The 135,000-nt window shown below is 42.9% G+C and overlaps 1 protein-coding gene across 9 annotated transcripts; it reads left to right on the forward strand.

The window, feature by feature from the left end:
• The first annotated feature begins 32,637 nt into the window (after positions 1-32,637).
• On the forward strand, positions 32,638-103,019 carry ZNF532 (zinc finger protein 532). 9 transcript variants are annotated; one of them, XM_061615494.1, is made up of 9 exons: positions 32,638-32,865; positions 63,620-65,986; positions 79,646-79,827; positions 84,785-84,961; positions 86,946-87,108; positions 87,942-88,220; positions 93,829-93,941; positions 96,392-96,539; positions 98,801-103,019. In XM_061615494.1, the coding sequence occupies exons 2-9, from the start codon at positions 63,647-63,649 to the stop codon at positions 99,293-99,295; spliced, it is 3,897 nt and encodes a 1,298-aa protein (XP_061471478.1). In that variant the 5' UTR covers positions 32,638-32,865; positions 63,620-63,646; the 3' UTR covers positions 99,296-103,019. The 9 variants fall into 9 exon arrangements, with proteins under 9 accessions (XP_061471478.1, XP_061471459.1, XP_061471468.1 ...); XM_061615475.1 differs by lacking the exon at positions 32,638-32,865 and adding an exon at positions 32,887-33,186; XM_061615484.1 differs by lacking the exon at positions 32,638-32,865 and adding an exon at positions 33,198-33,403.
• Positions 103,020-135,000: the final 31,981 nt, after the last annotated feature.

Raw genomic sequence — 135,000 nt, forward strand, 5'->3', positions numbered from 1 at the left:
GTGCTGCTTTTAAACGAAATTAAGCAACACAACTACACACAGCGCAACAAGGGTTATGGGCCCAGCCTACTAAGTTGCATGCAAGTTGTAGCTGAAGCTGAAAGTGCTGCGTGTAATTTACAAGGGAGACTTTGAGTTAGAAAGAAAAGCAAAACAGAGATTGAAAAGATGGCTGACGTAACTTTGCTGGAGAGACGTGTTCCAAGGCTTGAAAAGGATAACTTCGAAGGGATTTAAGGTTCAAAGCGCTCCTGGAAGGAGAAGAGCTGGAAGGAATCCTGACTGAGAGAGAACCCTCAGCTGAGGATGCAAATGCAAGGGCTGCATGGACACGTAAGCACGCAAAAGTAAAGTCTCTGCTTATTTCTGCACTATCAGATGAAGCTCTGAATATCTGTACAGATTGTAGCAATGTTAGACAAATGTATGGAAGGCTGGAAGAAGTTTATAACAAGAAAAAAGAGCCATATTTTATATTTGTACAAAGAGTTGTTTTCTCTGAAAGAAACTAATGAAAGAGGAAGCCTGAGTAAATACATAGAAAAGTTTTCAGAACGTTTAGCAAGATTGGAAAGATGTGGCAGAGTACTTGATGAAGAATTAAAGAAAGGATTGCTTTTAAGCTCTCTTAATGAGGATCATAAATTAATTTGCTGTGTACTAGAGAATTCTGAACAAAACCTGAATCAGATCATGTCGTATTTAAAGGATCAGGACTTGAGGGAAAAGAAGGAAATGCAGGCTGTCTCTGAGCAAGCAAACCTTACTGTGGGGAGAGACAAGCAAACAAAAGGAAGCCGCATGGGTCATCAACCCAATCCACAAAAGAGCCAAGGCAGACGTGGTCTGTGCTTCGAGTGTGGCTCTCAAAACCATTTTCAAAGAAATTGCGATAGGGGGCAGACGAGAGAAAGGCCTGACTTTAAACAGAGGCCAGCTGAAGTGAGAGATGCCTCCAGGCAAACCTTTAAACAAAGGCAGAGAAAGGCGGAAAAAGAGGATTTTAGCTTCTATGTGCCTCACGAAGGAAAGAGTGATCCTAAAGGCAGATTTTTAATTGACTCAGGATAGACCTCACATGTAATAAATGACAGAAGTCTGTTTAAAAGTTTTGAAAATCATAAGCAAAACATATTGACAGCGTCTGGAGAGGAAATTTTCTCTGAAGGAAAAAGGACAGTGAAATTATTGTGTAAAGTGCCAAATGGACAAACATCGGTGGAACTGAAGGAATGTTTATTTGTTCCAAGTTTTAGGGACAATCTAATCAGTGTTACCAAGATGTTACAATTTGGAGCTGAACTCCATATAAATGGAGAATTTTGTCATGTTCTAAGTAAAGGAGTAATAAGTTGCACTGCAAAGGTGGAAAATGGACTTTTAGTTCTTGATTGCTTGGAACCTATGCATGCAAATGTGGTCAAGGAAACCAATGATTCTCAATGCTTACATACTTGGCATAGCCCCGTCCTCCATGAATTTGTCTAATCTTCTTTTAAAGCCATCCAAGCTGGTGGCCATTACTGCATCTTGTGGGATCAAATTCCATAGTTTAACTATGCGCTGAGTAAAGAAGTACTTCCTTTTGTCTGTCCTGAATCTTCCAACATTCAGCTTCTTTGAATGTCCACGAGTTCTTGTATTATGAGAAAGGGAGAAGAACTTTTCTCTATCCACTTTCTCAATGCCATATTCTCCTAATATATGTATTTTTATAAACCTTGGTTGGAGAACTGCATCGTAAATTTGGATAAATGCGCATCTTGAAGGATGGCTTCTGGTTCTGGGATTGTTTTGACAAGTGCGTATTTGATAGATTTGCCTTTAAATACAAACTGAATCAAATTTATCCCCTATTGCTACTCTCAGGTAACCTGGTCCTGAGCTGTATGTTGCACTGAGTCTAGCTTTGGAGCTCTACTGTTAGGCTCTGTCCATCTCTCATCTGAGCCATCTACATCACTGTTCGTCCATTTTGGGTCCCCAGATGTTGTTGGACTCCAGCTCCCATCATCCCCAGACAGCATGGTCAATGGTCAGACATTATGGCAGTTATAGCCCACCAACATCTGAGGACTGGCTACATGACCACATTGTAAGTTCCTGCTCACACAACACACAAGCAATGAGTTTCTTTTCCTCCTTAAATAGTGATCTTGTTGGTAATCTTCCTTTTGTCGCCTGTATTATGCTTAGCTTTATATCAAAATAAAATTCCATGTTAAAAATAAAACCGATTGGTTAGGAGACATACATACAAAACAAATTTATAAAATGTATTTTTAAAATGGTGAAATCATCGGGTTGTATTTGATACAAAGTTTAAATCTGTTTATTTTCTCAGATGGTTTAGATTATGGTGCTTTAGCTAGCTGAATGATTTTATTCTTCTTAATTTCATTGTACAGTCAGTTGATTAGAGAATGTATTTATAATTTTCAGTTTATTTGTGTACTGCCCTGAAATCCATTTTTCAGTGAAGGACTGTTAATATTTTTAAATAAATAAATAAATAGTAAACGATATTACTTTTACTCTTTTCCTTGCACGCTAATATCAACATGACTACTACAATGCTGCATGTGGTGTTTAAGATGCACACTGAGCCAGTGTGCAATTAATTATCCAGCTCCTAGATGTCGCTGTTCCACACAGAGCAGAAAAACTCTTTCTGCAGCTGTGATCAATTCTATTATTTTTCTTAAACTCCTCCCCCCCCTCATTTTTTCCTCTTCTACCCCACAGAGGATAGAAGCAGAAGTATCTATTATTTAAATTGAAAGAGTTTGGACAGAAATATCCAGTTAGTTTGCACAATGTCAGTTCAGGAGTTCCCAAAAGACTTCCCCCCACCCCTTCTTCCTGGGATGTGTTTAAGTACTGATTCATATTGTGGCGATTCATTCAAATTAAATCTTCACCAGGGGAAAATAATGGTGGAGAATCACTACATCATGACAATGTTTTCCCGTTAGGGGGACAAAAGAAAGAGAAATTGAAAATAAAAGGTGAAGTACACTTGAGCAAACCACAGTTGGATGGAGCCTACCTAACTTTTCGTTATTCTGATCAACAATAAAATGAAACAGCTGGCATGCCTATGTTTATATGCAATTTGTTTCATGGAACTGTACATCCGTTATATACTATTTGTTGCTGAAGGGCAGCACTTGAGGGAGGGTTGTTGCCTTCATGCCCTGTTCAGGGACTTCCAGGGAGCATCTAGCAAACCACTATACAATGGTTATGGAGCCATAAATTCTCTGCAACTAGTAGGGAAGGATTTGGGACATAGCCCTTGGGATTCCAGACATCACCAGAAAGAAAATCCAATCCTCAGGGCGCTACAAAATGGATGGCATGTCTTGGTTCTTGAACCCCAAGATCCTGGAGATTTATGAGTTTGATCTCAGACATGGAAGACACTGTTTGTTTACAGGACCTCAGAAACATGGCACAGTCTGCAGCAAAGATGCAGAGAGCTGCACCAATAGAAGCAAGTAGATAAGCCAGGTAGAGCTATAAAGATATTGGATGCTGCCATCATCATTATTGAAATAGAGAATATATTATATGAATATGCAGCAATGACTACACTTACAAGCTGCATCTAAAAGAAGGGAGATAACAATTTTCTCAAAAAATCACTCTCCTTGTTACTTATTGGGAAAAGAAACTATATGCTTCATCTGATCTGATACATGTCTTTAAATCAGGGATGGGGAACCCGTGGTTCTCCAGATGATATTAGATTATCACATTTCATTGGCGATCACTTGTGGCCGAGAAAGATTGTCTACCAAGATAAGGTCTTTAACAGTGGGTCCGTAAGTGACTGTGGAGGCCAATTCTGGATCCACACAGCCTCCCACAGTGAGGACATAGGTTCCCAGATGGAAGATGGTAGCGATGAGGATTTGTTTGATGTGCCTTCAGCTTAGCTCATTTGTCCCATTCACCCTGTATTCGTGCTTCTTCAAAAAAGTCCACAGCACCTTTGATAATAGCCGACCTCCATGTGGGACGTTCATGGGCCAAAACTTCCCAGTTGTCGATGTTCATGTTACATTTTTTTAGATTCGCTTTAAGAACATCTTCAAACCTCTTTTGCTGTCCACCGACGTTCTGTTTTCCATCCTTAAGTTGGGAGTAAAGTAGCTGCTTTGGAAGACAGTGATTAGGCATTCGAACAACATGGCCGGTCCAGCAAAGTTGATGTTGAAGGATCATTGTTTCAACACTGGTAGTCTTTGCTTCTTCCAAAATGCTGACATTAATCCATCTGTCTTCCCAAGTAATTTGCAGAATTTTCCGGAGGCAGTGTTGGTGGAATCTTTCAAGAAGTTGGGAGTAGCGTTTATAAATGGTCCATGTTTCACAGGCATACAGTAAGGTCGGTAGTACAATGGCTTTGTAAATAAGCATTTTGGTCTCCCTGCGAATATCCCGATCCTCGAACACTCTACACTTCATTCGGGAGATTGTGGCACTCGCAGAGCTCAGACGATGTTGAATCTCAGCTTTTACAGAGAGATGGCTGCCGAGATAGGGGAAGTGATCAATGTTCTCCAACATCACACCATTAAGCTGGATCGATGGTGCAACAGGAGACTAGTTCGCACCTGTTGATGAAGCACTTTGGTTTTTTTAATATTAAGTGAGAGCCCAAGCTTCCCATATGCTTCTGCGAAGACATTTCGGATACTTTTAATATCTTTCTCTGAATGTGCAAAGACTACATTATCATCAGCATATTGAAGTTCTAAGACAGAGGTTGACTTTACCTTACTTTTTACTTTCAGCCTGCTGAGATCAGAAAGCTTTCCATCTGTTTGATATATGATTTCCACACCAGTACGAAGTTTCTTGCACTCGGGTCCTGCTTGCGGGCTTCCCCCAGGCACCTGGTTGGCCACTGTGAGTACAGGATGCTGGACTAGATGGGCCACTGGCCTGATCCAGCAGGCTCTTCTTATGTTCTTATGTTCCCCTCAATAAGGTGTAGAATCATAGCAATGAAGACAGCAAACAAGGTAGGAGCAACGACGCATACCTGTTTTACCCCTGATCCGACTCTGAACGGATCGCTCTGAAAGCCATTGTTGTCCAAAATTGTTGCTGTCATGTTGTCATGAAGGAGTCGCAAAATATTCACAAATTTATCAGGGCATCTAGTTTTCAGAAGGATAGTCCAGAGAGTGGTTCGATTCACAGTGTCAAAGGCCTTAGTCAGATCAATAAACGCCATATATAAAGGTCAATTCTGCTCCCGGCACTTTTCTTGAAGCTGTCGTGCAGTGAAGCTCATGTCCACTGTCCCCTGGAAGGGCAGAAACCATTTTGAGATTTGGGGAGGACATCCTCTAAGATTGGCAGGAGGCGATTTGCGAGGATCCTTGCAAGGATTTTACCTGCAGTAGCAAGAAGAGAGATACCTCGATAGTTCCTGCAATCTGTTCTATCATCCCTCTTTAAAAGGGTGATAATTATGGTGTCCCTAAAGTCTTCTGGGATCTCCTCCCTCATCCAGATTTTTTCGATGAGCTTATGAAGTTGTTGTGTAAGTTCAGGCCCACCTTCTTTAAAGACTTCAGCAGAAATCCCATCAGGTCCACTAGCTTTACTGACTTCATCCAAATTAGGGGATACTGCAAGCTCGTCTCTAGTTTGTTGTTGTGGAATTTGCCAGAAGACCTCATCAGCCACAATAGAGTTACAATTGAGGAGGTCGTGGTAATGCTCTTTTCAGTGCAGTGCAATAGACTCTTTATCCTTAAGACGTTTGCTACCATCCATTGAATGTAAGGGATTTGTACCATAATTTGTTGGTCCATAGATGGCCTTTGTGGCATTAAAAAAGCCCTGTGCATCGTGAGCATCTGCAAAGTGCTGGATTTCTTGAGTTTTCTTTATCCACCAGGCTTTCTTAAGTTCTCTAGTTCTTTTTGGACCTCAGCCTTTGCACTGGTATAGATTTTTTTCTTAGCAGCACAGTTAATGTCTTTCTGCCATATCTGGAAGTCTTTCCTTTTTTTGTCGATGATATGTTCAATCTCACTATCATTCTCATCAAACCAATCCTGATTTTTTTTGTTTGGTATCCAATAGTTTGTTCACATGCTGCAATAATGGATGTCTTCAGTTTAATCCAGTGTTCCTCGACATTTTCAGGGAGTTCCGTCGGTAGATGTTTCTTGAGAGTTGTTTGAAAGCAGGCTCGCTTAATAGTATCTTGAAGGGCATGGATGTTCATTTTACTCCTTGGTTTTCTTCCTTGGAGCCTATGTTGAGGAACAATATTAATGGCCATAATGGATCGAATTAATCGGTGATCTGTCCAGCAGTCATCAGCACTCGTCATGGCCCTAGTGAGGAGTACATCACGACAATCTCTGGCATGGACAATTACATAATCCAGGAGATGCCAGTGCTTTGACCGAGGGTGCTTCCATTATGTTTTAAATTTATTTTTCTGACGAAAGTGTGTGTTTGTAATAACAAGATTATGCTCTGCACATTTAGTCAGAAGTAGAATGCCATTCAGGTTGCTATTGCCAACTCCTTCTTTCCCAATGGTTTCTGGCCATAGATCAAAATCATGCCCAACTCTTGCATTGAAATCACCCAAGAGGATAATTTTATCCTCCTTAGGTATCTCTGATAAGATGGTGTCCAGCTGGGTATAAAAAAATTCCTTGATGTCTTCATCAGTATCTAATGTTGGTGCATAAGCACTTAGGATAGTTGCCTGCTAGTTTTGGGCAAGTTTTAACCGGAGAGTTGAGAGTCATTCATTAATGCCAAAAGGAACTTCTGGCAAGAGCTTCACAAGATTATTTTTAATAGCAAAGCCTACTCCATGTATTCATAGTTCTTGTTCAGGCAGTCCTTTCCAGAAGGTATACCCTCCATTTTCTTCCTTCAGTTGTCCTTCTCCTGCTTTTCGAGTTTCTTGGAGTTCTGCTATGTCAATATTAAAACGTCTCAACTCCCTCGCGATAATGGCAGTCCTGCGTTTAGGACGTTCACTATCTGTATTGTCCAGCAATGTCCGTATGTTCCATGTTCCAAAATCCAATTGTCTTTTGCGACCGCTAAGTGGTGACCCCACTGGATGCGGTAATCCAGTCAGGGAGAGAGATGAGGCAGACTAGGTTTAGGGCATTTTTCTAAGCCCCCTCCCCATACGGTGTGAGCAGAGTGGATCCTGAATAGGACTGCTCAGTCGTGGACATAGCTGCCGAACTATTCAACTGCCTTGGTCCTTGAGCCAGAACGATTGAGTCTGTATCCACTGCCCATGTGCCGTTCCATGACTAGGGGCTTCCGGATTTCACAGTCCTGCCCCCGTTGCCATTCGCCGATCACCATGGGGCTTTTGGTTTGGTTTGATTTGCTTGGAAGATGCCTGTGCGTGAATTTGTTTTATGTGGGGAGATCAGCGCACGACAATCAACACACAATCTTGACAGAAAAAGGCTTTGATCCAATGGCATGGATACCATGACAATTGGAAGTCTCTTATCTGCTGCAGCCTTCATCCACCTTCACAGCCACTGTAATGTACACATTGTTATCCTCCACCTGTTCTGCCTTTGAGGACTTTCTTGGATCATTCTTTGTCTGGTTCCTCTCCCTTGAACTTACCACCATGGATGACCCTGCTGGGAGTACATGACTCCCAATGGCATAGCTCACAGGGTTCACTGAAACACGCAAGCCCACTCACCACTACAAGGTGACGATTCAGCAAGGGGAGATTATCACATCATTTGTGACCATTAGCCATGTTGGCTGGGGATGATGGGAATTGGAGTTCAACAACCTCTGCAAGGTCACAGCTCCCCCTTTCATGCTTTAAATTATTGTAGTAATGCAATGTATTATCTCGATCCTCTCCAATCTGGCTTCAGACCTGGCCACGGAACCGAAACGGCTTTGGTTGCCTTGGTAGATGACCTCCGCAGGGAACTCGACAGGGGGAGTGTGTCTCTGTTGGTTCTTCTGGATCTCTCAGCGGCTTTTGACACTATCGATCATGGTATCCTTCTGGACCGGCTTTCCAGGATGGGGCTAGGGGGGACTGTGTTGAGTTGGCTTCGTTCCTTCTTGGAGGGCCGGATGCAGAAGGTAATACTCGGAGACTCCCGCTCAGCCCCTTGGTCTTTAACCTGTGGGGTTCCTCAGGGTTCTGTTCTGTCTCCTTTGTTATTTAATATCTATATGCAGTCGCTGGGTGAGATCATTCGGAGGTTTGGAGTCCGATATCATCAATATGCAGATGACACCCAGCTTTATTTCTCCTTCCCTCCTGACGCCAAAGATGCCGTCCGACCCCTGAACCAGTGCCTGTCCTCAGTGATGGATTGGATGAAGGTCAATAGGTTGAAATTAAATCCAGACAAGACAGAAGTGCTTTTCGTCAATCGTGGGACAAACCTGGAAATAGGGAATCTACCTGTGTTGGACGGGGTTACACTCCCCATGAAGACTCAGGTTCGCAGTTTGGGTGTGCTTCTGGACTCGGCTTTGAATCTGAATGCTCAGGTTTCGGCCGTGTCCAGGAGCGCATTTGCCCAATTAAGACTGGTTCGCCAACTGCGCCCGTTTCTAGAGACGTCTGATCTGACGAAGGTTACACATGCCTTAGTTACATCCCGGTTGGACTACTGCAACGCACTCTATGTGGGGCTGCCCTTGAAGACAGTTCGGAAGCTTAAATTGGTTCAACGTGCAGCAGCAAGAATGCTGACGGGGGCTGGTCCTCGAACCCACACAACCCCCTTGTTACAACAGCTCCACTGGCTGCCAGTTAGCTTCTGATCTCAATTCAAGGTGCTGGTCTTAACCTTTAAAGACCTATACGGTTTGGGCCCTGTTTATTTGTCCGATCGGATGTCATTTTATGAACCCTCCCGCCCCCTGAGATCTTCTGATGAGTCCCTTCTTGTGATTCCCTCAGTTTCACAAGTCCATCTTTCGGGAACTAGAAATAGAGCGTTCTCTGTCATCGCCCCTACACTTTGGAACTCATTACCAGTTGAGGTGCGATTGACTTCTTCGCTTTTGGCATTCCGTCGCCAGGTTAAGACATTCCTATTCCGGGTGGCGTTCAACTTAAATAAGGAATAGGAATAAGAATAGGAAAATTTTTAAGGAGAAATGGTGTTTAACTTAAATGAGGAATGGTAATGTTCTAATTTTAATAGATTATGATAACATGTATATGTCATTATGTAGTTTTAGTATATTTATTTTTTGTAAGTGATTATAGTTTATTATGTATATTGTATTTATATTTTTATATTGAAATTGTTCGCCACTTTGAGTTTCTTGAAAGATAAAGCGGGTTAGAAATGTTTTAAATAAATAAATAAATGTAATGGGGTGGAGAACATGTAGCCCTCCCAATGTTGTTGGACTCCAGTTCCCATCAACCCTGACCATTGGCTGGGGTAGATGGAAGTTGGAGTCCCATCCCATGACAAGTCATTGCCGCCTTGGGCTCCTACTGGGAGGAAGGGCGGGATATAAATTATAAGCATGTAGTTGTAAAATGGTTGCCTTTCCAGACAATATTTTCATCTATTTATTTCCAAATGTAAATTTAAAATGTTTATTTGAGAAAAGAAAGTGCTACAAGGGCCAGGACAACAATGGAGACAAGGCTCAATCTGGTCTAAATGCAGGTTCCCCATTGCTGCCCATACATTTTCAACTAGAAAAATCACCATCGGCTTCAGCTTCATACAGGCCTGACTGTGCAGAGATGACATGTCATTAATATAAATGATACATACAGCAACCTGTACATAAAGTTCAATGCCAACAGTTTCCCTTTATGTTTCCGTGCAGGTGAGCATACAGGGCTTAAATAGCTGATGACAGTGCCATCTGCAGAAGGCTCACGGTACGCTATCTAATCAGGCATGTGTGCAATGAATAATTCAGTGATGACCGGCATATCTTTAATACATATTAAGAGAAGCAAAACCACACATCTGGTACAACAAAGAGGAGTGGGGGAAACGGCATTTTCAAGTTTTCTTAAGAGGATGAGCTTGATTAGACCAGTCATTAACGGTGTACGCAACTTAATACTCTTCAGTCATGTGCTCAAAAGCCAAGAGCCTTCTCCTCAAACATGCAATGTGAAATTTGGGGGGCAGGAAATATTTTTTAAAAAAATTGCCAGCACACCCCTACACTAATTTTTTCCTTAGAAATCTCCCATTTGAGCACTAGTTTCACATGTTGTGACTGTTTCACAAAGAGAAACAACATGGACAGAAATGCACATTTTCTGTGGGGCTCTGGGTCTTTACTATGGGTCAGGGCTGGCACCCTTGAAGTGAGGGGGCTGCCTCATGAAAGGGAAACACATTATTTCATGTATTTTTACTGCCAGGGTGTGAGAGAGGCACTCAAGCGGTGGTGGTGTTGTTTTTACTTTGACCAGCCTTGAGCACCATGTGCCTTGACTGGGGGTGGGTTGGGGCATCATTAGTTGCTCTGTCTTGGGAAACAAGATGTCCTGCTACAGGCCTGAGTGGAGCTGGAATGTCTGTTCCTAGCACAGTATTAAATGCAGGGCCAGCCTTACCATTAGGCAGAATGACCTCCCCAAGCAGCAGACGCTAGTAACTCACTGACGGTTTCTCTTGATCCCCTGACCATTTCCCTCTCCTGGACGACTGAGCTGTGTGCCCCACAGCCTGTTCTGCATCCCTTAAATGCTGGAGAATATTATCCTCTTTCTGGGCTTGAAGTAAGATTCAACTGCCAGTCCAGTACATGGAATGGGGGGGAGGGGCTGTTGTCTTGTCTTTCGCCTCAGGCAGCAAAATGTCCCATCTATAATTCTGGGATTCTAACGTTTACTATTAGCTTTTATACCAGGGTGCTGCCTTCTTGTGGCTTGTGGCTTGATCAGTAAAAAACAGATTGCCTTATCTCTTTTATTTTATTTTTCAGGGGCCAAGACCAAGACTAGGACAACTATTTAGAGTAGTGTTCAGACTCCCTACACTGAGGGAACCCCTTTTCATGTCAACTCATATTCTAAGGAACCCTTGAGTATATGTCACAGAACCTCTGCACATTCCAGGGGAATATTCTAGGGTCCATCCCAAAAGCGATTATGGTAGTGCTCCACCTTTCTACTGTAAATGAACTCAAGGCAGTATCGATGGAGTTCTTGGCTCATCTCCCATTTAGGCACCAAACAGCACCAGACTTTCTTATCTTCAGCAGTCTGCATTGTGCATCTTTGGACCATACACTACATGTTACAGGGAAAGACCAGTAGTTAATGGACAATCTTGTCTTTCAGAGAAGCATATCTGCCATTTTAAATCTTCTGAGATACACCAATAAGCTTCCAAAGATCTCTAGGTTCTCTGGAATAGTTTGAAATGCCTGAAGAAGGAAATTTAGAATATATAGCTTGCATGACAAGCTACACTTAATTGAAATTCCCATTTATACAATTATTAAAAGTCCAGGAACTCTGTCCTCTTTTTCACCTACTCCCCTAACCACTTTTTTTTTTAAAGTGTGTCACAGTGAGGTGGATGAGAAGAAGAAAAAGTGAGGTCGTGTCTACACTATACATTTATACCAGCTTTATTCTAGTTTAATTGTCACAGCTCCCTGCTCCTCTGAAATAATCTTGGGAATTGCAGTTTGAGATCATTGTTAGAGATCTAACAACTACTCCATCTAGCTCACCAAAAACAATTTCTGGGGTTCCCTTAGAGCAGCCTTTCCCAACCAGTGTGCCGCCAGATGTTGTTGGACCACAATTCCCACCTCTCCTGACCATTGGCAATGCTGGCTGAGGCTGATGGGAGTTGTAGTCCAACAACATCTGGAGGCACACTGGTTGGGAAAGGCTGCGAGCCATATGTGCAATGAAGTGCCCTTCAGATGCTGTTGGGCCACAAGCATGACCGATAATCAGGGAGAATGATGGGAGCTCTGGTCCAGTGATGTCTGGAGGCCACCATGTTGGTAACGTGTCTTAAGGAAAAAGAAAGTGTGCTAAGACGTTTCCAGTGCAGATGTTCCCTATGAGAGAGAATGGTAAAAGGAGAGGAAATCCCAGAGAGACAGGGAGGAATGTATATGTTCAAAGCACTAAAACTGAGTCCTGTGTTATAGATTGGATTTAAAGTTGGGTCCTGCATCTGAAAACTTACCAGAATAACATATTGAATGTTGGACTGATTGTTGGAATCAAAATACCCGATGAGCCCTGAACTTTCCAGTCCAGCTCTAAATAAAGGTGATGTCAGGCATATGTTGGGGTCTCAAAGGGCCCGCGGCCCCAAGAGTGATGCTACTATTCTTACTTTGCATAGAGCGTTAAACGTGGGAGAGAATTCTTGCACACCATGGAGGGGCCCCAGAATCTTGGAGTTGGCACTTGGTGATTTTGGCCAGTAATTGTCTTTTGGCCTAAGCTACCTCATGGGTTTGTTGTGAGGATTTAAAAAAACCAGAATGTTCCCATGTACTCTGCTGTCTTGAGCTTGTTGATGTTCTGAGGCAAGCACTACTGGTCTCAGGCAAGGCCTGGTACAAGGCTCAGGCTATAAGGGTAGGGTCTAATGTTGCTTCAGCAAGCATCAAACTGAGTCTGAGTGCTATATAATAATAATAATAATAATAATAATAACAACAACATTAGCAGCAGCAGCAGCAGTCCCATTCTTATTGCTAGTTGCCCATGCTCATTGGAAGGTGCCTTTTCAGTTAAAGGGCCACAGCAAAGAATGGAAATGGAGTAGGGAAGGCTGTAGGCTCCATCTGCACTATACATTTAAAGCACTGTTATGCCACTTTAAACAGTCATGGTTTTCCCCAAAGAATCCTGGGAACTGTAGTTTGTTAAGGGTTGAGAGTTGTAGTTAGGAGACTCCTGTTCCACTCACAGAGCTACATTTCCCAGAGTAGTTTAACAATCAATCCCTCTTCCTGGAGAACTATGAGAAATGTAGCTCTGTGAGGGGAGTAGGGGTCTCCTAACAACTCTCAGCACTAGGGTGGCCAGGTCAGAAGTATCCCAAACCCTGAGATTTTAGGGGCGTGCCCTAGTGATGTCATAGGGGCATCAACCACAGTTGTTTGGAGCATACCACTTAAAAGAATTCTCTGATTAGAAATTAAGATAGAAATCTGAGCTAAATGAGGGTGTTTCCAGGTCCAGCTGAAGTAACGGGATCATTCCTTCTCACCTGCTTAGACACTGGAGATGTAAAAATACATACACCTCATATAATAGTTTACTGTCAAGACCAGTTGGCCATTGCAGAACTTTATTTTTTTTAAGTATTAGTTTCCTGCAAAATAAAAGCAGTGATACCTAAGTAAGCCCTGCCTAACTGCTTAAAAAAAAAAAGGATCGGAGGGAGAAAGATTTACAACACAATCCTTTTCTATGTTCACTCAAAAGTCCCACTGATTTTTAGCACAATCCTAACCATGTCTACTCAAAAGTAAGTCCTGTTGAATTCAATGGGGTTACCTCCTAAGTATGTGGAATTACCATTGCAGCTTTACTCCCATAAAAGCTTCATATAGGCGGGCCCCGCTTATACAGCAAGTTCCGTTCCGGACCCCCGCCGTAAAGCAGAAATCGCCGTAAAGCGGAACCCCATTGAGTATAATGGGGCATGTCGCGCAAAAATGCCGCAAAATGCTGCAAAATCGGCTTTAAAATGAGGAATGAAAGCCATCGCATTAGTGGAACGCCGGGAAGCGGGGCCCTACTGTATTAGGAAGGTTTTCAAAACAGGTTATGACTAAGACAAATAAAGTGCCCTCTTTAACAGTCCAGTAAAAATTAAATTTGTTTGACTCCTTAATTAGAAAAGTATAACACTGCAGCATGTACACTTTTTAAAACTTCTGTTCAAAAATTATTTGAAAGATAAAAGTATAATATGCCATTTTTGCAAGTATTTAAAAATCACTGCATGTATACTTTATGCCTACCAAGATCCTGCTGTGATCTTCTGTTGTAGTGCAATCCTATGCAAGTTTACTCAGAAGCAAGTCCCAATCCTGTACAGAGAAAGTACTCTTTATGCTGCTGAAAGTTATATATTTATTGAATTCCTGATGTGAGACAAGCAAGAAAAGGAAACTATGGGTTTAGGTGTCGCCTGGGGGGGTCAACAAAACTTGTCAATTGCAACCCTGACTTCACTTATTGGCTAAAAACCTGAAAGGGCAGGGATTAGAGCAGCCAGTACAGTAGGGCCCCGCTTTGCAGCACTTCGCTTTACAGCATTCCGCTAATACAGCAGTTGTCAATTGCAGAAAGGCCCCACTCTTATGGCGCTTGTTCCGCTTTTACGGCAGTTTTTGCTCGTTGAGCACAATTTTTGTGCGACGCACACCATTATCTTCAATGTGTTCTGCTTTACAGCGGTTTTCGCTTTACAGCGGGGGTCCGGAACATAACCCGCTATATGAGTGGGGCCCTACTGTACTAACAGAAGTTGCGGGGGAGAGGGGCAGCGGCTGACATTTTGGTTTATATCTTTTGAACTAGACCACCTAGAAACTTAATTTTTTAAAAAATGAAAGCTAAGTCTCCGAAGATTAAGGTGACTCACCCAGAGAGGACCCCCAAAAACCAGAGTCTCTGGGTGAAAAGCAGACACCAGACAGCCCTGTATCAGGTTGGTGAGCATGACTTGCCCAAAACAGCTTCATGGGCCATATGGAGAAACCTGGCAGGCCAAATTTGGTTTAGAGTTAAATCCCCTGTGCTGAATAGGCCTTACTCCCTAAAAAGTGAATTTAGAATTACAGCCTAAAGATTGCAGCCTCATTTGCAGGTACCAGCTGGACATGCTAATATTTTGATTTTATGATATTGTAATTTTAATTGTAAGTCATCCTGAGTGATGTGAGTGAATTAGAAGAGCAGGATAGGCCTAGTGCTTTGTTAACTGTTCCAGCAATATCAGTGTAGGAGTCATTTTTGAGACTACTTCCTAGTAGCTTTATAGCTGAAGTCCATTTGACAGCCAGGTCCTTGGCTGCAGAGCTGTTTGAACTTCTCTGTCATTTCCCCAAGCCGTCCTGAATGGGCAGCTGTTATGTCTTTAGGAAGGTTAGTGTCAGTCAGTCTTTATTGTTTCAGCTATGGGTCACAACAGAGAAGAGGAAGGTTAATGTGTTGATGAAGAGCACCATTTTAAGGGCATTCTCCTTCTATCAGGGGTAAGGAACCTCCTTCGGCCTGAGGGCTACATTCCCTTATGGGCAACCTTCTGAAGTAGGGTTGCCAGGTCAGAAGCATCCCAAAACCTGAGATTTCAGGGGCAGGCTTTAGTGATGTCAGGGGGGCAGGCCCAAGTGATGTCACAGGGCGGGCCCTAGTGATGTCATCAAGCATGATACACTAAGCATCAATCACAGTTGCTTGGAGCATACAATTTTAAAAAAATCTCCGATAGGAAATAAAGATAGAAATCTTAGCTAAAAGATGGAGTCTAGGTAGGGAACATTTAATCTAGCTACTTGCTTTCGGCAAGAGGGTTTAAGTGTCCTCAGGCCGGGCCAGTCACCAGAAAGCCATTGTAGGAAGAAAGGAGCCTAGTGTTGTGGAAATGTTAGATGGGAGCACTCAGGAGTAAAGATGGATGCTTTAGAATTGCAGCTTTACTCCCAGAAAAGCAAATACTGGATTAAAGCTCCATATTGGGAAGGTTTTCAAAACAGTGCCCTCAACAGCCCAGGAAAATTTAAACTTGTTCAACTCAAGAGAGAAAGACTGAAAGTTATATACTTACTCAATTTATGAGATTTTAAGAAAAGCAGGAGAAAACAAGTTTTCTGACTTGCAAAGGGCTCTAGTTACTGCCTTGTCAATCACAACACTGACTTCACTTATTGGCTACAAACCTGATAGGGCGGGATTAGAGCAGCCAGCTATGAGCTCATTTAACTGAAGTTGCCGGGGTGGTGGTGGCTGACATTTTCAAGTATATCTGGGGAACCAGACCACCTAGAAACTTTTTTTAAAAAAAAGAAAAGAAAGAAAGCTGGGAGTCCAGATATTAAGATGACTCACCCAGAGAGGACCCCCAAAATCCAGAGTCTCCAGGTGAAAACCAGACACCTGGTAACCCTAATTACAATATAGATTATTTGATATCACATAGTTATGGGTTCTGTTATTTACCTGAACACTTACCTGATTGGCTTCCATTGTTTAGTTATCGAGTTTCTCTTTAGTTGTTAAGAAATGAAACTGAAGGGGAATTTGAGTTTTGGGGTTTGAATGTAAATTATGACCACAACTGAAGTCATTACCTCTTTGCGATACCTGTTGTTGGGCTATGTTGAATCTGTTCATTGTCTCCTGTGGATTTATTGTAATATTGCACATTTATTCTCTGGAAAACAAAAAAATGTTAATAAAATGATTTTTAAAAAAGAAATCAGAAATAGTATTCAATTATTTACAGTTACTGAAATCTTAGAAAATAATAACAAAAAAAATCATATTCAGGGCATTGCAGAACCAGGAGTGAATATATTGTATTAACTTGTAAATAAAACAACACAATACCAGTTACTTTGGGAACACGCCCCAAGATAGCAATTAATATTTCAGTTTACAGCTGGTTTAATAAAAGTTTTTGAAGATGCTCGATGCAGGAAATATTTTTGACTTCCAGGTAGAGAAAGTTTAATCAAACTTAGAGGTTTGTCAGCCCACCAAGGGTTAGGGGCAGCTGGGGTGAGGATTTTTTATTTTTTATACAATACAGCATTGAGAAACTGCTGTCACTAATAAACCTATGGGTTTATCTGACAAATTGAAATGGGAATGTGAGGAAAAATGTAAGAATTTATTTTAAGAGTTTAACTGGACAACAAAACTCTAGTTTTTTTCCATCATCCATAAGCCTCCCCTCCCAAGGTACCTTGTTTCATGGTGGCACTGGGCCTGTCCTAGGGTTGCTACGTCAGAAGCATCCCAAACACTGAGACTTCAGGGGCGAGCCCTAGTGATGTCATTAAGCATGACACATTAAGCATCAGCCATAGTTGCTTGGAGCATACCATTCAAACAAAAGCAGTTCTCTGGTTGGAAATTAAGATAGAAATCTTAGCTACAAATTGGAGCCTGGGTAGGGAACATTTAATCTAGTTTACTTGCTTCTGGGAAGAAGGGTTAAGTGCCCTTAGGCCAGGCAAGTCACCAGAAGGCCATTACAGGAAGAAAGGAGCCTAGTGTTGTGGAGATGTTAGATGGGAGCACTCACGAGTAAAGTTGGATGCTCCTGAAGGCTGCAATTCTAAACATGCTTACTAAGCAACTAAGCCCCATAGAACTGAATAGGACTTATTTCTGAATAGATATGGTTATGGTGGTTGTGCTGCTTGACTAGGGATCCTTTGCAAAAATACCCATTTCCAAGCAGGGTTGCCAACCCCCTGCCTGGAATGCCTTGCCCCTACCTTTTAACATGGCTGCTCCAAACTTCTTTACAGATTTGACCCTTCACTTCAGAAAGAGGTTTGAGAAATGAGTAAAAGTACAAAGATTCTCTACCCTTCTTTGCCTACCCTGTGGGCCGCTATAAACTCACTTTGACAGCCAACCCAATTCCAGTGAGTAATAATTGACAGAAAGAAAACACACATGGTTTGGTCTACCTTCACAGGCAGCTGCTTGGGAACAACAGCAATTGCAACCACACTTCTTAGTATGTGATTTCTCTTTTTATTATTGGGCAAGAAACAAACTGTCATGCAACCAAGGTGCATCAACAGTGGGTTTAAGCGGGGTTGAGCTGAGCACATGAAACCACTGTTGTTGCTTCTATGGATGTAAGGGAGTGAGGTGAAAGGTACATCAAATGCAAGTAGAAAAATAAACAACAAAAGACAGTGATGATTTCCTAAATTCAATACCATATCAACAAAATTCCTGTGAGTAAAGCAGAAAACTCAACATCCCACAACCAGTCAGAGTTCCTAACCAAAAACCAAAACATAAATCCTAACAACCAGTCAGCCAAGGTCACATAGAGCTATTATGTTTTTATCTTTTTTTACCTCATTGTTGGTTTTATTATTTTGAATGTTTGTAAATACCTGTCCCTGTTTTTGCCAATAATGTTATTGTTTTAATTGATTCTGTAAACCCTTTATTGAGGTTTTTTAAAATAAAGCGGTATATTAATGTTGTAAAGAAGACACGGCAATACATTTTAGAGTCACTGTGGCCCTTCGGTCTCTGTCCTCTTTTAGGAACAAAGGAATCTGCCAGTATCTCAGGCCATTTGGTACCATTTAGCTCAGTACTGATGACATGGACTAGCATTGGCTCTCCAGGATTCCAGGCAATAGTCTTTTCCAGAGATTGGATTTTGGAACTTTGCGTGCAAAGCATGTGCCCTATCACTGAGCTACAGCCCTTCCCCTGATTAAAAAAATATCTTTTAAAATTGTTCTTTTCAATTAACTAATGAATGCATATCATACCCAGGGCAGATCCACACCATTCCTTTAAAGTACATTCAACACACCTTCTTTTAAAGTACATTCAACACACATTTGAAGCACATGAATCATACCACAGAATCATGGGAACTGTAGTTTGTTAAGGGTGGTGGGAACTATAATTGTGAGGGGGAAACTACACTTCCCAGGGTTCTTTGGGGGAAGTCATTCACTTTAAATGTGAGCTGGATATGCTTTAAATGTATTGTGTGGATCTACTTCATAAACTTTGCCTGCATGTAAATCGTTTTAATTAATTTTTAAAAATGGAAATCAACTACAAAGTTTACTGGATGACCATGGGCTACTCACCATCTTGCTGTCTAATCTGCCCCTCAGGGTGAATACAACAAAGGGGGACCATGACCACCCAAAGGAGAAAGGGCACACTTAAAATGTAGAGGAAATAATATTGTAGTGCCGTAGTGTGCATTATTGGTGTGAAATCATAGAATCATAGAGTTGGAAGGGGCCTTGTAGGCCACTGAGTCCAACCCCCTGCTCACAGCAGGAAATCCACAGCTAGAGCATCTCCCGCAGATAGCTGTCCAGCCTCTGCTTGAAGACATCCAGTGAAGGGGATCCCACCACCTCCCTAGGCAGTCGGTTCCATTGCCGAACTGCCCTTACTGTCAAGAAGTTCCTTCTAATATCCAATCTGAATTTACGCTCCTGCAACTTAAAACCATTAGACCTAGTCCTACCCTCTGGGGCAGCAGAGAACAAATCTGTACCCTCCTCTATGTGACAGCCCTTCAGGTACTTAAAGAGTGCAATCATGTCACCCCTCAGCCTTCTCTTCACCAGACTGAACATGCCAAGTTCCTTCAACCTTTCCTCATAAGACTTGTTCTCCATACCGGCTATCATCCTTGTCGCCCTCTTCTGAACCCGCTCTAACTTGTCTATATCTTTCTTAAAATGAGGCGCCCAGAACTGAACGCAGTATTCCAGATGAGGCCTGACCAATGCAGAATATAGTGGGACTATTACTTCCCTCGACCTGGAAACTATAGCTCTGTATGCAGCACAAAACCGCGTTTTATTTATTTATTTATTTGTTTGTTTGTTTCATTTTTAAACCGCCCATAGCGAGTAGCTCTCTGGGCGGTGTACAAAAGATTAAAATACAAAAATACAAAATATCACAATAAATAAACAGCAAACAAAAGATTTAAAATTGTAACATTAAACGCATTAAAATGCCTGGGAGCATAGCCAGGTCTTAACCTGGCGCCGAAAAGATAGAAGCGTCGGCGCCAGGCATACTTCTTTGGGGAGGCTGTTCCACAGTTCGGGGGCCACTACAGAAAAGGCCCTAGATCGAGTAACTGTCCTCCGGGCTTCCTGATGGGTTGGTACCCGGAGGAGGGCCTTAGATGCTGAGCGAAGTGACCGGGTCGGTTCATAGCGGGAGAGGCGTTCCACAAGATACTGCGGTCCCACGCCGTGTAAGGCTTTATAGGTCAAAACCAGCACCTTGAATCTGGCTCGGAAGCAAATGGGTAGCCAGTGCAAACGGGCCAGAACAGGTGTTATATGTGCTGACCGGCTGGTCCTCGTCAGCAGTCTGGCTGCTGCGTTTTGCACTAGCTGAAGCTTCCGAACTGTCTTCAAGGGCAGCCCTACGTACAGCGCATTACAGTAATCCAACCTAGAAGTTACCAGAGCATGAACAACTGAGGCGAGGTCATCCCTGTCCAGATAGGGGCGTAGCTGGGCTACCAACCGAAGGTGGTAGAACGCATTCCTTGCCACCGTGGCCACTTGCGCCTCAAGAGACAAGGAAGGATCGAAAAGAACCCCAAGACTACGAACCTGTTCCTTCAAGGGGAGTGTAACCCCACCTAGAACAGGGTAGACATCCACCATCTGGGCAGGGAAGGCATTCACCAGCAGTGTCTCAGTCTTGTCTGGATTGAGCCTCAGTTTATTAGCTCTCATCCAGTCCATTATCGCGGTCAGGCAGTGATTCAGCACATCCACAGACTCACCTGTAGAAGATGAAAAGGAGAAATAGAGCTGCGTGTCATCAGCGTACTGGTGGCAACGCACTCCAAAACTCCTGATGACGGCACCCAGAGGCTGCATGTAGATGTTAAAAAGCATGGGGGACAAAACTGACCCCTGAGGGACTCCACAATGGAGAGTCCAAGGTGTCGAGCAATGTTCCCCAAGTACTACCTTCTGGCGACGATCCGCCAAGCTGGCACTTAAAATTAAAAAGGTAGCAGAGCAGCTTTTAAACTGACTGAGGGGGGAAACCCGACAGGAGCTGAGAAAGGTCCGGTTCGGAATAAACCTCCCCCCTGGGATAAAAACCAAAGAAATGATGAAATTTTAAAAGGGGTAGGCCTAGAAGTAGGCATTGTGAGAGCAGGGGCACAGGATATAAATTCAGAAGAGCAAAATTACCACAGGCCTAACCACAAGTGCCAAAGACACTTGAAGAGAGACACTGCTTACAAGTGCCTGTACGCTAATGCTAGGAGCCTCCGAACCAAGATGGGAGAACTGGAGTGCTTGGTCTTAGAGAAGAACATTGATATAGTGAGCATAACCGAGACCTGGTGGAATGGAGAAAACCAGTGGGATACGGTTATCCCTGGATATAAACTATATCGGAAGGACAGGGAAGGACGTATTGGTGGTGGAGTCGCTCTATACGTGAAAGAAGGCATTGAATCCAGCAAGCTCGAAACCCCAAAAGAGGCAGACTCCTCCACAGAATCGTTGTGGGTGGTGATACCGTGCCCCAGGAGGGACTTAATACTGGGAACGATCTATCGTCCCCCTGATCAAAATGCTCAGGGAGACCTTGAGATGAGATATGAAATTGAGGAAGCATCCAAACTAGGAAATGTGGTAGTAATGGGTGACTTCAACTACCCGGACATAGACTGGCTGCATATGTGTTCCAGTCATGACAAAGAAGCAAAGTTTCTAGATATTCTAAATGACTATTCCCTAGACCAGTTGGTCATGGAACTGACCAGAGGGACAGCAACCCTGGACTTAATCCTCAGTGGGGACCAGGACCTGGTGCGAGATGTAAGTGTTGTTGAACCGATTGAGAGCAGTGACCACAGTGCTATTAAATTAAACATACATGTAAATGGCCAATTGCCAAGAAAATCCAACACGGTCACATTTGACTTCAAAAGAGGAAACTTCACAAAAATGAGGGGATTGGTAAAAAGAAAGCTGAAAAACAAAGTCCAGAGGGTCACATCACTCGAAAATGCTTGGAAGTTGTATAAAAACACTATATTAAAAGCTCAACTGGAGTGCATACCGCAGATCAGAAAAGGTACCGCCAGGGCCAAGAAGATGCCAGCATGGTTAACGAGCAAAGTCAAGGAAGCTCTTAGAGGCAAAAAGTCTTCCTTCAGAAAATGGAAGTCTTGTCCGAATGAAGAAAATAAAAAAGAACACAAACTCTGGCAAAAGAAATGCAAGAAGACAATAAGGGATGCTAAAAAAGAATTTGAGGAGCACATTGCTAAGAACATAAAAACCAACAACAAAAAATTCTATAAATACATTCAAAGCAGGAGACCATCTAGGGAGACAATTGGACCCTTGGATGATAAGGGAGTCAAAGGTGTACTAAAGAACGATAAGGAGATTGCAGAGAAGCTAAATAAATTCTTTGCATCTGTCTTCACAGTGGAAGATATAGGGCAGATCCCTGAACCTGAACTAACATTTGGAGGAAGGGATTCTGAGGAACTAAGACAAATAGTGATAACGAGAGAGGAAGTTCTAAGCTTAATGGACAATATAAAAACTGACAAATCACCGGGCCCGGATGGCATCCACCCGAGAGTTCTCAAAGAACTCAAAGGTGAAATTGCTGATCTGCTAACTAAAATATGTAACTTGTCCCTTGGGTCCTCCTCCGTGCCTGAGGACTGGAAAGTGGCAAATGTAACGCCAATCTTCAAAAAGGGATCCAGAGGGGATCCCGGAAATTACAGGCCAGTTAGCTTAACTTCTGTCCCTGGAAAACTGGTAGAAAGTATGATTAAAGCTAGATTAACTAAGCACATAGAAGAACAAGCCTTGCTGAAGCAGAGCCAGCATGGCTTCTGCAAGGGAAAGTCCTGTCTCAGTAACCTAGTAGAATTCTTTGAGAGTGTCAACAAGCATATAGATAGAGGTGATCCAGTGGACATAGTGTACTTAGATTTTCAAAAAGCATTTGACAAGGTACCTCACCAAAGGCTTCTGAGGAAGCTTAGCAGTCATGGAATAAGAGGAGAGGTCCTCTTGTGGATAAGGAATTGGTTAAGAAGCAGAAAGCAGAGAGTAGGAATAAACGGACAGTTCTCCCAATGGAGGGCTGTAGAAAGTGGAGTCCCTCAAGGATCGGTATTGGGACCTGTACTTTTCAACTTGTTCATTAATGACCTAGAATTAGGAGTGAGCAGTGAAGTGGCCAAGTTTGCTGACGACACTAAATTGTTCAGGGTTGTTAAAACAAAAAGGGATTGCGAAGAGCTCCAAAAAGACCTCTCCAAACTGAGTGAATGGGCGGAAAAATGGCAAATGCAATTCAATATAAACAAGTGTAAAATTATGCATATTGGAGCAAAAAATCTTAATTTCACATATACGCTCATGGGGTCTGAACTGGCGGTGACCGACCAGGAGAGAGACCTCGGGGTTGTAGTGGACAGCACGATGAAAATGTTAACCCAGTGTGCGGCAGCTGTGAAAAAGGCAAATTCCATGCTAGCAATAATTAGGAAAGGTATTGAAAATGAAACAGCCGATATCATAATGCCATTGTATAAATCTATGGTGCGGCCGCATTTGGAATACTGTGTACAGTTCTGGTTGCCTCATCTCAAAAAGGATATTATAGAGTTGGAAAAGGTTCAGAAGAGGGCAACCAGAATGATCAAGGGGATGGAGCGACTCCCTTACGAGGAAAGGTTGCAGCATTTGGGGCTTTTTAGTTTAGAGAAAAGGTGGGTCAGAGGAGACATGATAGAAGTGTATAAAATTATGCATGGCATCTAGAAAGTGGATAGAGAAAAGTTCTTCTCCCTCTCTCATAATACTAGAACTCGTGGACATTCAAAGAAGCTGAATGTTGGAAGATTCAGGACAGACAAAAGGAAGTACTTCTTTACTCAGCGCATAGTTAAACTATGGAATTTGCTCCCACAAGATGCAGTAATGGCCACCAGCTTGGATGGCTTTAAAAGAAGATTCGACAAATTCATGGAGGACAGGGCTATCAATGGCTACTAGCTGTGATGGCTGTGCTGTGCCACCCTAGTCAGAGGCAGCATGCTTCTGAAAACCAGTTGCCGGAAGCCTCAGGAGGGGAGAGTGTTCTTGCACTCGGGTCCTGCTTGCGGGCTTCCCCCAGGCACCTGGTTGGCCACTGTGAGAACAGGATGCTGGACTAGATGGGCCACTGGCCTGATCCAGCAGGCTCTTCTTATGTTCTTATGTTCTTAAGTAGGAGCGGAACCACTGCCAAGCAGTGCCTCCAACTCCCAACTCCGCGAGTCTCCCCAGAAGGATACCATGGTCGATGGTATCAAACGCTGCTGAGAGATCAAGGAGAATGAACAGAGTCACACTCCCTCTGTCCCTCTCCCGACAAAGGTCATCGTACAGGGCGACCAATGCTGTTTCAGTGCCAAAACCAGGCCTAAAACCGGATTGAAACGGATCCAGATAATTGGTCTCATCCAAGAGCACCTGGAGTTGACCGGCGACCACCCACTACAGAACCTTGCCCAAAAAGGGGACATTCGCCACCGGTCTATAATTGTTCAAGTTATTTGGGTCTAAGGAAGGTTTCTTTAAAAGAGGTCTCACTACTGCCTCCTTGAGACTACTAGGGACTACTCCCTCACTCAAGGAGGCATTTATCACTTCCTTGGCCCAGCCGGTGGTAGTAGTCCTGCTTGCCTTCACTAGCCAAGATGGACAAGGATCTAGAGCAGACGTGGTCGCCCGCACCAATCCAGGCACCTTGTCCACTTCCTCAAGCTTCACCAACTGAAACTCATCCAATAATGAAAGACAAGGCTGTGTTCTGGACACTTCAATGGATTCGTCTGTCATAACATCGGAGTCTAGGTCCCTACGGATGCATGTGATTTTATTTTGGAAGTGCCCTGCGATGTCGTTACAGCGAGCTTCAGATGTTTCAATAGTATCTCAAGGACCAGAATGTAAGAGTCCTCGTACAACCCTAAAAAGCTCTGCAGGGCGGCAGAGAGATGTCCTGATAGAGGCAGTGAAGTGGAACTTCTTCGCCGCCCTTACCGCTTTTATATACGACTTAGTAGAGGCACTTACCAAAGCATAACTGCATCCGTCTGGAGTTCGTCTCCATCTGCACTCCAGCCTCCTTCTCTCTTGCTTCATCACTCTCAGCTCCGGGGTATACCACGGAGCTGTATGAGCTCTGCATCGAAGAGGGCGCGCGGGAGCAATCGTGTCGATAGCCCGGGCCATCTCCGTATTCCACAGTTCGACCAAGGCCTCGACAGGAGTGCCAGTACTATCAGCTGGAAAAACTCCCAGAGCCGTCTGAAAACCAATAGGATCCATAAGCCTCCGAGAGCGGACCAACTTAATAGGTCCCCCACCCTTGCAGAGGGAAAGAGTCGTCATAAGTCTAAAACTCAGCAGGCGGTGATCTGTCCATGACAATGGAGTAGATGAAAAACACCCCACCTCCAGATCACCATTTCCATGACCAGTGGCGAAGATCAAATCAAGAGTGTGACCCGACACATGCGTTGGGCCAGTAACAAATTTAGACAGCCCCATGGTTGTCATGGAGGCCATGAAGTCCTGAGCCGCCCCAGATAAAACAGTCTCGGCATGAATGTTGATGTCCCCCAACACCACAAGTTTGGGGGACCTCAGCAATACCTCCAAGACTATCTCTGTCAGCTCAGCTAGGGAAGCTGTTGGGCAGCAAGGTGGGCGGTACACCAACAGGATTCCCAGTCTGTCTCCTTGATTCAGCACAAGGTGGAGGCACTCTAGACCAGTCGCCATCTGGACAGGATGCCTGGTGAGAGAGAAAGTACTCCTATAGACCACAGCGACCCCGCCTCCCCGACCCTCAGGTCTACCATAGTGCTGCACCGTATACCCAGGTGGACAAACCTGAGAGAGAGCAACTCCTCCCTGCTCACCCACCCAGGTCTCGGTTATACATGCCAGGTCGGCACCCTCATCCACAATTAAATCGTGGACAAGGGAGGTTTTATTATATACCGACCTGGCATTCAAAAGCAGCACCTGGAGATCTAAGGGCTGGCTGATAGAACAACCAGCAGTTCTGTGGCCTTGAGGAGAACCGGAACAAGGCACAGACACAACTTGTCTGGGGGGAGTTCCCCTTACCTGGCACGTTCTCCTCCTAGCGCCATACCTCCCATAACCCGTCACTACGCTAATTGGGGCCCCCGAAAGCCCCCCCGTTAAATGCAAAATATGCTCTCCCAGGCACATATTTAAAAATACTTAAACACAACAGGCACATTCACACAACAACACATAAAATACACATAAATGCATACAAACACATCCACACAATCTCATTCACGCACACTGCTGGGTCATGTTCAACTTGCGATCCACTACAATTCCAAGGTCCTTCTCACACGCAGTACTGCTAAGACGGGTATTTCCCATCCTGTACCCGTGCATTTTGTTTTTGTGGCCTAAATGCAGAATCCTGCGGGTCAGAGGAGACATGATAGAAGTGTATAAAATTATGCATGGCATTGAGAAAGTGGATAGAGAAAAGTTCTTCTCCCTCTCTCATAATACTAGAACTCGTGGACATTCAAAGAAGCTGAATGTTGGAAGATTCAGGACAGACAAAAGGAAGTACTTCTTTACTCAGCGCATAGTTAAACTATGGAATTTGCTCCCACAAGATGCAGTAATGGCCACCAGCTTGGATGGCTTTAAAAGAAGATTAGACAAATTCATGGAGGACAGGGCTATCAATGGCTACTAGCCATGATGGCTGTGCTGTGCCACCCTAGTCAGAGGCAGCATGCTTCTGAAAACCAGTTGCCGGAAGCCTCAGGAGGGGAGAGTGTTCTTGCACTCGGGTCCTGCTTGCGGGCACCTGGTTGGCCACTGTGAGAACAGGATGCTGGACTAGATGGGCCACTGGCCTGATCCAGCAGGCTCTTCTTATGTTCTTATGTTCTTATGTTCTTATGTCTTTATTGAATGTCATTTTATTAATTTCAGCCCAATTTTCTAGTCTATCCAGGTCCCTTTGGATTTTATTCCTGTCTTCCATTGTGTTAGCTATCCCTCCCAGTTTCGTATCATCCGCAAACTTCATAAGGCTTCCCTCCACCCCATCATCTAAGTCATTGATAAAAATGTTGAAGAGTATCGGCCCCAGGACAGAACCCTGTGGCACTCCACTCGAGACCTCCTTCCAGTCCGAAGCAGAGCCACCGACGACCACTCTTTGAGTACGGTTTTCCAACCAGTTGTGAATCCACCTGACAGTATTTCCATGTAGTCCACATTTGACTAGTTTGCTAATCAAAAGGTCGTGGGGGACTTTGTCAAACGCCTTGCTGAAATCTAGATAGATGACATCTACAGCATTTCCACCATCTACTAAGCTAGTGACCCGATCAAAAAAAGAGATGAGATGAGATTAGTTTGACAGGATCAGATACTTATTGGGTCATAGTACAAAGAAATAATTATATAAGCATGACTGTCAAAGATGTTTATTATTTACATAACCTGTAAAGATATTTATAGTGCATTGCAAGGACTTCAGCTTGCACAACAGAACTTTCTTCCTTCTCCTCCCATGCATGCCTCGCACCCTCCCAAAATCTGCCCTGGAGGGTTGGGGGAACCCCTAGAACAGATTTAGGGGGAGTGGTGGAGGAGGGAGAAGGGCTACCTGTGGCTTTGTTCAGGTGGTCCACAGAAGTGACAGGGGAAGAATAGAAATATATGGCAGAAAAATAATCCCAATGACCAGTAAACAACAACAACAAACCAATTGCTTCCCACAATTCATTTCAAATCAGTTAGTCCTTTATATAGCAACCAGTTAAAAAGTTTTCCCTTGATTGTCCAACAGGAAGCAAAATCTAAAGGTCAGAAACAAGACTAGAAGGAGGGACCATCAAGGAAGAGTTAACAAAGACACCTTAAAGTATTTGTTTTCTCTCTGAACAGGTATGTAGTGTGATTCAGAAAGCTTTCTTGCATGTTTATCCAGCATTTTTACAATTTTACAAAAGGAAGTCTATTATGCAGTAAATATTGTGCAAAGTGAGGACTCATTCTCACTGACTTCAACAAGAAAGTTATGTGCATTGTTTTCAGCACTAAATGCTTGACTATGCTTGCATTCTAATGTGCTCTTACTCTATTTCTTAACCTATTCTTTTGTATTGGTTTTGTCGTGATACAAGATTAAAACTGTATTGAGAAAAACAAGCGCCACATTATTAGTTACAGCATAAACTAATTTGTATGTTTTAGACTTTTTGGTATCCCCTTGTTCACTGTATCCTTAACTTCCTTTTTTCTTATGAAACAAAAAAAAGTGTGTAATTTAATTATCAGTATTCATACTACATTCTGTTACTTGACCTTTACATAGCCCATTATGTAAGTTAACGTACTCTCTGTATGGAGGAGCGATGAAGGGCAACGTCACTCCCTTTCCCTTCCCCGGTCTTCATAGCCCCTTCACACACACACACGTACGTGTGTGTGTGTGTGTGTGTGTGTGTGTTGGCTGGTGCTATGTGTCTCCACCCAATGTCCACCTAGAAATGTGGCTTCCCCAGCTAACAAGGAAGATTGGCTACAGGGCTCAGCTCCAGTCAGCATGACCAATTTCAGGGATGGTGAGAGTTGTAAGTCCAGCAACATCAGGGGAGCCACAGTTCCCCTATTTCTCTTGTAGGGTATGCTTCTGTTCACTTCCTATATTACTTTGTCTGAGGAAAATAAGCCTATAAAGGAGAGTATTTACCTAGTGGCATCTCACTACAGTGTGCATATAACTACTTAGAAAGCCACTTATTTTGAGCTCCTACACATCATTAAATTATCCTAGTGTGAGCTCCCTTAGGTTTGGTAGGGTGGCCGTCTGCTCTGCATCACCTGGCCAAATTGTAGGGAGGATGTGCAGAGATATGGTACAGTGGTTGTCTGAGTTCTTTGTATTGCCACAGCATATAAATGACCACCTTACCAAGCCATTTACCAAGTTACCATTTGGTAAATTAGTTGTCTGTTGGCAAAGTGGCAAAGTGTGTGCTTTATATGCAGAAATTCCTGGGTTCAATCCCCAGAATCTCTAGTTAAAAGGATTGGGTAACAAGTGATGAGAAAGAACCACTCCCTACCTAAGACCCTGGAAACCTGCTGAATAGGCAATATTGGGCACGATAGACAAAAATTATGACCTGGTGCTAAAGCAGTTTGTTCCTAATCCATAGTGTGCATGGAAGTGAGCCTGCAAGGAAAAAAAAAGGGGGGGGTATTCAATTAACAAGTCCCGTCATCACAAGGACTTCAGTCTGCACAACAGAACTTTCTTCCTTCTCCTCCCATGCATGCCTCGCACCCTCCCAAAATCTGCTCTGAAGGGTTGGGGGAACCCCTAGAACAGATTTAGGGGGAGTGGTGGAGGAGGGGGAAAGGCCTGTTGTGCAAACAGAAGTCCTTCTGCTGCTGAGACCCTAATTTAGGACCACTGTTTTTGATACAACACTATGCACCTGTGGAAAGAGAAGGAGGAACAGCATGGCCAGTTTTGCTATGGGGGGGGGTAATGGCCTTGCCATTTTTGCTATGAAAAAAATTGGCAATGTGACTCCTAGGATAAAAAGATGTTGACATTTAATTTGCAAAAGCACTGAGGAATTTTATGATGCATAGTTGATGGACACTGCTGCTGTGTCAGGTAAGAACATTCTAAGAATAAAGATGCTTATCAGAGAAGTAGTTAAGATTTGATAAAATAAAAGTGAATCTGTTTCCTAGCCTTCATGGAGCAGAGTTGACAAATATCTGCGCACACGGAAAATAATCAGGGTTTAAAATGTCTTGTTTTTATTAAGCCATGTGAGTTATGCCTAAAACAAAGGCAGCCTTATCATAATATGATTTTAACACTGGCAGGTTTGCTGTATAAGTTGAGATAAAAGGGTGAACCAAGATAAAGTCATTGTAGAACTGTTTTGTTGGCCACAAATGTAAACATATTTAATGTGGTCACCCTAGTAAATTCCAAACAAGCAAGGGCTAGTTCAATATACAGTAGGGCCCCACTTTACAGCGCTTCGCTTTACGGCACTTCGTTAATGCTGCCGTCTCAATTAGATACAATTAGACTAAAGCCCCACTCATACGGCGCTTGTTCTGCTTTTATGGTGGTTTTCGGGCGTTGCGTGCCATTCTATTCAATGAGTTCCGCTTTTCAGCAGTTTTTGCTTTTCGGCGGGGATCCGGAACATAACCTGCCATATGAGTGGGGCCCTACTGTATTAGTGTGTGTCAGTGTGCTCCCAAAGCATCCTGCGGCAGTTATGGCAGGTGGGAGGATATTTATTGCACATCCCGCCTTTCCTCTAAGGAGTTCAAGGTGGCATACTTGCCCCCCCCCAGCAGTGTAATGGCAAATTCAGAAATGTGGGGTCTTTTCATGCTAATCACAGCTACGCCCTCTCACAGCCACACACCCTTCTAAGATTATACATCCTTCTAGGAGAAATAATCTGGCCAGGCTTGAATATTTGTTTATTTCCCGCCCTTCCTCCTAGCAGGAGCCCAGCGCGGCAATACTGGTTTTTGCTCCTCTCTCACTGTCATCATTTGACTGTCCTTTCTCACTGTCAAGAGATATTGCTTGAATAACTGGATTCAGTGTCTTCCCCTGCTACCCAACTGCTTGATGACGTAGATGGGACGTCATCAGCAGAATTTACTGTCTCTTCTGCAGTTACAGAATTCTCACTCTCCACAATTTGTCTTGACTTTTTGAAGTAGGAACTAATAAAGGCTTGCTTGCAATTGATACTCATTGGGGCCTGCATATCGGACACAGAAACCCCTACAGCAAAAAAGAAAAACAAACTTTTTGTATACTGCTGGGCGCATAGGCTTCCCCTCCCTCTTTCTCTGGGAGCTTTTTTGCTGCTGGGTTAAGACAAAGCCTGTTTTTCCTAAATGAAGCAGTTCACTCTCTCTAAACAGGCCAGGAAGTCATTTTGCATAGGAATTTGTAACCTTTTCAACTTTGTCACCTTCTAGAAGGTAGGAAGAGATTTTTCCACCCCGTTCTCCTTCCACACCTACCTAGAATGTTAGAAAAAGAGGGGGAGGTTATCATTATGCTGTAAGATAAAAAAAACTTCCTTTGCCAAGTGTTCCTTCTTGGTTGCCATACTAAGACTCCAGAGTAACTGCATTTGGGCAGAGGTTATACGTTTCAGGAGAAAATTTAAACACACACACACACACACAGAATCATTAAAAGCTCAAAGTAACACACACACCTTCTCCCCTCCTCACCCCTAGACATATTTCTCAGTTTTCCTCCTCCCTCACTCCTGGTTTTGGACTGGAACAAAAGCACACATCTTACATCTTCCCTGTCACCCCTATTTTTGCTGCTGGGTTGAGTATGAGATTCTTGTTAATGCTTTCTCCCACAACAACAGATGCTGCTAGTAGCCAATAAGCATGAAAGGGCTGTGTATTAGCTGCTGAAAAGTGTCTTCTCAGTGACCGACTCACCTCCTTTCACTCTGATTGGCTCTAGTCAGCAGGAAAGGACAAGGAAGCAAGTTAGAAGACTCTTCTCAGTGGTCAACATACTCCCCTTTCATGCTGATTGGCTCATAAGATGCTGGAGATATAGGTACCCTGCTGGAATCTGGCTCTCAAAAAAGTAACCCTGTACCACTACTCCCCTGCTCCCTGTCCAGTAATGCTAGTTCCCAGACAATTGTTCTGTCAGCTCAAGGATTTCTGTTTGCCTGATGAAAGGGATCTCCCCTCTTTCTACCCCAGTACTGTTCTGGAGGTTCTCCTCAGCCTCCAATGCAGATATGGGGAGGATACGTGGGGGGGGGCACATGTGGGGAGGATGGGGGAAATCCTGTTGGGCTAATGGAAATCTTTGCGCTGGCTTCTGCTAGCACGAGTTAATTGAATACGTCCCTTAATGCTTTATATGAATTTTTAATGGTATAACGTGTTTATGTTCATGTTTTAAACACAAGTCGCTTGGAGACCCTGGTAACAAGGGGCTAATAACAGTCGTTGTCATCATCATCCTGCCCTTATTCCTTAGACTCCCTTGTTCTCCGTAAGGACCAAACAAGGGAGGAAGATAAAGCTGCTCCCATTTTCCACTCTGATCGTGGGGCCCAATCCCAGTTTCTTTCTATACCACCTCCTTAGTCTGTTATATTTTACTCTCTATATTAGATGGAGCCTTTTAGAGCAAGCCCCCCTTCCGAATATCAGTTTGAGGAAAATTCGTCCTTCTTTGCTCACCTGAATAAATACATGCATGTTTGTAGGTATTTCCCCTTCCAGTTTTGGTATAAAATTCTTCATATTTATAGTACGCACACACATTACTGGGGGGGGGGCAAGGGGAAAAAAAAGAAAAGCGTTTATTTTTGTTTCCTAGTTAGCCTGTTCGATCGGGTTTCCTGAAGAAGGATGCAAACCCCCAGCAACCCCGTAGACAGCAGCCGCTTTTTGCGGACTCCCATTTTTCCGGACCTTCGCCTTTCTTCCTTGCCTGTAATTAAACATGCCAGGGGAGGGGAATGGCTTTTAACTCCTTTCTCCACAAGAGGGAATCCCTGATTTCTAAAGAGTGTGAGTGAGGGAGTGAGGGAGAGAAAGAGGAGCTTCAGAAAAACAACTAATAAAGGCGGGCGGTTGGGGGCGAAAATCTTTCCCTCTCCCCCTCTCCTTTTCCTCCTCCCCTCACACTCTAGTGACAAGTTTTAAATTGAATCCACGGGGGAGATCTCTTCCACCCACCCCATTCCACCCGTTTTTCCAAGCCACAGAGGCATCCCCCACCCCCCACCTTTTTCCCTCCTTGTCCCTGCAAGAGCCGCGCGCTCTCCCCCTCTGCCTTGCCTGCCATTATGTGCAACCATCTTTTAAAAGCCAGGCCTCTCTCTGCAGGCTCCTCTAGCAGAGAGAGTGAGCTCTTAAACATGTCTGCCTGAAAGCACCCTTGCAGGATCAGCCCCTCCCCGGGTGGCAGCACACTGGCCTCTTGCCCAAGGCTACCAGCAGCAGCAGGTCTGTTTGCATGGGGGTGAGGCGTTTGCATGCAATGTGGGGAATCGGGGAGAAAAGAGAGAGAAGGATGGTGGTGAGGATGATGGCGATGATTTTCCTTCCAGCCCTGGTGGGGCCTGGCTTACTGCACCCCCCTGAAGAAGCCATTCAAACACAGAGACAGAGGCATACGTACTATTTGAAACCCCCCCTCCCCGGCCCGCCTAGGTAACCCAAGAGCTGCAAAAAAGAGAGAAGGCAGCAGCCTCTTGTTCTTCTCCGGAGCTACCGCAGCAGTGCCTACGCGGCATGGAAGGAAGAAGCTGGCCGGCGGGGACGGGGGTGAGGCGAGGCTGCTGCACTACTGCTAGTAGTAGCGGCCTCCGCCCAAAGAGACCGGAGAAGATCTCGGAAAAGGGCCCCGGGTTTGCTAGGCCGCTGGAGCTTTCTCCAGCCGGGGAATGCCTGTGGAGCGCTGGCCTGGGAACAGGCCGGCCGGCGCCTGCTTGCTGTTGCCGGAGATTAGGCCACCATGGCACAGGCGGCGATCCAGACCCGGGTTAGAGCGGAGGAGACGTGCTTGTTGCAGGACATCTTTGAGCCGTCCTCTAGCCCCTACCTTGGGAGGGAGGCCTTTTCGTTGCTACATTTTTGAGCTCTATTGTTAAATGCTATGGGCCAGGGGACCCCCAGCCACCCTCCCTCCTTCCCTCCCTCCCTTTTTTCGTGTAAATGATTACAGCCGGGTATGGGGCCAACTGATTTTACTGGGGAGGGCCTGCTTTTGTGCCTCTCCGACCTTTCTCGCACGGGCGCTCCTTAAATGCATTAGAAGCCCGTGTGCCTTCTTCACGAAGCAGCCCTCCCCGTAAGTGCCCGTTCGTTTCCAAGATCCTGCGCTGAACACATAGAAGTGGCTATATAATACAGTGGCCTCTTCCTCGTATACTTTTTGGGTCTCTTTGTTTTTCAAAAAAGGGAACGCTCCTCCCCCGCCCGCCAGCCTGCCGGCCTTTAGGGCACTTTTAGGCTGTACAGTCCTGTGCACCTTTACTCAGAATTATGGCTCAGTGATTTCAGTGGAGCTTACTCTTAGGTAACTGCCTAGATTTGCAGCCTTAATTATAGTGCAACAGCACAGGGGGAGGATTAAAAAGGGACAGAGGCCAGGAGTTGTAGTCCTGCTACACTGGCAGGGTCACTTTACTTTGGCACACCTTGGCTTTCTTTAATAAAACATGAACAAGTAAAAGTAGCTGTGTTGGCCCACAAAGTGGGAAAAATCCAAGTTCACAGTTGGGCAATATTTTTATTGGGACTAACCAAAATGCAACAAAAGCTTGCCACCCAGTAAACACCCAGTTATGGATTTTTCTTTTCTTTTTTAGTAAACATGTTCTTCTTCCAACAAGGGGTAGTAAAAGGATGGGTCTTCCCCACTAAACATTTGCATCTGAGCAAAGTAGGGGTTTCTACCCTATGTTAGATTGTTAGTATGAATTCAGATTGCCGGGAGCTGTCTGTACAGTCATTGCGTAGATTTTAAGCTACTGCGTGGCAGCTGTGACTGTTTGGGAAGGTGCCCAACTTCAGCTTATGTCCATCTGATAAAGCTCAGCATTAGCATGCCTTTGCCTCCTTGGATTTCTGAGGGTCTGCAAAAGGGTGGTGATGTGAGGCTTAGGCATGTAATTGGAAGCTACAGGTGACCCGAGTTTTTAGCCATGTGGCTTTGCATTCAATCCATCCAGACATGGTGGATGGAAGGTCAGTCTGGGAAGACCAAGTTCAAACCCTTACTCAGCCATGAAGCTCACTGGGTGACTTGGAGCAGTCCCTATCTTGTCACTACTCTACAGGGTCTTTGTGAGGATAAAATGAGGAAGGGGACATGTATGTTTCCATAGATCTTTTTGGAGGAAGACTGGGATAAGCATAATAAGTAATATTAACAACAACAACAATAATAATATGCTATTTTGGTGATGAAGGAGCTGTTTCCAAAATCCATTTCCATGTAGTTAGGGCTCCATCTTGCAGTGGTAATGAACAAAACCACCAGTTACATGGTTCCTCTGGGTAACTGGGTTCCTTCCCACACCCGTGGCTGTGATGGAGATGTGGCACTGATATGGGTATAGCCATACTATTTGCCAGAAACATGACTGGTGCTTGCCTAGTCATTACTGCGACATGAAGCTCTGTGTCAATCATGTTGCCAAGATAACATATGAGTCTTACCGCTGTAGAGATCAGAGAACCATTGGCAGCTGCTGTCCATCTGTCCCCAGGCACTGTGCTCTCCATGATCTTGAGCAAAGGCCTTTCACATCACCTGTTATCTGATCCTTTTAACTGGGGAGGGCAGGGATTGAACAATGTGTAAAGAATTTTGAGTAAAGGGTGGTGGCCACTGACAGAAGGAAATTGAGTACAGTATGAGAATGAGCAGGGAAGATAAAAAGTGGTTGGGACTCACCCTGATGTGGAAAGCGGGGGTGACAATAGAGAGGGCAGATCAAGGGGTGGCATTGGGCGAATGCTAGCATGATCTGGTCTTCCAATGGTGGTGTGATGCAGCATTCCATACCATACCAATGTGAAAGGAGCCAACTGGTAGCAAGCAGTTTGGGGGTGGCAACATCACTACAGAGGCAGGCAATCAGTCATCAGCAGAAACCATTATAGTACGAAAGAGGGATGAGTACAGCATTTAGGAGCTCTATTTGTGTTAGGATGATGGACGCTATATGATGGAGACTGATACAGAAAATATTGTATGTGTTCACCGTAGTGTCTAATAAACCCAGCCGAGGGTTTTTGGCCTGTTTTAGGACTGGTTATGGGCCAGTAAGAAAATAGAGCCTTCTGCCCCAAAGGCTTTACATCACAGATGAGGAATTTGTGGCCCTCTGGATGTTGTTGCGCTCCAGCTTCATCATCCCTGCCCATTGACCATGCTGGCTGAGATTACAGGGACTTGGAGACCGAAAACATCTGGAGGACTGCAGGTTCCCATCCCTAATTTACATTGGATGGCACTTAGTGTAAATTAATCCAAAATAAAAACAAAGTTCTGAGAAATTGGTAATTGTGGTTTTGAATTCCCCTTGTTGCAGGAAGGAGAAAGAGGTTGGATATTTGTTTTTAAAACATCAATTTTCAGTAGCCATATTGGAGTGAGGACGTTTTGAGAGGTGGTGTTAAGAAATATTGCTGTTGATAGTAGCATAGAACAGAGTGTGGCTAAGAGCCATCTTGGTGCAGACCAGAGACACAGAGATGTGAGGAAGTAATTTGTGGACTGAAAAATGGGAAGAAGGCCTTAGGTAAAAACAGCTGGGAAACCTGTGGCCGTCCAGATGTTGTGGTACTCCAGCTGCCTTCGGCCCCAGCCAGCATGGCCAATGGTCAGGAGTGATGGTATGGGAGATGCCATCTGGCAACATCTGGTAGGCCACAAATTCCCCACCCCAGGGTTAAAACATTACCTTGCTGTAGAGTGGGTGTAAGGCAGCCGTTCCTAACTAGTGGGCCATCAGTTGTTGGACCACAACTCCCATCAGCCTCAGCCAGCATTGCCAATGGTCAGGAAAGATGGGAATTGTGGTCCAGCAACATCTGCTGGCCCACTAGCTGGGAAAGGCTGGCGTAGGGCCTTCCAAATTTAGCACAGGGCAGGAGATAGGAGGACCTGTACTTTTCATAGTGTGGAGGAAGGTATTTCAGAAGGTGAGGCTCGTGTAGGAGGGAGGAACCTATGGCCCTCCTGCTATTGTGGACTACAATTCCCACCGCAGGTAGAGGACTGACCCCGTGTCCAGGGACCTCATGTAAAACACTGTTTTACATTATATGTAGGAAATAGCATCCATAGAGAAAGGATAGATGCCTCTTCATGGGGGATGGAGATGTGTAATGGAAGAAAAGGCTTTGGTTCTGCTCACTTCTAGTGAAAACAGTCTCCCCAAGACCCCTCTTTTATGTATTTGTTGTGAATGGGTAGGGTGGGTTGAACAGACAAATAAGAAGCAGTAATATGGGGGCAGCGGATTCCTATCAGCCACCCCAAATACTGTAAGGATAGGCGTGCTCAGGTTGGTTTTTCTAGCAAGGAAACCTTGCTTTGAAGATGCCCTGCTGCTGAGGGCAATAAGAAAGCAATGGCTGTCATTAGAAGCACCTTATCCTCTTGAGGAGCAGAGACCGGGGGGGGGGGGTCAGCTTGGCAGTCACCCTCTTGCTTCTGTGTCCGAGGATCCTTTGTGCAGGAAAAGGAGATTGTGTGAGCATTTATTATTATTATTATTGCGGTCTCTCTTTGTTTGCTACAGACACACACAGCTTTTCAGCCAGGTTTTGGGGGAGGTAAGTTGGGGAAGAGAAAGGAAAGGGGGGGAACGCTGTTGTGGGGTGTTTTGAGTGTGTGTAAGGAGGTTGTAATTGAAAACAGGAGGGCACAGGGCAGAAATTGCCTTTGCACCAGAGAAGAAAACAACCGAATCCCTCTGATTTTCAGGGACTTGTTGGCAACTCAGCAAGGGTTGCCATAGCTTTTTATGTAGGGTGACCAGAACCGGCTGAAACTGGTTTGAGGCAGATCAGCTCCTGAACACAATGCAGTCATTGAGCTACTACAGTGGGATAGCTTCCTCCCTCCATGGCAGCCAAAAGCAGAGGATCTTGCAGAAAGATACCATCCCCTAACTATATGTGAATGCACACTTTAGACACACAGCACTGGTATGTGGCTAATGTAATAGGCATAAAGGATTCTGTATATCTGTTTACATATTTGCAGTAACTGCGATTGCTTTTGGCTGGTTCATGCCTTTTCTTTAATTTTCTTTTGCTTAAGTAATGGACAAGAATTGAGATTTATCACCCTTTTCTTATATAGTTTATTTTGGTAGGTGGGACACTTGGATAAGTAGGGTTTTTTTTAAGCTGAACAAAATAAAAATGGATTGAAATATTTGTATTTCTATTTATGCTCGTGAGTCAGAATTGCTGATTTGCATGCTGTTTTATGTACAGGGTGCTATCTTGCTGTTTCTTTTCAGAAAAAAAGGAACATTATTAAGTCTCTGTGTGTGTGTTGTGTCACTGTTAAAGGCCAAGAGGAACCTGTGTTACAGAACTGCGCATGGAAGCATTTTCAAAAGAGGCTTGAAAGGCATACTCTTTTCTTTTTTCCTTGTAGGCCTATTGATTGGGGCTGCCTTTAACCCTTTCAGGTTTGCAGTGGTTATGCATCTGCTTGAATAGCTGATCACTGGCATTTGAAAAAATTAAAATCTGTCACAGGTGAAGGTACACAAGGTGGGCTATGGTATTATCTGGCTGTGATCACAGTGGCATGGAGGAACATATGTACAGAGCTTGAATGCAATTTCTGATTGCACACCGAAGCACATTGGTGAATAAGCAGTGGTCTAAATGTAGTGAAACTCGTCCAGGTTTAATAGGATTAAAGCTATGGTTTATAAAGGCTTACTGATAGCCGGCCTAACAATACTGCCTTCGTTTGGTGTACCTTATAGGCAGGCATTTTTTTTCTACTGCTGATTCATAAAAGAATAGGCCCCTGTAACAATCATACATTTTGGACCACATGGTAGAGAGCTGTTGTACATTACTGGCCCATTAAACTTTTATAATTTTCCATCTAATTAAATAAGTGATGATTTCTTGCGTCCTTCCTCTTTTGGTAGATAATCTTGTCTCTTATGTATGTATGTTCAAGGATTTTTGAAACAGACATACATTTTTATACAAATTGTGTATACCTATGCCAAACATACTACACATTTTGCTTTCTAAACTGTATTGTACTGGAGGTTTTTGAAATCTAGGAGAGACTATGTTTTTTAAAGGTTTTGTAGAACTCCAGTGGATTTACTAGTAGTATAAATTACAATACTTGAGAATTAATTACGTACAAATAGGAAACCGGATGGACAGTGCATCAGCTGGTAAGGAATGTCTCCTCCTGACTCAAAGCTTCAGAGCATTAGATAATGGATAAGATTTGTTTTCTTTCTTTAAAAAATAAATGTGTACTTAGATTAGAGCAGGCATTTTGCATCTGATACTGAAGCTGGAGGCTCAAGAGGAAGGGAGCGGGGGAGGTAGGAGAAAGCAATAATGAATGTGGCGCAGGGAAGAACAAAGGCTTTTAGAGATTATATTGGAGCACTAAACATTTTTTTTGCCTTGGGGATTCTGTAGCTAGAAACTGTGACTTCCTAAAACAGGAAATCATCAGCAACTGTGGAATTTTTACGTGCATTATGATGTTTCTAAAGCCCAGCCTGCCCTGGTTTGGCAGCTGATATTATAAATCTGCAGTCATTGGGGGGGGGGGGGAAGAAGAGAGAACCCAAATAAAGATGGAGGATAAACAGTAGGGGGGGGGAATGTGTTCTGATCTAGTTTGAAATTTAGGTTGTCCATTGTATTCAAGCGGAATAAAGTAGACAGTCTTAAAAGCCTTGGGAGTATTTTGATTGGGTAAGTTTCATAGAGGCTGGTGACAGGCAGGGTTGGCTGCATTTAGAGGGTGACACAAGCATTAAGGAGCCTCTTTATTTCCTGATTGTGCAGCAGATGACATAAGGTATTTAAGGAATAAATTGTAGTGTATTGAAAGTTGCATGCGGTCTCTTAAGCCTGCAGGTATTTGATGCAGAGTTTTTAAACCAGGTATAATATTTTCTGCTTCTCAAACCTGACAGGGCATTAAATAGCTTGCATGGCTGGAGGCAGATATTGGGGGGGGGGGAGAGAAGTGTGCTGTGATATCATTTTTGTGTTGTATTTAATATCAATATAGTGTGGTTCTGTGTCTGGCTGTTGATACCTGTTTTAGACACCACTAGTCCATGTATCATAATGAGGAGAATATGGCTGGCTGGTCTGCATTAGGTCTTTCTCCCTTCTCCAAGGGTCAGCTGAAATCCATAGGGTTACATGAGATCACCTTTGTGCTTTGTATGGTTTTCTAATAACTGTGAGTACTAATACTTCATTTTGTGACAATAATGGATTTTGGTTCTGGAAGTGGTGTTGCACAAGGCATGGTTGCATGTGTGTGTGACTGGCGGGGGGCAGGATGTTGTCTGCTGGCTATATTTTCTTTTTCTTATTGCAAGGCATTTCTTCTTTCTTTGCAGTTAAATACTGCTGCTGGGACTGTTTGCTGTAACATGAGAAACCTGGACAGATAATTGTTTATGACTTTTTTTGGATGTTTCTGTATAATATATTCAAACATTCTGTGCTCTGGGAGATTTTTTGAGGGTTGTGTTTTTGCATGTAGGCCATCCTTTTAAGCTGAAAATGCAGATGAACGTTTGAGGGCTGGCCCTCTTCGTAGGAACTCATATTGGAATCTGCCTTGTCTCAGTAGCTGATTCTGAACAAGAGCGTAATCACTTAATGGGTTTTAGATCTTTTCTGAAATGAAATAATTTGCTTTGTTTTCGCTGGAAGTATCACTATCGGTACACATAGGATATTGATTTGTCTGAGCAAGTGTGAAAATGTTGACACAAACGTTTCCAGGGCCTACTTCTTGCCAGTCATTGGAATTGTGTGTGGGTGTCTTGAACAATGAATTGTCAATGCCATCCATTCAGTGTTATACCAACCAACACCAACAAATCCCTGTGCAATTAGAATACTATTCTTGTTTTCAGTTATATTCTTAACCCTGGATCCAAAGAGTCCCATGAGTGTGCCCAGCTCCTTTGGCACATGTGTGGGAGTTTTTCCAATTTCCACTTCCAGAAGCAGCACCTTGTGCATTGTACATCACCCTGGGATCATTGGCTGAAGGATGGTAATAAACACATATTTTTGTTTAAACTGGCATAATACATTGTGCAATTTCTGCTTCAAGTCTGGGGTATAAGCTTTGTTTTCCTTCTGGAAGGTGCCTACACACACCTGGATGCATGAAGCAGTTGATAGTGATTACTGGTTCCAGGAAATATCTCACATTGGGTTGGTGAAGTTGAGAGGTGATCTAAAGCAACATGCCATGAATGTCCACCAGTTAGGCATTGAAACCATCCTTTGTGTGAACTTAATATGGTTTTTGCCTCTCCCATCTTTATTTTATTTTGCATTTATTTGGCTACCTGCTCTGCAGAGTGACTAGTTATCAATTTCTTTCTATTGCTGCTTTGCTGGCAAGTAGTATCAAAACTGAAACTGTGTGTGTGTGTGTATAAGTACATATATAATGTATGTGTATAAAAATAATTCTGAAGTCTAAGGATCCCATAGCAAAGGGCTATACGGGCTGAAGCCTAAGAATTCCATATCCAAGGGCTAGATAGAACATTCCTGGCACCCTAGTTGCTTGGAAGTCTGGGATGCTGGCATCCAGGCAACTGAAATATAATTCTGCACTTTATATACTGGCTTCTAAAAACAAACACCACTGCCAAGAAACCAGTGCCTAGGAATTGGGATAATGTATTGCAGTGTCACAAACCTTGGAGGTCAAACCTCTGACAGCAGCACATCCAAAATCTGAGTATGGCCATAACTCATAGCACTTGTCAGTGCCTGTTTCCCTCCACAGATTCCTATACAGCAGGGGTGGCCCTCCAAATGTTAAGGACATAATCAGAGTGCTATTGTATCAGGCTGAAGGCCCATCTAGTCCAGTGCTCTGTTCTCATGGTGGCCAACTGGATGCCTATGGGAAGCCCACAAGCAGAACCTGAGTACAACAGCACTGCTCCTACTAGTGATTCCCAGCAACTGGTATTCAGAGTCATACTGTCTCTGATGGCGTGTTAGAATGTAGCCACTGTGGCTAATAGCCATTGATAGCCTTGACCTCCATGAATTTGTCTAACTCTCTTTTAAGAATTAAAGCCTTCCGAGTTGTTGGCCATCACTACCACTTGGGGGAGCAAATTCCATACTTCACATTATGTACTCTGTGGAAATTTAAATGGGATAGGCCTAGAACTGGGCATTGTGAGTGCAGAGGCACAGGATAACAATTCAGAGAAGCAAACGTACCACAGGCCAAACCAAAAGTGCCAAAAGACACTTGAAGAGAGACACTGTATACAAGTGTTTATATGCTAATGCCTTAAGCCTCCGAGCCAAGATGGAAGAACTGGAGTGTTTGGTCTTAGAGGAGAGCATTGATATAGTGGGCATAACGAAAACATGGTGGAACTGAGAAAACCAATGGGACATGGTTATCCTTGGTTATAAACTATATCAGAAGGATGTTTGGAAGGTGGTGTCACTCTAAATGTGAAAGAGGGCATTGAATCAAGCAAGTTAGAAACCCCCAAAGAGGCAGACTCCTCTTCAGAATCATTGTGGGTGGTGAGTAATTTAATACTGGGAACATTCTACCATCCCCCTGATAAAAATGTTCAGGGAACTCTTGAGATGAAAAAGGAAATCAAAGAAGCATCCAAACTAGGAAATATTGTCATAATGGGTGACTTCAGCTATCCTGACATAGACTGGCTACATGTGTGTTGCAGTCACGACAAAGAAGTAAAATTTCTAGATACCTTAAATGACTGTGCCCTAGGAGCAGTTGGTCATGGAACCGACCAGTGGGGCAGCGACCCTGGACTTAATTTTAAGTGGCGCTCAGGACCTGGTGCAAGAGGTAAGTGTTGTTGAACTGATTGGGAGCAGTTGCCATAGTGCCATTAAATTAAATCAAACATTTATCAATGGCCAATTGCCAAGAAAATCCAACATGGTCACATTTGACTTCAAAAGAGGAAACTTCTCAAAAATATGGGGATTGGTAAAAAAGTTGAAAGACAAAGTCAACAGGGTAAAATCACTCCAAAATGCATGGGAGCATAAAAACAAAATATTAAAAGTTCAACTGGAGTGTATACCACAGATCAGTAAAGATACTACCAGGGCCAAGAGAATGCTGGCATGGTTAACGAGCAGAGTCAAAGATGGTATTGGAGGCAAAAAGGGTTCTTTCAAAAAATGGAAAATGAAAATGAAATGGTCTGCCTTCAAGTCGATCCCGACTCATAGCGACCCAATGAATAGGGTTTTCATGGTAAGTGGTATTCAGAGGTGGTTTACCATTGCCTTCCTCTGAGGCTGAGAGGCAGTGACTGGCCCAAGGTCACCCAGTCAGCTTCATGGCTGTGTGGGGATTCGAACCCTGGTCTCCCACGTCAAAGTCCAAAACTAACCACTATGACATGCTGGCTCTCCAAAAAATGGAAGTCTTATCCAAATGAGGAAAATAAAAAGGAACACAAACTCTGGCAAAAGAAATGCAAGAAGACAATAAGAGATGCTAAAAAATTTGTGGAGCACATTGCTAAAAACAGAAACCACCAACATTTTTTTAATACAGTACATTCAAAGCAGGAGACTGTCTAGGTAAACGGCTGGACCCTTGGACGACAAGGAAGTCAAAAGAGTGCTAAAGCAGTATAAGGAGACTGCAGAGAAGCTAAATGAATTCTGTGCATCTGTCTTCACAGTGGAAACTAAAGCAGATCCCTGTGCCTTCTTGCAGGAAAGGAGTCTGGGGGACTGAGGCAGATTGTGGTGATGAGAGATGACGTTTTTGGCTTAATAGACACTTTCTAGGAGGAAGGGCAGGATATAAATATAATAAATAAATGAATAGACAAAATAAAAACTGAGAGATCACTGGGTCTGGAAAGCATCCATCTGAGAGTTTTCAAAAGAACTCATATGTGAGATAGCTGATCTTCTAACAAAAATGTGTAACTTGTCACTCAGATCTGCCTCCATACCTGAGGAGTGGGAAGTGACCCATGGTAACACCAACCTTTCAAAAGGGATCCGGGGGGATTCTGGAAATTACAGGCCAGTTAGCTTAAAATCTGTCCTGGGAAAACTTGTAGAAAGTATTGTTAAAGATAAATAACCAAACATATAGAGGAACAAGCCTTGCTGAAGCAGAGCAAGCGTGGCTTCTGCAAGGGTAAGCAACTAATTGGAGTTCTTTAAGAGTGTCAACAAGCATTTTATTTATTTATTATTAAATTTATATCCTGCCCTTCCTCCCTGAAGGAGCACACAGAAGCACTAAAAGCACTCTAAAATATCTTAAAAACAAACAAAAACAAAAACCAAGCATATAGATAGAGGTGAGCCATTTAACATAGTGTTCTTGGACTTTCAAAAAGCTTTTGACAAGGTACCTCATCAACAACTCCTGAGTAAGCTTAGCAGTCATGGAATAAGGGGAGAGGTCTTCTTGTGGATCAGGAACTGGTTAAGCAGCAAGAAGCAGTGAGCAGGAATAAGCGGACAGTTCTCCCAATGGAGGGATATAGAAAATGGAGTCCCCCAAGGATCGAGGGGACCTGTGCTTTTAACTTGTTCATAAATGATCTAGAGTTTGGAATGAGCAGTAAGGGGGCCAAGTTAGCTGATGATACTAAATTGCACAGGGTCATTAAAACAAAAAGAGATTGTGAAGATCTCCAAAGGACCTCTCCAAACTGAGTGAATGGGCAGTAAAATGGCAAATGCAATTTAATGTGAGCTAGTGTAAAGTGATGCATGTTGGAGCCAAAAATCTTAATTTCACATATATACTCATGGGGTCTGAACTGGCAGTTACTGACCAGGAACGAGCCCTTGGGGTCATAGTGGATAGCTCGATGAAGATGTCAGCTGTGCGGCAGCTGTGAAAAAGGCAAATTCCATGGGAGGGATCATTAGGAAAATGAAAATTGAAAATTCCGATTGCTGATATCATAATGCTGTTATACAAATCTATGGTGAGATTGCATTTGTTATACTGTGTACGGTTCTGGTTGCCTCACCTTAGGAAGGATATTGTAAAGTTGGAAAAAGTTCAAAAAAGGGCAACCAAGATGAACAAGGGGATGGAGGGACTCCCTTATGAGGAAAGGTTGCGACATTTGGAGTTTTTTAGTTTAGAGAAAAGGTGAGTAAGAGGTGACATGATAGAAGTTTATAAAATTATGCATGGCATGGAGAGAGTGGACAGGGAGACGTTTTTCTCCCTCTCTCATAACACTAGAAATCATGGACATCCAGTGACCCTGAATGCTGGAAGATTCAGGACAGATAAAATAAAGTACTTCTTCACACAGCACATAATTAAGCTATGGAATTCGCTCCCAAAGGATGCAGTGATGACTGTTAACTTGGATGGCTTTCAAGGAGGGTTAGAGAAGTTCATGGATGATACGGCTATCCAAGGTTACTAGCCATGATGGCTGTGCTCTGTCTCCACAGGTGGATTCAATATGCTTCTGAGTACAAGTTGCTGGGGGAGAGTGCTCTTGTGCTCGGGTCCTGCTTGTGGGCTTCCAATGGGTATCTGGTTGGCCACTGTAAGAATAGGATGCTGGACTAGATGGGCCATTGGCCTGATTCAGCAGGCTCTTCTTATGTTCGTAAGGACTCCCTTTTGTCTGTCCTGAATTTTGCAACATTCAGCTTAATTAGATGACCCCAGGTTCTAGTATTATGAGAGAGAAATATTTCTTTATCCACTTTTCTGCACACCATGGATAAGATTATACTTACACTTACTTGACCTTATACTACTTTCCTTTTGTCAAAACTGTTATAAACCTTCCTGTAATGGGAGTTGTCCTAGTCCCTTGATCATCTTGATTGCCTTTTTCTGAACCATTTCCAGTTCTATAATACTATTTTTGAGGTGAGGTGACCCAAACGGTACACGGTTTTCCAAGTGTGGTCTCACCATATTGGCAATTTTATTTTCAGTCCCTGTCCTAATGATCCTTAACATGGAATTTGCCTTTTCACAGCTACCACACCCTCTTCGCACTTTATTCAGTTACCCGCTATGACCCCAAGCTTTTGTTCCTGGTCAGCAAGCAACAATTCAGACCCCAATAGGCATAAATATGGAATTAGGATTTTTTTTGCTCCAGTGTGCATCACTGTAAACTTGCTTATACAGAATTGCATTTGCCATTTTATTCACCCAGTTTGGAGAGGCCCTTTTGGAGTTCCTCGCAATCCCTTTTTGTTCTAACATCCCTGATATTGTCAGCAAACTTGGCTACCTCACTGCTCACCCCTAACTCTAGATCATTTATGAACAAGTTAAAAAGCAAAGGTTCCAATACTGATCCTTGGAGTACTCCACTTTCTACATCCCTCCATTGGAAGAACTGACAGCCTATTCCTACTCACTGTTCTCTTCAAGCATCGGTTTGTGTCCTTCATTCCATCTGTCCACTAGACATAACCACAACCCCCATCCCTGGTAGCTTGGCTTCAGACCTTCAAATGCCACTGCAATCTTCTTTTGATAGATGATGGATAAACAGATAAATGTGAAGTATCTCTATTGCTTGTACACTTAGTATGTATATACTGCAGGCTGTCCTGCTTTTCTCCCCCGCCCCCGCTTAATTTTTCTGTACATTTTGTTGAACTGCCCAGGACCTATATCTGAATTGAGAGTCTCATGCAACTTATTAGCCAGAATTTGGCCACCCCTATATTTAGAAAGATCGATGACCTGTTTAATCAGAAAACTTTCTAAGTGGTGTACATAATAAAATTATTGATAAAAATCAAATAAATACAGATAACTAAATTGTATGTCTGGATAGGCTTGCTGGTAATGCATCTCTTGTTAATATGTAAGTTGTTGTAAGTTTTATATAATGAAGATACTGTTTTACTCTGATTGTGGGTGCGATTCACAGACTGTGAGGCTGTAGGGCACGTTGAGGTCATGATCGGGCACAAGTCAAAACAGTAATGTTAAGCAAGAAGCCTGGGAAAACCTTATTGAGCTTCTCCCCTTCCCTGAATTCTGCAGCAACTTAAAAATGCCCTGACTTGCTCACCTTGCACCTTTCAGAAGTTATTCCCATCATCCTTGACCATTCTCCATGCTGGCTGTGGCCGAAAGGAGTTGATGTCCAACAACATGTGGAGGGCACCACATTGGCTACCCCTGTACTGTGCTATATGAGCACTGCTTCTACCACTGCTTATTAAACCATGTTTCTTGGTTGAGCGTTGTCTGTTGGCCCATGGATTGATGTGAGAGGTTGCCTGGGGGCCCTGGAGGGTTTTCTCTCTCTCCCTCTTCCTCTCAAGACCCCTTTTGGGTCTGGTTCACGAGTATCCAAGAGACATTCTCAATCTTTGCACTGTCTCATTGGGAACAGAGTCAGCGTCATCCTTTGAAGCACAGTCTGTGATGCCAGTAGGAGGTCGGGGCAGGGTTACCACGTTGCATCCTGCATGCCCCTTAAAGTTTTGGAAAGATGGGGAATGATGCATTCCAAGACAGAGTGGATGCCTGGTTGCAATCTGGCAAGAAGGTTGACATGGATAACCATCAGCTGTTTTATATAAAGTTCTGCCTCATAGCTAGTTTTGTTGATGCTGATCACAAGGGAGAACATGGAGCGCTCCAGAGGGAAATGGTCCGAGAGCTTTTGTAGTTGACTTTGCTTCAGTTCACTGTGCACAGCACCATTTGGGAGCAGTAGTTCCATAACTTAAAATGTACTCCACTTTGATCTTAAGTTTTTTGAGCAATCAAGATTGTACAGTTTGTCATTTGACTATCCTCAATGGCAATGCTGAGAAGCATAGTTAAGGGGCACCAAGAAGAAGATGCCAAAAAGAATTGGGTTAAGGAGACAGCCCCTTTCAAGCCGCTTTTTGTCACAAAACTTTCAGACGCAGACCCATCAAACTCCACAGTGCTATGCAAACACAGCAGTTTTCCAAATGAATTAGCCAGGCTGTCAGCATTGGACTATGGGCAACCAACATAAGCAAAGCTGGATTCATAGGTGGATTGTCTCTCTATTGTAGTGTACAGCAGTGTTCCCAGAGCCTGCCAGGTACAATTTGTCAGGAAGCCAAAATATTAAAAGGCTATGGGGTAGATCCGCAGAAGCATTGTGCAGAAAGGAGAATCTAGAATTGCATCATTCACAAACCAGAGGGGAGGCTCAACGTTGAGGCTAAACTAAATGTTGTGTTAATTTTATCAATGCAATAAATGTGCAGGGGTTTTTTTATTAAAAAAACAAACATAAACAAATATAAAAAACAAGTGAGCCTGAGCACTATTAGGGCCAGTACTGGGACCCTTTCATCTCTTGTTGTATTGTTGAAAATCACCACCCAAACGCCTCCATTTGCATCAGGAGGAAAGCCTCGACACGGCCCGGGCTCTTATGGGAGAAAGGGTAGGATAGACACAAATAAACAAACAAATGAGCGACCAGCATTCTTCTCCCATTCCTACTCCCTGCATGCCAGAAGATTCCTGATCATTTTTAACCACACTTCTCCAACCTGGTGCCCTCCAGATGCTTTTATTTATTTAATTTATTAGTCGCCCATCTGGCTGGTTGTCCAGCCACTCTGGGTGACGTACAAGATAAAACAATACATTAAAACATTAAAATTTAAAACCATAACAGTAAGAAACCTAACCCACCCCAAAAGCCTGCCTGAAGAGCCAGGTCTTCAAGGCCCGGCGGAAGCTTATCATAGAAGGGGCATGGCGGAGATCATTTGGGAGAGAGTTCCACAGGGTGGGGGCCACTATTGAAAAAGCCCTCTCTCTAGTCCTCACCAGTCTAGCTGTTTTAACCGGTGGGATCGAGAGAAGGTCTTCTGAGGCTGATCTTGTTGAGTGGCATCCCTGACGATGCTGGAGGCGCTCCTTCAGATAGACTGGGCTAAAACCGTATAGGGTTTTAAAGGTGAAAACTACATTTGAACTACAATGCCCAGCTGCAGTGCTGGCTGGGACCGATGGGAGCTATAATCCAAAACATCTGAAGGGCACAAGGTTGAAGAAGGCTGGTTTTGACAGACTGATACAGGTCCATTTTATAATTTCCCCCTCCCTGTTTAAGACCACAAGTCAGACTATTCTCTAGTCACAGCAGATTAACAAAACTTCTTATTGGCTCTAGAGACAGGCAAATACAGAGTGCAGAGGAAAGGAGAAAATTGTTAAGCTTGCTTTTATCTCTTCATAAAATAGGCATTTGTGTGATATCAGCTCAGGCTGGTTTGTGGTTTTGAAGGAGAGCAGTAATATTTCTGTGAGGTGGTAAAGAAGGATGAGTGCTCAATAGCATCTGTTTTTCCCCTGTAATCATCCTTTGGGCTGATTTACACAGCTGCCCTTGACATGTCAGGAAGTGATCTATAGCAATCCTGGTTGAAATTGACTAGACTTACAATACAACTATACATATCTACTTGGAGGTAAGCCTTATTGAGTTCAATGGGACTTACTCCAAGGAAAGTATATATAGGACTGCAGCTTTAATTGTTTTTGAGTCACTAAGAAATCAAATTCAAGATGGCCAGTGCTGGGGGGAGGAGGACTCCACATCTCTTCATGGACTCAACATCTGTGTTTCTGCTACATGTATTTAATTATAGATTCATTCTAGCATCTACCTGCTTCACTAGTATAAAAACAAGCTCTCAAAATGGCTTGCAAACTGATGTCAATGGCTACTAGTCAAGATGGTGATTTTGGGTTGTATTAAATAGTAAGTAGCTCCATTGCTTGTGCAATGGAAATTCCCCTACCTATCATCCTTCCCCCCCCGCCCCAGTACTCCCACTAAAACAGAATTTTTCCCAGATGTTGCTGAACTACAATTCCTAAGGACATAAGAAGAGCCTGCTGGATCAGGCCAGTGGCTCGTCTAGTCCAGCATCCAGTTCTCACAGTGCATAACTAGATTCCTATGGGAAGCCCACAAGCAGGACCTGAGACCAAGAGCACTTGCCCCTCCTGTGGTATCCGGAAGCGTACTGTCTGTGACTATGGAGGCAGAGCATAGCTACTGGTATAGAAGTCCCTGGCATACCTAGTAGCCATTGGTAGCCTTATCCATGAATTTGTCTAATTCTCTTTTAAAGCCATCCAAATTGGTGGCTATCACTGCCTCTTGTAGGAGTGAATTCCATAGTTTAACTCTGCTGTGTGAAGAAGCATTTTCTTTTGTCTGTCCTGAATCTTCCAACATTCAGCTTTGTTGGACGCTGCTGAGTTTAACTGAGGGAGAAAAACCTTTCTTTATCCACTTTCTGTATTTAAAAACAAACAAACATAATTAAAAACAAAAAGTAGCAGACATATTTAAACCAAAGCAAAAAGCTTGCAGCTAGGAAAGCCCGTTGGAACAAACATATTAAATTAAACATACATGTAACTGGCCAATTGCCAAGAAAATCCAGCACGGTCACATTTGACTTCAAAAGAGGAAACTTCACAAAAATGAGGGGATTGGTAAAAAGAAAGCTGAAAAACAAAGTCCAGAGGGTCACATCACTCAAAAATGCTTGGAAGTTGTTTAAAAACACTATATTAGAAGCTCAACTGGAGTGCATACCGCAGATCAGAAAAGGTACCGCCAGGGCCAAGAAGATGCCAGCATGGTTAACGAACAAAGTCAAGGAAGCTCTTAGAGGCAAAAAGTCTTCCTTCAAAAAATGGAAGTCTTGTCCAAATGAAGAAAATAAAAAAGAACACAAACTCTGGGAAAAGAAATGCAAGAAGACAATAAGGGATGCTAAAAAAGAATTTGAGGAGCACATTGCTAAGAACATAAAAACCAACAACAAAAAATTCTATCAATACATTCAAAGCAGGAGACCATCTAGGGAGACAATTGGACCCTTGGATGATAAGGGAGTCAAAGGTGTACTAAAGAACGATAAGGAGATTGCAGAGAAGCTAAATGAATTCTTTGCATCTGTCTTCACAGTGGAAGATATAGGGCAGATCCCTGAACCTGAACTAACATTTGCAGGAAGGGATTCTGAGGAACTGAGACAAATAGTGGTAACGAGAGAGGAAGTTCTAAGCTTAATGGACAATATAAAAACTGACAAATCACCGGGCCCGGATGGCATCCACCCGAGAGTTCTCAAAGAACTCAAAGGTGAAATTGCTGATCTGCTAACTAAAATATGTAACTTGTCCCTTGGGTCCTCCTCCGTGCCTGAGGACTGGAAAGTGGCAAATGTAACGCCAATCTTCAAAAAGGGATCCAGAGGGGACACCAGAAATTACAGGCCAGTTAGCTTAACTTCTGTCCCTGGAAAACTGGTAGAAAGTATGATTAAAGCTAGATTAACTAAGCACATAGAAGAACAAGCCTTGCTGAAGCAGAGCCAGCATGGCTTCTGCAAGGGAAAGTCCTGTCTCAGTAACCTAGTAGAATTCTTTGAGAGTGTCAACAAGCATATAGATAGAGGTGATCCAGTGGACATAGTGTACTTAGACTTTCAAAAAGCGTTTGACAAGGTACCTCACCAAAGGCTTCTGAGGAAGCTTAGCAGTCATGGAATAAGAGGAGAGGTCCTCTTGTGGATAAGGAATTGGTTAAGAAGCAGAAAGCAGAGAGTAGGAATCAACGGACAGTTCTCCCAATGGAGGGCTGTAGAAAGTGGAGTCCCTCAAGGATCGGTATTGGGAACTGTACTTTTCAACTTGTTCATTAATGACCTAGAATTAGGAGTGAGCAGTGAAGTGGCCAAGTTTGCTGATGACACTAAATTGTTCAGGGTTGTTAAAACAAAAAGGGATTGCAAAGAGCTCCAAAAAGACCTCTCCAAACTGAGTGAATGGGCAGAAAAATGGCAAATGCAATTCAATATAAACAAGTGTAAAATTATGCATATTGGAGCAAAAAATCTTAATTTCACATATACGCTCATGGGGTCTGAACTGGCGGTGACCGACCAGGAGAGAGACCTCGGGGTTGTAGTGGACAGCACGATAAAAATGTCGACCCAGTGTGCGGCAGCTGTGAAAAAGGCAAATTCCATGCTAGCGATAATTAGGAAAGGTATTGAAAATAAAACAGCCGATATCATAATGCCGTTGTATAAATCTATGGTGCGGCCGCATTTGGAATACTGTGTACAGTTCTGGTCGCCTCATCTCAAAAAGGATATTATAGAGTTGGAAAAGGTTCAGAAGAGGGCAACCAGAATGATCAAGGGGATGCAGCGACTCCCTTATGAGGAAAGGTTGCAGCATTTGGGGTTTTTTAGTTTAGAGAAAAGGCGGGTCAGAGGAGACATGATAGAAGTGTATAAAATTATGCATGGCATTGAGAAAGTGGATAGAGAAAAGTTCTTCTCCCTCTCTCATAATACTAGAACTCGTGGACATTCAAAGAAGCTGAATGTTGGAAGATTCAGGACAGACAAAAGGAAGTACTTCTTTACTCAGCGCATAGTTAAACTATGGAATTTGCTCCCACAAGATGCAGTAATGGCCACCAGCTTGGACGGCTTTAAAAGAAGATTAGACAAATTCATGGAGGACAGGGCTATCAATGGCTACTAGCTGTGATGGCTGTGCTCTGCCACCCTAGTCAGAGGCAGCATGCTTCTGAAAACCAGTTGCCGGAAGCCTCAGGAGGGGAGAGTGTTCTTGCACTCGGGTCCTGCTTGCGGGCTTCCCCCAGGCACCTGGTTGGCCACTGTGAGAACAGGATGCTGGACTAGATGGGCCACTGGCCTGATCCAGCAGGCTCTTCTTATGTTCTTATGTTCCAATATATGACCATTATGTTAAATCCTAAGAACATTAAAATCTAAGAATAGCCTGCTGGATCAGGCCAATGGCCCATCTAGTCCAGCAGTGGCCAACTGAATGACTATGGGAAGCCTGCAAGCAGGACCTTAGCCCAACAGCCTCCTGCATTTTCTGACAACTAGTATTCAGAAAGATATTGCCTATGACCACCGAGGCAGAGTACAGCCATCATGGCTAGTAGCCACTGATAGCCTTATTTTCCATGAATTTGTCTAATCTTAAACAGATGTCATCTCTGTTGTCTTTTCGAAGCCTGCTGAAGACATTCCTTTTTCAACAAGCCAGAGGCCTTATCCAGGTTTGCATCTGTGTTGGAATTGTTTTTAAGATCTTTTTAAAGACATTTTTAGTGTTTTGTCATTTGTTTGCTGCCCTGGGCTCCTTCTGGGATGAAGGATGAGATTTCAGGGATGAGACTGTGCTGGGACCATCAAGGGGCAAGCATTTCCACCTGCCTTGCCCCACCCCTCTGCCTGGGCCTTATCAGGAAGAGCTGCAGACTGAGACATGCTGCTGCAGGGATGGGACTGTGCTGGGACCATCAAGGGGCATGCTTTTCCACCTGCTTTGCCCCCCACCCCTGCTCTTAGTGACATTTTTCTGGGGACTGCCCTTTACCAGGAAGATGAATGCTTTTGGTTTGCTGCTCCTGTTTTTTTAGAGATATTAGGACTTTGTTAGTTTGATTTTTTTTTTTGTAAATTGTATTGTTTTTATTTGTATTTTGTATTTGTATTTTTATTTGTGTGTAAGCCGCCTTGGGGGCCTATTTGGCCGAAAGGCAGCCTAGAAATAAAATGTAACATAACGTAACATAACATAACATAAAATTAAATAATAATAATCCTCTTTTAAAGCCATCCAAATTGGTGGCCATCACTGCCTCTTATGGGAACAAATTCCATAGTTCAACTATGCAATGTGTGAAGAAATACTTTGTCTGTTCTGTGTCTTCCAATATTCAGCTTCATTGAATGTCCACGAGCTCTAGCGTGGGAGAATTGCTTTTCTCTATCCATTTTCTCCACGCCTCACATAATTTTATACACTTCTATCATCCTCATCTCTCAAATATCAGGAGATAAAAATAACAGGAACTAGACTTGTGTACACTGGTATGCAGACCCCATTTAAATGTTGTTGACAATGCATTGATGCAAAGAAGGCCCAATATGAGTACATGTAAAGTCCCACTTCCTCCCAGGTACACCCTACACTTTCAGGTATATATGATGAGGCTGGAGGAGATGGTGAGACTGTTTGCCTCCCCCACCGATTTTGGAAGATCAGAGCCATGGGATGGGCTGTTGCAGCTTTATAAGTCACAGAGAAAGCAGGAGGATGAATGCTAGGTAAACATCTGATCTGCCTCCCAGAGCAGGTGCCTTACCCTTGCCCTAAAGGAAGTTGTCTTATCTCTTGTGAGCAAAAAGAGGGGGGGAAACACTGAGGTCAGTAGAACAAAAAGGATCCGATGCTTCTTATAATTCATCTTACTTCTTGTACTAGACCCCACCAGGTTTTTCCTGAATTATTCATTGCTAGCATAATGCAATGTATGTGCCTAATGTTCACTTAGCTCTGCCTCACATTTAAGCACTTGCATCATGGGAAGAGGTAAGTAGTAATGGCATGCAGATGAGGTGAGCAGGCTTGTGGAGAAGGAGCACTCTATGTACAGCATAGAAAGATAGAAGGCTGCTGGAGGAGGGACAGAGTTCTCTATCTGTTCCATCACCCTACAGCAGGCTAGTTAAAAAAACCTGCAAGGCAATACCTTTTGTGGGCGTACAAGGCTGCCCTGGCATACAATAAAAAATGAGATGTTTAGCTACAATGTCCATCATACCTAACCACTGGCCATGCTATTTGGGGTTGATGGGAGTTAGAATCCAATGCCTGGAAGGCCACATATTCCCCATGTTAGAAAATGGTTCACTGTGGACTTGATGAGACATTTCATTTCTACTTAAAGAGCTGTATAACAACTGATTTGTTACCCAATAGATGGTTGCTGTGGAAGTCGATTTTTATACGTTGATAGCAAAGTCTGATTTTATAATATAAATTCCAGGCCTGAGCATTATGCTAAGATTATATCCCAGCTCCATCACTGGGATCATCTGCAGGAGCGGATCATCTGATCATCCCCCGAATTGGCTAGGTTCATTTAACACAGATACGAAATCGAGCCTTCAGTGTCATCGGCCCAGTTTTCTGGAATGCTCTGCCAACAGAGATTCAACAGGCACCTTCTGTTTTAACTTTTAAACGCCTACTGAAAACCTTTCTGTTCCACCAGGCTTATGCAGGCAATTAAGATGCCTTTTTGAAATAGTTTACCTTTGTTTTCATTGTATTTTTTAATGTTTTTATGGTATGGTTAGTTGTTTTGTTTGTTTTAATTTGTTGTAAACCACTTTTATGTTTTAATGAAATAGCGATATACAAATATATTTATAAATAAATATAAATAAATAAAGATTCCATAGCTCAATTTCGTATGCACCTAGTATGTTAAAACTTAGTTTATGCTATTTTCCTACAATCTTATGTTGATTTATAATAAGCAGCTGAAGGGACAGAGATAAGCAGTGGTGTCTTGTGGCTCCATATCAGTGGGGCAGGGGAATCCGCTCCAGGTTTTAATCCACATTTTCAAAGAATTGTCCAATGTTCTTCACCTGTAGCAGATTCCACTGCTCCACTGACATGGCTCCACCAGTCACCACTGGATATAAATAATCTGGGACCCCCACAGATGTTGTTGCATTCCACTCCCATCAGCCCCAGCCAGCATGGCCAGTGGTTGGGTATGATGGAAACTGTAGCCCAATGACATTAGGAGGACCACAGGCTTCTTATTCCTGCTTTACACCAAGCTCTCCCAGCAGGCTGAAGATGCAAAAGCCAGGCTCACCACCTAATAACATTATTATGAATTTAAAACTTTTGTCTTATTCAAATGTAGCCAATTCTCACTTGTAACTTGCACAATGTTCATTGACAAGTATTGATGGTATGTTATCAGGTTGTCATGGAAGTAAGTATTAGGATACTGTAGTTGAAGCCTAGTCAACACATAACAAAATGGGATACATCCTCTTAAGAAATTGGAAGGTGCCCCCAAGTATACAACAGCAATCTACTGATCTTATTTATTGCTCTCATTAATGGCCTCTATGAGGGAGTAAGCAGCACAATAATAATAAATCTTTCATTATTACTAAAGTGGAATGCATTTTACATGTAAATGAAGAATACAAAAAGACAATGCAATTGGACATACAGAGGTGTCTATGAACAACACAGTTAAAATCAACTAAAAAAATGTCCAAGAGAAAATAAATGGAACACTAATTACACATTTCAACTGGTATATAACAGAAGGGCTATTATGAGTTTGGAGCACATCATCCTCCATATGCTCCTAGTAGGATAATCAGGGGAGATCCTGCTCTTGAGCCAACTCCTGCAAAAAGCATCATCGGGGCAAACAGCAGGACCTTTACAGTGGTAGCTCTGGTTTGGTAGAATTCCTTTCCTAGTTAGTTCACCAATGCTCATATTTGCTTGCCTTTCAAAGACAAAAACTAAAACACTGTGGGTTCCACAGGAGGTGAAATAATGGCCTGGAGTTGGTAAATTGTGATAGGTTTATCATATCATATATCATTTGTATATCTGCGTTTTAATAACTGAAAGCCTATCAAAAATATATACATTGCCAGTTATGATGATGGGCAGGGCACAATATTTTTATAGTTTCTTGGAACAATTACCTTAATATTAGGTGATGCATGTATAACTAGTTGTCTGCAGTTGCCTTAGCAGTCCAACATGAAGTATCAGAAGCCTGCTCCACAGTAACTCAGAGCAACAATTTCAATATGGCTGCCTGTTCTGTGGAATAACACTCCTGTCCAGAAACTACAGATGGCCACTATCTGCACTTTCCACAAACAATTGAAGATATAAGAACATAAGAACATAAGAAGAGCCTGCTGGATCAGGCCAGTGGCCCATCTAGTCCAGCATCCTGTTCTCACAGTGGCCAACCAGGTGCCTGGGGGAAGCCCGCAAGCAGGACCCGAGTGCAAGAACACTCTACCCTCCTGAGGCTTCCAGCAACTGGTTTTCAGAAGCATGCTGCCTCTGACTAGGGTGGCAGAGCACAGCCATCACAGCTAGTAGCCATTGATAGCCCTGTCCTCCATGAATTTGTCTAATCTTCTTTTAAAGCCATCCAAGCTGGTGGCCATTACTGCATCTTGTGGGAGCAAATTCCATAGTTTAACTATGCGCTGAGTAAAGAAGTACTTCCTTTTGTCTGTCCTGAATCTTCCAACATTCAGCTTCTTTGAATGTCCACGAGTTCTAGTATTATGAGAGAGGGAGAAGAACTTTTCTCTATCCACTTTCTCAATGCCATGCATAATTTTATACACTTCTATCATGTCTCCTCTGACCCGCCTTTTCTCTAAACTAAAAAACCCCAAATGCTGCAACCTTTCCTCATAAGGGAGTCGCTGCATCCCCTTGATCATTCTGGTTGCCCTCTTCTGAACCTTTTCCAACTCTATAATATCCTTTTTGAGATGAGGCGACCAGAACTGTACACAGTATTCCAAATGCGGCCGCACCATAGATTTATACAACGGCATTATGATATCGGCTGTTTTATTTTCAATACCTTTCCTAATTATCGCTAGCATGGAATTTGCCTTTTTCACAGCTGCCGCACACTGGGTCGACATTTTTATCGTGCTGTCCACTACAACCCCGAGGTCTCTCTCCTGGTCGGTCACCGCCAGTTCAGACCCCATGAGCGTATATGTGAAATTAAGATTTTTTGCTCCAATATGCATAATTTTACACTTGTTTATATTGAATTGCATTTGCCATTTTTCTGCCCATTCACTCAGTTTGGAGAGGTCTTTTTGGAGCTCTTTGCAATCCCTTTTTGTTTTAACAACCCTGAACAATTTAGTGTCATCAGCAAACTTGGCCACTTCACTGCTCACTCCTAATTCTAGGTCATTAATGAACAAGTTGAAAAGTACAGTTCCCAATACCGATCCTTGAGGGACTCCACTTTCTACAGCCCTCCATTGGGAGAACTGTCCGTTGATTCCTACTCTCTGCTTTCTGCTTCTTAACCAATTCCTTATCCACAAGAGGACCTCTCCTCTTATTCCATGACTGCTAAGCTTCCTCAGAAGCCTTTGGTGAGGTACCTTGTCAAACGCTTTTTGAAAGTCTAAGTACACTATGTCCACTGGATCACCTCTATCTATATGCTTGTTGACACTCTCAAAGAATTCTACTAGGTTACTGAGACAGGACTTTCCCTTGCAGAAGCCATGCTGGCTCTGCTTCAGCAAGGCTTGTTCTTCTATGTGCTTAGTTAATCTAGCTTTAATCATACTTTCTACCAGTTTTCCAGGGACAGAAGTTAAGCTAACTGGCCTGTAATTTCTGGTGTCCCCTCTGGATCCCTTTTTGAAGATTGGCGTTACATTTGCCACTTTCCAGTCCTCAGGCACGGAGGAGGACCCAAGGGACAAGTTACATATTTTAGTTAGCAGATCAGCAATTTCACCTTTGAGTTCTTTGAGAACTCTCGGGTGGATGCCATCCGGGCCCGGTGATTTGTCAGTTTTTATATTGTCCATTAAGCTTAGAACTTCCTCTCTCGTTACCACTATTTGTCTCAGTTCCTCAGAATCCCTTCCTGCAAATGTTAGTTCAGGTTCAGGGATCTGCCCTATATCTTCCACTGTGAAGACAGATGCAAAGAATTCATTTAGCTTCTCTGCAATCTCCTTATCGTTCTTTAGTACACCTTTGACTCCCTTATCATCCAAGGGTCCAATTGTCTCCCTAGATGGTCTCCTGCTTTGAATGTATTGATAGAATTTTTTGTTGTTGGTTTTTATGTTCTTAGCAATGTGCTCCTCAAATTCTTTTTTAGCATCCCTTATTGTCTTCTTGCATTTCTTTTCCCAGAGTTTGTGTTCTTTTTTATTTTCTTCATTTGGACAAGACTTCCATTTTTTGAAGGAAGACTTTTTGCCTCTAAGAGCTTCCTTGACTTTGTTCGTTAACCATGCTGGCATCTTCTTGGCCCTGGCGGTACCTTTTCTGATCTGCGGTATGCACTCCAGTTGAGCTTCTAATATAGTGTTTTTAAACAACTTCCAAGCATTTTTGAGTGATGTGACCCTCTGGACTTTGTTTTTCAGCTTTCTTTTTACCAATCCCCTCATTTTTGTGAAGTTTCCTCTTTTGAAGTCAAATGTGACCGTGCTGGATTTTCTTGGCAATTGGCCATTTACATGTATGTTTAATTTAATAGCACTGTGGTCACTGCTCCCAATCGGTTCAACAACACTTACATCTCGCACCAGGTCCCGGTCCCCACTGAGGATTAAGATTGGAGGCTTTGGGCTCTATAGATGTAGGCCCTCATTTAATAGTTGCATCCAGTGAGTACATGCATGACTCATTCTGCTCCTTTATTACCCTAAATACTTGAAGATATGTATTGACTAGGCGAATGGTTTTTAGATAACTTTTATTCCAGCGCAGAGTAAAGAGTCAGATGCTAGCCACTGACTGTTGGAATTACCAAACTCTTCATTCCTTGATTTCTGGCATTCGTAGTTCCTAACCCCATGCCTCAATTCTTCAGTTAACTGTTGAGAGGGGGTTGCCCTTGAATTCTATTGGGAACTGTGGAGTAACATTTTTAATGGAGTTTAAATTCAAGCTTTAAAAGAACTCCAGAAATGGCTAGCATGTGGCTGTTTAAAAGGATGGGTTCTTTTATCTTTTCGGCATTTTATACTGAGTTCGGTCTTCAGGAAATGTAATTATGATAGTCTAGCTTTTGCAATAATCTCTAAAGAAAATAAGATGCATATCCATTACAGCAACACAGCTGAATGGATCTTCAGTATTTCAAGACTGGTCTCAGCACTTTGCCTAATTTAAAGGTAATAAACTTTGGAGAGGTTTGTAATGGAAGGCTTAGAAATTGGATGTAGGGGTACCAGATAAAAAGTGGCTTGTTCATTGTTAACAGGACTTTTGAATAATTGATCTATGAACTGTAGCAATTCCAGCACTTCATTTTTCTATGTGAGAATTATGATTTTAGGAAATTTAAAGATATGATTGGTTTTGATATTCATCTTATTTAATCTTGTACCAATGTTAGATATAAATAGGATATGCAACTGGTTTTGCCAAAGCATCTTTTAAAATGGTGTTACCAGGGCTGTGGAGTCGGAGTCGTGGAGTCTGAGTCGGGAGCAATTTTGGGAGGAGTTGGAGTCGGTAGAAATGTACCAACTCCGACTTCCAAATAAATTTTGATTGACGAAGCAATTTTGGGTGGAGTCGGAGTTGGACAGTAGAAAAATAGAGGAGTCGGAGTCGGACAGTAGAAAAATAGAGGAGTCGGAGTTGAAGGTTTGGTGTACCGACTCCACAGCCCTGGGTGTTACACTAGTTTAATTGTGCATTGCCTTCTTGGGTTGCTTCAACTGCAACAAAAGTGACTTAGTGCACTCCCAAGTGAATTCATTTCCATTTGGTTCAGTGCTGGATCGCCACATTGGATCAGTAAAGAAAAGCTGTAAAATTGGCAATATAGACCCACACTGAAATTAGAATAGCATTCTGTGTCTGCACATTTGTTGAGTTGTTGAATTGCCCCTAGGGATGACTTTCTGTTAGATTTTGGTTTCCTCTAGCTTCCTATTAAATCATGTCAATTTCTCCTAATTGTATATTCTTTGGGCATATTAGCATAGACGTTCATAGATATGATGTATCTGGGGGGTCCTTAAGGAAGTTCTTACCATTTTTGTACTCTGGCACCCCTGGGTTCACTAGGAAGACCGACTGGGATCTAAGTGCCCTACCTTTATCATTAGGATAAAATTCACAATAGAATAGCCCAATGGATTGTTGGCTACTGCCAGCTTCTGAATATGAAGCAGTAGGACTCTGCTTTGGCTTTCCTAAAGGTCCACAGCAAGGAAGTGGAGTGAGATACTATAAGTAAGGGGATCCCAAACTACGGTCCACAGCATGTCTGTAAAAATATAATTAGAAATCATACAGCAGTTAGCACAGCATGTTACAATTGCTGCAATAGGCAGAAAAATCATTTAAGTGGTCGGCCAAGACCCTCGACAGTTTTCAAGTGGTCCATGGGAAAATAAAGTTTGGGGACCACTGCTGTAGGTTCAGAATCCCCAAACCACACTATCTATACTGTGACCAAACAGTTTGATTTATGAATACGTTACACAGAACATGGTATTACAGTCAGTTTAAATAAGCAATAAAAGGTAGTTGGGACTTCTGAACTTGTCCTAACTACTAACACAGGCAAGTAGCTTCTCTTACATGCTGCAGGACTAGTTGAGCCTAGAATCTGCAGTCTCTCTTCCTAACTTCCTGGCAGATGAACAGAATGGAATTCATACAACTTCACCGGCTAACTCCAAAGTGAAGGCTCCTAGCACAAGATTCTATTAATCATTTATGGAATCTTCAGCTGTGAAATAGAGTGGGCAGAGTTGAAACAAAGGCCAACCTTGATTCCCCATTCAGGAAGGAAGGAGGAAGAAAGATGGCAAGAAGGATCATTGGGGCCTTGGTGTGCAACAGAAGGTCAAACTTGGGTGAAAAAATAGTAGGCATTTTCTGTCATTTAACCCTAAACTTCTCAACTCTCTGTGACAATAGAAAAAAAGAAAAGAAAAACACCCATCATATCCTTTCAGATTTTTCTTCATGGCAGCTGTTGAGCCTAAAGCGGATGGCCCCTGAAAATCTCTCCTTTTGAACCATCATGGTTGGATGGACAAAGAGAAAACTCTCAGGATCCACAGGATTTTCAATTAAGTACTGTTTTGTAGCATGAGGAGCAGGAACATGGTAATTTATACCTCTTCAGCCCAGTGAGTTCTCCATGGCTCCTTGGTAAGCATTCTCAGAGGCAGGTTGCACATTCTATCCTAGAGGCCTGGGTGGATCTCAGGTGTGATTTGGAGAACAGTTGGCAGTTAACAGTTTACTTGCCCACCCTGTAATTAGTTATTTTCATTGACTGTGGTTGGGTGTGATGCTCACCATAAACCACAGTAAGTAAAATTATTTATTTTATTTATTAAATCCCCTCTTTCCTCCCAGAAGGAGCCAAGGAAATTAGCCAGTGCACAAGCTAGATGTTGGCGCATGCAGCTTGGGTGGTCCCCGCTTCGCTCCTCCTTTCGTAGAGTGGAGAAACAAACCATGGGAAACCAAGAACAAACCTTGGCTTCTGATCATGGTTTACCTGGAGAGAGAGAAAACTAGAAATGCTGGTTTACACATAATGCCAAGTCAGCCGCTCCGTGGCTTGTTTTTCCCACTATAGGAAAGAAGCAAAGTGGGAAGTTCTTGAGCTGTGCTCAGTAGCACACAGCTCATGCACAAGCTAACATTTCTAACCATGGTTTATGGCCAACATTACATGCTAAAGAAGCCACTGACTGGCTGCTGGTTCCATATGTACACAGATTTTTTTTAAAAAAAAAACTTTATTGAAATGACTGGTCAGACAAGAAAACAAACATATGGAAGAAAGCAGGGAAGTTCAAGAGGAAAAAGACAACAAAGAGAAATCAGATAGACCTTTCCTCAAACGCCTAGGTTCGCTAAGACTTTCCTTTTACACTTACCTCACAAAATCATATAACTTAATGACATGCTTCTTTCATTCTTTTTCAGGCAAGTATCAACCCCTTTTCCAAAGTTTGAGGAAAGCTTCCAAAATGCCTAGTCAGTTCTGTGAGACTTTATGTAGTCTGTGAACAAGTTGTAACTGGCATATTACTCCATGGGTGTAGACGTATGTTAAATGTCTATTTTTCCACCATAGTGATGTGCCATAGCTTCTGCAACCATGCTTCAGATGTAAGCTTGTTCACCATCTTCCAGTTATGGAAGAACTTGGTTGGAATTTCCATCCTCTAGTCTGTCACTTTTGTATATCCCACTTGCAAGACTGTACATCAAGAAGGAAGGATTTGGTACATACCAGTGAAGTGATTGTCCCTTTTCTTTTGTAGGTAGAAAATCTGACTCGCCATTAATTCATAGCAATCCTTGCAGGCATAAGCCTATTCAGTCATGTTTCCTTCTTTACAGAACTGTTTCCAGCCATTCCTTATTTCTGATCAAGGTTTTCCTCTTGAATTTTTCTCTTGCCGAAATTGCCATATATCTGGAGACCTGAGAATGTGACCCTCCCATTAAATTTTGTTTGCCTGATGCTCCTAGGAAGAAGCATGCCTCTCTTGAGACTGACATATGAAAAACAAAAGTTTCCCCAATAAGTATTAAACCCCTCCATTTACAAAATCATAATTCACATTATTCAGAGCTTAAACAGATTTCTGCATATTATTGTATTCAGCTTTCTTTATTTGTGTCTCATCATGAGACTCATCACATGTTAACAACTTGACAAACAGAGCTTCATATCTCTATAAAATAAACAGCATTTAAAAAAAATTAAATTTCCACAAACCTAAATAAATTTTGTAAAAGTGTGAACATACCTAAAATACTGAATCTCCCTAGCAAGAGAAAGCATTCTCCTTTAAAAATTTACCCCACATATTTTCAGTGTATACAGTGTGGGCAGATAGGTTACCTCTAGAACTTTCATGATGCTCTAAACCTAGTAAAGGATGTGAATGAAATGTTTTGATGGAAATCCATACATTTTTCTGATCCTCTGTGCCTGTTCCCCTCCATGCTGCATCCAGTACTGTTATGTTAACAGAAATACTCATCATGTGTTACCCAAATTGCCTTGGAGTTTTGGTAAATATCTAGTACTGACATACTTTGGGTGTCTGCTAGAAAAAAGGTTTCTGCTACAGTTGCTTAAAAGCAAAATTGTTTCCTTACTTGTAAGTCCTCAAAATAATTAGAGAGCTCTTGAACATTCATATGGGCTCAATGATGAAATGGCAGAATTAGATCTGTGGAAACAGTAACATGGAGTCCAGTTTCCACTGATATGGGTGTTTGTGTGTTACAAATCATAGTACTGATAAAACATTTCTGTTGGTTTCATAGATTTACGTCCAAACCATTAACGTGACCATGGGAGATATGAAGACCCCAGACTTTGACGACCTTCTTGCGGCATTTGACATCCCAGATATGGTTGACCCTAAAGCCGCTATTGAGTCTGGACATGACGATCATGAAAGCCACATAAAGCAGAACGTGCATCCTGATGATGATTCTCATGCCCCATCATCGTCTGATGTTGGTGTAAGTGTTATTGTGAAGAATGTGCGGACAATCGATTCCTCTGATGGAACAGAGAAGGATGGCCACCATTCTACAGGCAACGGGTTGCATAATGGGTTTTTAACTGTATCGGCTCTGGAAGGTTATAATAAAGAGGAAGGCAAATCTCACAAAGATGACGGCTCTGTTTCGGAGACCACATTGAAAGAGTCTGCTTTCAACCAATTTAGCCCAATCTCAAGTGCTGAAGAATTTGATGATGATGAAAAAATTGAGGTGGATGATCCTCCTGATAAAGAAGAGATGCGTGGAAACTTCAGAGCAAATGTGCTAACAGGGTCTGCCTCCCAGCAGGAGTATGAAACGTTAAAGGTACGGGGAGGAGAAGACCTAATGAAACCTGGAGCTGTAGGTTCAGGCAACCCTGATAAAAACAAAGGTGTTAAAAGAGACTCTGAAACCAACTCTACGCCTATAGGCGTGTATGAAGCTTTTAAAGCAAGAAAAATAGATGATAAGCTGCTTAAAGAAAATCCTGAAAAGCTACTTGAAAATAGGGTACTTGATGGAAAGATAGGCACTGAGAAAGGGGAAGCAAACCTTGCTAGTGTTTCACAGTCTAAAGCAAAGTCATCAGCAAAACTCTCCTCGTGTATTGCTGCAATTGCAGCCCTTAGTGCTAAAAAAGCAGCAACAGACACTGTTAAAGACTCACAGTCTAACTCAAGAGAACCTTCTCCCTTGCCGAAAGATATGAACGAAAGTCCTAGGACTGCTGACAAATCTCCTGAATCTCAGAGTCTCATTGACTGTGCTAAAAAGCCCTCTGTTAAACAACCTGATAGCCCCAGGAGCGTATCGAGTGAAAACAGCAGCAAGGGGTCTCCGCCATCGCCTGTGGGCTCAACACCAGCAATTCCAAAAGTTCGCATAAAAACTATCAAGACATCGTCTGGGGAAATCAAAAGAACAGTTACAAGAGTATTACCAGATGTTGATTTGGACAGTGGTAGGAAACCAGAACAAACAGCTTCCATGGTGGCTTCCATGACATCACTGCTGTCATCTCCAACTTCTGCTGCAGTCCTTTCTTCTCCCCCTAGGGCACCTCTTCAGTCGACGGTTGTCACCAATGCAGTTGCATCTGCAGAACTCGCTCCAAAACAGGTCACTATTAAACCTGTGGCTACTGCTTTTCTTCCCGTATCGGCTGTTAAGACAGCAGGATCCCAGGTTATCAACCTGAAACTTGCTAACAACACCACAGTGAAAGCCACAGTAATATCTGCTGCTTCAGTGCAGAGTGCCAGCAGTGCCATTATCAAAGCTGCCAATGCTATTCAGCAGCAGACTGTTGTGGTGCCAGCGTCAAGCCTTGCCAGTGCAAAACTTGTGCCAAAGACGGTCCATCTTGCCAACCTTAATCTACTGCCTCAAAGTGCTCAGACCACCTCCGAACTCCGCCAAGTGCTCACCAAACCTCAGCAACAGATCAAGCAGGCAATAATTTCTGCAGCAGCCTCGCAGCCTTCAAAAAAAGTATCTCGAGTCCAGGTGGTGTCGTCTTTGCAGAGCTCTGTGGTCGAAGCTTTCAACAAGGTGCTCAGCAGTGTTAACCCTGTCCCTGTTTACATCCCGAATCTCAGTCCTCCTGCAAATGCTGGCATCTCTTTGCCTACACGCGGTTATAAGTGTTTAGAGTGTGGCGACTCATTTGCCCTTGAAAAGAGTCTGACACAACACTACGATAGGAGGAGTGTGCGGATTGAAGTCACCTGTAACCACTGCACAAAGAACCTTGTTTTCTACAACAAATGCAGCCTCCTCTCCCATGCTCGTGGACATAAAGAGAAAGGAGTGGTAATGCAGTGTTCCCATTTGATTTTGAAACCCGTTCCAGCAGATCAAATGATAGCTTCTCCCACAAGCAATAGTTCCGTTGCATCGTCTATTCTTCAAAGTTCCATTGGAGTGAGCACCCATACTGTGACAAAGATACAGTCTGGAATCACCGGGACAGTCATATCTGCTCCTGCGAGTACACCTGTTCCTCCAGCCATGCCCCTAGATGAAGACTCATCAAAGCTATGCAGGCATAGCCTGAAGTGTTTGGAATGTAATGAAGTTTTCCAAGATGAGACATCTCTAGCGACACACTTCCAGCAGGCTGCAGACTCAAGTGGACAAGTACAGTATCTTACATTTAAATTCCAGTGTTCCTGTACGATACATAGGAGGTTTAGATTTTGCTTTTATAAATGTGTGTTTTCTTACACATCCTTTTTTTGGTCATAAGTTTTTTTTTAAAAAGTGACAAAAGATGAAGAAAATAATTTTTAAATGGAGTGGGAAGTAATTGGGAAACAAAAATGGCATACATTAGGAGGTATTCCTTCCAAAGAACAAAAGTGCTCTTAATTCCTAAGTAGCCCTTTAAACTACAGTCCTCAATCCATGAACTGAGAATATAATAAAAAGGCACTTTTAGTTGCTTATTTACATTATTTAAAAAGTAAGGCTTCACCAACTTGGTGTCCTCCAGATGTTGCTGGACTACAACTCCCATCAACTCCAGCCGGCATAGCCAGTGGTCAAGGATGATGGGAGTTGTAGTCCAAAACATCTGGAGGGCACCAGGTTGGGGAAGCCTGTAACAAAACATACAGAGTTTCCAAGTGTTAGCGGATTTTAGGGGGTTCAATCCACACCTGTGAAAGTGGCTGTTGAGATTACCTTTATGTTAGTTTGATGAGGTTTGGAAGCAGCATGGTTCTTGAGAGAAACCTTCAGAGCACATCACTTTCTCCATGTAGCATTCTCATGATTGCCATACAGACTTCTTTCTTAGCGGTGAGCAGACGCAGAATCACACATACCTGCATCCATCCTCATCGGCTCCAGAAGTAATCTGGAGGCATCTAGCAAATCAACCCAGACTCCAGATTGCATTGAGTTATAACACTTAGACCCTGGCAGATGGTAATGACGTTCCATTTATATTTTTATTGTAAATTGCATTGTAAGGGTTTGCCTTAAAAGATGAGGTAAAAGTAAAACAATAATAGTAAAATAATAATAATAATCTTTCAGGCTGTGAATGGGATCTTTCCTACCCTCATTGTGTTACTTACTTGGAAGGTCATGGATATTCCTGAGCAGCTGGGCATAATCTGAGCTGTAGTTCCTATGGCACTGAGATGTTCTGGATGCATCATGCATGCATGCTCACACAAGTAGTGCCAGGAACTCTGTGAAATCTGTGGCCTCTAGATCACAAATGGAGTACTCCCTACTGCATCTGGTAGGTAATTCAAGAGAAAGGGCCGCTTTTGGGGTCTGAAGACTACCTCTGGGTCTCTGCTTCAAGGCCCTGTGTAGGATGATGATGTCATCACCATGTGCCACTGAATTGGGCATCTAAGGAACTTGATTTGGATATATTTTAGAGCAGACAGATTCCAGTTTGTCAGCGTTCCAAAACAGATCTGTGTGTGGACACTCAAACTCTGCTGTCTGTCATCTTCAGTTTGGAGAAATAGTGTCTCTATATTAAAAATCAGAGTGTTGCTTCTGAGACAGTCATGACTTGTGTAAGGCCACCTAATGAATCAAGGCTGAGATGAGATTTCATCTTTGTCACTATGTTATTTAACCTTTAAAATTATTTTTGGAGGGCTTCGCTAAGTCTGTGAGCCACACTGAAGAGCTTCCTTAACCCTCCAATATGCCAGTGTAATGTCTCTCAGACCTCAGTTTAGAGCTTCAGTCTGGGCAGTGTGTATACCAAATGCCTTCTAAACCCACCCCATCGCCAGGTCTGAAGTTCCAAGCAAGGGAGACTGACAACTTCAGAGAAGCAACCCCACCTCCTCACAGAATCCTGGTTGTGATTTTACAAGGGAAACAATATGTAATAAAATGAAATAAAACAGCATCACAGTTTTATAGAAGAAGCAGAATGAAACAGACCAAACTATTGATGTTAATAGAAAGCTCCAGTAAATAAGATGGGCTTCGCCAGCCTTCGCCTCCCTGGCACCTATGCTGGCTGGGGCTGATTGGAGTTGTAGTCCAAAACATCTGGAAGGCACGAGGGTAGCAAAAGTTAGGGCTAGCCTATATGATGACAAAAGAGATACCACGTGAACCTCCCTGGGGAGGGAATTCCAAAGACTGTGTGCAGAAGAGGCCCACTTTCCATTAGATACCCCCCCCCATTTCTGAAGGTGGGGAAATATGGATAGGGACCTCGGGAAAGGATCATATTTGTTGGGTCTAATACAGCTTGGGAAGTTAAGAAGAAGGAAAGACCACCATTTGAGATTTCCTTTAAAACCATAAACAGTAATTTGAACAAAACTAGATAAGCAACAACTATGACAAGTCCACACTGTCTCAGTCACCAACTGGTCTTTTCCCAACTGTACCTGCATAGGATGTTAAGCTCTGAGTCTAAGGTTGCACCATACATTTAAAGCACTCTTGTACCACTTTAACAGTCATGGCTTCTCCAAAGGAATCCTGGGAACTATAGTTTATTAAGGGTGCTGACCTCACAGAGGTACAGTTCCCAGCATCCTTAACAAACTATACTTCCATGGATTCTTCATGGGCCTATCTGCACTATACAATTAAAGTACTATTGTGTTACTTTAAACAGTCATGGCTTCCCCCAAAGAATCCTGGGAAGTGTAGTTTGTTAAGGGTGCTGAGAGCTGTTAGGAGACCCCTATTCCCCTCACAAAGCTGCACTTCCAGTCAATCTCTCTTTCCAGAAAACTCAGGGAATTGCATTTCATGTTCATTTATTAGTGAAAATAAGATACAAAAATGCATTTTACATTAGGGAAAATTGCTTTGTAAAAGTGTGTAATTAGGCAAAATTACATATAAACATGTATATTAGGAGAAATTCATACTAAAATGCTAATATGTTTTCATGAGGATTTTTTGAAACTCACAAACTAATGGAGAAATGTTGAGAACTGAGCTTAAAATTGGAAAAAGTAGAACGTGAAATAGATAGATTTGCCCATCCCTATATACAATGGAATCTGTTGAACTGGTATCCGTTTAATGTCAGTTGACTGACACAATCTTTGGATTGTTTTTCCTACTCATAAATAGTGTGGAAAAGTGGTAATTAATGGCTCTTACTTCCTGCTGTATCGCAGCTTGGGTGCTTAACACTCCTTCTCGTGTACTTAATGGCTGTTATAAAAGAGAATATAGATGGACTGATTTCTTAGTCTCTCCCCATGTGTACTGTTTATTTTATCATAGCTGCAAAGATACGAACTCGAATATCAAAGTAAACACAGATGTGATCTTCCCAAAAATATAGCTTTACCAGTTTGCAAAAAAAAAAAAAAAAGGAAGTTAAAAAAGAACAAATTGAAGTAAAACAGACTAGCTATTACATGTCAGCTATTGGCTGTCCTGTGATGTCATGGATTGTTGACAAACATTTTACCTACTCAGGTAAAATTTAACACAAAGAGTCTTTGGGAAGAAAAGGCTGTATAGTGTTGGACATATGGGGTGCAGAGAGTGCACAGATGCCCCTGTTACTTCCCAGGAATATTTGCACTCTTCCTGTTGCAGGGCAAAATGGAATAAGGTTCTCTTAGGGATAATACCTCAATATGCACATTTGTGCTGTTGGTGGATGTGGAGAGGTAAGCCAAAGAGAATAAATCTGCCTGCACAATTTGCAGATTTTCATTTCTACAGTGTCAGATTGCTGTCTGCACAGTGGAGCAGTCTTTTCGTTGGGGAAGTAACATTAGGAGCCCAACCGAACTTTGGGCATGTGATCTTTAGGGCTAGGTTAGCCTGATTCCAGTCCTTGTAACTTCCTGGACTGAGTTTATGTGCATGTCTGTGGCAGAAGTTATATAGCCAAAAAAAAACCTTGACAGCATCCCCCCCTAAACCACTAAAAAGCTTGAAACGCCTTCTAGTGCCCTTTATAAAACAACACTGTTCCTCCTAACATTTATCTAAATCACCTGAGCTTTTCCCCCTAGCCATGTAGTTGCTGTATCCTTCCTCTTCACACTGCAAGGGATGATATCACTAAGAAAACCTTAAGATCTTTGTCTAAATAAGAGAAATGAGGAGCAAAACCAATGCTGTGGCACCCGGACGCACAGGATTTGGTGTCTGTTTGGAGTAATTTGTGTACAATGGTGTTATCACTAGCCCTTTTCAGGCATTAAAAAGAATGTGTGAGGACTTGAATTTTTTGTGTATGTGTGTGGTACGAGCACTTGCTCCACCTTCCGCGTCCCCATGCTACCTCACCTCCTTTTCTCCTGTCCTTACCTTGACCATGATGGTCTGCAAGGAGATTCTAACCGACTTCAGCTGAATGTGGTTAAAATCATCTCTTCAATCAGGCCAGTCATGGGGAGGATTCTAACAGTATCCAGCTGAATGATTTAGAATCTCTCTGCAGTCCTTTCTGCTCTACGCTTTGAAGGTTGAAAGAGGAGGGGGATGGGATGTTACACACAGGGTCACTGAGAGCAGGAATGGCATATATACTTGTGTGTCCCTATACGGTTTGAGCAGTCCTGCTTTTTTAAAAACACAACAACTGAAGAAGGTTGTTAAAAATGTAAATGTACTGCCTTCAAGTCGATTCCAACTTATGGTGACCCTATGAATAGGGTTTTCATGAGGCTGAGAGGCAGTGACTGGCCCAGGATCACCCAGTGAGTTTCATGGCTATGTGAGGATTCGAACCCTGGTCTCCCAGGTCATAGTCCAACACCTTAACCACTACACCACACTGGTTCTTGAAGAAGGTTGTTACTCCTTTTTTAGAGATCTGTGTGATAAAGGTCTCCCTTCTTATTCTGAAGAGAGGGGGTAAATACCTTCACTGAAAGACTCCCCCATGATCCGCATTCTCCAAAGAAAGAGATAACAGATTCATTCAAGACTCAAAATTTGTGAAAGATCTGATGGCTTGGGAGTCATAATGGCTAAATTAAGTATTGCCTTTTGGTTTCTGAGCTCAGTTTGTAATGCTGGAAATATTTGTTCATTTTATTTAAAACATTTCTATGCTGCCTCTCACCAAAAGCTTGAGGAAGGGTACATATTAAACAAATAAACAAAAAACACACCAAGCAATAATATCTAATATAAAATGCAGCTGCGTCAGACAGAAATTTCAAAGACTAAAACTGCAATTATACTGTGTACTATATCTGCAACAACATGGTTAAATAAGTATAAATAAATAACATGGTTTAAGGAGGCACCAAAATATAATCAGAAGTGGCACCTGCCTGAGTTAGCTACTACTGTTAGGGAATAACTGGATCCCAGTCTTAAGGCCATTGGAACCTGCCTGGGCTTTTTGGCCTATGATGAGCAAAGATCTATTTGATTAGTATCAGGGACAGTGACTATTTATTGGTGGTGCTACAGTTGTGGAATTCTGGCTTCTGGATAGATCATACAAGCTTCCTCCTGTCCCCGTTTTAGATGGTGCTTGAAAGCAGTTTTATTCTAGAAGGCATTTTGTGATTGACTCTGTTGTTTTTAATTGTGTTTTGCTGGTTATTTATTTGTTTATTTCATTTATATCCCACCCTCCACCGATCCCAAGGCAGATTACATTGTCCAGGTACAACATACATCATAATAAAAAAATAACATTAAGAAAAACCAAAAAACCTTCCACAGAATTGTGTTATATGCACTTTCAGAAAACTGGAACCAGTTGGCCTACTATCTCAGCCCTCACTGTACAACCAAAGACCTGGAAGAAGAGGTGGCTCCTTAGCTGACTCTGAAGGCTAAGCAATGTGTGCCAGCACATGCTTGTAGGGGGAGACACAACTCCACAACCAGAGCAGCAGTGTGTGATGTGGCTGTGTATTTCAGTACTTCCTTCAGTTTTAATATTATATTTTATCGCTATGTATCCAAAATTGCTTATGTTAAAAGAAAATGAGTTTGAGAAACAGGGCACATAAATAAATAAACCCTGCTTTTGTTTCTCTAGGTCAGAGAGCGGGAACATTTTACATGAAATACATAGTCAACTCCAGCAAGTATAACAAAAAGGTTAATTCAAAAATGGATAATATATATGTATCCAAACAGCCCACAGGAGAATGATGTAACTAAAACCCCTGATGAACAAGCACGACTAATTGGCATGGCTGTTCTTTAGCTGTTGGAGCAATTTGTCTGGTTTATTCCAGTAACACACAAGATTCTGGCATGGAAACTAGATATGCAGAAAAAAAGGGTGTAAACCCTGAATGCCTAAGGAGGGAGTTTCAATGTATTTATTGTATAAATTCTTTGAAGAAATAGCTTATAGTATAAAATGCCCAACGCGTTTCAGCCCATCAAGGGCTTTCATCAGGGGATGATAGTTGCTAAAAACTCTATATGCACTAGAGAATTTACTTGATTGCTGCAGACTAGAGAATTTACTTGATTGCTGCAGTATTGTACTTTCGCACCTCCGGTGCCTCATTCATGCATCCCAAAACAATGAGAGAACTGAAGCACAGCCATCTTTCGAAATGCACATCTCCAAATTTTGCAGTGCAGTTCTCCAGCCAAGTAAGGTGTACAGAAATGCATATACTGGGGTAAAATGTGTATACAAACATTTGTGAAAATAACATACAAAGGTGGATTATATTACAGGAAAATGCTCTGCAAAAGTACTATATTTAGGAAGATTGCACACAAACGTATACATTGGGAACATTTGCCCTAAAATGCAAATGCAAACTGATATAGAAATGTAGAGAACTGAACTTAAAAAGATTGGAAAAATGAGAAACAGAATCCAAAATTGACAGATTCACCCATCCCTATATACGAAAGAGCTTCATTCTGTTGCTGTTTTTTAAAACACACACACACGTTTTGTGCATTATCCAAAGCTCATGTTCATCAGGCTTTTAAGTTGGATCATTCTCCTGTGGACTGTTTGGTTCAGTGTGTATTACCCTTTTTTGGACTGTTGGGAAAGCCTATGTATTGTTACATTTGCATTGTATAAGTTTTGTTTTATGGGGCAATTTGTGATTCTAGATATACTGTGACAATAAACATGCTGGCTTTCTGGAATTGACTGTATATTTTATTTAGGGTTTGCTCTCAGGATTTTTTGGCTCAATAATTTGGGCTGCCTTTTTGTGCCTGCCTGTGCTGTTTTGTTGAGCTTCTTCTCTAGGTCCTGTTCAGCATCTTCAACCAGGGACCTTTTCCAAGTTATGTCCAAGGTTGGTTTCCGCATAGGGCCTTTTGTTGAGTACAGACGGCTAGATTCAGAAGCTGTTTGGGCTCCAAACAATGTGTGGCAGGCCATTGTAGTCTTTATCTGTTCTGGTCTGCCACTGTCAGCATTAACCTAGATCACAGTTCTAGAGTGACCACTCATGGTCAGAGCTGGGAATTGCTGGGCCTCATCAGAGGGCTGATTGCCAACTTCTCAAGCCCCTGTAGCTGCCTGTTTTCCTGCTTTTTCAAGGGCCCATCTCCACTCTGCATTTAAAGCACTATCATACCACTTTTAAGTAGTTATGGCTTCCCCTAAAGAATCCCGGGAACTGTAGTTTGTTATAGGTGTTGAAAGTTGTTAGGAGACCCTACTCCCCTCACAGAGCTACAATTCCCAGAGTTCCCTGGGAAGAGGGATTAACTGTTCAGTTGCACTCTGAATCTAGCTCTGTGAAGGGAATAGGGGTCTCTCGGCTCAACTTCTTCTCCTAACAACTCTCAGTTCAACATCTCTCCTTAACAAACTACAGTTCCCAGGATTCTTTGGGGGAAGCCATGACTGTTTAAAGTGGTGCGATAATGCTTTAAATGTATATTGCAGATGGGGCCTGCGTGAGCAAGTATTGACAGGAGCAAGAGAATCAGGAAGCTTCTCCTTGCCTCTCCTGGGCAGCTGTATGGTTTGGATCCAAAGGAATAGGGGGAAACGAAGGGCTGGAATAGCCAGCTGTAATAACCAGCATTTGGAGCTGTTGCTATGACCATTGGGAAGAATAATTTCACAAGACACAAATTGTTTCACAAGCATTAGAATCACTCGGTACTGTTGAGGTCTTCTCTAAATCCCAGTTTTCTAGATGTGACCATTGTTGCTATAGAAAATAGATATCTTTTGCTGACTTCCTTTGATGTCTGTAAGCCATGGGCATCAGAGAGGGGCAAGGGGGGCAGTCCCTCCCCTGGATGAATAATAATTCCCAGCTTCCATTTAAAAAATGATAGTGTGTAGCATTTTTAGAACCTGAGATATGTCAAAATATGCATGCGCTATTCTCCTCTTTTGTGAGAAACTAGATTGTTCTCACCTTTCAGTATTTTAGCCAATGAATGGAGTCATAGCAGTGACATTTGGGGCCACATTCACACCATACACCATATTTATTCTACTATTATTCCACTTTATTATACAGCCAGCATGGATTTTTCACATTACGCAGTGTTAAATTGAAAATGCCCCCCATGCCATTCTGATGCTTCGCATAAACTAATTTCACAACAAAGCCTTACAAAACATACAGTCCTGAACTCAGAAACGCTTGCTTAACAACCCTCTCAATTTTCATGGCGATACACAAAAGTCAGAGATAATAGAGAGTTAAAAGTCTAAAAAGAGGGGGGAAAGCCAGAGCCCTTTTGGACTTTTTTCTCTGAGAGTTCTCATAATCTGTTGAAATTCATTAAAAATCAGCCATGTTCACAGAGTACCTGTAATCCTAATACTGACCTTGCCCCATACTCTGACCTTCATCGTCTGCAGTTTAAAAGTTTAAAAAATGCCTGGCTGATTTTTAATTAATTTAATAAATTTTGCATTGAACTGAATGATAGTGTTGGGCATGCCAACTGTCAGTGTTCTAAAAGCCAGACTCACAGCTGTTTGGACTGGCTAATCAGGTGGCCACACCCACACCAGACTTTGATTTCACGTGAGACAGTCATGGCTTCCCCCAAAGAATCTTGGGAAGTGTAGTTTGTGAAGGGTACTGAGAGGAGACTCCTATTCCACCGACAGAGCTCCAGTGGCCAGACTGGTTTAACAGCTGCCCAATTTCCCTGCTTTTTAAAGTTTGATAGAAATATCTGTGGGCTATAGGTACATTCTTAAACCGCAAGGTTTTTTACCTATTAGTGAATAACAATCATGGCTTCCCCCAAAGAATCTACAGAGGTGTATTTTGTGAAGGATGCTGAGAGCTGTTAGGAAACCCCTATTCCGCTCACAGAGCTTCAGTTCTCAGAATGGTTTAACAGTCGGTCTCTCTTCTCAGAGAACTCTGAAATTGTGAGGTCTATGAGGGAAAGAGAGTGAGTGTGGCCTGGGAAAACCCATTAGAGAAGGCTACTGGCGACATTCAAGCAGAGCTTGGAAAAGTTACTTTTTTGAACTACCACTCCCATCAGCCCCAGCCAGCATGGCCACTGGATTGGGCTGATGGGAGTTGTAGTTCAAAAAAGTAACTTTTCCAAGTTCTGCATTCAAGAGGCAGCTGGACAGCCATCTGTCAGGTATGCTTTAACTTGGATTCCTGCATTGAGCAGGGGGTTGGATTCAGTGGCTTCATAGGCCCCTTCCAACTCTACTGTTCCATGATTCTAGAGTTACCTGGACTCTTGGTTTGGCTTGAAACCTTTTCTGCTGGTCTTCCTTGGTGGAGTGTGATTGCTGCCCTATAGAAAACTATGCAGACATCCAGGTGTTCTCTGATGCTAGTTAGTTAATGGATGTATATTTATTTATTTGAGTGTTTACTCCCCCTGCTGGAAAAATTCTTGTGGACGTCCATAGTGCAAACCCTTCTGCTCACAGGCCCACCATTTCTAGGTTCCTGGGTTACATACAGAGAGGGGTAGGAGAGACCAGGTGAATGTGGACCCAGGTAGGAGAAATTCCAGGTACAGATAATGCCTGTGTAAGCCCAACACTGTCACTAAATCTCCCAGCTGCTGTCACTACCCAAGGAGTGGGTGTTTTGGGATTAATATCTTGGGTTTTCCTCCCCCACAAGGTCATCCTGGCTAGTGGACTAGATATGTTTCTGTTGCAAAGATACTTTCAACATCTTGCTTTCTGAAGTAACAAAAACCCTTTCGGAATCAATCCCTGCGGAAACAGCCTTACTTACCAGGCCCTTTCCTGGCTGTTAGAAAGTGCAATCAAGTCAGAGTTGGTCCTTACAGTGAGTTGCCAGCCATTTCCCAAGCTGGCTAGCAAAGACATGTTCTAGCAGCTCCTATTTAGAATGGAAATTTACCAGGTGATTAAAAGACTGTGCAAGAGGAAGACTCTGATTTGATTTGAGTGTCTAGAGCCTCTTAAATGAGTCAGCAATGATAGCGGAGCCCTTTTGTGTAATATTCACCACAGATAGTTGGCAAACCAGCCCCTTGTTTTTCTTTTACAAAGCCTACATAATAAAAGCTATTATGGTATGTGGAGCTTTAAAAAACTAAGAAATATATGTTGCTGACAAAGTATACACCTGGTCTGGGTCAATATGTCTGTATATGCCTTGTCTGGGGTTAGAAACTTGTGGAAAATAACCTTAAGGAAGGTTTAACACTGCACCATGTTTACCTACAAAAAGGGCGCAATTTCCTGTCTTAACGTACATAATACACCAGCAAGTTCAAGTTTCAATCGTCTCATCAAATGTATGTTATTGTTAATAATCACTAGGCCACGTGCGCTGTTCAAATGTGATATCCTGTTCTAAATCAGTGTATCCATTAGAGCTCTGCTGTATTTTTGCCTGAGGCAAAAGGAAAACTTTGGCAGACGTAAAAGTTTTATGACCTCCACACACACACACTTTTAATGGCACATTGTCACTGCCTGTTTACAGCTGCTTTCAAAGACCTAGAGCTTGGGATAGTTAAAAAAAAAATAGGGTTCTTCCTGAGGAAATCTTCACCAATCAGAGATCATATAGACAACATGGTAATGTCACAAGACCAAATGGGGTTGAGGGCCAAGCTGTCACTTTGTACAAACACTTCTACAGAGTTTTGAGGCATTCCCCCCCCCCCGCCCCGCACAATTAGCAATACTGGAGGTAGATGGGTTGCAGGGGGATGGGGTTTTTTTTGTTTTGTTTTGCAAAAGTCGTCCTTGCTGCCTTGTTTTGTCTTCGCTCTGATATCCATAGCTTTTTATGTAGTGCGATACCCCTTTTAGAAATAAGAAAATTGTCTCATGAATTGGAAAATAGGAAGCTGCCTTATACTGAGTCGGTCCATTGGGTCCATCTAGCTCCGTACTGTCTACACCAGCCTTTCCCAACCGGTGTGCCTCCAGATGTTGTTGGACCACAACTCCCATCAGCCTCAGCATGCTGGCTGAGGCTGATGGGAGTTGTGGTCCAACAACATCTGGAGGCACACTGGTTGGGAAAGGCTGGTCTACACCAACTGGCAAAAGCTCTTCAGGATTTCAGGCAGAAAGTCTCTCCCAGCAATACCTATATATATACATATGTAAAATTTGTAGATGTATACAATAGAATTTGCAGATCTTTAGTGCATACTCAGCTTTAGAGTATGCTAAGCAAGAAGCGCAAAGAGTATTGGCTCATGTCCAGCTCTAATCCTAGGGCACATGTTATGCAAAACGACTGGTGGCTTCGGATGCTGATGCGCATCCCTGTTCACATCAAAAGGCACATCTGGCCAATTCAGTGTAATGCAGGTGAGGATGTGCATATAGATGTAAACTGATGTTGGCAGTGCGCTGTTAAGGTGAGCATGTTCAGATCTTGTCTGATTTATAAATTGGTTTAAATTTTAAAGCGTTGTGATTCTTTCTGTTCCAAACAAGCTAGAAATCTAGATTTAAAAAATAGCTAGCTTCTGTGACAAATTGTACTTCTTGAGCTGCATGAAATACCTTCCAGGTTGCTAGGTTACTTATGGATTAACTGCAGAATCAATTTATCTCGTCTTTCCAAACTGAAAGCCAAGGTACACACAGAATAAGGTGGTCAAATTCTGGATTGAACTACTTCATCTCACAGGTGGTAGCGCTTGTAGTTTTGAATACTCCCTCAGCTCCCTGCATGCTATAAACTAGATGTATAATAAACTAGATTATCAGAAAATATCTAGTGTACCTTTGTCTCTGATAATGGCAGTGCATTGCCTATAAGACACATTTCTTCCTGAGTGAGCATTCAAAAATTTAACCCCCTACTACCTGCATTCTGAAGTGGTTCAGTCGAGAACTACTACCCCCATCACTCTTTCTAATTGCAAACTCAGGTGGTGAAGTGCTTTCAGCATTGGAAACATACGTGTGGCTACTGAGAAACTAGAAGGGAGGCATCCCCGAGGGTCATGGGATCCCTGAGGTTTGCAGAAAAACATTTAAAACTTTTTTTGAGCAGGAGTACTTCTCTTAGAGGAAGAATAAACTGCAACAATTTGTTGCTGGTCCCACTGGTTCTGTGTCCTGGGCATTAATAGTACAGTCCTGTGTGCATTGACTCAGAAGAAAGTCCCATTGTGTCTCATGGGACTTACTAAGTGTGATTAGAACTTACTAAGTGTGCAGCTACAGTTATATTCAGAAGGGGCCGGTCTGATATTGAGGGCTGGTGGGGAGGGGAAGAGAAAAGGTAGCAGGCTATACAGTGCTGCAAATATTATCTAGTGAAATATGAAAATAGGTGCTTTTTTTTTTTTTTTTTAAGGGTCATTATTAGATTCACTGCCATTGTACTCTTGGTTATCTATTGATACGATGTAATGCTGCCCCTTCCTCCCAGATGCTCAGAGTAGTGGCCATAGGATTCAAGTGCAGCCTTCGATCCCCAAGTAATAGCCAGACCCAAAGCTTTGGAGATGGAACTGTCCAGTGTGGTGGATGGTGGTTCACAAGCTGGACATAGACCAGGCAGACCCGCATTCAAATGTCTGCTCAGCCACAAAGCTTACTGCTTGAGACAGTCATTGCCTCTCAGCAGAACCAGGATTATGAGGATAAAATGGAAGGGGGCGGCGGAGAAAGACGATGGACACCACCCTGGGCTTTTTTGGACGCAGAGCAGTATCAGAATGAAATCAACATAGCCTGAAGGCGCCTAATGTAGATTTGGCAACCCATCCATACTAAATATTTGCTACAGCTTTGGATCACAAGGGATCAGGGCTCTGAAATGATGATGAATTATAAAAAGCAGCTAGTTTTTGCAGAGTTTTAATTTTCCTTACATTTTCTGTTTTCTTCTTGAATAAAAGGATACCCTTTAAAACAGCCATAAAGTTCCTGGTGTTTATTTACAACTGAAGGAAAAGAATGCAGGTTCCTGCTCCAAGGAGATTAGCTATAAGGGTTGAACAAAGACATTATGCAAACAGAATGATTTTCACTTTCTCTCCCTTTCCTCCCACTACTCCGCTCCCTCCCCAAATCTCCCCTACCACAACTATCCAGAGCAGATTTGGGAGTGTGCAGGGGGAGGGGGGAAGTTCCATTGCACATGTGCAATGATTTTGTTGGATTAGGTTCTAATCGAATTTTAGAGAGAAGGGTCAGACAGGTGGGAAAAAATGCATACCTTACTGGTTGTAACGTATATGCTTTTTCTTAACCTGAACCTAAGAGACCTGAATTCAGTTAAAAAGAAACATGGAAAATGGGTTTATTTTATTGCTTTGTTGTTGCTCTTTTTAACTGACATGCCCACAATGATACTTTCTATTTTGTTTTTTTTAAAAAATGTTTTGAATCGTGGCCACCTTTATAAAATCAAATGTATGTCTAAGGCAAATAAATTGCTTATTGTCTTATTTGTGTCTATTGTGTAGAAGACGTGTAGTATATGTCAGATGCTGCTTCCAAACCTGTGCAGTTTTGCATCGCATCAGAGAATTCATCAGCACAAATCCCCCTACACGTGTCCTGAATGTGGCGCGATCTGCAGATCAGTCCATTTCCAGACCCATGTCACAAAGAACTGCCTACACTACACTCGAAGAGTTGGATTCCGGTCAGTATAATAAGAATATTTTGAAACTGTTACGAGGAATAAACAATTTAACACTAGTCACAGCCACTGAGAATCCTTCACAGTATTTTGGTGGCCTTTGTGCTGTTGATTTAGGGGTAGGGGTGTTGTGCTAGAGAAAATTTATCCTGGGGACATGTACATCAAATTTTTACCCTTTGAATCAGGCTGGTCATTGTGTTTGCCCAGAAGTAAGTTTTACTTAAGAGTTGTGTAATAGCATGAAAAATGTAGGAATGGGTTAAGTGTACATTTTAAAGCAAATTTCCTAGTCACAGATTCATATACAGGTATATATAATATATAGTTTACATGTGTGTGCGCGCATGTGAGCTCGTGCATAATAAGAACCTAAGGCAAGAATATAATATACTCAGCTATTAGATTGCACATTTCTCCACATTTTACGACTGTTCAGAATATTCACTCAAAAATGCATATTTTGTGGGATACAAAAAAGTATTTTAAGTGTTTGAAAAGCACACAAAAATGAAGATTTTACAAGAAGAATGCATACAAAATGCATAGAATTTAAATGATTTTGTGAGGGGGTGTTTTTTAAAAATCTGCATAAAGGGGCAGAATTGACCTGTGATTGAGCACACATGAAACTGGCATGGAACAGATGCAGACTGATCCCTAGATCAATGCTGATTTGTTCCAAATGGTCATTGTGGCTGCAATATGATGATGAAGATTTTGGTCTGTCAAGTTTTAAAATCTACTTTTAAACAATTAAGCAATGAAAATTTAACTGTGTTTGCTCATCACGATAATGCCTAGCCTTCCCCATTCTACAACACCCCTGGCCCAACAGGCATGAGCTCTTCTGCAAACAAAGGGTTTCCTGCATATGTAAAATTTTGAAAAGCTGTGCTGAATTGTGTAGAAAAATGGCATTTTGCTAGTGCCACATAATTATTCTAGCACATTTTATCTGCAGGATCTGAATATCTGCAGGAACATAGCTGGAGACACAGTGTAAAAGCTTAGTCTTTAAACAAGTTTCAAAATCTGTTTCATGTGTGTTTTGGAATAATAATGATGACATTGCTGTGCACTTAATGAGGATATGAACATTTTGAGTTGGCTCGAACATGTTTCTAGATTGAATTCTGTGAGTAAATTAGTGGTGGAAAAGTTATGTGGGAATGTGTTAGCCACAGAATTTTGCCAGGAGCAATTTGATGAGCGAGGCCTGTCAAAAATTATAAGCATTACACTGGGAAAGCATTGTATCATAAAGTCATAGAATGGTAGAGTTGGAAGGGGCCTATAAGGCCATCAAGTCCAACCCCCTACTCAGTGCAGGAATCCAACTTAAAGCATACCTGACAGGTGGCTGTCCAGCTGCCTCTTGATGGCCTCTAGCGTTGGAGAGCCCACCATCTCCCTAGTTATATCCAGTAGTATGGTCTTTTCCTGTTTCCACGCACCTCGCCAATTTTGAAAGAAGATCATGCCCCCTCCTGCTAGATCACCAATGAAACAATTTCAGTATCCGAGGGGAAGTTGTATCTGTAGTTGGAAGTCTCACAGTACTGTGATCGTAAGCAAATGTACTAAGACGCAAGCCCCACTGAACTCAGAGGGATTTGTTTTCCAGTCAACACCTTAGAACTTTGGTTAGGGGATTTAATCTAATTTCTAACCTGGATGCAATGGTAAATACACAGGTTTATTGGTATTTTGGATAATTGGGAAATGCTGCCCGTGACTCAGCTGAAAGAAAAATGAGAAGATATCCCTGTGAGGCGCTTCCAGTATTTGCAGTGTCTGTTAAATCAGAAAGGCCTTAAAGATATCATTTCTAACTGTGTTTGAAAATCTCCTTTAGGAGCATTCAGGATCATGGTAGTGAGAGACCTTGTATCTGTAAATTTATCATCTCCTTTCTCTGGTTGGTATGGATGCAGAAGGCTCGCCCTGTGGTCTTTGTCATTGCTGCTTCAGGGGGTTGCAATATAAGATTCTAGCCAGCTAGTATCTTGTCCGTCATGGAATGTGACCTTTTATGAGATCTGGGACTAGGCAGTGTTTGCATTGTTGCTGGGAAGAGAACAGGGCTTCTCCATCTGTATTGTCAGCAGTGACTAGCAGCGGGTTTCAGGCAGAATTTTTTCCTAGCTCTACCTAGAGATGCTGGAGATGGAAGCTGGGACTGTCTGCATTGCCACTGCTAGATTCTGCTGTGGGGCTGCTTCTTCAAGACACAGGGGCAGTGCCTGTCAGGTGTGAGGAATTGGTCTTTAACTAGTGAGCTGGAACCCACAAGTGTGTTGTGGCCTGACCTAACGTGGTCAGCTAGGGTGGGTAGATGAAAAAAAGAGGACAGGGCTCCTAGTACAGGTGCAGGAACCCTACCCACTTTTGCATCTGACTTCTCTAGAGGTACAGCATCCTAAAGCTTCACATTTTGGGGACGATATTTTCATTAACCTTGGTAGGATTGTTGGGGCACAGATATGAAAAGTATTCTGGCTGCTTTTGCATGGCTCAGAACGGTATTTTTGCCCCGTTTAGGAGTATCTTTGTGATTTGATCTCAAAAAGGGAAAGAAGGTTATATGGGATTTTGTTTTTCTTTTGATTCTTTTATTTTCTTTTGTTATTTGATTACTTAAGGATATATTTTCTCCTTTGCAATTTAGCTCCCTATTTTTATTTACTTGTTTGTTAGTGATTTCTATTTTGTTGTTATTTCTTACTTGAAAAATAAACATAGGGCTTTTTTATAGTGGTTAGGGCATTGCTAAGATGCAGATCTCTAGGGAAGCATTACGATAAGAACAGTTCTGAGCTTTCGCTTCCAACACCTGGCAAATGTTCAGCTTTCCATCTGCTTCATTACTGGAGTAGCTTCCCAGTGTGTGTCTTCAATGCAAAAAGAGTCTCAGATCATCTTTAATGCACAATAATTTGCACACTTTTTCCAACCAGTGGAGGGTATTGAACTGATTGGCCTTGAGAAAGTGTTAAATCAGTGACTTTGTGGCCCTTTGATATTGTCTTTGCATCTTTTTCTGTTACCAGTTACTCATTTTCTCCAAGCCAGGAAGGCTGGACCTTCAGCAGTGAAGCTGCTCAAAGTGGGAGCTTACAAAGGAGCTGGAGGCTCCACCCCCGTCCTGGCTCTCAGCCTGGCCTTGATCCAGGCAGGTGCTCCCATGCGTTTCCAGCCTCCACTGATACTCAGAAATCTGATGTAATAGAGGGTGATAATGGTGAATACATAGTCAAGAGGCAGCATGGAGTAAACTTTTAAGTAACTCTTTTGTGGCTGCTAGTTACCTCAATTCATCCTGCTTAGGTTGAAAGACAATGAGATGATGGCACTTCTCTCAGGAAGAGTCAGGATTCAGAGGCTGCCCAGGTGAGGTGAGGCCCATCCCCATCCCCCCCCCAGTGAAAAACATCCAGTGCTGCCCAGCCCAGGTTAGCAGGTAGCAGAATTTGGGGGAGGGCTGTTCCCCTGTAGCTGTTGTGGAACTCTTAAAACATAAGACTTAAAGAGTAGCTGTTGCAGTAGTAGCATCAAGAAGCCAGGGAGATTACATTTGTTATCTTTCGCCAACTGGCACCCTTCAGGTGCTTTAGACTACAACTCCCATCAGCCCCAGCTAGCATTGTCAGGGATGATCGGAGTCGCAGTCCAAAACATCTGGAAGGTGCCAGGTTGGTGAATGCCGTTTTGTATGATAGCCCCAGTGCCTTCATGAGTCGTCTCCTTTTTTTCTTTTCTAAATCTTACTGTAATTGTTGTGTTGTAGCTTTCTCTTCTTGTCAATTCCCTTGAAGGCCTGCTAACAGCCATAAAGGTGGCATAAAAACATTTTGAATAAATAGTACACAGCTTATCAGGCAGGAGTAAGGGGAAGCTTTCTGTTCTCTAAAAGAGCCAGTACAATTTTAAAAGCAACCCAAGCAATCACTTTGGGCATCAGCATTTTTAGGGGTGCCAAGGTAAAAGCCTGCCATCTGAGAGGTGTGCCCGAGGATCTTTTGCATATTCCCAAGGATGCTGGGACACAATCCTTCAACTGCATGCTCACAGAGTTGTGCCCCAACCTATGCAAACCTTGCAAGGGATTCTAGAGCTTGTTTATCTGGTCATATGAGGCACGAAAACATTTTTAGTTCAGGTCTAGCTCCTTTTGAGTGGCTGAAGAAGAGATTGTAGATCCTTTTCTTTCCATTCCCTCTTTTGTGATGACATTTGCAGGGGGTGAACCCTTAAAACAGCCTAATGAGGACCGACGTGTGCACAGTGGCCATGGAATGCTGACTGACTGTTGGTGGAGGTAGGAAGTGGAAAACTGGCAGGGAGGGAGAGTGGAATGAAGTATCCTGGAGAAGAGCATGGCTGACTAACTGGAACACTAAACAGGAGCACTCCACGCAGCCACATTTTTTTGCAGGTCCTACTTATATACAGTAGGGCCCCACTGATACGGCGGGTTATGTTCCAGACCCCTGCTGAAAAGCGAAACCCGCTGAAAAACGGAACTCCGTCAATAAAATGGTGCCCGACACCCGAAAAATGCCGTAAAAGCAGAACAAGCGCCATATAAGTGGGACCTTACTCTAATTGAAAACCAGGGACACCGAAAAGCAGGGCCCTACTGTAACTCTTCCTGTGTGCAGACATGAGCTGTGGGCTTCCTGCCAACCTTTTACAGAGGAAGGTAAAATCCTTGGCCTGGTCCATGGTCCTTTGCCTTTCATGCAGCAGGGTTGAGAACCTTTCGGTGGTATTTGGGAATTTGAGCATCCTCAAGACTGGAGACATTTTGCATCCTTTCTGTTTCTGTGTGCGTTTAGAGCTGTGTCCTTGTCCACTTTCAACAGCCTATGTCATGGTAAGGATACCAGCATATAGACCCTATGATGCTGTGCTGTACAACAGAAAACGATAAAATAACTCTCCATCTCTCTTACAGCTGCGTCCACTGCAATGTGGTGTACTCTGACGTGGCAGCGCTCAAATCCCACATTCAAGGGTCTCACTGTGAAGTCTTCTACAAGTGTCCCATTTGCCCAATGGCATTCAAATCAGCCCCCAGCACTCATTCCCACGCCTATACGCAACACCCTGGAATCAAGATAGGGGAACCTAAGTAAGCAATATTGATCTTTGCTTCCTACTTGACATTTTAATGCTAACTCATATGACCGTGCAATATTGTGCTTCTTATGCTCAGAGATACATGCTGCAGGCCGTGACTGGAAGTCTCTCCGTATGCCATTAGCAAAGCAGGAAGAGACGAAGAAGAGGGTCAACTTGGGATGCCTTTCCCCACTTTCCACTGTGTTTCCAGAACTGAAGGGCACACATTACACTTTTCAGATGTGCAGCTTAGATTGGCTTGGAGAAAAAAGCCCTCCTCCACAGAATGTGCTTGGAACCCCCCCCCCCTTTCAGCTCTTCCTGTTCAACATGAGAAAGTTAAGAGTGAAGTGACATAGGGTAGATGAATGCAGAGGGGGGCAGGGGAAATGCACACAGCTCCATGGCCCCCACTCACACAATAGACTGGCTATTGATATGTTTAAAAACATGTATTGTACAAGCACAGATGTGGAAGTGGCGATGTTGCTGAATCTCATAATTGGAAACAAACAATGGTCAGTACCCAAAGAACTAAAAAGAAAGGGTGGGGAATCCCAAAATGCTTTGAGGAAAGCCCAATGTGTTTTGGCCCCTACTATATGGGGCCTTTGTCAGGGGATGAAATAGTCTGTAGAGATCTCTAATAGCAAAACTGCTTCAAACTTAAATGGCAACTATTTTTGCTTTTAGAGATCTCTATAGACCATTTCATCCCCTGATGAAGGCCCAATATACGAGAGGCTGAAATGCGTTGGGCTTTTATTTATTTGAAAACTTTCTTGACTTTCCTTCATCAGATGACTATGCAAAAGTGTGTAAAATTAATCCACACAGCATTAAAATACAATTTGAATAATAACTCACTTCTAATAACAATTGTATAATAATTTTTAAAATTCTTACTTCTTGGATAAACACAAAATATAGATATATCTGCAATGCATTTTCATAAAAAAGAAGGAAGGTGCAAAATGAAAAATTCCTTTCACTGCCTTTGCCCATCTTCAAATTCTACAGCTCAATTTTGCTTCAGGCAGAATTCAGTGTCAGTTCTAAAGATAAGTGGCTGATAATAGTTCCTGCATTAGGAGCAAAAGAAGTCCTGTCTGCTTTTATCGAGAGGCTCTGAAACCACTAAAATGATTTACAGCCTCCACTTGTCATTGGAAAGCCCATTGCATACAAGCACTCCTTGCCGTCTTTAATTCGGTAGGAGTTACTCTTTAAATTAATTAATTAAAATTCCTCGTTGCCAATGACTGACCTCTTCAGATGTTGTCTCCATGCACAGAGTAAATGCATTGAGTAGGCAGGGGGACTTGCTAGCCTCTCCTGCAATGTCACACTGCCTTAATGGCCCTGTGGCAGAAAGGCATTTCAGACATTGCCTCCATGTGTCTCATGTGGAAGGGAAATATATCTGCTAACTCCACTGTCACCCCACTGATCCTGACCGCTATGCGTTAGCCGGAAGGAATGGAAAGGATGTTATCTACCTGCTGGTGTACATGCACAGGCACACCTCAAGATCTTCTGGCTAATGAGCAGAGAGGGAAGGTCTAGTGGGGTGGGCGAGGCAAGCCGATGCAACCCCACTTCTGCCTCCACCCATTTACATACGGGGCCAATGGATGCTGGTGATGCTTTTGTGGGTTTTTCTTTTCTGTTTAAGTTGGATAATTTGTGTTTTAATGGCTGGACCGCTATTGCTTTTATTTTTGCCTTTTATTTGTAAGAACTTCAAGCAACTCCTTTGTGGAAGGGAAAATCAAAGTATAATATTGCTGCCCTGGGCTCCTGCTGGGAGGAAGGGCGGGATATAAATCAAATAATTAATTAATTAATTAATTAATAAAATATTTTTAAAAACAATAATACATATTATGAAATATATATATATATATATATATATTCCAGTGCAGTCGTTCAAAGAAATAAATGGCCACAATGGACTGATGTTGTTCCTTCAACTTCTGTTTGTTTATTTGTAGGATAATATACAAATGTTCCATGTGCGACACGGTGTTTACGCTGCAGCCTTTGCTGTATCGCCACTTTGACCAGCACATTGAAAACCAGAAAGTGTCTGTCTTCAAGTGTCCAGACTGTTCACTTTTGTATGCACAGAAGCAACTCATGATGGATCATATCAAGGTGTGTGAGCATCTTGCTTCTTTTGGATACAAGACCATTGCATGCAGCACTAATAGGAAGTTGCCGCAAGTAGATGACAGTAGTTAATAGACTCCCTGTACTCCTGACGTCCCGTGAACTCAGCAGGACAGTCAGATAAAACTGAGTGGATGCTCTTTGGTACCACTGAGTTACGTCCACTCCCTTAAGTTGTGTAGAATCAGACTTTAAAAACATTATCTGGGCTAATGTGAGGCTACAGGATCCTCTTTCAGAGACTTTCTTCTCCAATACTGTAGGGTTAAAAAGCAACAACTATATTTTGTGGAGTGGTATTTTAAGGCTGACTATTGGAAGTAGATTTATTGCTTTAAACTTTGGCATTTTTGGAATGGTATTTTTTGATACCAAGGAGTTTTGCAACCAGCTGCATTTTTTTCTTCGCTGGACTTTTGCTTTTAAGCTATTGGTTGTATTGCAGCGGGTCTCAGATTGTGTTCTGGCGGAACCCAGGGATTCCTCAGTAAGATATCAGGTGCGGTGGACAACCCTGAGGGAGAAGGCTAGCCTAGATGCCTTTTTTTGTTTTTCTGACATGGCAGTTCTCTCTGTGCAAGGTAATGATGGAAATTTAGGCATGCATTTTCCCCCATCTGTGAAGCAGTGCGTACTATACCATGTGATTTTGCTGCCTGTGTGCGTTGGCCTATGGGTACCAATAATTCGTGAAACTTAATTTCCAGAAACTGCACTTAGGTTCTTGGCCTTAAGTCTGCTGATTGTTGCACAGTGCATTCTCTCTAGACACCAAGTGTCAGCTTGTTTTGTGTTTCCTCTCTTTTTTTTTAAATTAGTCTATGCATGGGACATTGAAAAGTGTTGAGGGGCCTCCAAACTTGGGTATCAGCTTGCCACTGAGTACGAAGCCCACCACTCAGAATTCAGTCAGCCACAACAAAGAGGACTCAAAATCTGTCAATGGGGCAGAAAAGACAGAGAAGAAATCCCCCTCCCCTGTGAAGAAAGCAGAGCCCAAAAAAGTACCCAACCCTGGCTGGACATGTTGGGAATGTGATCGGCTGTTTACTCAGAGAGATGTTTACATATCCCACATGAGGAAAGAACACGGAAAGGTAAGTCACTGCTCTAGTTTCTGTTTCTTACGTAGACAATTTGAAGATTAGGTCCAAACATGTTTTCAAGTTGTTGCTGACGAGGCTGTTGACCACTGAAAAAAATTATTGTCATGAATCACAGACTTGCAGTCAAATCTGCAGTGAAGTTTATTGATTACGACTGAATGTTGCCAAAACCTTATTATAAGAGATACCCCCCCCCCCGAAAAAAAACCTCCATTCTGGTCTAATAATAAGGAAATGGTACAACCAGGACAAACCTTAACACATGGATTCTGCATGTGGAATTTGGCTCTTTCTCTCTTGCCAAGCCAGGCAGAATTCATTGCATTTTTAGCAACTATCATACAATTTCAGTGAAAATAATAATAATAATAATAATTTAATTTTTAGGCCGCCTATCTGGCCGAAGCCACTCTTTTTAGTTTTATGTAAGCCATTAATCCAAATAATAGGTAAGATCATGCACACTAGAAGGCACAGAATGACACAGAAATAAAATACAAATGAACACAGTGTATCTGGTTGATGCTTGCTACAATTGCATGCAGGACAGAAGGCAAATTCTTAGCTAGAAATTTCACAAGTACATTGTTATCTAGATGCATTACATTTTGAGTGCTTTTCCAAGGGATGGCCACCAACTTGGATGGCTTTAAAAGAGGTTCATACAGCTTCATGGAAGTTTATCAGTGGCTGCTGGCCACAATGGCAACGTTCTTCTTCCACTGTTGAAGACAGTCTGCCTCTGAATACCAGTTGCTGGAAATCCCCCAAGTGAGGAGAGTGCTTTTTCCGGTCCTGCTTCCAGGCTTCCTGTAGGCATCTGGTTGGCCACTGTGAAAACAGGATGCTAGATTAGATGGGCCATTGGCCTGGTCCAGCAGATTCTTCTTATGTTTTTAAAGCTGCTGCAATGAATATTGCTGTTCTTATCATGACAGACGTGCTCTGATTGGACAGTCATGAATTTTAAGTCCACCCTTCATTGGTAAGTTATCCCAGACTAAGGTACAAATAAAAACTGAACAGCAACATAATAAAAACATATCAGGCAGGACAAGATAAAACACATGACTAGTAGCCAACATAGGGCAGTAAATCCAGGCAAAAGCAAACAGCTGAGTCTTCAGCTGGTGCCAAAAATCCATTAGAGTTGATTTCAGCCGTATCTCAGAGAGGAGGGTGTCCCATAAACGGAGTGCCACCACCAAGAAGGCCCTTTCCTATGTTGCTGTATAATGAATTTCAGCTGACTGCAGCGCAACAAGAGAGCTTCCTCCAGTGATCTCAACACAGAAGGTGGTGGATATGGAAGAAGATGCTCCTTCAGGTATTTAGGTCCAAACCTGCATTGGGATTTATAAGTCATCACAAGCACATTGGTTTTGGCTCAGTATTCTTCTTGTAGGCTGCCCCACTTAACAACCAAAGCTGCCACACTTTGTACTAGCTAGAAGCTTCCAGATGTTTTTCAAGGGCATACCCCACATAGAGCTTAGATGTCTTATTGTAGACCAACCTGGTGTTAAAAATCACCAGCAACCTGGACCTCGTTGGACAGAGAAAGATCTAAAAGGTAGTAGGTTTTAGATGTCATGGAATCAGAATTGTAGAGTTGGCAGGGGCCTATAAGGCCACCAGGTCCAGCCCCCTCCTCAATGCATACCGAACAGATGGCTGTCCAGCTGCCTCTTGAATGCCTCTAGTGTTGGAGAGCTCACCATCTCCCTAGGGAATTGGTTCCATTATCTCCATAATATCTATATTTGCCCAGGCGCATAATGATCCCCAACCCTCAAAAGAGGGGGAAAGGGGCAAAAAAACCCAATTCCGGGCCCAGTGACGACCTACTCAATAAAGTGCAAGTGTTTTTTATGCATCCTAAGTGCAAATGCAGTTCAGGTCCCAGGTATTAACAGTGGCTTAATAACATAGGATGCATATCTAATATAAAATCCTTAAGGTCTGCTCTCCCCCATTCTAGGTGTCCCAGCTGCTTGTCCCCCTATCCTCCTGATATTTTCTTCCTTCAATTACAAACTGTCTTAGTTGCTGGGAATGCAACCCTTTGCTTAGTGAAGCCCACTAAGAATTTACCCAGGAAGTGCAGCTGCTGCCAACTTGTTAGCTTGCGAAGACTTGATGCAGTGTGCCAGTTCATCCATCCATCTTCACATGGCCAGCCACAATTCTCCCCCCCCACACACTTGCCCTTTCCTCATTACAAGCATCAGTCAGCCCATGTCAGAAAGGACCAGTGAGTATGCAGTTTGGCCAGCCATGGACTGATTTCTGCAGGCAGGCTTTTCTTTGATCTGGAAACCATGCCGCCTACCCCTTGTTTTCTTGTACTGCTAGCTCATACTGTCTAGGACTAAGCCGTAGTACTGTCAAGAAGTTCTGGAGCCAGCTTTGTAAGCCCTAGTTCTAATTTAATTTGACGTCATTAGGCATCATGAATTGTATCCAATGTAACACTAAGGCACATATTCTGTCCAGTGCAAGGATTTCTCCTCCTCTTCTCCACTATCTGGGCACCCCTTTAATCTGTTCTGGGGGTTCCCCCAACCCTCCGCAGCAGATTTGGAGATGGTGCAGGGAGCGTGTGGGGAGAGGAGAGGGGGGAAAGGCCTATTGTGCTAACGCTAATCCTTGTACTAGCACTATTGTTTTGCACTATTATTTGGCTGAATACCCCCCCATGTGTCCCAAAGCAGCCAATCAAAGTAACTAACTGTGAAGTGGCACTAAGGCATACAGCCTTCTGTTTTAGACCTGCCCAACTGTTAAGATCTGCTGGGGAGGCTGTCTTAGCTGTATCATCTTGTAGCTGATGCCCACTACATGGCAACATGGGGGAGAGCCTGGAACTCCCTTCCTGCTGAGACATAGCTAGTTTTTGATGCCAGCTGAAGACCTGGATATCTCACCCAGGCTTTCACTGGAGTTCAGGGCAAGAACTGATGTTTAATTTATCTGGCTTGTTTTTCAGTAATGGTATTATGCATATTGGATTTTGTTTTAATTGTAGCCTGCTCTAGAATTGCATTTGCAGTGAAGAATGGATAAGGAATGTTTTAAATACATACAATATTTTATTTATTTATTTAAAATATTTCTATCCCACCCTTCTACCCTATAGTAGGGCACTCAGGGTGGCTTACAAAAATAAAATCAAACACATACATAATAAAATTGTAAACAATAAAATCGCAAAAACATTAAAATAAATTAAAATGCATAAAATACAATTAAAATACATAAAATGCAATATATATATATATATATATATATACACACACACACACACACATATACACACACATATATAGGGAGTGGTACTAAAGGGGACTACCAGAGTAAAATCTAACGTAGAAGGCATGAAATCATAAAATCAGTGTCAGGCTCTAATAGTAAACGGTATGCCCTGCTGTGTACTAGTAGCAAACTCGGTGATTCAAGTATGGATCCTTACATAGCCAAAATGGCACCATCCATACACAAGAAGGAGGCATCAGTAGCCATGGCAGAACTACAGGTTTGTAGAAGTACAAAAAAAAATTTGGAGGGGGGATACAGCAGAATAGTCCAATGAGGAAAAGGCATTCCCAATATCCACAGAATGCCAGCTAAAGGTGGGGGTGGAGGAGAGAGGAATAGGAAAGCAGAAGGGGAGAGGGAATGAAATGGAGTATCCTGGAAGAGCACATGGCTGTCCGGCTAGATCCCTGCAGAGGAGCTCTCCACGCTACAACATTTTGTTGCAGGTCTCGCTTGTCTAAACTAATATCAGGCTATTGACTTGAGCCTGCTTTTGGTTCCTTCTTTCAACAAGGTTTTCAAAGTAGTAAAATTAAAAAGAAAAAGAAATAGAAAAAGCTCATAATTTTTCATGGCTGATGTTCAGCACAAACCCCTAGGCATGAGTAAAACTAATAAAAATCATGTCAGTCTTGCTGCCTGGGGTAGCGGGGTTGAGGTGGTGGTGGTGATGCAGTAGAGAGAGAAAGCAACAGTTGCCATATGGGAAATAATTGTGAAAATGTAATAAGCTCAAAGGTGTGGGCAAAGGCAAAAGAAAGCTCGTAAAAATCAGGATCTCATGGGTCAGAGATGCTATAATGAAACACTCATGTAGCAGCTTTCAAAGATGGAAGCTGAAAAGCGTGAGGGGGGTGAATTGTGCCAGACCAAGATGAATTAATGTCTACGGGTTGACGGCTAGAACGTTTTGCTGCTCCTTGGACCTACGTGGGTCGTCACACACCAACTCTTGTACAGATCCGATCGCTGCTCTTTTATCATTTATGATCTGATCAGCTAAGGCAGCCTTGCAAAGACTGCTTAAGGGGTTACTTACCAACCTCCAGTTTGTCTTGGGCCTAGGCAGCTCCCAGGATCAACCTGTGTGCACACCTTCCCCACAGCTGGAGCCAACCACGGGGGCCAGTTAAGAGCATGATGTAACTGTTCCCTTGCTGGATGAGACCTTTCCATTGGAGTCTAGCCTCCCACTCGTAACAGCAACCAGTTAAGCCAGGGGTTCCCAAACTGCGGTCCATGAGCTTCATTCCGGCAGTCCACAATGTGTCTGCGAATTTGTGGTTAAAGTTGGCAGGTGCCACATCCAAGTTTATATTGCTTTTTAACTGTATTTTATTGCTTCTTTTATTTCTTATACTGTGTTTTTGTATTACAATCTGAATTCTATGCCATACAGTAAAACATTACACAAGAAAGAAAAGAAGCAATAAAAAGGGATTAAAAATCATACAGCACCTAGGGCAGTACGTTACAATTGCTACAACAAGCAGAAAAATCATGAAGTTGTCCATGAAGTCTCTCAGCAATTTTCAAGTGGTCCATGGGGGGGGGGATCGTTTGGGAGCTACTGAATTAGATCGTTCTGGGACTCAAGAGCAGGACAGGAACATGACGACCACTTCCTGTTGTACATTCTCAGCATCTCATATTTCAAGGTGCACTGATAGCCACTGTCTAGTCCCCATTTGCCTTGGACTTCAAGAAAGGGTCATAGCTGTCCATAAGTCTGTGAGTCAAGTGAGAGCAGCAATAGCATCCTGTGCAAACCACCCCTTCAGGAAGCTTTGAGCACAGGATATATCCATACATACGCTGCTCTACATTTATCAGCTGGCGTTATGCATGATGCCTTCTCTCTTAGGTGGTTGCCATCTTGCCTAGTTAATTCCATCACTCCATTGAATTCTTTGGGACTAGACAGAGCAGCCACAATTGGTAATTGCAAATCTGGAAAATTGCATAAGTGGGTATCTATCCCCCTTACGTTTGCATAGGCATCAGGCTACCTATTCTGGATCAGAATTCGTACCATTGTAACAGAAAGGGGAAAGTTGCTTCCATTGCGTTCCAGAAATAGTGAGCCATGTACAGCCTTGCTCCCTCTGGTGGACACATTGCTTTGTAACAGAGCCCTGAGATGTGCCACCCTTGCAGCGTCACTTTAGACAGAATGTGGGTGTCTGGAAAGCCTTCAAGTTACCATCAAGCATCTGATGTGGATTTTTCTTAACATCTTAACGTATCTGCTCCTTTTAAAATTGAGTTCTTTTTGTTAAAGCAAATGAAGAAGCATCCTTGTCGACAGTGTGACAAATCCTTCAGTTCCTCGCACAGCCTTTGCCGCCACAATCGTATCAAGCACAAAGGCATTCGGAAAGTTTACACCTGCTCGTAAGTTCTGCTTTTTAAAGTTCTGTGCAAATGAGACAAATTGCAATCATTGGATGTGAATGTCTTTCTTATGTTTGTTATAGTAATTAATACACTTCTCTTTTTAAAAAATCCTGCCCTTCTGTCAGTGAGTTCTGGTGGCATATACGGAGTTAATCTGCTCACTATTGAGTCTGCTCCACAGATCCACAGTGTCCTTCAACCTTGTTTCTCCAGATATTGTTGGACTACAACTCCCATCACCCCCAGCTAGCTTAGCCATTTGTCAGGGGCGATGGGAGTTGTATTCCAACAACATGTGGAAACTCTAGGTTGGAGAACACTGTGCTCCAGAACCCCCTTACATGTCTGGCATGTAAGACTGCATGTTGCAGAGCAGAGGTAACCAAAGTGGTACCCTCCAGTTGTTCTGGACTACAACTCCCATCTTCCCTGGCCATTACCTATGTAGCCCAAAACATCTGCAGTGCATCATGTTGGCTGCCTCTGCTGCGGAGGATTATGGGGCGATCACTAAGGTGCTTTCTCAGAGTATGCATGGTGACAATCAGGATTACTGAAACCAGAGGCGTGTCCCAGAATGAACCCAGCTTTTCCCTCAGGCAGCCTGTTGCAGGAGAGAATGGGTAATGGCAGTAAAGCTGTTTTTTGACAGCAAGCGATTTAAAGTGTGTGAGGGCTTTTATTGTTCTTCAGGATACAGGGCTGTATCCAGCTAAATTATACTCCGAGAGTACACCCACTGAAATCAATAAAACTTAAGTTAGTCACTCCCATTGATTTTAAGGTGGATTCAACCCACAGGCTCCAGGAGTTGTTAATCTGTCCCTGAGCCTCTGCCTTCCCATCTCGCACCTTTTCCCTGCCCACGTATACTCAGTGGCATCACACAGCAGGGAGAGATCTTACGATTTCACAGAGAGTCTTGAGGCCTGCCCAGGGACACACAGACATTAGTGCAACGTTGCCTAGGCAGTTTCATGCCGTTTCTTCGGTTGAGCCATCAGATCCTTGCACAGAAAGTCTACATCAGACATGCACCAAAGCAGAGTTCTTGGCTTGCTCAGACATTCTGTATACAGTACATTGATTGTGAATGTGGTGATTCCGAAGATCTACTGTTTCTAGTTATTTATGTTTTTATTTAAACAACTATTTGTTTATTATATATGATTTCTAGACGGCCTTTGGAGGCATAGCCCACTCAAGGCAGTTTACACATCATAAAAACACAATGCTGATTCAACTTACCAAGGCAGCAGTATTAGCAATAATTTAGAAATACAGGCCAGTTCAAACAGATAAAACAATATAAACCTCAGCAATTTTTTAAAAAAAGGTTTATCACTAAAAAAGAGGAAAGAAAACACCAGCCAATCCTCATGCCATAAAATGTATTTATTTATTTATTTTTAAATATATTTGTATATCGCTATTTCATTTAAAAACATCAAAGCAGCTTACAAGTAAAAAAAAAAACCACACCAACCGTACAATAAAAGCCATTAAAAATACAATAAAACTAAGGTCAACTAGTGCAAAAAGACATGAAATAAGCAAGAGTGAGGGTGGGGAAGGTGAGACAGGATTGTTGTTCACACAGTAAGGCTGCAGCCCTAACCTCACTTACCTGGGAGTAAGCTCCACCGAATTCAGTAGGACTTACTTCTGAGTAGACATGTTTAGGGTTGCAGCTTTAGTCTCTGTTCCTGGAACAGCATTGAGTCAGGGTCTAGCAGGAATTGGGCTCTAAGGATTTCAGCCGACATAACGACCACAACTCTTTCCTCCAGACTTCATTCTGCTTTCCGCCTTCTGTGATTCCTCCCCCCTACACACACACATTTTAGGGCCCTCACAAACCAACATACCACGTACAGGAGTACATGTAAAGGAGCATTAGTGGTTGGTGCAGTGGGGCAGAGCCACCCTCCCAGCATTGGCATCACTTCAGCTTGTGTGTAAACACGGGTGAAGCCAATCTGGTGCTGCCGCTAGTGCATCTGCACAACGTTGACCTCGCCACAGCCCAGCGCCATCCAGATAAGCTGTAGTAATGTTGGTGTTGGGAGTGTAGCTCTGCAGCTCTCCCCCATGACACCAGCCACTACCGTAAAGAAGTAGACACGCTACAACGGATATCGTAGCCATATTGGAAAAGTATACAGATTACTTTTGAGCATGCTGCTTTGAAATGCATAGCTATTTATGGTCTCAGCTCAAGGCAGCAGTGAAGACAAAGGCCTGCCTAAATGCCTGTATAGTGAAGGGGCAAGATATAGGTCGACTGGATTTCCAAGGTTTGGGGGCCACTGCTGAGAAGGCCCGGTTTTCTGTGCACACCAACTTAAGTGATAACGGTGGCACTAAAGAAGGACCCATAAAACTCAGGTAGTACCAAGTAGATAATCGTATCTGTTGATGGTCTGCTGTGTATTTTATTCATACAGGCACTGCCCAGATTCAAGGCGTACTTTTACCAAGCGGTTAATGCTAGAAAAACATATTCAGTTGATGCATGGCATTAAGGAGCCCGATGTGAAAGAGATGACAGAATCAAGCAACATAGGGGAAAGTATAGTCAAAGAAGACACAAAGGTGAGCTATAATTGTGCTTTCTGTGTCTCTAACACAAGGATTACCTCTAGTGCAACTGGACGTCCCCCTGTTCCCCTCACGTGCACCCTGTGCCGTCCCTAAATATGCTCCGGACAGTTGGAGCAACCCCCAGAACAGTTGAGGAACCCCCAGAACAGAATTAGGATGGGGAGGGGGAGAATGTCCCATTGCACAAGGAGAAATCCTTATGCTGATGGAATGTTTGCCTTAGTGCTACATTGAATATAATCCTATGTCTTTTTTAAAAATAATAATAATCAACTGGAATACCAGCTGGCTGAAATTCTGAGTCCTCTCAACAAATCAGAGTTGGAAAGGGTAGAGGCCTCTTTAGTCTTTTGAAGAAGATGAAGAAAGCACCTCCAGATGAAACAATTCCATTTTATGGCCTGTTTAGGAGATTAGAAAGTTTGGGCCAGGATTATGCCTTTTTATTAACTACCCTGCATTGATATTTTAGCCTGACCCACAGATATTTTTGGTGTAACTGGGACATATGCTAGTCTTGTATTCGTTAAGAGCCAGGTGGTGGTGCATGCAATTCCCAGACTGGATTGGCTCTTGCAGGGCCAGTTCTAAAGGGCGGCCAGGTTGGGCACTGGCCCGACAGCCCCTGGAGCTACAGGGGCCCCCTCAGCCGCCCCTCCGCTCCCCTTCCGTGATCCATGCCCCCCCACATCTCCCCACTTACCTGTCTGCTGTCTTTTACCGTTGCCCTTAACGAAGATGGCAGCTGCAGTTTCCTTAAGGTACTGAAGCCCCTGCCACCATCTTAGTTGATGGCAGAGCTGCGCACGCGTAGCACGCATGCGTGCCATCAACAAAGATGGCGGCGGAGGCTTCATCCCCTTAGGGAAACTGCAGCTGCCATCTTCGTTAAGGGCAATGGTAAAAGACAGACAGGTAGGTGGGGGTGGCTGCGTGCGAACGCAAACGCAAATGCACACACACACCAGGGCCCAGGGCAAGTTGATGCCCAAGGACCCTGGCATTCCTGGAGCCAGCCCTGGAGAATTGGACGGCGTGCAAAACAATTGGCAACCCAGTGAGCTCTTTCATATGAACTTGCCTTTTGCTGAGTCCGACCTGAGGCTAGTCCTGCTGCTTGAGATCCTTTAACTAAAGATGCTGGGCATTGAACTGGGCAAAGCATGTGTCTGATGTCTGAGTTATAGGCACTCCCTGAACCTCTCCCGACCTAGTCCAGTGCAGCTAACCTCTTCCCTTGTTCCTGCTCTTGCTATGCCCACATAGTTTCAGGGGGAGAACTTTGTGTACATTAGTATAGGACACAGATCATTGCAGATGTGTAGTGTCCGAATAAGGTACTCTCCTTCAAATCTGAAGAGTCACATGAAACGACAGAGCACATGAGGATGTTCTTTGCAACACTAAAGTAATGCTTTGGTGAATGGATGGAGCTGGAATTTTGGAGGCATAACTGTATCTTTATACGAATACACGCTTGTATGGATGCCTTCAGTTCTAACTGGAGCTTTTGGCCCTCTCCTGTGTGGGCCTGATGACTATAACTGTGGTTTCAGGTACGAAAGTGGTGGCCTCGCCCAGCATCTCGTATCCAGACGTGTTATTCTTGTGAAGATATAAGTTAGCTCTCGTGGCTAATAAACTGGACCCAGCATCTGGTCTGAAGGTACACGAGGCCACTACTTTTCTGAAGCTAAGCAGGCCTGGTTCTGTTCAGTGCCTCAAATGATGACTGCCTAGGAACCTCATGTATGCTGTCTTGGGTTCCATAATAAAAGAAAGGCAGCAAATCAATGCAGGCAACTAAATAAACAATAGCCATTGAGAAGCTTGTCCTCCGTATCAGATAGATCCTGCTGCGTTCAGTGGGGGGTGGAGGCAGGGTGATGTTGCACACCTGGCTTCCTGATGCTGACCATCATTGCTGCTTAGCAAGAGGGGGAGGGGCACAGAGCGGGGAGTTCAGTGTGGAGTGGGCGCAGCAGTGGAGCCCATCCGACATTCCTGCATGCCCACACTGCACTGAGCCCCCCATGTCTTCATCTTGTGACCGCGGATCACGTAAGTTAAATTGTGCATATTGTGGTCAAGTGGTACTTTCCAATTGGTTGATTCTGAACACGAGCCCAAGCTCAAATACTTCTTTAGGCTTATTCAAGTGCAGAAGCAGTAAATGTTCTTGAGAAAAACTGTTCCTGAGAATGATCGTAGCTGAATTTTATTTTTTTTTAATGGATTTGTTCCAACTTCAGGTTCCCAGTCCAAAACGTAAATTGGAGGAGCCTGTGCTGGAATTCAGGCCCCCTCGAGGTGCCATCACTCAGCCACTGAAGAAACTGAAGATCAACGTTTTTAAAGTTCACAAATGTGCCGTCTGTGGCTTCACAACAGAGAACCTTCTTCAGTTCCATGAACACATTCCCCAGCACAGATCTGATGGCTCTTCACACCAGTGCAGAGAATGCGGTCTCTGCTATACCTCCCACGTCTCTCTATCCAGGCATCTCTTCATCGTACATAAGCTGAAAGAGCCCCAGCCGGTCTCGAAACAGAATGGGTCTGGAGAAGATAGTCAACAGGAAAACAAGCCCAGTCGTGAGGAGGAGTCATCTGATAACACCCTATCTGACAGGAAGTGCAAAGTTTGTGCAAAGACCTTTGAAACGGAAGCAGCCTTAAACACCCACATGCGGACACATGGAATGGCCTTCATTAAATCCAAAAGAATGAGTTCGGCTGAAAAATGACCCACCCCCTCCTCCATCCCATATGCATATTCCAGAAGAAAAAAGAAAGAGTCTTCTCTTCTTCAGAACGTAACTGACCTTTCTTTTTCGGTTTTGGTACAGAAAATTTGCCACACAAGGAAGATAACAGTTCCACCCAGGCTGTTGCAATATATTCAATACTCAAATATATCTTCTTCACCTCATTGCTATAGAGATATACAGAGAGAAATATATACATAGATATATATAATCCCCCTGAAAATTAAAAAAAAACATTAAATAAAGCAGTATTTGAGTTGAACAAAGTTTGTATATATTTAAATAGATGATTTTTATACTCTTTGTTATGTGTTTGTATTGGTATTTAGAGGGAAATCCTGGGTTTTTTTGGTCAGTGTTTTTGTCTTTTTGAACAGCAAGTTAGTTTTTAAGCAGAGTTCTTCATATTAGGGCAAGGCTTAGGATTCTGTTAAACTGCTTGATAGATGGTCCCTTTCTGATGTTACTTAAGCAGCATGGGAACTGCGCTCACGCACGTCTTTCCCACCACATCACTCTGATCATGTCTAATACTCCAAGGTCACATGGGAGGAGCCCTCATTCACCCAGCTCCTTCCCATGTCAGCATTACCCTCCTTGCAAACCATGACAATGTGGATGTGGTCATGAGCTGTGCCAGGCACCATTGGACTGCCGCTTCTGAAATTACCAGTGTGGTGTGTTGAAACGTCATACACCATGGTGGCTCTCACGCCTCTGTGTTGAAGTCAGAAGGAAGCCTAAGTAATTTTTTTTCAGCAGACAATTGTTAATTTTTTTTTCAGCAGACAGTTAAAACTGCACTAGGATTAAAGAAGATGAAGGACAGGCAAGTGGGGTTTTGTTCATCTTATTGTTTTGTTGTTATTGAATGAACAACCGGACTTGTAACACAGTTGTAGGCTCCTATGACCAGATGAATTTAGGATAATTTTAATATGACCTCTTGCATAAATGTTGTAGGTGCTTTTTTGAAGATCTTCCCATACTAAGGGTCTTTCCATGTATGGAGAACACATTGGCTACAAAATCCAACTACACAGTTGTCTGCAGAAAAGACCCATTGAAATGAAAAGGAAGTGCCCGAAAGCTCTGATCTTCCTTTTGTAAGTGCTCACGCATAAGGAATGCCCTGGTGGATTGCTTGTGTTTTAAGCATCATTTTCTTTAGCTCTCCCTCACTGCACTTTTCAGGGAGGTCATTGGACTCTGCATAACCTTTGAAAGCCCTGTTGAGAGATGTTTCAGTAATGGATTAATATTTTCCTACTTAGCTATTTTGGATTAAACAAGCGAGGTAGAGTACTGTGAATGGGTCTATAATTGTGGAGAGACAGGAAAAGATCGTGTGTCGTGTCATTCCTTAAATGCCACATTGAAATATCCATGGAATTATGTATTTTGGTTCGATGGGAAAAGGATGAAGCCTGGCTGCTTCTATAAGATGCTAGATGGCAGCAGTTTATGTCAAATCAGATGTTCTAAGGCTTAAGATAGATATGTAACCTCTGTCAAAAAGCTAACATCCCATAGGAAGATGCCTTATACCTGGCCAGATATTCATCCTTGTAGCCCAGTATTTTCTCCTCGGAATGGCAGCTGATTTTTAGGATCTCAGGCAGAGTTACTTCCATTCCATTGCAACCTGATTGTTTTAACTGGAGATGCCAGGGTTTGAACCAGAGACCCTCTGCATGCAAAGCATGTGCTCTGCTATCGAGCTGTGGTTCCCTCCTCTACAAATTTTGTTCCAGCTGCTTACTGAAACATAGACTGCAGATTAAGCAACCGTAATGCATAACCAGGAACCTGGGAAGCTTCTAGAGCAGCCTTCCTCTGCCTGGTGCCCTTCAGATGTTTTGGACTCCAACTCCCATCAACTCCAGCCAGCATGGCCAACAATCAGGGATGATGGGAGTTGGAGTCCAAAAATCTGAAGAGTGCCAGGTTGGGGAAGGCTGCTCTGGAGAATGGGCAGGTACATTTGTGTGCACCACAGATAGTCCGCTTTGCAGACTGGGCGGCCCGTAGTGTTATTCCCATGATTCCCGTACATTATCTGCAAGCAGCATGGACTAGAAGGATTTAGTACAGTGCTGCGTGTATTTTGCAGTTCTGTCGCATGCATTACATGCACAGAAATTGGTACCAGGTACAGAATCCCATATCATTTAGAATGCCTTGTTTCTATTATTTCAAAGTAGGTTTCTAGCTCTTGTGGGCTGCAAAGAATGGCTGTCAAAATCTCCTACGTCAGAGGACAGTATGAGCAGGATTTCCAGTGGAAATGGTAGTTCTGTACATAGCATGGCTCTTTCCCACTCCCTATGATTAGTAGAAGCGTAAATTATGCAGAGTAGGTTAGCGTATGCAGAAGTGGTTAATTTGCATAATATATGCTGGTGACAAAATCCAGTTTTTCGTGGTGCAGAGTACAGATAGCGCAGTCCTGAATTAGACAGCTAGACTGGTCCTTCATAGCAAATCTCTGGCAAATTTACCCCTGAAAAATACTAGTGAGACCAGCCATGAATTCATGATAGTTACTCTGGGGCCATGTTTTAATCTAACTAAGCTAAGTGATCTCTTAAAGTATTGATTGTGGGAAAATCCTGTTCAGGGCAGTTGGCTAGAGTATTTCCCAGTTCTTCTCAGTCCTGCAACAGCTTGAATGGTCTGGTCCACACCTAATGCTAAGCCATAGTTTGTTTAACAGACCACAAGTGATCCAACAGATGATCAAACAAACCATGGCTTGTTTCTCCAAAGTTTGGTTTGTTTTCTAGCTGTTCTTGCCAGCTGCCTTTGTCATTTGGTGAGCTTCTGAGGTGGGTGGGGTGGCCAAACAAGCCATGATTAAGGAAGAGTGCTGGTTCCACATGTAATGCCAAGCCAAGGTTCATAAGCCAGCAACAAACCATGGCTTCAGAGTATAAAAACTGCTGGGCAGGGTTCATACATAACACTAAGCTATTGTTTAATGAACCAGGGTTTAGCATTATGTGCAAGCCAGGCCAATGCTTTAATTTGTGTTCAAGGCTGATTTTGGTTTGCAGTGGCTTGTTTGTGCACTTAGGAATGATTACTTATGAGTGGGTTAATTCCAGGATGTTCCCCTGAGTTGGTCACCCAATGAGTTTCAGCTTGACATATTCTTCCTTCTACGCGATTTATTGGTCGCTCTCCAATTACTCTGCTTAAGTTTTGAATTCTCAACTGCACTATTACTATTTTCAAGGTGGTTTGCCTTTTGATTAAAACAGAGCTAAGCCAAAGGCCACCAGTGCCCACTGGCTCTTATTATTGCTTTTGGCTTGTTTCAGCACTCGGTTTATATAGGTGAGGCAGATATGCATGCAAGAGTATGTGACTGTAAAAATCTGAACTGAGATGTATGTTGCCTAGGTGACAGATGGAAAGATTGCTACTTTAGTACTGTGGGTCTTTTTCAGGATGCACATTAAAGAAAATGGCATCATATGATGATTCTATGTAGACAACATGTTACATCCCGTGGAGATGAAAGATCATGAAGCACCGTGAATACTGAAAGTGTTCTATGTGAATTGTAAATAATACTACCCTCATAGTATCTTCTTAGTTTTGCAAGGAAAATGTAATTTCTAAAAAAAAAAAAAAGATACACACAGCCTAGTGCAGCCTTTCCCAACCAGATGTTGTTGGACCACAACTCCCATCAGCCTCAGCCAGCATTGCCAATGGCATTGCCAATGGCTGAGGCTGATGGGAGTTGTGGTCCAACAACATCTGGAGGCACACCGGTTGGGAAAGGCTGGCCTAGTGTGTAATTCACACATCTCATAGATTTTTTAACGATTCTGATACTACTAGCAATTATAAAATGTCTTCAAATGTTCAAAGTGCTTCACATAAATTATCTCAGTCATCCTTACAACAGGTAAGGTAAGTAGGTCAGTATTATTATCCCCGTATTGCAGTGGGGGTGTTGAATCTGAGAGCCCATGGCTTGCCTAAGGCTGCATAATGAGCTCATAATTGAGGCAAGATTTGAACCTGGATTTCCCAGATGAGGCCCCATCTGCACGATACATAACCCAGAGTGGTTTAACCATCAGTCCCTTTCCCCAAGGCACTCTGGGAATTGTGGCTGTGTAAGGGGAGTAGGGGTTTCCCTAACAACTCTCAACACCTTTTACAAACCACAGTTCCCAAGATGCTTTGAGAAAGCCATGACTGTTAAAGTGGTATAATGTTGCTTTAAATGTATAGCACAGATCCGGGCTGATAGTCTTAACCCACTACACTGCATCAGCTCTTGTCCACTTTGGATTGCACCCAAAGTCTCTTGGGATAAATGTAGTTCAGCCTTATGCTGTTCTCAGTGCCCAAATTCTATATCAGAGTGTGATATGAAGTGGAATACTTGAGATCTTTCGGGACTGTGGTGTTTGTTCTTTTAAGGAAAAAAAATGCACGTTCCTAGATCTCATGATTATGAAGTTAGAATCATAGATGTAGCAAGGATTTGAAGATCGTCTAGCCCTGTTTTCAACATTATAGGATCACAGAATAGGAGAGTTGGAAGGGGCCTATAAGGGCATTTGCTACGCTGGATGCTGGATGCTGAGAGTGAGAGGAGATGTCGCTTTCGGTTTCGCAAATGACGCACCTTGTGGACTATACGGGCCAGAAGCTTTGTTGAACTTTGCTGTGGTGACCTTTACCTGTTGTTTTAGTTTTATTGCTGTTTTGATGTTGTGATACTTATATATTATGACTTTGTCCATCGCTCAGAGTGGCTCGGTTTCCAGCCAGATGGGCGATAAATAAATCGCAGAAATAAATAAAATAAATAAATAAATAAACCCCCTGCTCAATCCAAGTTAAAGCATACCCGACAGGTGGCTGTCCAGCTGCCTCTTGAATGCCTCCAATGTTGGAGAGCCAAGGTAATTGGTTCATCGTTGTACTGCTCTAACAGGATGTATTTCCTGATGTTCAGCTGAAATATGGCTACTTGTAACTTGAGGACATTATTCTGTGTCCTGCGCTCTGCGATGATCAATCATGGCAGCTTTGTCAGTGCTACACATTAACCTCCCATGCAGGTTTAACAGATATCAGCTACATTGCATTGTGCCTCTTACAGAAATCAGTCCTGAACAAGGTCCCCTTTGCCAGAGATGACTACAAAATATACTTAAATAGATTTTAAAACTGGGCAATGGCCATAAACCAGTTGTGTGCAGTGATTAAATGTTCAAATAGCTGCTGGCATACTGGGGCTGCATCCATTTTCTTCTGTGTTGATGAACGCTCCATAGGGACACTCCACATTATGTGCAAAAAGCATCCCCTGATTTGTGAAAGAAAATGTACACAAGGTGCTCTACGTTCACACCGTTTACATGACACTGAAATTGTTGGGTTTGTGTGGCACCCCTCCTGGGCATGGGGGTTGAGGAGGACAGGTCTCAGATTTCGCACAGTGTGGCTGTATTTACTCCTGTTCATATATCATAAGCATAGTATTTTGATTTGCATTTCCTAAATACTGACTATCGATTTCCTTGGTGCAAAGTATGGTGCTTTTTGGGGGGACACCTCAGAGCGTACTTTCTATCGCTAATTCGTGTTTTTTGGGAAGTACAGAAAAGGTTCCATATGATCCTCTTTTTACACTGAGTTGCATTTTTGTGGGTTTTTTGCTTTTATACCACGTATGTATTCCCTAAACCGATTTTGTACTTTTTTAAGAAATTGAAATAAAAATGTTCAATGTATGTATGTATATAAATATATACAGATATATATAGAAATATATAAATATGTATAGGGAGAGAGAGAAAGATAAATGCATGATTATACCGTAGAAAATGTTCCATTCTTAAAAGCCAAGGGTAGGTGTTGCTGCTCTTGGGAATGAATACCTTTTGTCCATAGTTACTTGTATTAAACACGTGTCATATGTAAATAAATGTGGGGCTTCCCCCCTCCTAAAGAATTGTGAGAATCCGTTATTTATTGAGCAGAGGAAATACTGATCTTCTACTGATATCCAGAGGGATAGCTGTGTTAGCCTGTTGCAGCAAACACAACAAAGAGCCTTGTGGCACCTTAATAATAAGTTTGTTAGCCTAGTTTTTGCCTTCCAGATGTTTTTGCCTGCAACTCCCATCAACCCCATGCTGGCTAGGGCTGTTGGGAGTTGTAGGCCAAAACATCTGGAGGGCACCAGGTTTGTGAAGGCTGTGTTAGTCTTTAAGGTGCCTCAAGATTTGTTTGTGATCTGATGGTTTTTCAAGATATTTTGTCAGAAACAAAGAGTTCTCAATAGCTGGACTTTATTTGTTCTTCAATTCATTGATGATGACCAGTGAATGCTTGTTATTCCTTTTCCCCTCCTTTTTATATTCATTAACTGTTGGGTGATTAATTATGGAGAACATCTGGATTCTTTAATTTAAAAAACTAGTTTGAATACACAGACTCCTGTTACACTTCTGTCAGTGATGTATACTAGCTTATTGCTTTTTCTAAAAATTAAAAAAAACTGTGTACCTCTTAAAGCTTCACGCTTGTTGATGTGCACTTTCTGACTTGTATAACAAAATGGGTTGTCACTATGCAGTGATGGTGTTTTATTTTGGGTTTTTTTGTACAGAGTGAATGGAATAATAAAGGTTACCTTTTTATTACAGGAATCTTTCCTTTGTTTAGTGTGTATCTATATTGTCTTCCAGTTATCTGGGTGTTTCAAGTGGAAATGCTCTTTTAAACCAAAAGCTTTCTGTGTCCCTGCCATCCATACATTTTAAGCAAACAAATGTTTCCATCCTGGTAGATTCTCAAGCTGGCCTGTAGCTTTGGCTGGAAGCGAGGCCACAGAACATCGTTGTTTGGAAGAACTGTGGTCTGCCACAATCTTTGTGTCCTCTTCCCATACAAGTCAATGGAGTAGCTGCCTCTCTCCATTCAGTTATTCGGAGAAAGGAAAGGGTGTGTAATTAGGAATGCCCTTCACCAACTTTGCATGAGCTGCTGCTTCATCTTCCAGCAAGAAATCATTTTGCCAGGTCAGGGTTAGGTAACTTATGTAAGGGGTCACCAACCTGTTGGGGCCAGTGGGCACTTCTGGAATTCTGTGAAGTGTCATAGGAACCAATCAAAATGACTTCCCTGGGGGACATGGCGTAACACAAAATACTGCAGGCATGCCCCAGTCCAAGGGGAAAAGGCACCCACATCAGCCGCTGCTGTGCTCACTCACAGAGGGAAGCCCTTTGCATCTCTCCTCTGTTCAGAACAGAAGGGAGGGTTGGTGTCAAGTTCTGACTTCCAACAAAATGTTTAAGCTTCTAAAGAGTTTAAGGAGGTATTTAATGTAGGACAGCCAGTGCAAACAGGAACTGAGCAGAAAGAGCAAACAATATCTTGTGTTGTGGATTTCCGAAGGCATATTTACTGTGACCTTTCACAGGCACCATAGGAGGTACTGAAGGACACATTGGTGCCAGCAGGTGCCACTTTGGTGACTCCTGACATGTCCACGTATTGGTAACAGCCATTAGTATTAGTATTTCTTACCTGGCCTTTACCAGAAGGTCCCAAGGTGGGTTACAGCATATAAAAACACTACAGCTAAAATGATAAGCAAGAGCCCCACCCATAACCCCAAAACAGTATCTCCACACAGCACATTAAGACACCAAAACCAATTCTTGAGTGTACAAACGATTGATATGTGAGAAGCCTTTGGATATTGGCAAAAAACCCCACAAAAAACCATAAATCCTTCAACTGGTCCAAAATATTGTTTGGCTTTTTTTTTCTTTTTAAAAATCAATGAAAATTAAGAACATTGGTTAGTCCTATTCTCCAGCAGAGATATTTAGTGACAACAGCGGATTTTGAGAATAAACCAGCCCACCTTTCCCTCAGACATACTAGTTAGTCAAATAACTCACAAACAGAGTCTTCCTAGGTAAAAAGAGATAAAGAATGTTTACTCACAACCTTTCATATGTTCAGAAAACATAGTTTCTAGCTTAGATGGAAAAAGTAGGAGTTTTTAGTCCATTTAGTCCTTGGTGATGATGCTCTCAGGAAGAGCATCTGCCATGCTGCCTCTGCATGTATCCCTTTGGGGATACTGTAATCTACAGTATCCCCAAAGTAAATAGCCCCACCTTTTAGGAAGTTACATCACTGTAAACAGATACACAGAGAGATTCCCCAAATACTAGTCAGAAGGAACATCTCCCTTTTTACAGGGGGCAGATGCAAGTTAGCTTAGTTCAACAAATATGGCATGCTACGATATCCTGGCAAGTCATTGTTTTCCTATAATCCTATGGGCAACTCTGGAAGTGTATACAGGCGTGATAGTTCTAAAATTGTGGCGAGGGGGAGCACTATCAAATGGTAACAAACACTTGCCTTGATCTCTAAATCTGTGGCAGGTGAGTTACACAGAGCACAGAGGAAAAAAGCAAGACATCCAAATGGACAAGACATCGGAGCACCAATAGCATTTTTTCACGTTTGGTACAATTTCTACAGCACCGCAGCTGTTATGCAAAGCGCATAAAGCCTTGTCCAATTAAGACATGATGATGGTTGTGTTGCCTGCTCACCTACAGTGAGTGGCTCCAGGTCCTTACATATACCGCCAGGCCTAAAGGAAGACTCTAGAAATGAACAAGAGATGTGGACAAATGGTGGCCTCCATGTTCAAGCTCCTCCTGCTGCCTTTGCTACCTTTTGCTTCTTTTGCAATAAATATAACACTTGGAGGTTGGGAAGGCTTCACGGAATTCCTTTCTGACTCAAATGCAGAAAAACCTAAAGCTTATGCCATAAAGGGTAAGTAGAATTCATTTAAAGAATGTTTGCATTAGTTTTCTTGTAGTATTAGTTTATTTAAAATAGGTATATCCCACCTGGTATCTGAGATTCTTGATGTGGCTTACAATCAGAGCTTGGAAAAGTTACTTTTTTGAACTGCAACTCCCATCAGCCCAATCCCGTGGCTATGCTGGCTGGGGTTGATGGGAGTTGTAGTTCAAAAAAGTAACTTTTCCAAGCTCTGCTACAATGTTGTCAAAATATAATTAAACCAACAATCAGGATATTGGCTGGTGCCTCTTGGGACTAGTAGGATGAAAGGCAGGAAGACCAACAGTAGGTGGAGCCAGAGCCAATGACAGGCAGAACCAACTCATTCTAGTCTTGTCTCCATCCTTAGAGAAATCCAAGATTTCTTACCCACCCTTCATCATAATGTCCCAGGGCACCAGTTGGTTGTTTTTAAATCGTGTCTAGGGGTGGTATTGGATGCTAGTCCAACTCAGAGTAGACCCACTGTAGTTAATAGGCATGTCTAACTTAGGATTCATTGATTTCAATGGGTCCACTCTGAGTAGGGCAACTCTAGAGTTCTGCTCTTAGTGCAGGGCCAGCCATGCCCATTGGCCAAATGAGGCAACATGACGCAAGTGGCAGGTTTAGTGCAGGCCCAGTGCCAAGCCTGTGCCCTCCAACCCACCCCCAAAGTACCCATGTGAAGTTACTAGATGAGATGACAGGTGCAGTGGTGCTAACAGGCCTGTGCCCCACCCCTTTTTTAAAGGTGGGCCCAGCACTCAAATGCTTCTAAGCCCCTGCACAGTATTGCATCAGTGCTTTAGTCAGTTTACAGGTGGGCCATGTGTCTTTGTTCAGCCTCTTTGCCTTGGTTTTAGAGTGTATAATTCTGCTGCGGATCCCAGCAGCAATGTTATTAGTGAGAATGTGGACAGACTGGGTTCTTACACTGAATGCATTTCTGCTGAAACTCCTTCTGGAAGATTCCGAGGGCAGTACTGCAAACTCCATGTACAGCAGTTGTGTTACTCATTGCACCAGGTTTGGTTGGTTGAATGACTTGCTTTAAGGCTAACTCCCAGAGGTCCTCCATCAAAAAAGGGTTCCTCATGAAGACAGACATAACATTGCTAACATTCTAAGGGAGAAGACAGAGGTAACATTCTAAAGCAGCCTTTCCCAACCAGTGTGCCTCCAGATGCTGTTGGACCACAATTCCCATCTCTCCTGACCATTGGCAATGCTGGCTGAGGCTGATGGGAGTTGTGGTCCAACAATATCTGGAGGCACACTGGTTGGGAAAGGCTGTTCTAGTGTAAAGATATGGGCCTGGATCATAAGATAAATTACCTTAAGGAGTTTCATGGAAGGAAAGTGCCTTGCCCTTTTCTTCCCCCACCTAGCCACTTGCACTCTTGAAAAGCCTCTCTGGACAGTTGGGGCACTCTCCTGAATAATTTGGAATGAATTGGGGGGGTTGCTGGGGGAGGTGGGAATCATCCCTGTGATAAGCTAAGGAAGTTCATGGAATGAGGTTTCCCATCCCCTGCTTTCCTCAGAAGCCCCCTGTGTCCAGGAGAGACCCTGGACTTAAGAACGTCAGAAGAGCCCCATTGAATTGGGCAACAGGCCCATCTAGTCCAGCATCCTGTTCTAACAAAGGCCAACCACATGCCTATGAGAGCCCTGGATGCAGCACTCTTCCGGTTTGTAATTCCCAGGAACTGGTCTTCAGAGCAGTATGCCTCCAACATTAGACACAGAATATAGCCATCATGGCTAGCAGCCATTGATAGCCTTATTCTCCAGGTGGCACGGGGGGGGGGGGCTGTTGGGGAGAGGAGAGGCCAGGGAACTTTTCTTCCATGAACTTAAGCTACTTAGGATCCATCCCATAATTATTCTCGGATCAAACATGGTGCTCCTTAAAATTTCTGGGAGGGGCTGAATTGTAGAATCGTTTACAAGGCAGTAGATTTTTTAAAAATGGAACAATTATCTCCACTATTGCTTGTCGTTCTAATAAATTAAAGTCTGACAATGCCTGGACTCAGATTTCCACTCATGCATGAAGTTCCAGGGGTGGCTTTGGGGAAAGTGCTGTCTTCTCAGTTTAAGCGCCAGACTTATTCTGAAGATAATAAAAAGCTCACACACAATTACTACTTATTAGATTTATTAGTTGCTGCTTGTTACCTAAAAGGTCTATTCATATATATATAACACAGACAGACAGACGGATAGACAGACAACAACAGCTCCCAATAATAGCTTTTGACTTCAGGATACAAATGGAACATATACCTAATCAGCAAATTCTGTAACTTTTATTAATTGTGCAGAAGGTATGATTTTAGCAGAAGTTCCGCTTTATCTGTCCTCTACAGAACTGTTAAAAGACTCAGGAGGACCGGCCCTGCCATTAAGTAGAGAGAGGAGGCCCCTCAGGCAGCTGATTTGGGGTGTCATGGCAGGGGGAGAGGGAGGAGGGGCACCATTTGCTATCACACCATAGGCAGCAAAATGTCTTGGGCTGTACTTTTTATCCTCAGGAAAAAACAATCTTTTGCTGGTCCTGGATGCATGACCCCTGGCCTGTAGCGAATCTTCTTGTCCCACTGATATGCATAATCCTGAGATTTTTCAAGTTTTGCTTGAATGCCCTTGAAATCCATGCATTTTGGGTATCCACTTTATTTGCCTGCTTTGGCTAATATCCCTATTTTTCTCTTAAATCTATTCAATAAAGAGAACTAAAAAAGCATTATACCTACTAGGACAGAATTGATTTCTACAATGGAATATGTGTCCCCAGTTCCTGCCATTAGAAGAAATTACAGCACTAGCCATACTAGGTAAATGGACTGTGCTTGTGTTGTCTTTTATAATAGAACATCTTGTGGATGAAACTGTTCCCAAAGATCCAATGTGTGTTGATCTGCTACACATGTTGTCTGTCTTGGCATGTCACGCTAAACCACAGCTAATGTTTAAGTACGGTTTAACACAAATGAGCAAAAGCCCCCACTTACCTCCCCCCCCACTCCTGGCTGTGCTGGGATCAATAAACCACAAGGCATGGCTTGTTGCACAGCCAAACTGGGATTGTTGCCCCAAACAAAACACTAGCCTGGGTTCAGATGACACAACAAGGCAAGGCTTGGGATTTATTGTTCCAGCACAGCCAGGAGTGAGCAATGTGCTCACATTGTGTGATGCACATTGGTGTTAAACCACAGTTAAACATTAACTATGGTTTAACATGACATGCAAACCAGATCACAGCATATCTGGCTGGGATCTGTCTTTGTGGCAATGGGTTAGACTTTGGCTGACTTTCAAGGCTCCTGTTCTATTTTACTATGTAAAAAGAAATAGCACCTGATTCACACAGACATCTGCTGTTTTTCTTCTTCCTTATTTTAAAACATTTTTCTGTATTAATAAAACAATATTGAAAGTATTTTTTGAAAGGAGAAATACATACATTCATTTTTGTAATCCTGCTCTGTACCAGCCTTCCCCAACCGGTGACCCTCAAGATGGTGTTGGACCAGCGCCCATCATCCCTGACCACTGGCCATGCTGGCTGGGATCCAACAACATCCAGAGGACGACAGGTTCTCCACCCCTGTTCTAAGACGGGTCACTGTTGGAAGCATGCAATTTGGCCCTTAATCTGGTCTAACCACCCATTGGTTTATATCTGCTCTGCTCCTTCCATCTCTATACAAGGGAGGTGAAACAAGCGAAGAAATACATGAGAGAGATTTAAAAAACAAATTAAAGGGCTGCTGGAAGTTTACCACTTTTTGAAAAAAAAGATGTGCAATAAAAACTGTGCTAAATAGAAATGCTTCCTGGGACTTACAAGAGCAAATGTTTCCATTTACTCCATTGAGCAAGCTGCTAGAATCTGTGATCAGAAACAGTGTTGTCCTGACCGGAGGGTTATGAATTTATTCTTTCTTAACAGATGTGTTTAAATTCAAGACCATCTCTTTTCTCTTGCCTCTCCTATCTCTATTTGCTGCAAATTCAACAGTCTCATTCATGACTGTGGCCAGATGCGCTAAGGGCCTTTTTCCCTATTGATGCGTTTGTAGTTGCTTGTTTGTAAGTAATGGGGGGGGAGGGGGGCTTAGTTCAGCCATGGCTCTGAAACACTGTGCCTTCCTGAAGCAATTGTCACTCTGCAGTAATGAACTTCTCTTCCCCCCCCCCAGGTTTATTAGTGTTTCCTTCACTTTCTTGCCAATCACTGGAACTATTTACACTGCTGGCGTATGGAAGAAGGTTAAGCACAATGAATTGCCATTAGATAGTTTGTCTTCTGTAAATTATGGGAGCACATCATCAACTGAAAAAGATGCGAGTAAATCAAAAGCAGAGAGGAAACGTAGTCATGAACTTGCATCATCATCGTTGGCTGCATTTGATGGTTCAAAGCAATGTAGGCATTTGGTTGTTTTTATAGCACCAGCTGTGAAGAGGGTGCATTACAGAATGAAAAAAAGGTAGGTCTCTCTTCTGAGGAGTTTACAATCTACTTTTAGATCATGAGAAAACTAACAGGAGTCCAGAAACCTGCAACTCATACAGGGCTCACTTTGGTTCAGGAGGATTAAAATATGTCACAAATGGATATATATATATATATATATACACACTTATTTATGTTTCAGACTTTCAATCACAACAGCTCATTGGTTTGCCTTCTCTCTCCAGCACTTACAGCTGGATTTTTCTCGGCGGGCGATGGATTCTAGACCCCAAGACAACTCCAAGTGCGATGCTAAGTGAGCACTTAGCGTCGCACTATGTGTGATGCCGAGGTGTGTGCTGAAGCACTGCGCCCCTCCCCTTTATATACCTGGAGCAGAAGAAAAGAATATGGCAACGTTGTGGGCAACAGCTGCAGCAGCACAGAGTCCTTCCAAACACACACACACAAGAAATTTGCACTTTCCAAAACAATATGAAAACCAAAACACAGCCTTCCTTTGAAATTTGCATGTATTCAAATTTTGCAGTGCAGTTCACCAGTCAAACATTTACAAAACTGCATATGCAAAAATGCATTATATGAAGAGAAATGACTTGCAAAAAAATGTGTACATTAGTCAAAACTGCCTACAAAAATGTGTTTATTAAGAGAAATTTGCACTAAAATGCTGGAGAACTTTCATGAAGATTTCTTCTTTTAAAAACTGCAAATTGCTGCCAAAAATGTGGAGAAATGAATTTAAGATTGGAAAAATGAGAAACCAAGGGAATCAAAACTGACAGATCTTTCCATCCCTGGCAGTGGTAAACACAGACTTATATTACCTCTCTGTTCTTGGCAATTTTTACAGTTACAGCCCTGCTGTCACAGGCTTCCTGTTGCAAATCCTTGTGATATGAGGTAAGGTTCTTGAAACTGGCTCCATCCATAACATGTCATAATAATATGCTGGGAGAGATCCAAAACATGGCCGTGAATCTCCTTAAGGTGAGTCTTACCAGGGATGCATCTGCTGTACTCTTGGTCACAGGCTGCATACCTTTGAATACTAGTTGCTGGAAACCACAGGAGGGGGTCCTCCTGGTGGGGTTCCCATCGACATCTGGTTGGCCACTGTGAAAATAGGATGCTGGACTAGATGCTGGGCATAAGAAGGATGGATGGGTCTTTATTTATTTATTTATTTATTTATTGCATTTGTATACCGCCCCATAGCCGAAGCTCTCTGGGCTCTTCAGTCTGTTCCAGTAGGGATCGTCTTACATTCTTTGATATTTCCTTAAAACGCAGGGGGGAGGGGGGAGGAGAACGTAGGTGGCTGTTGTTTGGACCTGGAGAGAGTAAAGGAGAAAGGGAGAGGTCGTATCTCTAAAATAAGGAAAATGGATCCCATGTTGCAGGTTAGGGTTAAAAGTGGTTTCTGCCTCTGAAAAAGATGAAACTTATGAGCCAGTTTAGTGAAAGGTCTCTGTATTGCTATGGTCAGGGCTCCAAATTCTAGACTAAGAAAAACTAAAATATCCAATGTGTATAGAGTAAGCAAAATGTATGGCTGAGCTGAAATTTTTGAGCTGAAATTTCTCAGAAAAGTGGAGACTTTTTTATTTTGGGGTTTTTTCCTGAACTGTTGAATGATTTTGATCATCCCCTGGGGAATATGGTAATAGGGGGAAGAATTTCAGGTGCAGCCCACAAATTGTGTGAATAATTTTGGGAGGGTATTTTTACTCAGTCCTAGAAAAAGTTTTTTTTGTTTGTTTTTTTTGCTTATTTTGCACTATCTGCTTCTGCTAGTCATAGGAAGAAAAAAGGACCGGGCACAGAAGTCTGTCTCCCCAGTGCCACCATGACCAGCCACCTGAGATGATGTTCAGTTTCCCCACTTGCTTGCCTAATAACACAGCCTGGGATTTCACCTGGAATTGCCCACAGACTTTCAAATGCAACTTCACAGCATGGCGAGGGCTGACAGCCTGAAGGACTAGAATTTTGTGGCATGATCCAGCCAAAGTTAAGCACTCATCTGTCTCCATGGTTTCAACAAGCAAAGTTCAGCATGTACTTAACCAGACAGCTGTTTAAACTGTTAAGACTTTTCTAACCCGTTTAAATGCATCTGGCCCAATTTACACTACTGAGCTTGCAATGTCAGGTTACTTGCAGCTGGAAGGACGCCTTCTCTCGTTTCTTTTCTTCTGCTCAAATCATTTACAAAAATACAAAACGACTTCCTCGTTTTCTCTTATTAGAGCTACCACAGCTAGCAGAGCTTGTTCATGCAGCACAGAGGTGAGCATAAATAATAAATATAAGAAAGCTTTGGTATGCCAGATATTAATCATGCTGAACTCAGACCAGGTTAAAATAACCAGAGTAAAGGTTAAAAAGGATTGAAAATTTTAAGATTGAAAGTTAAAAAAAAACATATTGCATACATACTTTCCTCACTTCCAGGGCCGGTGCTGGTGCATTCGGCACCTCCCTGCAAATTATAAATTGGCACCCTTACCTTTTATACTTTTTTGATTCATTTTTCAATTCAAATGTTATAAAAAATGTAACAAGGCAAATAAGGACAAATAAGAAAATCATTATGGAGTAGGAAAATGTTTTGTGTGAATAGTAAAATAAAGTAAAAAGAAAACGACCTTTTTGTATTGCCCTTATGCAAAGATACATAGTTACACAAATTTAGCCTTACATGCTTTCATGTTTGTGAACATATGAATTTTCATTCATTGGTGAACTTATGAATTAGTTCACTAATGTTTAATTGGGAACACATCATTTTCGCATCCTTTCCTATTGGGAACCAATGGGTTTCTCCATATTCTGTCCTTACAGTAGCCTTTTGTCCAGAGTATAGGTTGCGCATCAGGACAAACAGATGCCGTGGCACCCCCATTTCTTTTAAAGCATTCCATAGTTTTTTGTGATCTACACAATCAAAGGCTTTGCTTTAATCTATAAAGCCCAGGGTGACTTTCTTCTGAAATCCTTTGGTCCGTTCCATTATCCAATGTATGTTTACAATATGATCTCTGGTACCTCTTCCCTTTCTGAATCCAGCTTGGACAGCTGGCATTTGTCACTCCATATATGGTAAGAGCATTTGTTGTAGAATCTGGAGCATTACTTTACTTGCATGGGATATTAAGGCAATACTTCAATAATTACTGCGTTCCCTGGGATCCCCTTTCTTTGGAATTGGAACGTTTCCAGTCTGTGGGCCATTGTTTAGTTTTCTATATCTGTTGACAATTTTTTGTCAAAATTTGGACAGATTCAGTCTCAGTAACTTATAGCAACTCTATTGGTATGCCATCTATTCCTGGTGATTTGTTTCTTCCAAGTATTTTAAGAGCAGCTTTCAACTCACATTCTAAAATTTCTGGTTCTTCATCATATGGTTCCTCCGTGAATGAATCTGTCATCCTGGCATCTCTTTTATAGAGTTCTTCAGTGTATTGCTTCCATCTTCCTTTTATTTTATCTCGGTCATTCAGTGTGTTCTTCTGTTGATTGTTCAACATCCCTACTCTTGGTTTAAATTTCCCTTTCATTTCTCTAATCTTTTGGAATAGGGCTCTTGTTCTTCCCTTTTTGTTGTCCTCTTCTATTTCTATACAGTAACTATTGTAATAGTTCTCTTAGTCCCTATGTACTAGTCGCTGTATTGTTGCATTTAGGGTTCTAACCATGTTTCTAGCTCCTTTTGCTTTTGCTTTCCTTCTCTCTTTAACCATTTTAAGAATTTCTTCAGTCATCCATTGAGGTCTTTCTCTCTTTTTAGCTAGAGGTATTGTCTTTTTGCATTCTTCCCTGATGATGTCTCTGACTTCACCCCATAGTTCTTCTGGCTCTCTGTCAACTAAGTTTAAAGCCTCAAATCTGTTCTTTATTTGATTGTTATATTCTTCTGGGATGTTATTTAAATTGTATTTTGGCATTATGATTGCATTGTTGTTGTTCTTTAGCTTTACTCTTATGTTCGATATGACCAGTTAATGATCTGTACCGCAATCTGCTCCTGGTCTTGTTTTTGCAGAAAGTATGGAACTTCTCCATCTTCTGCTACCAATTATATAATCAATTTGATTCCTATATTGACCATTTGGTGATGTCCCCATGTACGGTCGTCTTTTTGGTTGATCAAAAAGGTGTTTGCAAGAAACAAATTATTGGCTTCACAGAACTCAATAAGTGTTTCTCCTGCCTCATTTCTGTCTCCTAAGCCCCATTTTCCCACAATTTCTAGTTCTTGTCTGCACTCTACTTTTCCTTTCCAGTCCCCCATGATTATCAGCACATCTTGCTTTGGTGTGTGATCAATTTCTTCCTGTACTTCTGTGTAAAATCTCTCCAGTTCCTCCTCTTCTGTGTTATGCTGTTGGAGCATTGACTTGGATGATGGTTATGTTGACAGGTTTTCTGTTAAACCTATTAATGGGGCGGGGAGGCAAATAAACTACAGGTACTTGTCTACCACCACCATCAGCCTTCTTCTGTTTGTAGTAGCTTCAGGTGGGTAGGAGCAATTTAAGTTAGCAAAGCCACACATAGAGAGAACATAAGAACCGGGCCCTGTTGGATCAGCCCAATGACCCATCTAGTCCAGTATCCTCTTCTCACAGTGGCCAACCAGATACCCACAGGAAGCCCACAAGTAGGACCCGAGTTCAACAGCACTCTCCCCTCCTGCTATTTCCAGCAACTCTATTCAGAAACATACTGCCTCTGGCCATGGAGGCAGAACATAGCCACCATGGCTAGTAGCCATAAGTAGCCTTATCATCCATGTATTTGTCTAATCCTCTTTTAAAGCCATCCAAGTTGGTGGCCATCACTGCCTCCTGTGGGAGTAAATGCCATAGTTTAACTATGCTCTGTGTGCAGAAATACTTTCTTTTTCTGTCCTAAACAGGAGTGTAGTTGTCCAGGGTCTCAGGGAGTCTTATACCCCTTACGTTTTGGGGAGCAGGCTCCCAGCAGGGTCCCTGTGTCTCCAGGATCCTACGAGCCAATCAACTTGAAAGGGAATGTGTTAGCCAGCAAGAAGAGTCTTCTAACATGCTTCCTTGCCCTTTACTGCTGATTGGAGCCAATCAGAGTGAAAGGAGGTAAGTCAGCCACTGAGAACACTCTTCTCAGTAGCTAACACTCTTCTCTTTCTTGCTTATTGGTTCCTAGGGACTTCTGTTGTTGTGGGAGAAGGTGTTAACAAGGATGTCATTCTCAACCCAGCAGCAAAAAAAAGGGGGGGAGGAGTGTGGTTGTGACTAACATGAAGAGACCCCAAACTTTGAATATGCCTTTACACTACTGGTTCTGAATCTTCCAACATTCAGCTTGTTTGGATGTCCACAAGTTCTAGTTTTATGAGAGATGCAGAAAAACTTCCCCTTCTCAATGCCATGCATAATTTTATACCTGTCTATCATGTCACCTCTTACTGACCTTTTCTTTGAACTAAAACGCCCCCGATGCTGCAACCTTTCCTCATAGGGGAGCCCTCCATCCCCTTGATCATTTTGGTTGCCCTTATCTGAACCTTTTCCAACTCAATAATATCCTTTTTGATGTGAGGCAACCAGAACCATCTACAGCATTCCAAACGCCGTCCCACCACGGAGAGAGAAAGGGTTGGTAGATCCTTCCCCAGTGCTGTGACCCTGATATAAATCCCAACCCCGGCTCAAACAGCTGCTTTGAACCAGAGACAAAGTGATCGATCACCCCGGTCCCATCTAGTTTGGCCCTCAGAAGAAAGCTGGAACCCAGACGCTTCACCGAAACCTGGCGGCTCAACTGACTGTCTCTACACATGCCCAGAGGCACAGGTTCATAGAGGCACGCGTTTCTGAGCTGAGGATCCTACCGTTTGAAACGCAAAGAGGCCCCGACCCCAGTCTCCCCAAGGTACAGGTCTCTTCCCTCCCCCCCATAACCTGTTCAGTATTATAAAAATACACACAGAGATAGGAACTAATTTGGTTGGTACTATATCTTAGCAGAGTTGTAAAAATACAAACAGCAGAATGAGAATGTAAACCAGCCCCACCTTTCTCTATATAAATAACAACAGACACAATCCTTTAGGTAAAAGAAAAGGAATGTTTACTTACGACCTTTCATATGTTAGGAACATAGGCTCTATATTTTAGATGAAAGAAAAATAGTAATCTCAGTCCATCTTAGTCTTTGTGTTGGATGCACTCAGCAGACAGCATCTTGCCATGCAACCTCTCTCAAAGGTAGGAAGATCAGCAATGGAGGATATTCAAAAATCCCCCAGGACAAAGGAGGAGGAAGTCAGGTAACTAAACCCCACCCATTAGGAAGTTACATCATGGTAAACAGGTACATGGGATATTTCCCAAATATCCCTTAAAGTGAACATGCAATATTTGCCTATTCCAACATAACCTTCCCCATCCCTTCTCTCCTGATGTCACCTCCGCTCCTGTCTACGCACAAAATGCAAACCAGCCGGCAAGCAGCCTCTGCCAAGTGAGAGAGACAGAGAGGCCTGCACGCCCCAAGGCTGCAGACGGCCGCCGAGGACATGCTCCTAGGGCTGGGATGAGGCGCTGTGATGTCCCTGTATGTAGATATTACTGTAAATATGGTAAGTGCAGGTTTTGTAGGGTAAATGTGGTAAGTAGAGTGAGTGAGAGAGGGGAGTACATGGGCTAGAATGCTGGAGAATGCTGTATTGTGATTGGCTGAGCGTTTGAGTAGCTGAAGGTATAAATGAGAGGATGACAGTTGAGAAACAATTCTGTTGGTTGAGTCGGTTGGTCGGTTGTTGTGGGTTGGAGTTGGTTGTGGGTTGGATTATATTTGGCTGATATTAAGACAGATTATATATGACTGGAAACAAAGAGTGACACTATATGAAACCATACACTTGTTAAATATACCTTAAGTAATCTTGTTATTTCCTGGTGTTTATAAATAAATATTTTCTTGGTTTACCAAAGGCCTGATCCTTGGCTGGGGCTTTCACAGACCAGAGGGGTAGGCAGGGTATTTACCAAGGTGGAGAAACAGTATCAAATGGTGGCAGAGGTGAAGAGATAGTGTATCAAGTATCCAGGGCAACCCAGGGCTGTATGCTTTATAGACAAAGATACAGGGGGGTTGTGGCCTGCAAGTGCACACAGACACAAAGTAACAATAAGCCAGAAGGAGACTAAGGCAAAGTCTCAAAGCAATATTATGAAATAGGGAGTGGCTGGTGGTGCTGCCTAGCAGTGGGATCTTGCAAGATCTGGGCTAGAGCCGGTGAGAGAACAAATAAAAACCATGATCCTGACTGGAGGGACCTGACAGGAGGTGGCAGCAGGTGGGATCCTCACAGGCGCCTCCAGCGTTCTGCCCCCCATCTGCTCCGGCAGACCCTGGAGAAGGCAATGCTGATGTCAGGAGCCACTGGAGGGGGCTGGCGGCGGCAGCGGCAGAGCTGGAATGACTGCGAGCGGAGAGGCAGAAGTGAGGGAAGGCGCATGAGAAGAGCGTTTTTCCAGATGTTTAAAAAAATTTTCCCGGGCTTAGGGGCCCCTCTGGTGCCCCTCAAGCATTGTGCCCTCCTGCTCTGCTTACCTTGCTTACCGTGTTACACCAGCCCTGTCACTTCTTATCAATGTCTTTTCATCAAGCCAAGTAAAATGTAGGCGTTTACAGAGCTTCATGCAAACATTTCTACTCAGACACCATTTTCTGTTCAGTTATCTAACCAGACAGTGTATTCACAAAGAAAATGTACTCTATACATGCTTAGAAGCACTTTGTTCATAGGTCCTTGCAAAAAAAGTTTTCACGTCCTCAAAAGAAGGTAACTCTGTGCATGCTCAGAGATATGCCCAAGGTGCTTGAATTTTTGAATATAGACGTTGGAGACTGTAGAAGAGAACTGCACTGCATGGAGATTTCATCTGGCTGACTCATAATTGTCTGAGTTGTTTTTCTCTCAACTGATTTTAAAAAAGGCAAAATCTGTGAATTTTGAGAAGCAAATAAACAGGTGGTGTTATTACACTATTTAAGAGCAGAGCTCTTGAGTTGTGGCACGTTCTGTTTGCAAGAGTAATATTCAAACTTGGCTATCATTTATTGTACACCAGCAGAATCATTCCATCTGAGTCATTTACCAAATGTTTTTCTTTGGTAATAGTTAATGCGCTCTCTCTCAGCCTTCAATATAATAATTTCCAATATACTTGCAGGAAAATGCCCACAGTGATGTATTTCAAGGAGTATTATTTGAAAACTTACTGCCGATATGGTCCATTTCTAGTTGGTATTCTTCTTGGGTTCTACATCTATCACCAACAAACCCCAGTCCTAAGGATCAAGGTAAATGGAGGGTGTGCTTAACAAAAATGTGAGAACCTATCTGTACAACAAATGCATATTGATTTTAAACCAATGTTAATGTCATGGTTTCCCCCAAAGAATCCTGGGACATAGTTAGGTGAAGATTGTGTATGAATTGCTTCAAATGCAAATCTCCTAATCACCTTCAAAGAGATTTCCATAAAAGGAAGACAGAAGAAAGAGTTGATTTGAAATGTGACATCAAAACTACAAAAACTCTAGAATTAATTCACACTGACCTTTGTGGACCCATGAGAATGCCATCACAGGGTGGAAATGTATACATGCATTTATACATATATACATATATTTCATAGATGATTACTCAGGGTATACTACAATGTACCTACTGAGAACGAAAAGTCAAGTACTTCAAAAATTGAAGGACTATGTCAGAATTGTTTCCAACAAATTTGGCAGAAAGCCACAAATTATAATATCTGACAATGGAGGAGAATTTGTGTCCAGGGCTATGCAAGACTTTCTACATGAGGAAGGCATAGAGCACCAGACTACAGTTGTCTATAATCCGGAACAAAATGGGGTTGCAGAACACATGAACTGGACTCCTGGACAGATGATTCATTCCTTGTTGGAAGATGCACAGTTACCACAGAAGTACTGGGGGGAAGCAGCAGTTACTGCTACCTATCTGCAGAACCAACTTCCAGCAGCTGCAACCAACAAAACACCTTTTTTATGCTATGGCATGATCGGATACCAAGCGTGTCTCACCTTCGTGTATTCGGCTGCAAGGCCTTTGGGCACATCCCGAAACAAAAGAGGTCAAAATTTGACAACACTGCCAAAGAAGTAATATTCATTGGATATTCTTCAACAGAGAAGGGATACCGAGTCATAGATCCCAAAACTGGCGAAGTTGGAGTATACAGAGCTGTTTACTTTCATGAAGGGAAGTGTGCACACCAACTAGAAGGGGCACCACACCAAACAGATGACAGCGAAATGGAAGAAGAAACTGAGTTTTTCTTGTCCATACACTGGCACACACGCATCTCAGACTACTGATGATCTCTGCATATACAAATTTCCATAACATTACTCGCCAGTAGCTGGTATAGCACAGTGGGGAGGAGATCCTGTCTGGGAGTCCAGGGTCAGTGAGTTCAAATCCCCACTTGTGTCTCCTGGGTGTCAAGGGCCAGCTAAAGATCACCCCCACAGGGAGTGACTCAGGGGTTACGTGCCCTGCCACCTGTGCAGCCGTGGGCAAGCTGCACAGTCCCAAGGAGCCCAGTTGCCCCCCAGCTAGCAGTTGCGGACAAGGAAGGGGCTGGCTTGTGCAGCTGTCGCAAGCTGAGCAGGCCCTAGCCAGCTGGGGAGGACTAGCCTCAGAGGGAGGCAATGGTAAACCCCCTCTGAATACCGCTTTCCATGAAATCCCTCTTCATAGGGTAGCCATAAGTCGGGATCGACTTGAAGGCAGCCCATTTCCATTTTCAGGGGTATCCATCAGAGCCAGCTTTTGCATTTGCATTCGTGCATGCAGCACTCAGCCTGGCGGCACCCAAATGACAAATGGATGCTGAGAAGCTTCCCACCAGCTCCTCCTCCAGCACCTTCCCCCCACCCTGCCAGCATCACATAACTTGGATTGCTCTGCCCAGGAATTAAGTTTTGTTGTTAAAATATATGATGACACAAGGAGGGATGAGTCAGTTTTGCACAAGCAAAGACTTCTACAGCCATGATCAAGGACACTCTGCTGTATTGGCCTGTCAAATGAGGGAGTGTCTTTGATTGCAAATATTCAAGTCACTTTGAAGTGATGTGCAAAATATTACCTCTGGGCTGACTTTTGCCTTGAAGTGTTAATACTGAAACCTTGAGAGAGAGTGACAGCAGCATTGATCTGACAAGAGAGGCAAGTTCATTTGATGGCATATGATAAATAAGGGACGTTTTGGCAAGAAAAGCAGCAGCATCAGGACAGCAAGATGTCAACATGCCAAAAGCCACATTTGATGGAGATTTTGTAGTTAAAATGAAAATGATAACAACATGAGAGACCAGTGGTCTTTAAAATGGCCATGTCATATTCTAGTTTTGATTGGTGCAGCAGTGCTCAGTGAAAGGTATTTGTCTCCTTCCCTTTCCTGCTATGCAGGCTGTTTCCCTGATCTAAATTAGTAAACTGTGGCTAATGTTATAGGGAGCCTGGGAGGCAGCTAGAGGGCAAGTAGCAGATATCTCGATGCTAACTCAACTGAACACAGGTATGAGCACATAGGCATGCCTATCTTATGGCAGTGATGGCAGCAAAGATAGCCCAGCAAAGCTATTTAAAGTAGGGTTGCCAGGTTCAATCCTTGAGACTGATCCTGTATCTTTAGGAGAAAAGAAAGTCAGCCAAGTGCAGGTGTTCTTGCAACTGTATAATGGGAAAAACCACAAGGTGGAATTCTCCCTTCTCCCTGCACAACTTTTAAAGATACAAAAGACCTTTTGGAGGCTGGGCCTGGCAACCAAGAGGTCTTCTGTATCTTTAAAAGTTGGGCAGGGGGAAGGGAGAATTCCACCTTGTGTTTTTTCCTATTACAGCATTGCAAGAACACCTGCACTTGGCTGACTTTCTCTTCTCCTAAAGATATAGGATCAGTCTCAGGCCAAGAACCTGGCAACCCTATGTGAAGGGGGTATGCCGAGCTGAAGGCAGAAGCAAGTGGCCTGGAGAGGAGAATGGGGGAGACGAGCAGCAAGGCACTGCAATAGCTTACGGAAAAGACAGAAAGAAAAGGGCCCAGCATTTGTATGAAACAGAAGCAGAGTTGCCAACCCCAAAAGTAACAGAAGTCCTAGAGCCAGATGGAATTGTGGAAAAAATGAGCACCTGCAACCATGTACTTGCCTGGTTGGTTGTATAACAGAGAAAAAAGGATGCTGGAGTGACCAGCATCAACCCCAGCGTGCATTTGCATGCCCATGCAGGCCCAGGTGCTGATGTGGGGCCTGTTTGCCACCAACTCCAACATCTGTCACTCTTTGAGTGGTCATTTTGGGGCACCTGGGCCTCAAGGTCCTGAACTTCAGCCACAAGATCCAGCCCTATCTGCATCACTGCCCTTCAGTTCTCCTTACTGAAATTATTTCACCTACCCTAATTGGCTTTGCAAATATATACATCCAGTGAGTCCCCCCATCTAGTTTGTTTACTATTTAAACATTGTGTTAGAGAAGTAAAGAAAACTGAAGCAACAGTTTCTCTGTGGCATCATTATATATTCCACTTCTCACCCCTATTAAGGTCAAACTTTACCCTTATGTTTTCCCATATGGGGTCAGTGGGGTAGGATCTTGCTCTTCCTCCATGTGTTCAGCCTGCATTGATTGCAGGGCCAAAGACTGCAGGCAGTGAGTTGTCAAGGTGGCAGAGTCCTAATTCTAGCTTGGTGTTATCTCTTTCCCCAGCTGTGGGGAATTTATACTGGGTACAAACAAAATTCAGTTATATTTACAGAGAATGATACAGAGGTTTAGAGATTCCCCACTGCTAGCACCAATTTGGTCAGCCAGTTATATAGTCAATGCAGATTCACATAGTTACACACTGCTCTGTGTTGCACATAGCACTTAAACAAAGGGTGCACTGCAGTCAGTGGAATCCCAAGCCCTGAGCTGAAGTGTGCTGGTTTGGAAAGGTTTGGGGTTTGCTCAAACTAAAGTGGGATCTCCCTGAAGTGCCCTCAACTGAATTGAATCAGGGACCTCTGAAGCCATTCAGGACAGTTCGGAGATTCCAACATTGAAAAAAAATTATATAGAATGTGCCTGCAAAAATGGAAAACTTTCTCCTACGTTTGCAATACAGAGAAAATGCCAGACTGGAAAATGGGAAGAGAGATTTTTTTTGTGACTGATAGGTCTAGATTCAAATCAGAGGGAATGACTTTATCAGGTCTCTTCAATCACAATGCCTTGGGAAAGGGGTGTTGAAGAAATATGTCTCCTTGTTCCTGTTTGTTTTGTGTTCTGCTAGTGGTGCTTGCTTGGAATACACTGGACATTCAAGTTCTTCTGTCGCATACTCCCACATCTACTCATGTCATAAGAGCATAAGAACAGTCTGCTGGATCAGGCCAATGGCCCATCTAGTCCAGCATCCTTTTCTCACAGTGGCCAACCCAGATGCCCATGGGAAGCCCACAAGCAGGACCTGAGTGCAAGAGCACTCTCCCCATCTGTGGCTTCTGGCAACTGGTCAAATCAGCCTTGCTCTTAGTGTGAGCAGAAGACAAGGCTGAATCTGTTTTATTTGATTTATCATAACTCTCTACCCCTTGCACCTATATTTTTGAAATGTTGCAGGTTACTTTCCTAAGGGCACATCTAGGAGGTATGCCATTTTCACATTAAAACTATTGCTCACAAAACCACAGGGAGGGAAGTGAATCCCACTTCATTCTCCTTCCAAAAGCAAAACAAAAAACAACAACTTTAATGGTGTCTAGCACAGATAAACAGTACATCTATCCTTCTGAAATTTGGCAGGTTTCTTATCTAGATGTACCTCTATGATATTTGCTGTTTTCATACAAATTGGTCACAAAATAATAGGGACATTTAGACTCATTTTAACCAACCCCAAACTATAAAGGCTTCCATTGCAGAAAACTATAGTTATCTTGAAATTTGATAGTATTCATTCCCTCAGAAGGGGCTACCATGCCTGCAAATTTCATTGAGTTCTGTAAAAAAAGTTAGAGCCTTTTACAAATTTTTAATGTAATATGAAACTTCATTATTCCAAATTAGGCTTCACATTTGGATCCCATGCTGAATGCAATAGCCTCTGTGTTGGCTTGGTCTGAATCAGCCTGTTTTCTGAAGTGCAGAATCAGCATCTGAATGGTTGGTGCACACCTCTACACTAAACCATGATTTGGGAACAAGTAGCAGCAAACATTGGGCTCACCTTATCCCCTTGTTCTCCTCTGGTGTGGCCACACAGAGAAAACTAAAGTGTTCACTTCCTGTTTTAAACTATCCACCATCTTTGTTATGTACAAACTACGAGGGACCCTTGTTAGTTTTAATAAAAATTTTGCTGAATCACAGTAGGGTCAAAACACAAGTTATGATCCTATCTTGTTAATTATCCATAGCTCAGACTAACAGAGTTCCTCCAGTTCAGACATAATGACAAACTCCAGTTAGTTTACAAATGGAACTGAATGTTTCTGATCTATCCCTGGCCTCGTCAGAGGAAAAGAGGTGAAGGGGGAGTGCACAAGCACAGAGCTCCTCCACGTAGAAATGATGGTTTAGCATTACATCTGAAATGGACCAATCATTCAGACGGTCTGTGAACCAGGTGCAAAAACAATAAAAAATCAATAAAAAATATCAAAATTCCAATGCAATAAAATTGTATTTATTTATTCATTTTATTTATGGGGGTCGGTAGCTTTCATCAGATTCTCACAGCAGTCCATGACCCAAAGAAGGTTAAGAGCCACTGCTGTAGACCCTCAATTCACCTCTGCTTTTTAAGGCATTTGATAAGTGAGCATTATCTGCATGTTTTGGGTGGAAAGTTCCTGTTATAGCAGGGAAAGCCACTGTCGTGCCCTTCAGATATCACTGAACACCAGCTGGCACCATCCCTAACCACTGATCATATTGGCTGAGGCTAGTGGGAGCTGGAGTCCCAACAAACTTTGGTTTGTTGAAATATGCCAGAGAAGACTGTTCTTTTCTTAGTTTGAACCTACATGCCCACCTCTAATTAAAAGGCAGAATAATTTGGCTTCACTACATGTTCTGCTCAGTGCCTCTCTGAAGTTCAAAACATGGCTGTTCATCTTTTCAAACTTCACCTGGATAGAAAAGGAATACAAATGAGCTGCACAGACAGAATCCAGTGTCGTCCAACAGTTAAAAAATGCTCCTTTGCTTTCAGTGGGCTTTTATAACCACTAAGGGTGTCACAGCATATGAGTGATGAACTGAAGTTCCCTCCCCCCCTTGTCACCAGAAGTACAGCCCTCTCCATGCAGCTGGACTAGTTGAACATGCTGCTCAGCTTCCAATTAAAGTGTAGCTTCTTTGGGTAAGGACTGTAGCTCAGTGATAAGAGTATCTGCTTTGGTCTGAGGTTCAGTTCCCAATGGCCTCTTCAGGTAGGCCTGGGAATGTCCCTAGTCTGACACCAGGCAGCGTAGACAGTACTGAGCCAGACGGACTAATGGTCTGACTTGGTACAGGACAGCTTTCTATGCTCCTAGTTAACTGGGGGTGATGTGTGTGTGAAAAGCTACACTTTGCAATATGGTAACCTCCATCTGTGCATGCAGGACAGATGCTCTGCCACTGAGCTATGGACAGCACACAATTTATTTAGCATATGCTCATTTATATGTAAATTGTATGGTGATGATCACAAGCTATGCTTGTATTTGTGGGGCTTTTGACCAAAGAGATCAGTCCCAACACCCCAAATTTGCTCTCTGCTACGTTTCTTTGCTCTCTCCACAAAATCCATGACACACTCTGCAATTCTTTGGAGTGTGATTCAGCACCTGAAAGCAGCACCTTTTAATTAGGACTCGGGAGATTTGTTTGACATGGGTAGAGAACGGATAACTCTCCATCTAACATTGATGAGAATAACCTGTGTAAACATTCCCTCCAGATAAAGGCATGAATGCTTCTGGGTAGACACCAGGTCTAGTTTCAAGCACCGAAGGGCAGAGGGATGGAAATCCTTCTGGGATCAAGCTCTCATTTGCAATGCAATTCTAGAATCAGTTGACCTGGATGGATAAACTCTTGCTGTCTGATTACTTTTTCTATGTGCTACAAAACAAAGGTGGTTGCCTAGGAAGCTGTCAGACCCTTGATCCAACCAATTCAGAGAGCCAGTATGAATGGCCCTTGTCCTTTTAATCTCTGAGCACCTGTGACACTTGATTTCAGCTCCAAGCATATGTTTGAGAAACAATCTCTGAGCCACTCTTTAAAAAATTTATGGGCCACTTATTATGCCATTGGCCCAAGAATGTTACCTGATTCATGGAAATCAGGTAAGAACAATATCTCATGCTGCTCTTACTTTACAACAGGGACTCACATACAACTCACAGATAACAGAGCTCCAAATGTATGAGAAACGGCGGCATTATGATTTGCAGGGAAGAAGACAGAAATGAATGGAACTGGGGCATGAGACAAAGCAAAAGGGCCTCTATGAATGCACTGTTGTTTAGCACAAGAGGAAACTGAGATTGCAATTCTGTGCACATTCACCTGGGAATAAGTCCCAATGGACTCAGTGGGGATTATCTTCAAGTAGACACTTACATAGGATTGCACTGTTAATCACTTGCAAAATGATTGCAATGCCAACATATTGGGCTTACCAGGAGACATTCTAAAAATCCAACATACTTTAGAGGCTACAGAGGATTGGGAGTGGAAAATGGAAAATGGAAATGGGCTGCCTTCAAGTCAATTCCGATTTATGACGACCCTATGAATAGGGTTTTCATAGTAAGCGGTATTCAGAGGTGATTTACCATTGCTTTCCTCTGAGGCTGAGAGGCAGTGACTGGCCCAAAGTCACCCAGTGAGTTCATGGCTGTGTGGGGATTCGAACCCTGGTCTCCCAGGTCATAGTACAACACTCTAACCACTACACCACACTGGAAAGGCTGGGATTAAATCTCTACTCTGTAGAGTCTGCAAACATATGGGATAGATAATAAAAGGTCAGGCTACTATTGATTGATTGATTGATTATCTATTGAATTTATACCCTGACCTTCCTCTCAAAGGAGCCCATGACAAATATATATTTTTATTTTTATTTATTAGACCCTCCGTGGTGCAGAGAGCTAAGCGGTGGTAACGCAGCCGAAGCTCTGCTCACGGCCAGAGTTCGATTCCAACGGAAGGAGGAAGTTGAATCTCCAGTAAAAGGGGCCGAGGTCCACTCAGCCTTCCATCCATCTGTGGTCGGTAAAATAAGTACCCGGCATATGCTGGGGGGTAAAGAAAGGCCAGGGAAGGAACTGGCAATCCCACCCCATATATATGGTCTGCCTAGTAAACGTCGCAAGATGTCACCCTAAGAGTCAGAAATGACTTGCACTACAAGTGCGGGGACACCTCTACCTTTACCTTTTCATTATATTCCATTAGTTCGCCAACTGGAAAATGGGTACAAGAATGACTTGCCTTTTAGGGATGGTGTGCTCACATAGAACAAGGGCAAGATTATGAACAGGATTGTTTGAATTGTGTGGGTGAGATGCAGAGGGCTGTATTTCTTGTGCCCAATTTCCCCACTGGAATGTCCAGTTCAGGTTTGACCCTTCATACCTGAGAAGGTGTGACAGAAACAGAGAGTGAACTCACTGTGGTGTCACTTCAGAATGTAAGGAAGAGCCTTGAAGCTGGATCAGACCAAAGGCCCATCCAGTCCAGCGTCCTGTTCTCAGAGATGCCAACCAGATGTCTGTGGGAAGTTCACATGCAGGGCATGTGCATCTTTTTTTTTTTGCATCTGCAGGAAGGATGGAGGACCACTCTCATGGAATGCCAACAGCTGACCCTAATTTCATCACTCCTCTGATTAGAGGTTGGACTCAGATTTGGAACATCAGTATTCAAAGCTATGCTTGGCCATGGAGCTCACTGGACAGACAACATAGCATTGTTGCCATGACTCACCCTGCTTCTGCAGGACCGGCTGGTGGTGGGGAAAGCTTACTCGTATTTTGCCATCAGAGAAGCTGTTCAGAAGTTCAACTGAAGGTGTCGGACTTGCAAGCATAGAAGGCAAGAGGGAGAACCAACTCACAGCTTTGTTGGGGGCAACCTGAGATGTTTCTGCCACTCCAGGTGCCTGCACCACACTGTATTTTCATAGGAAGTTTTGTAATCGCTGTTTTTTAATAATGTTATTTTTTATTTAATTTTTGTAAATTGTATTGTTTTATTGATGTATTTCTATATTTGCATTTTTCTTGTAAGCCGCCTTGAGGGCCTTTTGGGCAAAAGGCGGGGTATAAATAAACAATAACAACAACAACAACAACAACAGCCTCCAAATATGCTTCCAAATACCAGTTGTTGGAAACCACAGGAAGGGAGAATGCTCTTGCACTCAGGACCTGCTTGCGGGCTTCCCATAGGCATCTGGTTGGCCACTGTGAGAACAGGATGCTTGACTAGATGGGCCACTGGCCTGATCTAGCAGAGCACTTTCTATGTTCTTATGTTCAGCCTGACCTAGAAGGGATCTTCTTATGTTTTCCTTTCCCTTAGCCCAAAGAAGTTTTGGGGGCTAGCAGCATGGAAAAGGAGGTAGCAGAGGCTCCGATGCTTGAGGTGAGCACAGAGCTGCTCACTTTGATCAAAGCAAGCTACAAGTAGCTTTGTATTCACCTTGAAGCTGCTTGCTTTTGCATTCTTAAGCTGATACTCTAAGACAGGGTACTTGTGACCCTCCAGATGTTGCTGGACTACAGCTCCCATAATCTCTGACCATTGGCTATACCAGCTGGGACTGGTGGGAACTGGGGTCTAATAACACAGCTGTTGGGCTTGAACAGGGGAGATTTGGGTTCAAATCCTTATAATCTGCCATGAAACTGAGTAAGTCATGATCTTTGGGTAGGCAAGGGAGCCTGTTCGTGCTGCAGGGGACAAACAATTAGGAAACACTTGTGGCTTTCCAGAGACATGCAGCTGGCCAGTGGTAGAAACTGGATGCTTGCGTAGATGGACTTTTTGGTCTGATCCAACAGGACTTTTCTTTTACATTCTCAGTAAATATGATTTCGGGCATTTCTATGCACTGGCAATGTATTGTTGAATGGTTCTTCCTACAGGAGGTGAGGCACGCAGTGGACGAGGCAGCTTTAAGTGAGAAAGCAAAAGAAAGGGATATTTGAGGGCAGAAATCAAGGAGTGGTTTAAAAAGAAAAGGAAATTCCCATTAGGTATTTAAAGGCTTTTTTTTTTGTCTGCTACCTTGTGATGTACTTTCCCAACTTTTTTTGTGTTGTAAAAGGCACAGAGCCTACTCGCCTTGCTCATATTGACAGGAGAGCTAATAAGACTACTTGCGGAGTAAGGTGTTAATTAATCTAAATCCTGTTCCATAGAGATCTCTGTACCATTAGATTTTTTTAAAAAGAGCATTTACTCATGTGCAGCTGAGACTGTCAAGGGGCCCAAATGATGCCAGAGTTTCTCAAAAAACGTACACTATGTCTCTCGGTAATTTGGTATGCCAGACATATTTAGTTTAAAAAGGAATTTCCTATCATTTTCTGACCTTTTCATTCTGTTAATATTACTTCCCTCTGAGCGTCCAGAGCACACACTTCGATGCCAGAGCAATAATGGGCACTTTAAAAGCTACTTTATTTAAAACCTTCCACAAATATTGGGACATGCTCGGAGTGGATTTCTCTCTATTTGGATTTTGGATTACTATTAAAAGGTTATCTGTCTAAGCTCTACGAGGAAAGGGAAAGGGGTGAGAGGAACAGGAGGAAACAGAAGAAGTAAAATTTGTTGCAAATGCCTCACACTTTGAATCCCAGTTAAGCTGCTTCTGGCACATACCATATGAAGGTTGCAGTGAAGCTGACAGGAGACTGACCATTGGTCCATCTTGCTCAGCACTGTCTACACTGACTGGCAGCAGCTCTCCATGGGACTTCAGTCTGGGGACATTCCAGCCCTACCTGGAGATACCTGAGATCTGCACGCAAGGCAGACGCTCTATCACCGAGCTACTGGCTGTGTGTACACACAATACATTTTTAAACTCATTTAAAGCACTCCCAAAGAATCCTGGGAACTGTCATTTGTTAAGGGCACTTGGAACTGTAGCTCTGTGAGGGGTAAACTAGAGTTCCCAGGGTTATTTTAGGGTGATATGCTTTGAATGCACTTTACATGTGTGGTGTGTATACAGCTACTGTCTTCATCATCACTGAAACTTTGCAAATGCAAGAGGAAAGGTCCCTGCCCAGTGAAGTTTACAATCTAAAAATCAGCACAGCAGAAACAGGAGAGGAAGGGGAGAGGAGGGAAAGTCACTGGAAGAATATGCATGTATATTTTTGGTTAATAGTCACTGCTATACCTGTTCTAGCCTGTTGGGCTTTGAAAATTGACTAAAGTCTGCATCTCAGAAGTGCAACTCTGATTTTTTCACTTCTGTGAAAATTTGCAAAATTCAAAATGTGATACTCTAGGACTGAAATTGAGAAGGGTTCTGCTAGATTAGAACAAAGATCTACCTAGTCCAGCATCATGTTTCCTAGTGTCCAGCCAGAGGCCTACTGGGAGCCACAAGCAGGACCTGAGGGTAACAGAACTCTCTCACTTTGGTTGCCTCTGATCCCAGAAATATAATACAGCCATCATGAAGAAGACTACTTATTATTATTTGATATTGAATAGCACAGTAGGGAGGAGAGCCTGGCTGGGAGTCCAGAGTCAGTGAGTTTAAATCCCCGCTTGTGTCTCCTGGGTGTCAAAGGCCAGCTAAAGATCATCCCCACAGGGAGTGGCTCAGGGGTTATGTGCCCTGCCACCTGTACAGCCGTGGGCAAGCTGCATAGTCCCAAGGAGCCCAGTTGCCCCCCAGCTGGCATGTGTGGACAAGGAAGGGGCTGGCTTGTGTAGCTGTGGCAAGCTGAGTAGGCCCTAGCCAGCTGGGGAGGACTAGCCTCAGAGGGAGACAATGGTAAACCCCCTCTGAATATCACTTACCATGAGATCCCTATTCATAGGGTAGACATAAGTTGGGATCGACATGAAGGCAGTCCATATTATTTGATAGGAACCCCTCAGAAGGTAGTTTACATAATCATGAAATTATTGCAGATAGTAGTAAAAGGACTACTGCAAGATGGGAGGGGAACACCAACTTTAGCCTCCATAGCCCTTCTTTACTGCACCCACTTCTGGTCCTATACCTGGAGAACTGCAGCCTGTTGAGTAGCCAGACATTTGAACCAGGTATCCCGGCTCTGGAGAGCAATGGTAAGAACTTTGCCACAGCTGTAGCTACTTCCAGGGAGAAGCTTATTGTGTGGGTTCTTGTTTGTAGATTGCTGCTGTCTTTGTGGTGCGAGCACAAGTGCAGCTCATGAATGTAAAAAAGTGTGATTTGTGGTGTGCTCGGCTTTTCTTGATTTTTTTCTTGATATATTGTATTCTGAATTTGTACTTGTAATTTTGTTATATTTTCTTCTGTATTATCCTGTTCACTGCTTTGGGGGCCTTGCCCAAAAAGTGGTATACAAATAAGATGACGACAATGAAATAAAATTAAAAGCATGAAAAATCAACGTAACAAAACAGTATGAAACATATGTCAACCTTCCACAACATGGTGCTGTCCAGATGTTGTTGGATGACAACTCTCCCATCATTCCTGGCTGTTGGCTGTGTTGGCTGGGGCTGAGGGAAACTGAAGGCCAATAACATCTGGAGGGCACTTCGTTGGAGAAGATTGGCATAGCTCATTGACAGCCTTATCCCCCATGAACCTGTCAAATCTGCCTTTAAAGCCATCTACATTGATCACTCATTACCACATCTTGTAGACAGGGGGGAAAACGTGTAGGGGAAATATAATGGTGCTGAAAAAAATCAGCCCTATCAAATCTGGGGATACTATTTCCATGGATGTTACAGCTCTCAAGCCAATTACACTAGAAACAGCATTATAACCTCTTGCTTGTTGGTGTTGGTGATCATGAGGTAGTTCAGACATGATGCTAAACTATAGCATTATAAGAATTAGCCTAGCCCGCCCGCCCCCAGCCATGAGGAGGAGTCTGGAAAGTTTCATTTCTGTTTTTCAATAACCACAGCATGCAGTGTTGTTCAAAACAGACAGACTGTAATTAATCTTAACTATGGCTTGATGAAAGAAGTTGGTTTCAAACTATAGTTCATGAAGCTGACATTTTTCTCCACTAGCCATAGGTGAGCTATGGTTTAGCATTTGGATAACATGCTAAACTGTAGTTAATCTAAAACTGAGATGAAAACATAAGTCTCCTCCTCACAGTGATAATGGAGGAGGAGAGGGGAGGGGGAAATGCTCAGGCAAGAGCTGGAGCTCATCTAGAACAGGGCAGTTCCAGAACCCTAGGCAGTGACAGCGAATATTGATTTGAGTTCAGGACCATGGCTAGCAACCCTGCAACTACATCAGGAAACAAGTTACCTCACCCTGGAGCAACTTGCCAAGGTTTTGTATTTTGACCAGAAAAGTCCTTCTGGAAGCTCTATCCTCCTCAAGTGCTGCATCAGGCTTTTTTATAGGGATCACATCTCATTCAGCTCCTTCTTGGGGGTAAAGATTGGAGCAGTGGTGACCTTGTTGGGGAGCTCTCCCTAGGCCTTCCTTCTTGTTGAAGAAGTCCAAAGTCAACTTCTTAGCATTTGAGGACTGTGGTAATTCCCCAGGTTTTAGTGGATGGGATGAAGGGTCCAAGGCCCAAAAGTGGGTTTGACTTCTTCTCATAGTTCCTGCTGCTGGAGAACACAGTCTTGGAAGGCTCCAAGTCGATGAAATCAGGGAGGATATGTTCATTCTCGTATCACTAAACTATGGTTTATTGGTATATCCAAATGCAGCCTTGTGTCTGCCATCTCAGATGAGCAGTTCTAAAAGGACCAGACAACCAAAGCATGGAGAATGACCTGGTTTCTTTAACTTCCTTCAGCATACTTCTGCTATACTTAGTGAGAGGGAAAATAAATGATTTTAGTAATAACTCACTAGTGAGAATAAATTGAACTGAGTAGTCATAAATATGTCCTCTTAATGTAATTTTGTGGAAGCTTTCACCACATTTCCTAACATTAGAACTCCTGGACTGCCTATTTCGTATTCATTGATTTCAATATTGTTAGACTTATAAAGATGCACTTAACAAATTAAGTAGAGTTG

Source organism: Rhineura floridana, chromosome 1 (genome assembly GCF_030035675.1).
Source record: "Rhineura floridana isolate rRhiFlo1 chromosome 1, rRhiFlo1.hap2, whole genome shotgun sequence".
Taxonomy (NCBI): Eukaryota; Metazoa; Chordata; class Lepidosauria; order Squamata; family Rhineuridae; genus Rhineura; species Rhineura floridana.

Bases quoted from the DNA above. Each gene is read 5' to 3' on its own strand.
- ZNF532 (XM_061615475.1), top strand. From the start codon at position 33,154: ATGGAAGGAAGAAGCTGGCCGGCGGGGACGGGG. The intron at 88,221-93,828 runs GTAAGTCACTGC...TTTTTGTTAAAG, and splicing joins TGAGGAAAGAACACGGAAAG to CAAATGAAGAAGCATCCTTG. The intron at 96,540-98,800 runs GTGAGCTATAAT...TTCCAACTTCAG, and splicing joins TAGTCAAAGAAGACACAAAG to GTTCCCAGTCCAAAACGTAA.